The 144,179-nt window shown below is 37.9% G+C and overlaps 1 protein-coding gene and 1 non-coding gene across 6 annotated transcripts; one reads left to right on the forward strand and one right to left on the reverse strand.

Moving 5' to 3' along the window:
- Positions 1 to 32,441: 32,441 nt before the first annotated feature.
- ACSL4 (acyl-CoA synthetase long chain family member 4) lies at positions 32,442 to 119,858 on the reverse strand. Of its 5 annotated transcripts, none has more exons than XM_019717909.3 (16): positions 119,595 to 119,814; positions 82,491 to 82,540; positions 65,955 to 66,485; positions 65,539 to 65,716; positions 64,048 to 64,157; positions 63,789 to 63,927; positions 60,152 to 60,302; positions 59,874 to 59,997; positions 56,267 to 56,338; positions 50,767 to 50,906; positions 49,393 to 49,565; positions 47,334 to 47,408; positions 44,690 to 44,881; positions 43,901 to 44,015; positions 40,815 to 40,972; positions 32,442 to 35,233 (listed from the first exon to the last, which is right to left on the reverse strand). In XM_019717909.3, the coding sequence occupies exons 3-16, from the start codon at positions 66,303 to 66,305 to the stop codon at positions 35,076 to 35,078; spliced, it is 2,136 nt and encodes a 711-aa protein (XP_019573468.1). In that variant the 5' UTR covers positions 66,306 to 66,485; positions 82,491 to 82,540; positions 119,595 to 119,814; the 3' UTR covers positions 32,442 to 35,075. The 5 variants fall into 5 exon arrangements, with proteins under 5 accessions (XP_019573468.1, XP_019573473.1, XP_019573472.1 ...); XM_019717914.3 differs by having other exon boundaries at positions 65,955 to 66,191; positions 119,595 to 119,765; XM_019717913.3 differs by having other exon boundaries at positions 65,955 to 66,194; positions 119,595 to 119,765.
- Positions 97,185 to 97,290, forward strand: LOC141569841 (U6 spliceosomal RNA). Its single transcript, XR_012493622.1, has one exon. It is a non-coding gene; the product is annotated as a U6 spliceosomal RNA (small nuclear RNA).
- Positions 119,859 to 144,179: the final 24,321 nt, after the last annotated feature.

The raw sequence follows: 144,179 nt of genomic DNA on the forward strand, positions 1-144,179 counted from the left end.
TAGTAAAGTAGCAGGGTACAAAATTAACATTCAGAAATCAGTTGCATTTTTATATACCAAAAATAAACTATCAGAAGGAGAAATTAAAAAAAACACTCCCATTTATAATTGCTTCAAAGACTATAAAATACCTAGGAATAAATTTAACAAAAGAAGTAAAAGACATGTACTCAGAAAATTATAAGACACTGAAGAGAGAAATTAAAAATAGAAATAGGTGGAAACACATACCATCCTCATGGATAGGAAGAATTAATATACTTAAAATGTCCATACTGCCTATGGCAATATACAGATTCAACACAATTCCTATCAAACCACCAAAGACATTTTTCACAGAAATAGAACATATAATCCTAAAATTTATATGGAACCATAAACGACCCCAGATAACCTCAGCAATCTTGAGAAATAAGAACAAAGTGGGAGGTATCATGGTACCTGCCATCAAATTATACTACAAGCCTATAGTAATCAAAACAGCATGGTACTGGCATAAAAACAGACACATAGATCAATGGAACAGAACAGAGAGCCCAGAAATAAATCCATGCCTATATGGCCATTTAACCTACGACAATGGAAGAAAGCATTTATGGTGGGGTAAAGAGTCTATTCAATAAATGGTGCTGGGAAACCTGGACAGACACATGCAAAACAATGAAGCTGAAACACCTCCTTACATCATATACAAGAATAAATTCAAAATGAATTAAAGACTTAAATGTAAGATCTGAAACCATAAAACTCCTGGAAGAAAATATAGGAAGAAAGTTTACAGACATTACCCTGAGTAATAAGTTTACTGATATATCCCCTCGGGCAAGTGAAGTAAGAGGAAAAAACTAAACATATGAGATTAAGTCAAACTGAAAAGGTTTTTCACAGGAAAGGAAACCATCAATAAGACAAAAAGGCATCCTACTGAATGGGAGAAGATATTTGTCAATGATATATCTGATAAGGGGTAAACATCCAAAATTCATAAAAAAATAAAAAACTTATTCAACTCAACACCAAAAAAACAAATAACCCAATTAAATAATGGGCAGAGGACACGAAGAGACATTTTTCTAAAGAGGATATACAGATGGCAAACAGACATATGAAAAAATGCTCAACCTCACTAATCATTAGAGAAATGCAAATAAAAAACAATGAAATACCACCTCACCCCAGTCAGAATGGCTATCATCAATAAATCAAACAAAAACAAGTGCTGGCGCGGATGTGGAGAAAAGGGATCCCTCATGCACTGTTGGTGGGATAGATGATTGGTGCATCCATTGTGGAAATCAGTATGGAGGCATCTCAAAAAACTGGAAATAGAACTACCTTATGACCCATCAATTCCACTCTTAGGTATCTATCCAGAGAAATCCAAAACACTAATTCAAAAAAATGTATACACCTGTATGTTTATTGCAGTGCTATTCACAATAGCCAGGACATAGAAACAACTGAAATGCCCATCGGTAGATGACTGGATTAAGAAACTGTGGTACATTTATACAATGGAATATTACTCAGCCATAAAGAAGAATGAAATCTTACCATTTGCGATGATATGGATGGACCTAGAGAACATTATGCCAAGTGAAATAAGTCAGACGGAGAAAGACAAATACCATATGATCTCACTTGTATGTGGAATCTAAACAATAGAATAAATGAACAAACTAATCAGAAGCAGTCTCAGAGATATAGAGGAAAAACTGAGGGTTGGTAGATGGGGGGGTGGGGATGAGGAAAAAGGTGAGAGGATTAGAAAGCACCATCCGTAACCACAAGATTGCCACGGGGATGCAAAAGTCAATTTGGGGAATACAGTCAATAATGTTGTAAAGATTTTGTAGGGTATCCAATGGACACTTGTCTTATTAGGCAGACCACTTCATGGACAGTGTAGATGCCTGACCACTGCAGTGTACACCTGAAGCTGAATCTGAATAATAATGAATGTCAACTACAATTATATATATATATATATATATATATATATATATATATATATATATATATGTATGTATTCACAAGAAGTGGAGTACAGCATAAGGAATAGAGACAGTGGAAATGTAACGGCTGTCAGAAGTGTAGTAGATTGGGGGAGAGGGGTCATCACTTTGTGAGTGGTATAATGTCTATTACATTGTTTTGTACATCTGAAACTAATAAATATTTTTTAAAAAACAAAAAAGTGTCCACTTGTATACATTTTTTTCGCACCCCCGTATATTGCAGTATGATTATCACCATAGCCTTAGCTAACACCTCTATCATTTCACATAATTATCATTTCTTTTCTGTGGTGAGAACAATTAAGACACTTTCAACTAGATGAAATTTCACTCTCCTTAGCAACCCCACAGCATAGAGTAACAGTGATAGGTGTGCTTGTCAGATGGTTCCTACAATCCCTTTGAGGGCAAGTGCTGTGCTCATTATCTTTGTATCCCTCACCTAGCTTGGCACAGTGCCTGGTATACAGTAAGTGCTCAGGAAATATTTACCTAGGTCTGAGGTCTGCCTTCCTCCAATAAAGAGTTTCACGTTTGAAAAAGTATTTGTTCTGTGCAAGATGTTGAGCTTTGTGGTTATTTTTTTTTCAAAAAATTTTATTATGCAAAATGCAAGCGTAAGGCAAAGTTGGAAGAATTTTACAGTGGACACTTATTACTCACTAGCTAGACACTACCACCAATGTTTTCCTATACTGGCTTTATGCATCCCTCACCTATCCATCTCTCCATCTATCTACCAATTGTCTTTTTTCTCTTCTTTTTGAAGCTGCAGACATCAGTTCATTTCACTCCTAAGCACCTTCCACACACCTATCCTTAATTAGACCTCAATATTTGATTATTATTCTTTTTTTTCCTTTTGAGGAAAAATATGTGTACAATGAAAACCACAAAGATAAATTGTACATTTGCTGAGTTTTTACAAATGTAACTGTGTAACTTAAACCCCTGCTAAAATATAAAACATTAATCACAATTCAAGAAAGTTTCCTCTTGTCTCTTCCGGGTAATCCCCTCCTTCACCCCCAGAGACAACCAATGTTCCTGAATTGTTTTTCCAAAATTGATTAGTATTGCCAGTTATAAAACTTCATATAAATGGAATCATATAGTATGAACTCTTTTATATAGGACTTCTTTTCCTCAGTCTAATGCTTTTGAGAATCATTCATGTCATTGCAAGTATTAGTACTTTGTTCCTTTTTATTGCTGAGTAATACCCCATTGTATGACCATACCACAGTTTGTTCATCCCTTATCCATTTACCCATTATCCATTCTCCTACCAATAGACATTTAGTGTCTGGCTATTAAGAATAAAGTTGCTATGAATATTCTCATATAGATCCTTTTGTGGATATATGTTTTCCTCTTTCTTGGGTAAATACCTAGGAGTGGGAGTGCTGCATCACAGTTTAGTTTTATAAGAAGCTGCCTTTTCCCAAAATGGTTGTATCTTTTTATACTCCCACCAGCTATGTCTGAGAATTGCAACTGTTTGTGGTTACTTTTGCAACTTTCTGCTTCAATTGCATACTTAGCCTTGTCTTGTACCTATGAAATATTTACCCTTATACTTACAAAACGGCCAAGCCTGTTTGTGGATTATTATTTCAAACCTGCCCCCTATTTTGCTGACTATTAAATGTACATCCAAACTCTAGATAAAGTTGCTAAAATATGAGTCAGCTCTACGTAATAATAGCTTTTACTGAAAACTTATGTGTGCCAAGCACTGTGTTAAGTACTTTATAAGCATTATCTCACTTAATCCTTGCAAGAACCCTGTGAAGTAATAGGTACAATATCATTCCCATTATACAATTGAGGAAACTGAGGCCCAGAGAGGTTAAGTAATTTGCCCAAAGTGAAGTAGCTTGTAGGTGGCCCAGCTGAGACTTGAACCAGAGTCCATAATCTTTATTACCACCATGCTATAATGCTGTGATATGATGTCCTTTGTACATATGCTAGCGGAAAAACAAACAAACAGCCTCTGTTTTGCAAGATTCATCTGACCCTATTATTTTCTAGCTGAGGATTCAGAGGTCCAGAAAAGAGAAGGGACTTGCCTGAAGTCCCCCATTAGTCAATAGCAGAGCCATCAGAATCCAAGTTTCCTGCTTCCCAGTCTGGAAATCTTTCCACTCCACTGCACAGCCTCATTCAATGCTTTGGGCAATTCAGATTTTATTTTCAGCTTTTTAATGTGACAAGAGTCTGAAAACCACTCTGAGATCTTTGAAAGAAATACATGAATCTAAAAGGATTTGGGCCAAAACATAAGGTCATAAATTAAATTGTCCAATTTGTGTCAATTCATGCTTAAACATTATCTTGAAAATGTTTCTCCCACCCACTCAGCCTTCTCTGAAAAGGGAAAGAAAACAATGTGGATACTTGGGGTATTCTGTGGGAAAGGAGTGGGAAAGAAATAGTCCCAAGGGCACTTTTCTGTTGGACTCCCACAGCGCCATCTGGTGGAAGTTTTCGTTTCTTCTCGTTTCAAAATGTTTTTCTAGGTTCTGTGGATGCGGATGAGACTTGCTTCCTACCCGGATAGGGAATAACACAAGATCATTATAACACCTTGTAGTAAAGGCTCTATTAGAGGCACACTGTAGAGCATGGTGCTTAAGAGCAGCAGCTCCAGCCTTAGATAAACACGCGTTTTAGTTCTGCCTTGGCCACCTACCAGCTGACATTGAGCAGTCACTCAACTTCTCTGTGTTCCAGTTCCCTCTTCTGTAAAATGGAGATGATAATAAAAGTGCTTACTATAGGATTTCTGTGGCAAGGATTGAACAAGATAATGCCTGTAATGCACTTAGCATAGTGCCTTGAACATATTAAATGCTCTATAATGTCAGCAGTGGTTGTTTCATCATTAATAAGAGATGGTGCTATGGGACCCAGAAGAGGGGCATTTAACTCAACCTTAGAGAGCTCAGAGCAGACGCCTCTGAGGATGTGACACTTGAGATCCTTTGAGTAGAAAATAGCCACTTGGACCCTTTTTCTATGTGAAAAGCAATATCTGAAACATATAGGTAAAGAAAACAAGACGGTTCACCTCCCCTACATCATGAGGGATGGCCCAGCCTCCTTTGTCTCAGAGGTGCCAGGGGTTTCAGTGAGGGTCTGTAATCCAGAAGATGATCGGGAAACATTAAGGAATTATTGGAATTAGGACCCAGACCAAGTGAGAAATTGGTTCCCACCATCGGTAGGCAGAGCTTGACTTGAAAGTAGATGTTAAGAGAAAAATCAAGACCAGTTGCATCAACTACTATGTGTTTGTTTAAATCTTTACTTTGTTTGGGGACAATAATGCTTTGGTAGCTCTTGGTTCATCCAGCATTATATTTAAAAGACAATATGGGACCTGCTAATTTCCCACTGTTTCAAAACATGAAGAGTTCTGGACCCCTCAGCTGTTCTCCAAATTGTGCCTGGCACACACCATGACAATATCTGACTCTATTCATATTGTTCTTCCTGGAAAACTCTTAACCCTTCCACATTATCCAAATTTTACTCATCCTACAATGTCTAGACTTTCTCCTTCTTCCCTTCCTTCCTCCTTCCCTTCCCTTCCTTCCTTTCTTCTTTCTTTCCTTCCTGAATTATTTTCTTTTTTAATTAAGATATAATTAACATATAATATATTAGTTTCAGGTGTGCAACACTATGATTCAATATTTGTATATATTGTTAAATGATCATCATAGTAAGTCTCGTTAATATCTGTCATTTTATATGGTTATAATTTTTTTCTTGTGATGAGAACTTTTAAGATCTCTCCTTGGAACTTTCAAATATGCAATACAGTATTATTAACTATAGTCACCATGCTGTACATTACATCCCCATGACTTATCTATTTTATAACGGAAAGTTTGTACCTTTTGATCCCTTTTACCCATAGTACCCTCCACCCCCACAACCAATCTGTTCTCTGTATCTATGAGCTCATTTTAAAAAACAATTTTTAGATTCCACATATAAGGGAGATCATATGTTTGTTTTTCTCTGTCTGACTTATTTCACTTAGCATAATACTCTCAAGGTCCATCCATGTTGTTACAAATGGCTAGATTTCTTTTTTATTGCTGAGTAATAGTCCACTGTGTGTATCACATTTTTTTAATGAAATTTACCACAGTGATACTGGTTAGTAAAATTATATAGGTTTTAAGTACACAGTTTTTATATACATCACCTATATATTGCAATGTGTGTCTCCTTCCATCACTATAAATTTGACCCCCTTTACCCTCATTTACCACCTCCGTCCCCTTACCCTCTGGTAACCACTAAACTATTGTCTGGGTCTATGAGATTTTGTTTTGTTTGTTGCTTTCAGTATTATATACCACAAATGAGTGAAATCATATGGTTCTTGACTTTTTCTATCTGACTTATTTCACTTGACATGATAATCTCAAGATCCATCCATGTTGTCATAAATGGTACTATTTCATCTTTTCTTATAGCCAAGTAATATTCCATTGTATACATGCACCACATCTACTTTATCCAATCAACTATTGAAGGACACTTCAGTTGTTTTCAAGTCTTGGCCACCGTGAATAATGGATGCTGTAATGAACATGGGGTACATATATCTTTTTCTTTTTAAAAGATTTTATTGGGGAATATTGGGGAACATGTGTTTTTTCCAGCACCCATCAGCTCCAAGTCAAGTCGTTGTCCTTCAATCTAGTTGTGGAGGACGCAGCTCACTGTCCCATGTGGGAATCAAACCGGCAACCTCGTTGTTAAGAGCTCACACTCTAACCAACTGAGCCATCCGGCCGCCGGAGGAGGTACATATATCTTTATAGATAAATGTTTTCAGAATTTGGGGATGGATGCCCAGAAGAGGGATTGCTGGATCGTATAGTAATTCTATTCTTAATTTTTTGAGGAACCTCCATACTGTTTTCCATACTGGCTGTACCAATTTACATTCCCACCAGCAGTATATGAGGGTTCTGTTTTCTCCACAGCCTCTCCATTACTTGTTATTACTCATCTTGTTGAGAATAGCCATTCTAACATTGGTGTGATGTGGTTTTGATTTGCATTTCCCTAATAGCTAGTGTAGTTGAAAATTTTTCATATATCTGTTGGCCGTTTGTATGTCTTCTTAGGAGAAGTGTCTGTTCAGGTCCCCTGCCCATTTTTAATTGGTTTGTTTGTTTTTTGTTGTTGAGTTGTATGAGTTCTTTATGTATATTGTATATTAGCCCTTTATCAGAGGTGCTGTTCACGAATATCACGGTTGGTTGCCTCTACATTTTGTTGATGGTTTCTTTTGCTGTGCAGAGCTTTTTAGTTTGAGATAGTCCCATTCATTTATTTTTGCTTTTACTTTTCCTGCCTTTGAGGTCAAATTCATAAAACACTCTGAACCCAAGGCCCATATGTTCAGGACCTATGCTTTCTTCTATGAAACTTGTTTCAGGTCTTATGTTTAGGTCTTTGATCCATAATTTTGGTATATAGTATCAGATAGCAGTCTAGTTTCATTCTTTTGCACATGTCTTTTCAATTTTCCCAGCACCATTTATTGAAGAGGCTTTCTTTTCTCCATTGTACGTTTTTGGCTCCTTTGTCAAAAATTATCTGCCCATATCTATATGGGATTATTTCTGGGCTCTTGATTCCATTCCATCGGTCTGTGAGTTTGTTTTTCTGCCAATGCCGTGCTGTGTTGAATACTGTCCCTTTGTAGTATAGATTGAACTCAGGGAGTGTGATTACGACTGGCCTTGTTCTTTTTTTCAGGATGGTTTTGGCTCTTCAGGGTATTTTGGGATTCCATAGAAATCTGCTCTTTTTTGTTCTATTTCTTTTTTTAAAATGCCATTGGGGGCCGGCCCGGAGGCTCACGTGGTTGGAGCTCCGTGCTCTTAATACCGAACGCTGCTTGTTCGATTCCCACATGGGCCAGTGGGCTCACAACCACAAGGTTGCTGGTTCAACTTCTCGACTCCCACAAGGGATGATGGGTTCCACCCCGTGCAACTAAGATTGAACACGGCAACTTGAGCTGAGCTGCCGCTGAGCACCCGAATGGCTCAGTTTGTTGGAGTGCAGGCTCTCAACCACAAGGTTGCCGGTTTGACTCCCGCAGGGGATGGTGGGCTGCACCCCTTGCAACTAACAAAAGGAACTGGACCTGGAGCTGAACTGCACCTTCCACAACTAATATTGAAAGGACAACAAATAGACTTGGAAAAAATCCTGGAAATACACACTATTCCCGAATAAAGTCCTGTTCCCCTTCCCCAATAAAATCTTTATAAAAAAATGCCATTGGGATTTTGATGGGGATTGCATTAAATCTGTATATGGCTTTGGGTAATATGGCAATTTTAACTATATTGATTCTTCCAATCCATGAGCATGGAATGCCTTTCCATTTCTTTGTGTCTTCTTCAATTTCTTTTAAAAATGTCTTATAGTTTTCAGCATATAGGTCTTTCACATCCTTCGTTAAGTTTATTCCTAGGTATTTTATTCCTTTTGCTGCAATTGCAAAAGGAATTGTTTTATGTATTTCTCTTTCTGAGATTTCATTGTTAGTATATAGGAATGCAATGGACTTTTGTATGTTGATTTTTAGCCAGCAACTTTACTGTATTCGTTGATTGTTTCTAATAGCTTTTTGGTGGAGTCTTTAGGGTTTTCTATATATAGTATCATGTCATCTGCATATAATGGCAAATTTACTTCCTCCTTACTGATTTGGATGCCTTTTATTTCTTTTTCTTGTCTGATTGCTGTGGCTAGAACTTCAGCACTATGTTGAATAGAAGTGAAGAAAGTGGGCAAGCTTGCCTTGGTCCTGATCTTAAGGGAAATGGTTTTAGCTTTTCCCCATTGAGTATGATATTAGCTGTGGGTTTATCATAGATGGCCTTTATTATGTTGAGATATGAGCCCTCTATTCCCACTTTCTTAAGGGTTTTTATCATAAATGGCTGCTGGATTTTATCAAATGCTTTTTCGGCACCTATTGATGTGATCATGTGATTTTATTTTTCATTTTGTTAATGTGGTGTATCACATTAATTGATTTGCGGATGTTGAACCACCCTTGCATACCAGGGATGAATCCCACTTGATCATGGTGTATGATCTTTCTAATGTATTGCTGAATTCTGTTCGCTAATACTTTGTTGAGGATTTTTGCATCTATGTTCATTAGAGATATCGGCCTGTAGTTTTCTTTTTTTGTGGTGTCTCTGTCTGATTTTGGGATCAGGGTGATAGTGGCTTCATAAAAAGTGTTTGGGAGTCTTCCCTCCTTCTGGATTTTTTGGAAGAGCTTGAGGAGAATAGGTGATAATTCTTTTTTGAACGTTTTGTAAAATTCACCTGTAAAGCCATCTGGTCCAGGGCTTTTGTTTGTTGGGAGATTGTTGATTACTGATTCAATTTCCCTGGTGGTTATCAGTCTATTCAGGTTTTCTGTTTCTTCCTGAGTTAGCATTGGAAGGTAGTACGCCTCTAGAAAATTTTCCATTTCTTCCAGATTGTCAAATTTGTTGGCATATAGCTGCTCATAGTAATTTCTTAAATTTTTTTGTATTTCTGCGGTGTCTGTTGTCACTTCTCTTTCATCTCTGATTTTATTAACTTGGGTCCTCTCTCTCTTTTTTTTAATGAGTCTGGCTAAAGTTTTGTTCATTTTGTTTATCTTCTCTAACCAACTCTTGGATTCATTGATCTTTTGTATTGTTTTTCTGGTTTCCATTTCATTTATTTCCACTCTGATCTTTATTATCTCCTTCCTTGTACTCCCTTTGGGCTTATTTTGCTGTTCTTTTTCCAGATCCCTTAAGCGTGAAGATAAACTGTTGATTAGTGATGTTTCTTGTTTCTTTAGGTAGGCCTCTAATGCTATAAATTTCCATCATAGGACTACTTTTGCAGCATCCCATAGATTTTGGGTCATCGTGTTTTCATTTTCGTTTGTCTTGAGATATCTTTAGATTTCTTCCTTGATCTCCTGGTCGACCCAGTCATTATTTAGTAATATGTTATTCAGCCTCCATGAATTGCTGTGTCTTCCAGTTTTATTCCTGTAGTTCATTTCTAATTTCATAGCAGTGTGGTCAGAGAAGACAATTGGTATGATTTCAATTTTCTTAAATTTATCAAGACTTGTTTTGTGGCCTGATATATGGTCTATCTTGGAAAATGTTCCATGTGCGCTTGAGAAGAACGTGTATTCTGCAGCTTTGGGGTGGAATGCTCTGAAAATATCGATTAAATCCAAGTGGTCCAATGTGTCTTTAAGGCTGTTATTTCCATATTGACTTTCTGTCAGGAAGACCTGTCCCTTGTTGTCAGAGGTGTGTTGAAGTCCCCTACTATGATAGTGTTACTTTTTTTTTTTTTTTAATTTTTATTTATTTATTTATTTTTTTAATTAGTTTCAGGTGCACAAGACAAAGCAAAACTTAGACGTTTATCATTTATATCCCTCACACTGTGTGAACCCCCCTCCCCCATCCACTATCCCTCTGTACGTTCCCAAAACCTCTCACCTTCCCCTTATCCCCACCCCCCCGCCCCTCTAGCAACCCTCTGTTTTTCCTCCATGTTTCCAAAACTGTTTCTGATTAGTTCATTCACTTATTCTTTTCTTTAGATTCCGCATATAAGTGAGATCATATGGTATTTGTCTTTCTCTTTCTGACTTATTTCACTTAACATAATGTTCTCTAGGTCCATCCATGTTGTTGCAAATGGTAAGATTTCTTTCTTCTTTATGGCTGCGTAATACTCCATTGTATAAATGTACCACAGTTTCTTAATCCAGTCATCTACTGATGGGCATTTCGGTTGTTTCCAGGTCTTGGCTATTGTATATAGTGCTGCAATAAACATAGGAGTGCATAAAGATTTTTGAATTGGAGTTTTGGATTTCTCCGGATAGATACCTAGGAGTGGGATTGCTGGATCATAAGGTAGTTCCATTTTCAGATTTTTGAGATGTCTCCAAACTGTTTTCCATAGTGGCTGCACCAATCTGCATTCCCACCAACAGTGCACCAGCGTTCCCTTTTCTCCGCATCCACGCCAGCACTTGTTGTTTGTTGATTTATTGATGATAGCCATCCTGACTGGGGTGAGGTGGTATCTCATTGTGGTTTTTATTTGCATTTCTCTAATGGTTAGTGAGGTTGAACATTTCTTCATATGTCTGTTTGCCATCTGTGTGTCCTTTTTAGAAAAATGTCTCTTCATGTCCTCTGCCCATTTTTTAATTGGGTTGTTTGTTTTTTTGGAGTTGAGTTGAGTGAGTTTTTTATAAATTTGTGATATTAACCCCTTATCAGATATATCATTGGCAAATATCTTTTCCCAATCAGTAGGATCCCTTTTTGTTTTATTGATGGTTTCCTTTGCTGTGAAAAAGCTTTTTAGTTTGATGTAATCCCACATGTTTATTTTTCCTCTTACTTCCCTCGCGCGAGGGGATATATCAGAAAAATCTTACTCCGGGTAATGTCTGTGAAGTTTCTTCCTATATTTTCTTCTAGGAATTTTATGGTTTCAGATCTTACATTTAAATCTTTAAGCCATTTTGAATTTATTTTTGTATGTGGTGTAAGGAGGTGATCCAGCTTCATCTTTTTGCATGTGTCTGTCCAAGTTTCCCAGCACCATTTATTGAATAGATTGTCTTTACCCCACCGCACATTCTTGCTTCCATTGTCATAGATTAAATGGCCATATAGGCATGGATTTATATCTGGACTCTCTATTCTGTTCCATTGATCTATGGGTCTGTTTTTATGCCAGTACCATGCTGTTTTGATTACTGTAGCCTTGTAGTATAATTTGAAGTCAGGTATTGTTATACCTCCCACTTTGTTGTTATTTCTCAAGATTGTTGAAGATATCCGGGGTCTTTTGTTATCCCATATAAATTTTAGGATTATATGTTCTATTTCTGTGAAAAATGTCGTTGGTAGTTTGATAGGAATTGCGTTGAATATATATATTGCCTTAGGCAGTATGGACATTTTAACTATATTAATTCTTCCTATCCATGAACATGGTATGTGTTTCCATCTATTTGTATCTTCTTTCATTTCTTTCTTCTGTGTCTTATAATTTTCTGAGTACAGATCTTTTACTTCTTTGGTTAAATTTATTCCCAGGTATTTTATAGTCTTTGGAGCAATTGTAAATGGAATTGCTTTTTTAATTTCTCCTTCTGATGTTTTATTATTGGTATATACAAATGCAACTGATTTCTGAATATTAATTTTGTATCCTGCTACTTTACTAAATTCATCTATCAGCTCTAATAGTTTCTTGGTGGAGTCTTTAGGGTTCTCTAAATATAGTATCATATCATCTGCATATAATGACAGTTTTACTTCCTCCTTACCGATTTGGATGCCTTTTATTTCTTTTTCTTGTCTGATTGCTGTGGCTAGAACTTCCAGCACTATGTTGAATAGAAGTGGAGAAAGTGGGCAGCCTTGCCTTGTTCCTGATTTTAAGGGGAATGGTTTTAGTTTTTCCCCATTGAGTATGATGTTAGCTGTGGGTCTATCATATATGGCCTTTATTATGTTGAGATATGATCCCTCTATTCCCACTTTCTTAAGGGTTTTTATCATGAATGGCTGCTGAATTTTATCAAATGCTTTTTCTGCGTCAATTGATATGATCATATGATTTTCATTTTTCATTTTGTTAATGTGGTGTATCACATTAATTGATTTGCGGATGTTGAACCACCCTTGCATACCAGGGATGAATCCCACTTGATCATGGTGTATAATCTTTTTAATATATTGCTGAATTCTGTTTGCTAGTATTTTGTTGAGGATTTTTGCATCTATGTTCATTAGCGATATCGGCCTGTAGTTTTCTTTTTTTGTGGTGTCTTTGTCTGATTTTGGGATCAGGGTGATAGTGGCTTCGTAAAAAGTGTTTGGGAGTCTTCCCTCCCTCTGGATTTTTTGGAAGAGTTTGAGGAGAATAGGTGACAATTCTTTTTTGAACGTTCTGTAAAATTCACCTGTAAAGCCATCTGGTCCAGGGCTTTTGTTTGTTGGGAGATTGTTGATTACTGATTCAATTTCCTTGGTGGTAATCAGTCTATTCAGGTTTTCTGTCTCCTCTTGAGTTAGCCTTGGGAGGTTGTATGCATCTAGGAAATTGTCCATTTCTTCCAGGTTGTCAAATTTGTTGGCATACAGTTGCTCATAGTAATTTCTTAGGATTTTTTGTATCTCTGCGGTGTCTGTTGTCACTTCTCCTCTTCCATTACTGATTTTATTAATTTGGGTCCTCTCTCTCTTTTTTTTTAATGAGTCTGGCTAAAGGTTTGTCAATTTTGTTTATCTTCTCTAAGAACCAACTCTTGGATTCATTGATCTTTTGTATTGTTTTTCTGGTTTCTATTTCATTTATTTCCGCTCTGATCTTTATTATCTCCTTCCTTGTACTCCCTTTGGGCTTATTTTGCTGTTCTTTTTCCAGATCCCTTAAGTGTGAAGATAAACTGTTGATTAGTGATGTTTCTTGTTTCTTTAGGTAGGCCTGCAGTGCTATGAACTTCCCTCTTAGGACTGCTTTCGCGGCATCCCATAGATTTTGGGTCGTTGTATTTTCATTTTCGTTTGTCTCGAGATATCTTTTGATTTCTTCCTTGATCTCCTGTTTGACCCATTCATTATTTAGTAACATATTGTTCAGCCTCCATGAATTTGTGTGTCTTCCAGTCTTTTTCCTGTAGTTCATTTCTAATTTCATAGCACTGTGGTCAGAGAAGACAATTGGTATGATTTCAATTTTCTTAAATTTATCCAGACTTGCTTTGTGGCCTAACATATGGTCTATCTTGGAGAATGTTCCATGTGCGCTTGAGAAGAACGTGTATTCTGCAGCATTGGGGTGGAATGCTCTGAAAATATCGGTTAAATCCAAGTGGTCCAATGTGTCATTTAAGGCTGTTGTTTCCGTATTGATTTTCTGTCTGGAAGACCTGTCCCTTGTTGTCAGAGGTGTGTTGAAGTCCCCTACTATGATAGTGTTACTGTTGATCTCCATCTTTATGTCAGTCAATATCTGTTTTATATATTTAGGTGCTCCTATGTTGGGTGCATAGATGTTTACTAGGGTTATATCCTCTTGTCGAATTGATCCCTTTATTATTATATAGTGTCCATTTTGTCTTTTAATATTTTCTTCATTTTAAAGTCTATTTTGTCAGAGATAACTATTGCAACTCCAGCTTTTTTCTCATTTCCATTTGCATGGAATATCTTACTCCAACCCTTCACTTTTAGCCTGTGTGTGTCTTTTGATCTGAGGTGAGTGTCTTGTATACAGCATATACAAGGGTCTTGCTTTCTTATCCATTCAGCCACCCTATGTCTCTTGATTGGAGCATTTAAACCATTTACATTTAAAGTGATTATTGATAAGTACATAGTTATTGCCATTTTTAAATTTGTAGTTAGATTGTTTTCGTCTTTCTTCTATTTACAGAAGTCCTTTTAGTATTTCTTGCAATGCTGGCCTGGTGGTAATGAATTCCTTTCGCTTATTCTTTTCTGGGAAGCTCTTTATCTCCCCGTCAATTTTAAATGATAGCCTTGCTGGATAAAGCAACCTAGGTTGTAGGCCTTTGTTTTCCATCACTTTGAGTATCTCCTGCCACTCCCTCCTGGCCTTCAATGTTTCTGCAGAAAAGTCATTTGATAGTCTTATGGGAGTTCCCTTGTATGTAACCCTCTGTCTTTCTCTTGCTGCTTTTAGGATTCTCTCTTTGTCTTTAATCTTTGCCATTTTAACTATAATGTGTCTTGGAGTGGACCTGTTTGGGTTTATCCTGGTTGGAACTCTCTGCACTTCCTGGACTTGTATGTTGGTTTCCTTCATCAGGTTAGGGAAATTTTCGGACATTATTACTTCAAATATGTTCTCAATCCCTTGCTCCCTCTCTTCACCTTCTGGTATTCCTATGATGTGCATGTTGTTGCGCTTGATGTTATCCCATAGGTCTCTTAAACCATCTTCATTGTTTTTTATTCTTTTTTCTTTCTGTTGTTCTGTTTGGGTGATCTCTGCTAACTTGTCTTCTAAGTCGCTGATTCGATCCTCTGCTTCATCTAACCTGCTGTTAATTCCTTCAAGTGAGTTCTTTATTTCGGTAACTGTGTTCTTTAGTTCTAACTGGTTGTTCGTTATGATTTCTACATCCTTCTTGATGTCCTCTCTAAGTTCCTTAAACATTCTTATCATCAGTATTCTGAACTCTGTCTCTGACAGTTTGGTTACCTCTGCTTCATTTAGTTCCATTTCTGAAGGTTTCTTCTGTTCTTTTATTTGGGACATGTTTCTTTGTTTCCTCATTCTGGCTGACTCTCTGTGTTTGCTTCGATGTATTAGGTAGATGCCCTGGAGTTCTTAGTTCTTGCTGGATTAGTATATAATAAATGTCCTTTATATTTGACTTGCGCTACTTCGTTCTTCTCCCCTGCGTGTGCTCTAAAAGTGACTCTTGTGTTGTGTATATTGTCCTGTTAAAGAAGATCCTTAATTGCTTTTCGCTTGTGAGTAGGTGGAGTTAACTCCTAGGCTGACTAGTTGTGAGACTTGGCTTTCCCCACGCAGGGTATTCTGCTGCGTGAGGGTTGACCGCTTAGATGTGGTTTGCCCTTTGGCCTCTATATGCCTGTAAAGAATCCCCTCTGAGTGTGTCACTTGTAGGTCAAACCCGGTAGTACTCTGGCTTGGTCTGGAGTTGGCCGCTGGGTATGTTGAATCTTGTGCCTCTTAAGCTGGGCACTGCAAGAAATCCCTGCGCGAGTCTCTTCGCTGTTCTGCGTGAATGAGCAGAGAGTCCTTTGATGGGTTATAAGCTTCCCGTTTCTGATAAGATCCGACGGAGAACTCAAAAAATGCGCCCCGCTGCCGCCATTCCTATGACGTCACTCGATAGTGTTACTCTTGATCTCTGTTTTTATGTCAGTCAATATCTGTTTTATATATTTAGCTGCTCCTATGTTGGGTGCATAGATGTTTACTAGGGTTATGTCGACTTGTCAGATCGATGCCTTTATTATTATATAGTGCCCATCTTTGTCTTTTAATACGTTCTTCGTTTTAAAGTCTATTTTGTCAGATATAAGTATTGCAACTCCAGCTTTTTTCTCATTTCCATTTGCATGAAATATCTTACTCCAACCCTTCACTTTCAGCCTGTGTGTGTCTTTTGATCTGAGGTGAGTCTCTTGTATATAGCATATACAAGGGTCTTGCTTTCTTACCCACTCAGCCACCCTATGTCTCTTGATTGGAGCATTTAATCCGTTTACATTTAAAGTGATTATGGATAGGTACATAGTTATTGCCATTTTTAAATTTGTAGTTAGATTGTCTTCATCTTTCTTCTATTTACAGAAGTCCTTTTAGTATTTCTTGCAATGCTGGCTTGGTGGTAATAAATTCCTTTAGATTATCCTTTTCTGGGAAGCTCTATATCTCTCAACCAACTTTAAATGGTAGTCTTGATGGATAAAGCAATCTAGGTTGTGGGCCTTTGTTTTCCATCACTTTGAGTATCTCCTGCCACTCCCTCCTGGCCTTCATTGTTTCTGCAGGAAAGTCATTTAATAGTCTTAAGGGAGTTCCCTTGTATGTAACCCTCTGTCTTTCTCTTGCTGCTTTTAGGATTCTCTCTTTGTCTTTAACCTTTGCCATTTTAACTATAATGTGTCTTGGTGTGGACCTGTATGGGTTCATCCTGGTTGGAACTCTCTGCACTTTTTGGGCTTGTATGTTGGTTTCCTTCATCAGGTTAGGGAAGTTTTCCGACATTATTACTTCAAGTATGTTCTCAATCCCTTGCTTCCTCTCTTCACCTTCTGGTATTCCTATGATGTGCATGTTGTTGCACTTGATATTATCCCAGAGGTCTCTTAAACCATCTTCATTGTTTTTTATTCTTTTTTCTTTCTGTTGTTCTGTTTGGGGTGATCTCTGCTAACTTGTCTTGTAAGTCGCTGATTCGATCCTCTTCTTCATCTAACCTGCTGTTAATTCCTTCAAGTGAGTTCTTTATTTCAGTTATTGTGTTCTTTAGTTCTAACTGGTTGTTCGTTATAATTTCTACATCCTTCTTTATGTCGTCTCTAAGCTACTTAAACATTCTTATCATCAGTGTTCTGAACTCTGTCTCTGATAGATTGGTTACCTCTGTTTCATTTGGTTCCATTTCTGGAGGTTTCTTCTGTTCTTTTTTTGGGGGGACATATTTCTTTGTTTCCCCATTCTGGCTGACTCTCTGTGTTTGCTTCGATGTATTAGGTAGATCCCCTAGAGTTCTTAGTTCTTGCTGGGTTATCTTATGTAGTACGTGTCCTTTATATTTGACTTGCACTACTTCTTTCTTTTCCTCTGCGTGTGCTTCAAAGGTGACTCTTGTGTTGTGTATATTGTCCTGTTAAAGAAGATCTTTAATTGCTTTTCGCTTGTGAGTAGAAGGGGTTATCTGCTAGGATGACTAGTTGTGAGACTTGGCTCTGCCCATCGCAGGGTTTTCTGCTGCGTGACGATTGACCACTTAAATGTGGTTTGGCTTCTATGGGCTCTTGTGCCTGTAGAGAATTCTATCTGGGTGTGTCACTTGTAGGTCAAACCCAGTAGTACTCTCGTTTGGTCTGGAGTTGGCCTCTGGGTATGTTGAATCTTGTGCCTCTTAAGCTGGGCCCTGGTAGTGCAATATCAGAACAAAGGAAATCACCAAGGACAACAACAAAAACAAAGAAAAAATAAAATACCTTCACATGTAAAAACAACCGACAACCCACACTCAACACAGGAAAAATACCAAAGATATAAAGACAAAACAAAACAAAACAAAACAAAAAGCAGTGCCAGTCTTGGCTTAAGCCCACCAAGTAATCTCCAGGTTGTCCTCTGCTGTACCAAAGAGTCCTCTGCGTAATGTGCAGGGAGAGCTGGTCACCTGGTGCTCAGTGTGACATTGGAACTGCAGATTTTGATGCGTGAGGCTGAGGGATCTGGATGGTAGCGTCTACAAAATCAGTGCAGTTTCTGCCCTTGCCTTCACATATGCGTACTGAGAGTAGCACCACCAGCCCTGTGTCCATTTATTCTGAGTCTTAGGGCACTTCTTCCGTGTGTGTGTGTGTGTGTGTGTGTGTGTGTGTGTGTGTGTATAGGGTGGGAGATTTCTGAGCTGCTGAAAGCCCAGAGCTGCATCTGCCAATTACTGCTGATTGGTGGGAGTGCCTCTGCAGTTGTAATTGCCCCGCCCTAGGCAGGCCAGAAAGGGTGGGGGCTGGGGATGGAGGGGTCTTCTCTCTCCCAGCCCAGCTGTGTCACACTCTTCCCGCAGGCCAGAAAAGTTGGTGGCTGGGGGTGGAGGAGTCTCTTCTCTCCTAGCCCACCAAACATCACACTCTTCCCAGCCTCTTCCCTGGGTCGGAGCTGCATGCCAGTTTTCCCAGAGCCTGAGCACTAAGGCTCCTCTGTAATCTGACACTACTCCTCAGTTCAGGGGCCAGTGTAAATCTCTGGAAAGGCAGGGGTAGGATTGGAAGAGTGGGCGGAGGGGCCCAGGTATGGAGTTTGTGTCCCTTATCCAGCCTAGGGCCCAACTGGAGCAATCAGCTTAGGTTATTGCCTCAAATGGTGGACATGCTGCCCGCTCGGCAGGAGAGATCAGCTGTGGGACGCATGGAAAGAGCCCACCTCCTAGTTTTCATGTCCTCTGTTCCGTCCTGGGATCCCCTGCGTCTTTGCAGCTGCGGATGCTGGCCGCGTTTCCACAGCCAAAGGTGCGGACCACGTTTCCACAACTGCAGATACAGACCGCGTCTCCAGTCCACTCCCTTCCCTCTTCCCCTGCTCACCCAATTTGCCCACCTTCAAGTAATCCTTGCACGAGCCTCTTATCTGTTCTGCATGATGAGCAGAGAGTCCTTTGATGGGTTATAGAGGTCCCGTTTGTGATAAGATCCGGAGGAGAACTCAAAAAGTGGGCCCCGCTGCTGCCATTCCTATGACGTCACTCCCTCATTATTTATTTTCTGTTTGGATGATCTATCCATAGCTGTCAATGATGTATTTAAGTCCCCCAGTATAATTGTGTTTTGGTCAATTTCTCCCTTTAGTTCTGTTAGTAGTTGCTTGGTATATTTCGGTGCTCCCTGATTGGGGGAATAAATATTGATGACTGTTATGTCTTGTTGTATAGTACCCTTTACCATTATGAAATGTCCATCTTTGTCTCTTATTATCTTTTTCACCCTGAAGTCTGTTTCGTCTGATATCATTATGGCTATACCTGATTTTCTCTGGGTACCATTTGCTTGGAGTGTCAATTTCCACCCTTTCACTTTGAGTCTATGCATGTCCTTGTAGCTGAGATGTGTCTCTTGGAGACAGCATATGGTTGGGTTTAGTTTTTTGATCCAATCTGCTACTCTGTGCCTTTTTATTGGTGAGTTCAGTCCATCTACATTTAGGGTGATTATTGATATGTGAGGGTTTCCTGTCATTCTATCTTTAGTTTTCTGGTAAGGCTGGGTCTCCATTGTTTCTTTGCCTTTTTGTTGTCTATTATTTCTGTGTGGTGGTATTCTATGATGTTTCCCTCTGTTTCTTCTTTTATTGCAGTATATATTTCAGTTCTGAGATTTTTTTGAGTGGTTACCCTTAAGTTTATGTAAAAGAAAGTTTGATATTTAGAGTATGCCATTTTCTTCAGCATGCTTATTTTCTCCATTCCCATATTCCGGTTCAGAGCTTTACTCTCCCCCTTTTAATGCTTTGGTTGACACTGTTGGTTTGGTTGCCAAGTTGTGTCTGTTGGTGGTTCAATAGCCTCCTTTAGTATTTCTTGTAGTGCAGGTCATGTATTAGAAAATTCCCTCTGCTTCTGTATGTCTGGAAAGGTTTTTATTCCTCCTTCATATCTAAAGTATATCTTTGCTGGATATATTATTTTTGGCTCATAATTTCTCTCTTACAATAGTTTGAATATTTGGTTCCACTCCTCCTGGCTTGTAGAGTTTCTGCTGAAAAATCTGATGATAATATAATGGGCTTTCCTTTGTAGGTTACCATCTTCTTTTCCCTGGCTGCCTTGAGGAGTCTTTCTTTGTCGTTGATTTTAGACAGCTTCAATTCAATGTGCCTTGGAGAAGGCCTGTTGGGATTGAGGTAATTAGGTGTTCTATTTGCTTCTTGGATTCGAGGGTCCAGTTCTGTCCACAAGTTTGCGAAGTTCTCATCGACAATTTGTTTGAATATATTCTCTGTTCCCTTCTCTCTTTCTTCTCCTTCTGGTATGCCCATTATTCTTATATTGCTCTTTCTGATGGAGTCAGAAAATTCTTGTAGGGTTCTTTCATTTCTTTTAAGTCTCAAGTCTCTTTCTTCTTCCATCAGTGTCATTTCCAGGTTTCTATCTTCGATGTCACTGATTCTTTCCTCCATCTGGTCAACTCTACTACCTAAGCTGGATATTTCATTCTTAATTTCTTCTAATGTGTTCTTTATCTCCAGAAATTCTATTTGGTTCATTTTAAAAATTTCAATCTCTTTTTGTAGAATGCTCATGTTGTTCTTTGATTATGTTTCTGAGTTCATTAAACTGCCTTTCTGTGTTTTCTTGCATCTCGTTGAGTTTTTTTCAGAACTGCAATCTTGAATTCTCTGTCATTTAAGTCACATATTTCTATATCTTTAAATTCCTTTTCTGGAGACTTTTCACTCTCTTTCTGAGCTGTCTTGTTGCCTTAGTTATTCATGGCTATTACTGATTTACTATTTCTCTTCCTAGACATCTACAGGAGTGGCTTCTGCAACAGGTTAGTAGGAAGAGGTCTTTCTTTTGTTTTCCAGTACTTGTTGGTAGAATGTTTTATTTTCTCTCTGAGTGCAGCCTTTTTTTCTCTCTCACACTCTAGTGCTATGTTTTCTCTGCACTATTCCAGCTTCTCACACAATGGGGGGATTCCCTGGGAGATGGCTTCCCCTCTGTTAGTAGTTCGCCTGGGTCACAGGGCACAGTGTCCTTGTTGGTATGAAGAGAGCTTTTGAAGTTCCAAAGGTCTGCCTGCACCAGATTCAGAGCCCGTGTGTTTCAGCAGTTCTGTTTACTCCTGCAGTGATCCGCCCAGATAGGTGGGGCCAGGGGTGGGTTTAGTTGTGAGAGGTGGCCGGGAGCAATATCTGTGACCACCACCACAGCCGGTCCTACTTCCATAGCTCCTTCCCCTTTGCTGGAACTAGTTGGGCTGCGAATCTTTGTCTGCGGTCCACAGTTCTCAGAACAGCAAATATTCTGTTCTTTTCATCTGTTACTGCTATTGTTCCGCTTCCAGCAGCGGGCAGGCTGGGGGCAGGGCGAGCTCTGGGAGGGTAGGGTGGGGGCGGCTAGTCTCAGTACCTAAGGCTTCCTTTCTCTGCTTGGCAGTGAGGTCTTAAACCACCATTTTCAGCCTTCTTCCGTCAGTCTTTTCTCTGAGGTCTCTGCCGTGAGCATTGGGTTCAGCCGTGTTATATGCTGTCCCCTCAGCCCTGTGGGCCATGAACGGAGCCCTAGCAGTCCGAGTTCTTCCCTCTCCCACAGCTGTGGTAGTTCAGGGATGCAGCGAGCTCGGAGCACTGAGCTAGGTCTGCATCCTGTGCCCACGCGGCTCCGTCTCAGCCCTTCTCCCTTCCCTCCTCCCCCGCTCTCGCCATTCACCGACCTTTAGGTGGATTCAGTAGTAGGCCTCTTCGTCTTGCCTGTCTGCTGTGCAGGGAGTCCTTTGTGGAGTTATTGTTGTTCGATTAGTTGTAAATTCCAGGGGATATTTACAGAGGCTCACCTCACGCCGCCATTTTAATGTCGTCTCTTCCTACTGTCTTTTTGTTCTCTATTTCACTTAATTCTGCTCTGATTTTTATTATTTCCTTCCTTCTGCTGATTTTGGGTTTCATTTGTTCTTTTTCTAGTTCTTTAACATGTAATTTTAGGTTGCTTATTTGCCATGTTTCTTATTTCTCGAAATAGGCCTGTACTGATATAAATTTCCCTATTAATACTGCTTTTGCCAAATCCCAATAATTTTGATACAATGTATTTTCATTCTCATTTGCTTCTATGTATCTTTTGATCTCTCTTTCTATTTCTTCTTTGACCCAGTCGTTCTTTAGTAGCATGTGTTTACTCTTCACATATCTGTGGTTTTTCCTGCTTTCTTTTTGCAATTGATCTCCAATTTCAAAGCCTTGCAGTCAAAGAATATACTTGATATGATTTCAATCTTCTTAAATTTGCTGAGTCCAGTTTTGTGTCCCAACGTATGGTCTAGCCTTGAGACTGTTCCATATGCACTAGAAAAGAATGTATAGTCTGGTACTCTAGGACAAAATGATCTGTAAATATCAACTATCTCCACTTCGTCCAATGTGTCATTTAGGGCTGATATTTCCTTACTTGTTTTCTGTTTGGACGATCTATTCATAGCTGTCAATGGTGTATTAGGTCCCCTGCTATAATTGTGTTTTTGTCAGTTTCTCACTTTAGTCATTAGTAGTTGCTTTAAATATTTTGGTCCTCCAAGATTGGAGCATATGTATGATATATGTTGTGTCTTCTTGTTTTGTTGTCCCCTTTATCATTACGAAATGTCCATCTTTTTCTCTTTACCTTTTTTATCCTGAAGTCTGTTTCATCAGATATAAGTATGGCTATACCCACTTTTCTTTGCATACCATTTGTTTGGAGTACTGTTTTCCACCCTTTCACTTTGAGTCTGTATTTGTCCTTGTAGCTGAGATGTGTCTCTTGGAGGCAGCATATGGTTGGGTTTTAGTTTTTGATTCAATCTGCTACTTTGCAGTGTATCACATTTTCTTTATTCATATTCTGTATGTCACATTTTGTTTCCATATCTTGGCTATTGTAAACAATGATGTAGTAAACATGGAGGTGCAAATATCTTTTGAAATTAGTGTCTTTATTTTTTTCAGCTAATACTAAAAAGTAGAATTGTTCAGTCATGTGGTAGTTCTTAGTTTTTTGAGGAACCTCCATACTATTTTCCATTGTGGCTGTACCAATTTACATTCCCACAAACAAGGCAAAAGAGTTCCCTTTTTTCCACACTCTTGCCAACACTTGTTACTTCTTGTCTTTTTTATAATAACCATGCTAACATGTGTGAAGTGATATTTCATTGTGATTTTGACTTGCATGAAATATTTTCTGTGAACGTAATACGTACTAGGCACTGGAGATATAGCAGTGATTGAGACAGACAATCGTCTACCTTCAGAGAGCTGACAGTCTGCCTGGGACTACAGACATGAAAACAAAGCATTGTGACCATGAGTACCAATGCTTTCCAAAAAGAGGGATAAATCTAGAATAGTGCTTTCCAATAGTTTTCACCATATAACACACATGACCCCATGGAATAAATGGATAAGAAAGCAACCTGCCAGGAAGCTCTGGCCACCCTAAGGGCTGAGGGCATTAACATATCAAGCACACGAGAAATCTCTGGAGAACTCTGATCTAGAATCTCAAGCTATGGCCCATGAGATTGCTGTTGCTTTCATCCCACTTTGTCCTTGAAGACTGATGGGCACAGAAGGAATACTCCCACAGATGCATATACCCTCTTTGTTACCTAGAAGTAGGTAAGGATCTCTCTTGCCTCTTCGGCATTAGGCTCAGACTGGAGGCCTCAAAGAAGCCTTCACAGACAACTGAAGCCTAAAAGGATCTTTTTCAAATTCCTACATACTTAGAGTCTTCATCTCACAGTTCAGCTTGTAATTCATCCCCATGGTTTGCTACAGTCGGTCCTGAAATAACATCATTTTGTTATAACATTGATGAGATGCTATAAGAACTCTTATTCTTATCAATTAGCCTGTGGAAAAACTGGTTTCATTATATGTCATTTCAATTAAAGTCACAGAACCTATTGATGACATTGAGGACTTACTATATTGTGTGCTTGACAGCACAGGACCCGCTTTTTGTCTCCCCTAAAGCACCTACATCTAGGTAGTTTAAGTTCACCCAAGTTATCTAGGCCCCTTATTTCACACTATATCTGCTTCCTTCCAATCAGGCCCACAAAGACGCTCCTCATCAGATGAGTCTTTCAGGCTCTCCTGCACCCTTATTTAAACACACTTGCTCCAAAGACTTATGAGCTTGAGGATTAGCATATGTTAGACAGAATATAATGAACCTAATTGGTTCATCCTCCAACACAAATACACCCATCCTTCAGTTTCTCTTCTATACTACCAATCTTATCTGCCTAGGCCAGATACGTCTGACTCTACTCAGGATGCTCCTTTAAACAAAATATAGGACATTTCTGACATGCCAGAAGGGCCCCTCATGCCCCTTTCCAGGCAATAACACCACCCTCTTCAGAGAAAACCATTATTCTGTATTCTATCACCATAGGTGCTTTTGCCTGTTCTTGGCTGCATATAAATGGAATCATAACATATTCTTTTGTGACTAGCTTCTTTTATACAACACAATTGTGAGATTCATCCATATTTTTGCATGTAGCAGTAGTTAATTCTTTTTATTTGCTATGTAGTATTTCTTTGTATGGATATAACATAACTTATCTATCCATTCTCCTGTTGATGGACATTTTAGTTGTTTCCCATTTTGGGTCATTATGAACAGTGCTGTTATCATCATTCTTGTATGTGGACAGAAGTACTGCAGATCCTCGAATAGCATCATTTCATTCAATGTTGTTTTGTTACATTGTTGATGAGATGCCATAGGAACTTAACTCTTATTTATATCAATTAGCCTGCAGTAAAATTGGTTTTGTTATACATCATTTCACTTGAAGTTGCAGAACCTATCGACATTGAGGATTACAGTACTTATTTCCCTTGGGTATATAACTGGGAGTGACTAGGTCATTGGTTAAATGTATATTTAGCTTTATGAATAATCAAACAGCATTCCAAAATGGTTGCACCGATTTCCACTCCCTCCAGCAATGTATGAGAGTTGACATATTTTATTCCACATTCTCATGATCACTTAGTATTGTCAGTTTTTCTAAGTTTAGCTATTCTGGTGTATAGCTAAGCACCTCTTAATAACTTAGATACAGACCTCACCATATTTGAAAAAGAAACCTTGGGATGTTTTCTGAGTAAAGAATACAGGAGTTCCAGAAAGAAAACCCACTAAAACTACAGTAAATATTTTTTTTAAGGTATAAACACACAAGCACAGAGGAAATAGAAATGACAACAGCAATAATTTTTGGAAGCCAAAAGTCTGATGGAAAGCCAAATCTTAACAGAACCCTAAGTGGGCAGTTAGGACAACAGAACTAACCTACTTATACTGTGTAGAATGTTCAAAAGGCTCTGGAAATGGCAGCATCAGGCTCTTCTAAAAGTGGAGATAAAGGGGCCAAAGCCAAAATAAGGACTGATTTAAAGCTTTTGTTATGGACTGAATGTTTGAGTGTCTCCAAAATTCCTATGTTGAAGTTCTAATTCCCAATGTGATGGTAATAGGAAGTTGGGGCTTTGGGAGGTAATTAGATCATGAGGGTGGCTCCCTCATGATGAGATTAGTGACCTTATACTAAGAGAAACAAGACCTTGCTCTCTCTGCTCTCTACCATGTAAGGACACAGCAAGAGACTGACTGTCTGTAAACTAGGAAGGGGGTTCTCATCAAGAACCCAACAATATTGGCACCTTGATCTCAGAATTAGTGCCTGTGAGAGATGAATGTTGTTTAAGCCATACTGTCTATGGTATTCTGTTATAGCATGACAAAGACTGAAGCAGCTGTTTAAAACAAAACAAAAAACACAGATCTATCAACCACTTCCCTCATCCATACCACTGGGGCAATGACTGCCCCTCCTCTCACCCCAGCAGAATATTAAAGCAGGAAAATTGAGGAGACATTGGACACAGGACAGGGGTACTATACAGAAAACAGGGCAATACATGATGAATACAGAAACAACTCCCTCCACAGCCTTCTTTTTGCACGTGATTCCCCAGAAAACTGGTAATTCAAAACTTACCCTCCATGCAAGTGATTTGAAGAAAACTCTCAGGAGAATCCATTTGGCCTTAGAGGGAAAATCTAAAGGCATTGACATTGGGTTTGCCAAATGGCCCAGCCAAAATCACCTTATAGCAAAGCTCTTTTAATAAGCTCCACCCATACACTTAGAACTTCCAGTCAGCTTTCTAGTAATTTCTTCTATTAAATGAGCAGGCAAGGATTACCAAGCCTTTTTTAGAAGAGACAAAAGCAAGCAAGAAAAAAGTAGATTGGAGTCAATTAGATATGCCAGGTAAAGAAAGCTTAAAACGAAAAACTTAAAAAGAAAATATAATGAAACATGAACAGAAACTTGCAAAAAGGAATATATAAAGAAGACAGCTCTTGGAAATTATAAATATGATAGCAGAAATGAAAAATTCAAGAAAAGGGTTCAAATAGCCAGTAGAGGAAATCTCCCAGAAAGAATAATTTAAAGATAAAAATAGGAACAAAAATATAAGAATACTAAAAGATCAGTCCAGGCGATTCATTTGAACAATAGAAGTTCGAGAGAGAGAGAGAAGAGAAGAGAAGAGAAGAGAAGAGAAGAGAGGAGAGAGGAGAGAGGAGAGAGGAGAGAGGAGAGAGGAGAGAGGAGAGAGGAGAGAGGAGAGAGGAGAGAGGAGAGAGGAGAGAGGAGAGAGGAGAGAGGAGAGAGGAGAGAGGAGAGAGGAGAGAGGAGAGAGGAGAGAGGAGAGAGGAGAGAGGAGAGAGGAGAGAGGAGAGAGGAGAGAGGAGAGAGGAGAGAGGAGAGAGGAGAGAGGAGAGAGGAGAGAGGAGAGAGGAGAGAGGAGAGAGGAGAGAGGAGAGAGGAGAGAGGAGAGAGGAGAGAGGAGAGAGGAGAGAGGAGAGAGGAGAGAGGAGAGAGGAGAGAGGAGAGAGGAGAGAGGAGAGAGGAGAGAGGAGAGAGGAGAGAGGAGAGAGGAGAGAGGAGAGAGGAGAGAGGAGAGAGGAGAGAGGAGAGAGGAGAGAGGAGAGAGAGAGAGAGAGAGAGAGGAGAGAGAGAGAGGAGAGAGGAGAGAGAGAGAGAGAGAGGAGAGAGGAGAGAGGAGAGAGGAGAGAGGAGAGAGGAGAGAGGAGAGAGAAGAGAGAGAGAGAGAGAGAGAGAGAGAAGAGAGAGAGAAGAGGGAGAAGAGAGAAGAGAGAGAGAGAGAGAGAGAGAGAGAGAGAGAGAGAGAGAACAAAGAAAATGGAGGGGAAGAAATCAACTAAATTCTACAAAATTTCACAGAAGAAACGTACATGAGTTTCTGGATTGAAATGGCCTAGCACAATGAATGTAAACATTCCCACAGCAAAGTACATCATCATGAAATTACAGAGAGCACAGAGAATGTATGAGCTTCTGTGAGAAAAAAACAAGTCCCGTAGAAGGGATGGGAGAAAATAATGTCTTTGAACTGCCAAAAGTAGCACTGGAACCTTAATGTCAGTGGAATAAAGCTTTCAACAAGGAGACACTTTCTATGTAGCATTCTACACCCAATCAAATTATTAATTAAGGTCTAAAATGTACCTCCCATCTATCCCTTCTCAGTTAACTACTACAAGATGTGTTCCACCAAAAAGAGGGAATAATCTGAGTAAGAAAAAGACTCAGGATACCGAAAAGAGGAGATCCAACACATGATAAATGTGAAGGGAACTCTCAGGATGGTAGTGAAGGTAGATCCAAAGATAATGGCCTTGTACCAGGTAAGGGAGGCCAAATGATCTAGATTGGAGTAGGTCATAAGGTTCTAGTAGAGATTTCCTCCATGAGATAAAATTGTTAGAATTCTTGTTATCTGCAAGTCTTGAGAGTCTGAAGTTGTATTCTTAGTGACAAGTATATAGAAAACCAAGCAAACACAAGAGACTATGATTAGAGCCATGAGGTTAAAAGTGCAGGAAAGGAAAATGAATCATGGTTTTCCTACATGTTTTAGCTCTGAGTAGCATAGTTATTATAATTTAAACACTTATTGATATAACCACATCTCTACTGAGAAGATAGGAAGTGTGCTTCTGTATAGTGAGAGGTCAATAAATAACGACAAAGTCGAAAAGCAGCAACACAAGCACATTAGATACAAGAAAGTAAATAAACAATCCACTAAGAATTCAAGATTGTTGCCTGAGGTAAAGGAAGTGGGGAGGTAAGCCAGAGGGTACCTTTCTTTCATAGACTTTGTAGTAAAGTTGACTTTAAACCTGTGCTTTCCAAACTGTGGCTTACAAACTCTTTAAAGCTGTGCTGTCCAACATGTAAATGAAATGTCAAGTCCAGTTCCTCAGTCACACTAACATTTCAAATGCTCAACAGTCATATGTGGCTAGTGGCTACTGTGATGGAGAGCAGACACAGAACATTGCCAACTTCACACAAAGTTCTATTGGACAGTATTACTTTGCGGGGGCATGAACTCAATTTTGGTAACAACCAATTTATTTATTTATTTTTTTACTGAACATATTCTCATTTTAATTGGGAAAACTGGTTCTCAGCTGTGGCTACAAATCAGAATCGCGTGAGTGGTTTTGTTATTTTTTAATTATGGTAAAATATACATAACAAAATTTACCACAAATCATTTTTAAGCATACAGTTCAGTGACATTACTTTCACATTGTGGTGCAACTACCATCTCAGAACTTTTTCTCATCTTCCCAAACTGAAACTCTATACCCATTAAACACTAACTCTCTCATTATCCCCCACAACTGCTCCTAGCAACCACCATTCTTAGTTTTTATAAAAATTTGATGACTCTACATACTTCACATAAGTGGAATCATACAGTATTTGTCATTGCCATTGTGTCTAGTTATTTCACTTAGCATAATCTCCTAAAGTTTCTTCCATGGTATAGCATATATCAGAATTTCCTTTTCAAGGCTGAAAAATATTGTTGTATGTATTTATCATTTTGTTTATCCATGCATTCATCAACGGACCTTTTGGGTTATTTCCACCTTTGGCTGTTGTTAATAATGCTGCTATAGCTTGTACTACAGGCAACAATAATCAAAACAGCATGGTATTGGCAGAAAAAGACACACAGACAAATGGAATAGAAATGAGAACCTAGAAATAAACCCACATATTTACGGACAGGTAATTTTTGCCAAAAAAGCAAAAAACATACAATGGCGAAAAGAAAGCCTCTTCAGTAAATGGTGCTGTGAGAATTGGATAGCCACACGCAAAAGAATGAAAGTAGACTGCTATCTGTCACCAAGTACCAAAATTAACTCAAAACGGATCAAAGACCTAAACATAAGACCTGAAACAATAAACTGCATAGAAGAAAACATAGGTACTAAACTTATGGACTTTGGGTTCAAAGAACATTTTATGAATTTGACTCCAAAGGCAAGGGAAGTAAAAGCTAAAATAAATGAATGGGACTATATCAAACTAAAAAGCTTCTGCACAACAAAAGAAATCATTGACAAAATAGAAAGGCAACCAATCAAATGGGAGAAGATTTTTGCAAACAATGCCTCCAATAAGGGACTAATAACCAAAATATATAGGGAACTCATACAACTCAACAAAAAAAACCCAGAAATAATCCTATTAAAAAACGGGCAGAGGACCTGAAGAGACATTTCTCCAAAGAAGACATACAAATGGCCAACAGACATGTGAAAAAATGCTCAACATCACCAATCACCAAAGAAATGCAAAAAACCACAATGAGATATCACCTCACACCGGTTAGAATGGCTATCATCAACAAGACAAATAGTAACAAGTGTTGGAGAGGCTGTGGAGAAAAAGGAACCTTCATACACTGTGGGAATGCAGACTGGTGCAGCCGCTATGGAAGGCAGTGTGGAGGTTCCTCAAAAAATGAAGAATTACCATATGACCCAGAAATCCCTCTCCTGGGTATCTACTCAAAAAATCTGAAAACATTTATCGGGAAAGATATTTGTGCTCTGATGTTCATTGTAGCTTTATTTACAGTGGCCAAGACATGAAAACAACCAAAGTATCCTTCGATAGATGATTGGGTAAAGGAAATGTGGTATACCGTGTTTCCCTGAAAATAAGACCTAGCCAGACAATCAGCTCAAATGCGTCTTTTGGAGCAAAAGTTAGTATAAGACCCAATCTTATTATATTATATCCAGTCTTAGTAATATAAGACTGGGATATTATACTATATATTATATATTATACCCAGTCATAGTAATATAAGACTGGGATATTATATTATATATTATACCCAGTTTTATAGTAAAATATGACTGGGTCTTATATTAATTTTTGCTCCAAAAGGTGCATTAGAGCTGATTGTCTGGCTAGGTCTTATTTTCAGGGAAATGTGGTATATACACAATGGAATACTATTCTGCCATAAGAAAAGATGAAATAGTACCATTTGTGACAACATTAATGGATCTTGAGATTATTATGCTAAGCAAAATCAGTCAGACAGAAAAAGTCGAGAACCATATGACTTCACTGCTTTGTGGGATGTAAAACTGGAGGCAACAAAGGGAACAAGACAACGAAAGAAAACAAAAACTCAGAGACACAGACAATAGTTCAGTGGTTACCAGAGGGTAAGGGGGAAGAGAGTGGTAGATGAGGGTAAAGGGGGTCAAATATATGGTGATGGAAGGAGAACTGACTCTGGGTGGTGAACACACAATGGGATTTATAGGTGATGTAATACAGAATTGTACGCCTGAAACCTATGTAACTTTACTAACAGTTGTCACCCCAATAAACTTTAATAAAAAAAATAATGCTATGAACGTGGGTGTACAAATACCTATTTGAATCTCTGCTCTGTTATTTGGAGTATATACTCAGAAACAGAATTGCTGTATCATATGATAATTCTGTTTAGTTTTTTCAGGAATCACCATATTGTTCTCCACAGCAGCTGAACCATTTTACATTCCCACCAGCAATTCACAAGCGTTCCAATTTCTGCATATTCTCACTAAAACATAATTTTCTAGCCATGGTTGTTGTTTGGTAATAGCCATCCTTATGGGTATGAAATGGTATCTCATTGTGACAACCAGCATTTAAATAAATGAGACAGAAAAGAAAGTCAGTGAGCATCTCAGTTTTTTATCACATAAACAGTCATAAAATATTGTTTTATATACACATAAGTGTATGTGCACAGCATTGTAGATCACAGTAAAAAAAAAAGTTTGAAAGCACTGCTTTAAATTATGTGTGCACCACCCTGATTTTTTTAAGAGAGAAAGAGAACATGAGAATGACAGAGACTCCTTGTACCTAGTAGAATCCTCACTTCTTGTGATGGCATCATCCAGAGCCTTATATCCCTACAGGAAACTTGGGACCTAGAGCATCCTTTAAAAACAAACCAACCTTGGGAGAGCAGAATTACAATATGAAAGCTAGGTGTTATAGACCTTAGGGTCTATCACATTCCCTATTTCTTCTGCCATTTGTCTTTCCCTTTTTGAAAAGGGCACCTTTTTTGAAGTCCAGTCTGTTTTTTTTTTCTTTCTTTTTAAATAAAGAAGAAATTAAGGCTAAGAGGGTGTTACAAGTTTTGTTCATGGTTACAAAGCTAATGAGCCCAGGTCTCCTCACCTCTAGAGTCAGAACTCTTTCCAAGTTTTCAGGGACAGGCAATCCTTTAAGGCCCTGGATGTGATAGCCAATATGTTAAACAACCTGAGTGATGAATACTGTCTGGATACAGTAAGAATGACGACGATAGCTAACATAAGCTTACTATGTTTTAAACACTTTATATGGATTAACTCACATTACCTCATAACCATCCTGTAAGGTAGACCCTATTATCAGTCAACCCCACTTTTCCAGATGGAGAAATGCAGCTGAGGGATGTTAATTCACTTGCCCAAAGTCACAATGCTAGTGAGTGGCAAAGGCAGGAAATACCTCATAGATTGAGGCAGTCGGGTTCCAGAGCTCCAACACTTTTACATATACCTTCGTATAACTCAAGATAAATCTCTCCCTAAATTTTAATTAGCCTAAAGGTAATAGTTATCATTTATTAGCACCTACTAATTCATGCAACATGATTATGTTTTGTCCCACAATATCAGTGTTAAATAAAGGGGCTCCACTCTATTACCTACACCAAAGTAATAGCTTTGGGTTCAAATACTCCAGACTACTAGATGGATCTTATACAAGCCAAGTTAACTGCTTAATGCAATTCCATAAACCTAGGGAGATGAGTACTTTTTATTTAAAAGTTTGACTAATATTCTTCAAACTTGCAGATTTTATCTCAGTGTATAATTAAACACAAATTAACTTGATAACATGGGTGGATTTATTTTATGAGATTTGAGTACAAACTTAAAAACAAAAACAAAGCTCTTCATCAAGAATAAACACAAAAATCTAAGTAACAATCCTGCAATCGTGCATTGTAACAGAAAGTACAAAGAGGGATACATTCTAATTTGTAACTACTTTTGAAAATTAAAATATTTCACTTCAAATCCCAAATACCACACAATCTTTAACCAGTTTTCATCTTCTTATCTCAGAAACATTTGTCATATGCTACCAGGAAAATATAGATGAGGATTATTAATCAGTCATTATGATCAAAGTAACATCATTCTCCTTGACTTCTGACTTTTTGAATCATTCATCTCTATCTCAGTTCTGAAAAGCCATACAATTATACCTCCACTCTAGGAAAAAACTCAACATAAACACCAAGGAGGCAAGATACTTTCATGTTATTAAAGCAAGTCACAAGTGTTCAACTAAGAAATGTATATAACTGTAGTAAATTTTTAAAGTACAACTTTATTTGAATGGCTGACATGTAATAACCACAGCGAATGATTTAAACAGGTATAAAAATGTACAATCAAAATCTTTAGGCTCAAATACTTGAAAAGTCACTATGAATATGGAAAGCTCTGTTTACACAGACATGTATATTTCCTAATGAAAATTCAGGGGGTAGTGGCATCTCCCTGGTCCCTTAACAATATTTGGATTTTCGCAAAGAATTAGCAGCACCCAACCTTAAGTGTTAATTACGTGTTTCTAAAGGACCTATATAACAGAGTAGTTGGCAGTGTTCTAGCTTTCGGGAGATGGCAGTGGGTGGGGGTGCGAATATCTGAATATGCATGCACTCGCACATTAAAAATCACCATTCCAAATGGGAAGAAAAATCACACATTGAAAAAGTCTACGGAAATCATCCTTAAAGGATCAACAGTGGGCCAGGAACAGTAGAAGCTGAATAGTAGTCTACTTGATAATAATGATTCTTCACTCTTCAAAGGCAAGTTGGGAAGAATGAGAATACCCACATATACATAATTTCAAGGAGAACTTGCCTCCAATTTTACACTGCACAACACTGAACAGAAATCTTTACAAAACCCTTCATTCTTGCTTATAACACCAGATGATTTTTTCCTTTTTACCACCATATACATAACATTTAAATATTTCCTTATAAATATTTTAGAGCAAAAAGAATGTATTTTGTTGCAGTGGTGGCCCACATCCGTACAAAGCAATATAAGCAACATATATATACACATAGATGTATGTATATATATAAAATGATAAAGAAAAAGTGCAAAGAGTAACAGTATTAAGTTTTTTGCTTTTTACAGTAGCTATGGTTCAAGTGTGAGTATCTATCAGGGATACATAATCCCTGTTTAACTAAAGATTCAAAAAGCCCACACACCAAAATACTGCATAAATATCAGTCCCTAATCGAGTAACTTCCCTTCTCCAGAATCTAGCATTTCCAGTTTCTAAACTCTTCTCACAAACAGGAAAAAAGTGGTAAGTGTGCTCTTCCCTCTTTCACTTCCCAAAACTCATCCAAGTTAATCATTCATAGATTCAAACAAGATACTGAAGAAGTCATTCATCATAATCTGCTTTGCTAAAATTAAAGCAAAATTGAAGGTTTTCTGGAACATAAACTATTGCTCAAGAGTCCAATTAGCAACAGCAAAACTTAAATCACAAGTATAATTTAATATGAGTACATTTTAAATCAGTCCCTGTTATCAAAGATAAATTCAGAGTCTACATCCTGTGTAAGGGTCATAATTCTAAACATTTATGATTTCCTCACCTTTTCTAACAGAGAAAATGCTTCCTGTTAGAATTTGATTAACTTCTTATCATTTTACTCTTGGTCTGTCTTATGTTTTGAAGAAAGGCAATTTTCAGCATTTTTTCAAATGTACTTAAATACTTTTAAGTCACTGAAATAATTACACTTACTGATTTTAGACCTCCAAGTTAAAAAAAAACAAAACAGTTTAATTTCCCTTTAAATATGTTACTAGATATTTTTTGGTTTATTTTTTGGTTTATATTCTTACTTCAGGCACTGCAATTATTCACAATATTACAATGATTCTATTATGAACCTAAAATGGTTTCTAAGGTACTATTTGATTCTGTATGTTATATTATGATTGAATTTTTCCCTTCAAGATAAATGGTTGGAAGAGAATTTTAAAGGCCTTAGCACTTCTGCTTAGAGTAGTGTTAATGTGTATTTTTTGTCATGCTTAATATTTAAGCTTCTTCTGAACTAGGAAGACAACGGACATTGGAAGCCATAATTTCCTCAAACTAAATTGTACTCCAACTCCAATTTTTTTTGTTCAACATTAAATATTTTCCTTAAAAAGCAAGTACATCTTGGGCTAATTTTTAAAAACAGAATTTTTGCTCTAAAATTAACAACACAGCTAAAGGGAAATAACTATTCAATTTCAGCTTCACTAGAACTATGCAAAACCAAGTTAAAGTAGACGACAATTATTTTACTCACTTTTGGTATTTGTTATTACCATGTCTTTAGAACGATATACCTTACATTCTAACAGACAGCTAAAAAACCACCAGGCCACGTCCTGCACAACTGTAATAACAGAGCAGCATTTTATTTGCCCCCATACATTCGCTCAATGTCTTTGAGGTAATGGTTCTTCAGTTCCTTCCTTTTCAGTTTGAAAGCATCAGTAACCAAACCAGTTTCAGGGGTCCATGGCTCTGGGCTTAATCGAACCTTGATTGGAATTTCAAATCGCTCCAATTTCACTGAAATGAGAAGGGTGGATAGGTGGGGGGGGGATGGGAAAGTGGGGGAGAGTGGCAGAGAATTAATAAAACATGAATTTTGCAGGATTTACCTAGATAATGCAGGTGATGAGGCAAACTTATTTAATGATGTTAGTTAATGATACTACTCACTACCTTACCTTACCTTACCTATCCACTACCTTTATATTTCTCAAAGTATGCTTAAATTGTTTCAATTGGATAGTTTTGGTCTATGCAGTTTTTACTGTAATATATATGTAGACACCCTCCTCTTCAGTCTTTCTATTTGCTGTTCCCTCTGCCTGGAATGGTCTTCCCCCAGGAGACACACAGCTCACTTTCTTACATCATCCTGGTGCCCACTCAAATGCCACTTCCTCAGAGGACTTCCCTGACTGCTCATAATAAAACACAAGTACCTTTGTCTCTCTGTATCATCTTACACTATGTTTTCTTAAAAAAACTTACCACCCAACATATTAGCTATTTGTCTCCCCTATTAGAAAGTAATCTCCATAAAGCAAGGTCTTTGTTTTCTTCACTGCCTTCCATAAGGCTACATTGAGAGCCTTTAATAAATAGGCAACGTCCTGCACAACTGTAATAACAAAGCAGCATTTTATTTGTATTTTGCGAATATGTATTCATAAATACATATTTATTAACAAATTCTGCAGAAAATTAAATCTCTAGACAACTGTTTTTCATAAGCTTTATTATACATTCAAATCTGAATCAAAAAGGCATTGTGAGTTTCATACTTTCAAATGGCATAAGATCCAGCACATACTGTATTTAATATAGACAACTTAGCAAATGTTGAAAGGAATGGAAGAAAATGTAAATTAAGGATATAGAAGCAATCAGGATAGTATTCAGTAATTTTAAAATTCAAAAAATTACACTCCATCAAGTTACTTATTAATACAAGCTCATCCTTAAAATTCTGAAAGTCCATCAACAGCAATGTTAATCTATAGATGAGCTTTATTTTATATGCAATTATTTTAAAAAGCAATTTTGAAACAAACATCTGTATGTTTAAAAACGACTGCTAACAGCCAAGTGACTTGAGAAACAACCTGGTTTCAGTGACCAGCACAAGTAACTCAATTTCAGGGAAGTTTTTGTTCTAATACTAGTGTGAGTTTTACAAAAGCTTGGTTGAGTTGTGAGTTTATCACTAAAATGAGAGAAAACTATAAAGCTGAGTATGAAAAATAACCTGTGAAATTACTTAGAACCAACTTCCCAAAAGTAATGCCTGAACAGGCAGGAAAGGAACAAAAACTTGCTCAAATTAACCACATATGCTCTGTTGATACAGCTCAGTTACACAGTGGTGCCTGAAATGAGACCGTCTCCTCCCAAAGTCACATTTAGATCTCAATGAAACAGTTTAACTCTCAACTATAGATTTTGCTCTAAAACCTTTTATTTCATATTACTTTCCCTACACAGGTCCTCTTCTAGAAACCTTGACAAAATTGGGACAAAGGCAGGCACATTATTTCAGTTGCACACAAGCAAATTAAACATATTTATAAAAGTTCCTATATTTAATCTATGTTAACTAAATTACTGCTCAAAGGCAAAAAGAAAAAAGGCTGTATTATAGGTTTCACTTTCATTTTGGGAACTTCTAAACAAGGCTAGTACCACAAGCTATATAGACAGCAAAGGGCAATCATGCAACTTCCTATAAACAGGATAAATTGCCAACAACTGAAAAAGATTAGGGGAAAATAACAACAAAAATGTTTTTACATGTGTCATTTTAACTGAATTACCTAGATTATAAAATGTGACCAGCAGGTGGTAGCAAATGTCAATTTTTCTAGCCATTGGCAGTTGTCAAATCACCCCAAAACAATTCCTTACTTCACATTATGATATTACCTATGCCTCAATTATATTTAAAACATGAAGAGGACTGCTATGAAATATGTATGATTTCAGACAGATTTAGCCGAACTCAGTCAAGACTATTTCATACTTTTTTGGAATAAGTCTCAGAAATTATAATTTCAAGCAAAAGGTTGGCAAGATCTTTTGTGGCACAGAAATAGCTTATGGTTTATACATTTAGCTCATGGTTAGTGTTCATTATACAAATCATGAATTGTTCAGTTTTATTTCTCACTCCAAGCGCAGGAAAACTACAGAGGCCTAGCGGGTCCTAGAATTTTATTCCATTTTCCACCTGATTGTAATCCAGCTTGACTTTCCCCATTATTGCTTTTACACTGTTAGATAGACAATGACAAATTATTCAAGTCACATACTACTCCATTAGTACATTCAGAAAACTACGGGGGCGGCCAGGTGGCTCAGTTGGTTAAAGCGCGAGCTCTGAACAACAGGGTTGCCGGTTCGATTCTCACATGGGCTAGTGAGCTGTGCCCTCCACAACTAGACTGAAGACCATGAGCTGCTGCTGAGCTACCACTGAGCTTTTGGATGGGCGGCCAGATGGCTCAGTTGGTTAGAGTGTGAGCTCTCAAGAACAAGGTTGCTGGTTCAATTCCCACATGGGATGGTGGGCTGCAACCCCTCCCTGCAACTAAGATTGAAAACTGTGACTGGACTTGGAGCTGAGCTGCGCCCTACACAACTAGACTGAAGGACTACGACTCGGTGCTGATGGGTCCTGGAGAAACACACTGTTCCCCAATATTCCCCAATAAAATTCAAAAATGCGAGGCAGACAGGTGGCTCGGTTAGAGCGCAAGCTCTGGGCAACGGGGCTGCCAGATCGGTTCCCACATGGGCCAGCGAGCTGCGCCCTCCCCAACAAGAGAGAGGTTAATGAGCTGCCTCTCGGCTCCCGGGTGGCAGGATGGCTCAGTTGGTTGGAGCATGGGCTCTCAACCACAAGGTTGCCAGTTTGACTCCTCGACTCCCACAAGGGATGGTGGGCTGTGCCCCTTGCAACTAACAACGGCAACTGGACCTGGAGCTGAGCTGTGCCCTCCACAACTAAGACTGAAAGGACAACAACTTGAAGCTGAATAGTGCCCTCCACAACTAAGATTGAAAGGACAACAACTTGACTTGGAAAAAGTCCCGGTAGTGCACACTGCTCCCCAATAAAGTCCTATTCTCCTTCCCCAATAAAATCTTAAAAAAAAAAAAGAAGGAAACCCTAAGAATAACAGCCTATTGGCTGAAACACCTTTTGAAAAACTACATTTAAAGAAAAAATTCATAATTTGTATGAATGAAAATTCTGGCAGCTTGGTAACATTAATATAAAAAGTGTGCTATATCAATAATACCGTAATGAACAAAACCATCTTTAAGAAAAAATCATTAAGTCACTGCCTTTAAGGTTATAAAGCAACTTACTTTTCAGTCTGATTATGTTAATAGGTAATTGTTACTTAAATAACTTTAAAGTGTCCAGAGTTGACTATAAGAATGTTCTTGAGGAAAAATAGTTTTTCAATTTCAACATGGTAATATTACAAAACCGTATTTTAAAACCAAAATGGAACCTAAATAGTTAATTCAAAAAATAAATAACAGTAGCGTGGTTAGGGGAATAGGTGTGCATATGTATCTCTGATAGGAGTATAAACTAGTCCAGTTTTTCTGGGGGAAGAGGGAGGTATTTGGCAACATAGGGGAAAGCCTTGAAAATACACATTTTCTTTGACTCAGGAATTCCATTTTTAGGGATTCATACTAAGAAAATCATTATGTAAGAAAATGGTTATGCAAGATGTGTTATATTTATTTACATGGGTGAAAAACAGAACTCATCCTAAAAGTCCAACAACAAGGACTTAGTGGACACTCATACTGGAAATACTATTTACCTATCAAAAATGATAATGCAATTCTATATCTACTGACTTAGAAAACTATCCATGATATTGATAAGTAAAGTGTATATACCAGAATGTAACGTCACCATCCAAAGGTAACCATTAAATAATTTTTACTTCCTCCTTTATAATTTTCTGTATTGTCCAATATTCATAATGAATAAAGATAAACTATAATCGAGAAAAGGATGCTTTTATTTTTCAGGAGGGAAAGCAACAGGTTAAAACTAGGTTAACAGCTTCCAACTAAACATGAAGATCACAGTTTATTTCTGTTCTCCCTGGAAAATAATTTAAACAGTTTAAAATAATTTTAAAAATTAAATAGGTATTAATCACAAAGGAAAAACTGAAAGCAGAGAAAGAGGACACTGGATGAGAGAGTTTGACAAAATTTTACAAGATCAAAAGCAAATGGACTAGCAGTAACTGACTGTGAGCAAAGAGAGCTAAAAGCTAACTGCCAAGAAGAGGCCCACAAGAAGCAAAGGGACCTCCTGAGCCCATACCTCTGAAGAGAAGAAATAAACGGTACACCAAAAACAGGAGGGCTGCCCCCCAGATGGTGGAGAGGACTGCTCTCCTTCACCTTGCTCTTCCCCAGCCAGGCTGGAGACAGGTTTACTTTTTGGAAAAATTGAACTAGAGACTCCGGACTCAAGGACACTGGGTTCAATAGAGGGAGGTAAATAAAGCTGTAAACAGAAGGATTCAGTGAAGGTAAGACCCACCCACCCTAGCCCTTTTCCAATTTCCTCTATTTGGCTACCATAACACTGGCAGTCAGGCTAATATCCACCAGGAAGGAGACTGGAGAAGTATTCTTTGGAGAAATTTGAATAACTTTTCACTGAAGCCCAGTGAAATTTCCAAATGTGTTTTCAGTACCTCATTCTCAAATGTAAACGGACACATAAGGATCCACAGACATATATATCAAAGGCCATGACCAAAGTAAGCAAACAATGGAACTTGGAGGAAACAGCCAATAACAGGAGAAGAAAACTTCATAAAAGGAATCCCTTTAACATCCTCAGAGAAAAGAGACAACACATTGATGGCATCCATTAAAGAGCAACAGGATGCTATTACAAGAACACTGAGACAGCAGGAAAGAGCCCATGAAATTAAAATTCTGATATTGGAAATTGGAAATGCAAAAGACAGAAGAGATGATTAAGTTGAGGGACTCTGCCAGAATATAAAACAAAAAGGATAAGATGGAAAACAAAAGAAAAAAAGATAAAAAATTAGGGGATGAAAGCAGGCGGTCCAACGGCTATATAAAAGTAGTCCCAGATAAAAACACAAACAGAATTTGGACGAGAAAAGCTATGAAAGAAGAGCAGACAAGCAAAAACAGATAAAAGGCTATTTCCCAGAACTAAAGGGCAGAGACCTCTACTTTGAAAGGGTCCACACCAAATAAGTTTACACAACGATAAACAGTGAAAGATCCATACAATGGTATATATCATTATGAACTATCAGAACAAATACTGACCATTCCAAACACAGGCTAATGACCACTTAGTAGAGATGCTGAAACATGCAATATAGAACTAGATAGGTTATTTACTATATGACGTTTAATAATTCTTCCAACATGGTAATTCACTGTATATATTTAAGAGGCAGGTTTTTAAAACCCTGTACTTTATTATTAAAACAAAACAATACAGATATCTTGAAGAGCCTAATGCATAAGACTTTTAGGGACTTCAACAGGCAAGCAATTTCTTACTTACTGGCATTTGCAGCTTCTCTAATTTCTTTCAGTATTTCTGCTTCCATGGCAGGGTTATTGCAGATATCAACCCAACTTCCTTCCACCCCTTTCTGTTGTGCCAAAAGTGTCAACCTTTTCTGATTAGGAACCACAAAACTAATCACATAGGACTGGTCACTGAAAAAAAATTAGAAAATAAAACAAAACAGAAATGAAAACATTGAGAACAATTATTCATATTCAATGAAACAGTACAGATAATTTCATATACATATTTCTCTTATTTGTTAACAGTTTCATTAAAAAGTAATAAAGCCCATAGTACTGGCATAAAAACACACAATATAGACCACTGGACTAGAATAGAGAGCCCAGAGATAAAACCTTGCATATATGATCAAATGATTTTCAACAAGGGAGCCATAATTACTCAATGGGGAAAAGACAGCCTCTTCAACAAATGGTGTTGAGAGAACTGGATATACAAATGCAAAGAAGCGAAGTCAGACCCTTACTGCATACCATACACAAAAATTAAAATGAACCGAAGACCTAAACATGTTAAGAGCTAAAATTACAAAACATCTTGAAGATAACGGGAAAAAACTCCTGACACTGAATTTGACAATGCTTTCCTGGATATGACACCAAAAGCACAGGCAAAAACAACAAAATGAATGGGAACATAACAAAAATTAAAAATTTCTGTCGAAGGATACAATCAACAGTATGTGAAAAGGCAGTTTGTGGAACTGAACAAAATATTTGCAAATCATGTATCTTATAAGGGGTTAATATCTAGAAGATATTAAAATGCCTATAATTCAGTAACAAACAAACAAACAACAAATAACCCAATTCAAAAATTGGCAAAGACCTAAAACCATAAAACTCCTAGAAGAAAACATAGGCAGTAAGCTCCTTCACAGCAGTCTTGGCAATCATTTTGTTTCCACTCAAAAAGCAAAGGCAGGGCAGGGAGGCCGAATGCTTCAGTTGGTTAGAGCGCGAGCTCTGAACAACAGGGTTGCCGGTTGGATTCCCACATGGACCAGTGAGCTGCGCCCTCCACAACTAGATTGAAGACAATGACTTGGAGCTAATGGGCCCTGCAGGAACACACTGTTCCCCAATATTCCACAATAAAATTTAAAAAAAAGCAAAGGCAACAAAAGGAAAAATAAACAAGTGGGATTATATCAAACTAAAAAATTCTGCACAGCAAAGGAAACCATCAACAAAATGAAAAGACAACCTACAGAATTGGAGAAAATGTTTGAAAATCATGTGTCTGATAAGGGGGTTAATATCCAAAACATATAAAGAGGGCCGGCCCGGTGGCTCAGGCGGTTAGAGCTCCATGCTCCTAACTCCGAAGGCTGCCGGTTCGATTCCCACATGGGCCAGTGGGCTCTCAACCACAAGGTTGCCAGTTTGATTCCTCGACTCCTGAAAGGGATGGTGGGCAGCACCCCCTGCAACTATGATTGAACACGGCACCTTGGGCTGAGCTGCCTCCCGGATGGCTCAGTTGGTTGGAGTGCGTCCTCTCAACCACAAGGTTGCCAGTTCAATTCCTTGACTCCTGCAAGGGATGGTGGGCTATGGCCCCTGCAACTAGAAAATGGCAACTGGACCTGGAGCTGAGCTGCGCCCTCCACAACTAAGACTGAAAGGACAACAACTTGAAGCTGAACAGCACCCTCCACAACTAAGATTGAAAGGACAACTTGACTTGGGGAAAAAAAAAAAAAGGCCTGGAAGTACGCACTGTTTCCCAATAAAGTCCTGTTCCCCTTCTCCAATAAAAAAAAAAAAAAAACATATAAAGAACTCATAGAGCTCAATAACAAAAACTAAACAAACAAAATCCCAAACAAATCAATTTAAAAATGGGCAGAGGACCTCAACAGACATTTTTCCAAAGAGGACACAGATGGCCAGGCCAACAGGCAGAGGAAAAGATGCTCAACATCACTAATTATCAGGGAAATGCAAATCAAAACCACAATGAGATATGACCTCACACCTGTAGAATGGCTATTATCAAAAAGACAAGAAATAAATGTAGAGAAAAGGAAATTCTTATGCACTGCTGGTGGGAATGTAAATGGTGCAGCAACTATGGAAAACAGTATGGAGGTTCCTTAAAACTTTAAAAATAGAACTACCATGTGACCTAGCAATCCCACATCTGGGTATATATCCAAAAGTAAAAGCAGGACTTTTAAGAGATATTTGCATACCCAAGTTCATAGCAGTATATTTATAACAGTCAAGAGGTGGAAGCGACCCAAGTATCCATTGACGAATGGATAAACAAAATGCAGTTTCTATACATACAGAATGCAATATTATTCAGCCTTAAAAAGGAAGGAAATTCTGACACATGCTACCATACAGATGAACCTTGAGGACATTATGCTAAGTGAAATAACGCAGTCACAAAAAGACAAATACTCTATGATTCTATTTATATGCAGTATCTTGAGTAGTCCAATTCACAGAAACAGAAAGCAGAATAGTGGTGCCCAAGGAGTGGGAGGAGAGAAAATGAGGATTGTTTAATGGATATAAAGCTTTAGTTTTACAAGATGAAAAGTTCTGGTGATTAGATGTACAACAGTGTGAAGAGACCTAACATTAGTAAACTGTACACTTAGTCATGGTTAAGATGGTAAATTTTGTGTCTTGTGTTTTTTACAACTGAATTTTTTAAAGGAAGTAATAAAGCCCATCAAAATAAACCATAATAAAACATAAAGAAAATCTCTCAGGCTTTGGATTTAGAAAATGTGTACTAGCTGTGTTACCTTCTTGGGAAAATTACTTATGCTAAGCTCTGTTGTTATGGATGGTAAATGAAATAATTTGGTGGCATAACTAAGTATTTGGCAAGGCATGGTAAGAGTCTAATAGTTAAAATGTCTGAATTATATCAAATAATCTTCAAGCTGTTGAATCCAAGAATGCGAATTTCAAAAATGTATAACACTGCCCAACTCTCAGGAAAGTCTGATTTATTCCTTACAACACATAATCAAAAAATTTTCCCATTATTCTTTTACTGTAAGTATATGAAACAAATACAACTTTTAAAATTACCTTTTGGCAAAAGCACAGATGTTGTCAATAAGTGGACAGTTCTTCAGCGCAGCTTCCACTTTCCCAAGAGACACATATTCTCCTGCTTGTAACTTCACTAGGTCTTTCTTACGATCTGTTAAGTCATAAAGCATGTTAAGTTGATCCATCATCCATTGTATTAAGGTCCGTACAATTCTGATTTTCTTTCAATTTCACTGCCTTAATCTTTATTTACAAAGATACTACTTCTTGTTATACATAAAATCTTGTTATACATAATGTTTGCCCATACATAGCAGTTTTAAAAAATGCCTAAATAAGTACTGGCTAAAATGCTACACCCTATACCAAAAGCTCCAACATCTTATGTCCACAATGCCTCTTGGGCGGGAGGTAAACATGAGGCAGGCCTAGAAAAGGGTATATTATGGGAGATTGTTATACAGAACCACATGCAGGTGAACAAAACAAGAACTCTTCTGAACAATTTTTGTTTTCTCATTACCCATTTTCCTGCCCATCATCCCCATCCCCAATGCTCCTGCTGCCCCTACCACTTACTAAGGTGCAGGCACTGCCCTGCTTTGAACATTTTACATGTATCAACTCATTTAATCCTAAAAAAAAAGCCTACCAGGTCAGTATTCTTGTCCCTATTTTACAGACAGAAAAGTGCAGACATAAGTTAAATAACTTGCCCAAAGTTTAAAACAATGGAACCATCAACCCTATTAATGACTTGACCTTTCATATCACCTTTCATGTATGCAAAAACCAAAGAAAACCATGAAAAGGGAATTCACTGACCAATAATCTGTAAACATCCATCAGGATGAAATTCTCCAATATCACCAGTACAAAACCATCTTTGGCCATTTTCATCCACAGAATAATCTTCTGCCGTTTTCTCTTCATTTTTAAAATACCCCATGGAGATATTTTGTCCACCGATTACGATTTCGCCTCTGGGGTTTGGCTTGTCGTGGATTGTATAACCGCCTGGAAGTTATTAAAGCAAATTAGTTATTGTTCTAAAACAAATTTATTTGAACTAATTCTTTTTTGTAAATTAGTTTCAGGTGTACAAAACAATGTACTAGACATTTACACCCCTCACAAAGTGATAAACCCCTCCCCCAATCTATTACCCCTCTGACATCGTATATAGCTGTTACAATTCCACTGACTATATTCCCTATGCTGTACTCCACATCCCGTGACTATATATGTATTTACAGTTGACAATGAATTAATTCTTAACGCTCTTTTGCTAATACTTTTATGCTGATCAAATTGTACATCATTATATAGGAGGATATTAGTTTGCATTTACTCAGATTTCTGTGCAGATAGTGGGTGACTGTGATTTCAGAAATATCAGGGAAGGCTTGATTATAATCACCAACTACCACCTATCCCAAACCTTCCCATGACCACAAAATTTCACACTTAGAACATTATTGAAGCTTAGGGCTGATAGAGCTCTGTTAAGATAACATTACCCCCAAGGGTAACGCTGGAAGCTGTTATAAGTAAATTAGTAACATATTGATATCAATGCATTTCAGATTTATCCTAAGGAGGTTTTAATCAAAGGGAGCAGACAGTAAAGGCCTACCAAAGGCAACACTGTTGAGTGAGAGAGAAAAGGAAGCTACGGGAAACAGGAGGGAAATTTTCTTTTCTTAATTTTGCCTATGGCCAGTCATGACTTTAAAAATTAAAACACTGGTAACCACTAAACTAGTGTCTGTGTCTATGAGTTTTTGTCTCTTTGTTTGTCTTGCCCTTTGTTGCTTTCAGTTTTGTATCCTACCTGTCAGTGAAATCATATGGTTCTCGACTTTTTCTGTGTGACTTACATATTTCGCTAGATGAGGGTAAACAAGGTTAAATATATGGCGGTGAACACACAACGTGATATATAGATAATGTACTGCAGAATTGTACACCTGAAACCTATGTAACTTTACTAACAATGGTCACCCCAATAAACTTTAAATTAAAAAAATTAAAATACTGAATTAATTGACAATAACTATTAAAATATGTAATCACTATTCATTACCTGTTTATTACGGAATAATGCTTACTTTAAGGAAAATATACAAAAATCTGAATTCATAAACTGAGAAGCTGATTAGATTTTATGTCATAAAAGGATTAAAAGCAGACTTCCCTTCAGCTGTTAGATGCTCTTTTAAATGGAAAACTATTCAATATTTCAATGTGACAAAACCCATTGTATGTAAAACATTAAACATCATTCCTATATATAAAGCAAAGGTTCCTTCATAACAAGGAAAACTCCAAATAAATACATGACCAAAATGGAGACACTTTGGAAAACTGACATTAAAGCACAATACCAGAAAATCAGAAAATAAAAATTAAAGGCAAAAATCTCCTTACCAAGTTTTATATATCTTGTTTCTGATTCCACTGCCTGATAGACAACCTATCTCATAAAACAATTTTGAAGGTGATGCCCAATACACAAAGATACATATACTATCTGTATTTTCTTCAGCTTTTCATTCTAAAATTGCAAGGCATTATCACGGGAGAAAGGAGGACTTACTCAAGAAGATGTAAAAACACTCTTGGGAATGATTGGCTCTTCAACGTGGCATTTAAGAAGGAATGGCTATTTGCTCATATGAGGCATTAGCAGTAATGCACATATTAAGAAAGTCACATAGGAGAAACACTGTTAGAAAGTTTATGTCAAATAAAACCCATTCATTTTCTGGGGGTTGACCAATGTAAGGGATGTCCTAAAAGGTAAATGATCCTTTAAATTCTCAGTCTGTGGCTCCATCCCAAGGTGAATACTCTCTTTTAAAATCTTAAGCTTTTTAATTATTCTTTCTTTGTCTGGCAAGGCTAGGCTATTACTTCTATATTTTGTAATGTATATGTTTAGTATTTTTCACAATTTCATCATAGAAAGACTGGTTTCCTTTTTCTTTAGCTGATTCGTATACAATGTCTGTATAGTGCAGGTTTCCTCTAAGTGGCTTACCTTTGCAATTACTTATATTCAACTATACAAATAGCTGAAGAGTTGAGTCTCAACTATGAAAATGTTTGCTGGGGTCAAGATCTAAGAAAGGGTGTGTGTGTGTGTGTGTGTGTGTGTGTGTGTGTGTGTGTGTGTGTATGATTAGTCACTCTATCCACTGAAAATGATACACATCCTTCTACCCCAGGGACTGCCCCACTAAGAATTTTTTCTTCTTTACCATTAAGTATTCCCAAGTTCAGAATCATCATGCCTAGATTCTAGAGATTTTCTTTTCCTCTTGAGAATCTAAAGATGTTACTGAGAAAAAAGAAAGCACAGGGAACAAGCAATAACAGAGCCTAATACATTAAAGAAATGGAAATCATTAGGCAAAATGGTTTTCAGCATATCTAGAATGAGTAACACTTGTCATAAAATTCTTACCTTCCTGCCAGTCTTTCAGCTTAATTTCACAGCAAATAAGAGGGGCTCCAACTCTTCCAGTAGTATAGTCAGTAACTATGCGGGGGCGTGGGGGGGAGAGCAATAAAGATATTATTCGCATATCAAATTCTAGACTGGCACTAATGTGATAACAGGAATACTGGAGTTAGAGCCAGATGAATGATTTCAAAAGAGGCCATAGTAAGAGGAGTACCAAGTGTGATCATTTTTCAGTATGTCAATTTCATTTCAACAGTGCAATTGATTCCAATGTCATTACATCATTTTTGCTTCTCATGCTATATTTCAGATAATTACGTATAAAAATCTGCTAAAGGAGAAAAGCTGGCTCTACCATTATCTACCTAGGATTCTGATAAGACAGATTTTGATTGGAATTCCTTCTCTATCACTTACTCATTGGCTGTGTAACTCAGACAAGTTATTTAACCTCTCTAAGCCTCCATTTCCTCATCTATTAAGTGGGGATAGCAACAGAACCGAATTCACATACAAATATTTTGTGAGGATTAAATGAGATGATATGTGGGCAGTGCTTAACACTTCTTGGCAAAAATAAATTGTCCAATAAATGTTAGCTGCCATTATCAAAGATGACGATGATCCTTTTGTAATTTGTGATAATTGCTAGCTACAATCAAATACTTATCAACAGCCTATTATGTACCTAGCATTGTATTAAATATTTGTGAGGACAATATAAGGATAAGGAAACTCTGCCCTCAATGAGCTTACAAAGTACCTGGGAAGAAATTCAGAACACATTTAAATACTAAAACTGCATCGTACTGATGGTGAGTACAACAGTACCTTAGAGACTAAAAAGATCTATGTAAAATGAAATAGTTGGGGAAGACTTAATTGAAGAGTTGTGCATTAGAAGATGGCTATGACCAGTTAGGAAAAAGGGCACTCAAAGAGAAGGGAACAGAAAATACAGAGGTGAGATTAAGAATGCCTGTATGAGAAAAGGTGAGAAGATTGGTTAGTCTGGAGAGAAGAGCTAGGTGTGTATACATGTGGGGAAAAAATGGAAAATAATGATGGGTAGGCACAATGGTGCCAGATTAAAGATGTCTTGAAAGCTAGGCTCACCAGGTATGAAGCAGTGTTTCAGGTGGATGTGTCTGACAGAAGTATACAGGATGAATCAGAAGTGATGTAATGGAAGCAGACACAACAGTTGAAAGGCTGTTACCTCAGAGCACTGTGAAGTAAAAGGTTGGATGCCAAAGATGGCATGTAGGGGAAGGAGTGATCCAATGAAGAAATGGGAAGATCTGATGAAATTTAAAGAGATTAAAATTAAAAATAATCAGAGGACTTCAAAACTCATGCCCTGAATGACTTTAAGGATGATAACACCACTGTCACAAACAATTTGGCAATGGAGAAATGGTTTGGGATTGATTTTGGAAACATTAAGTTTAAAGCTTACATGAGCTAATCCAAAATAAATAAATAAATGAATTACTGTATCCACTGTACCACAACCTTGGGTGATTCTGCCCCCCAGGGAATATTTGGCAATGTTTGGAGATATTTCATTGTCACAACTGGGGTGAGAGGGTTACTATTATACTACTACCTAGCTGTTAAACATCCTCCAATGCACAGGAGAGCCCCCACCAATAAAGAATTATCTGGTTCAAAATTTCCATAGTGCTAAAGTTGAGAAACCCTACCATACGTTGCTGAAAATAACAGAAGAGAAAGCAAACAATAAGTCAGAGCAACAATAGCTTTGTGAGGGAGTAAAAAAAGTAGTATTTTATTCCAAGAGTGTAGTTCTCCAAGGAAGTGATCATTTAGAGAGAGAAGATTGAAGGGCCAGGGTGACAAAATTTTGAGACTATGTGGCATAAATATATACAAGATTTAAAAATAAAGGGTACATATGACAGTGAACTAAAAGTTTCTAAAACTAAAATTATGTAGGTTTGCACTGAATCCTGGTATTACTTAAGTATAAAATGATCAAAGGGGCTTTATGAGTAGCGACCAATATAAGATTGTTTGCCACATTAAAAATGCTTACCTTCAGTAACTGCCCCAGCACCACATGATTCTGTCAATCCATAACCTTGACCAACTGGGCAACAGAAGCAGACATTCATGAATCGGTGTGTCTGAGGAGACAGCGGGGCGCCACCAGACAGCATCATACGGACATTCCCTCCTAGCAGAGCCTTCACCTTTTTAAACAGTATCCTTAATAACAGGGAGGATAAATTATTTTACTACATGTATGCATTATTATTGGCAACATGCTAATTTATAAGTTCTAGGAACGATTTCTCAACTTTGGTTGAGACATTAAATTTTAGAACCATGGTGAGAGAGGCTAACAAAGCAACAAAGTAACACCTTGAAAAAATGCCAGATAAACTCTTAAAAACGTAAACAAACAAAAAAAATGCACTCTCGGGAAATTGCTTTGACACACAGTAAATAAAAGAAAATGATGATGTCAAAGGAAGAAATTTTTAAATTATCTTTGGAACATTTAGTCATCTATCTTATCTCACTTCCAATGAAAAATGCTTCCCCACCTCCATGTCCCAGCACAACATTTAAAATATTAGGTTGGTGCAAAAGTAACTGCAGTTTTTGCAATTATTTTTAACCTTTTAAACCACAATTACTTTTGCACCAACCTAATAACTATTATACAGAAACAGACGCATAGATAGAAAACAAACTGATGGTTGCCAGATGGGAGGGTGCTTGGAGAGCTGGGTGAAAAAGGTGAAGGGATTAAAAAGTACAAATTGGTATTAAGTAGTTACAAAATAGTCATGGGAATGAATGCAAAGTAAAGCATAGGGAATATAGTCAATAATATGATAATAACTATGTATACTGCTAGGTGGGTACTAGAACAGTCAGGGGAATCACTTTGTAAATTATATAAATGTCTAAACACTATGCTGTACACCTGAAATTAATACAAACTAATATTGAAGGTCAAGTATAATTTGAAAAAAATAAAATTAAAGTAAAATAACTGTTATATTGATATCCTTATACTATTCCATGAAAACAATACATCAGAAATCTTCATGCAGACTAAATCTTAAAAATCACTTTTTAAAGTTAAAAATGCCACTTTTTAAACTCTAATGTCTTGATTCAAAAAAGTCTACTCTAGCTTTTCTTCTTGAGACCAAATTTTATAATTAAATCTTAATTATTTATTCAATTATTAAAATTTGTTCAATTGCCAAGATCAGAGTTCAGGATCCTCTTCTTGCTGTATAAGCAATGATGCTTCAAAGTAAATACAAGAGAAATTCTACCTTATGATCATGGCGGTGATGCTCAAATTAAATCAACTTGCCATTTACTTAATTTTCTTCCAGATGTAAAAACACAAAAACATTTAAAGGTTCAAATTATAAAACGTACTTACAGATTGCAAAGTGGTGCATCATATCCCTTTTTGATCTGTTCCAATTTGTAGTCATATCCTATCTTGAACAGAGTTTTCTGAATATAATTCATCTCTTGGACTTTGCTCATAACATTCTTATAAATTCTATCCATGATTTCCTATAAGGTAAGCAAAATATTCAATAATCTGAAAAGAATACACCAACATCGAGAAAGTCTTTAGTTGAAGATATCTTATGTACAATAGCTTATGTACGTTTTTAGTATAATGGGTATATTTATTATATAATAAATTTCACTGACTTTACTTGCTCACTATTTCAAAAAGACTAAATAGGGGTCTCTTCCAGTTCTACATACTAGATTATCTAAAAAAAAGTTTTAAATGTTACACAGAATATAAATGTTCACCTCTCACATAAAGGTATTTTTTTCTCAAAATTCTGTTCTTTCAAATATATTCACTTATTCTCAAATAGCACCAAAACAGCCAAGTAATCTGGTCTAATCCTGATATTTCTCTTTATTATTATTAACTTGTGACTTTTACATGATGTAGAGCTTTATAGTTTCTTAAAAATCTTATGTCCCTGTAATTTAGGCATTGCTATTCCATTATAATACAAGCTAAGATAATGATTGGGGGGAAAAAAGAATAGGATTCTTGGTCACAGCTCCTTGGAAAATTAAAAGGAATAGGTTTGGGATATAGTGACTCCCAAGGTAATATATACAAAATAAAAAACAAAACAAACAACCTAAACTAAAAAGCCCAGACTCACTAAATTATGTGTGTTTTTTTAAATTACTTTGCACAAATTAAGAATACTGTATAAAGAAAGCACACCTATTTATAAATACCTAGTTTTAAACATTTAAAATAGCAATTAGTGTAAATTCAGTTGTGCTACAATGAATAAATTTATGAAGGACTCTTAATAAAAGGAGGGGCAAAGATAAAGAGCCATTCACAAATAAGGACAGCAGAACCATCCCTTGGCATTATTCTAAGTGAAGTAAGTCAGAGGAGAAAGACAAATGCTGTATGATCTCACTTATATGTGGACTCTAAAAAAGTGAACTCATAGCAACAGAGAATTGATTGCCAGGAGCTGGGAGGGTGGGGGAAATGGGGAGATGTTGATTAAAGGGTGCAGACTTCCAGTTATAAGATGAATGTGGTTAACAACAATATATTGTATACTTTACAGTTGCTAAGAAAGTAAATCTTAAATGTTCCCACAACACATACACGCAAATGGTAACTATGTTAGCTGGTTAATGTGTTAACTAATCTTATTGTAGTAAAAATTTCACAATATATAAATGTATCAAATCATAATGGTGCACATCTTAAACTTATACAATGTAACAAGTAGGTTTTATCTCAATGAAGCTGGAGGGTGGGGAGGCTACCATGGTATTCATGCATGAAACAATGTTGTCTCCATTTCCACCAAAGGAATCACTATTGCATAACTAAACTATTTGTCTATATCTGTGATTGAGAAATACCCAAGTTCCCTAAAAGAGCTTTAACATCCTGTAACTATCACTCTTAAAAGTGTATGGGATTTGGGGTTAAAAAAAGCATATGGGAGTGAGACAGATGTGAGACTGACAGCGCTTCCACTGCTCCTCCCAACGCCAAATAACAATCACAGGGACAGAAAGGCCTCAAAGGCAGTATTTCACATAAGGATTTTGAACACAATACAGTTGCAACAGTTAGCAGGACTTATTGTTAGCACATCAAATAATCTTTTTCCTTACCCTAATATTACATGATGTTCAATTGAGTCACTGCTTATAAGAAGTAGTGACTTATTGTGAATTCTCACATTGTGAATTTTACGGTACTAACTGGATCTTCTATTCTAGCTCAGGAAAAGAACAAACTCAGAAAACAGAACCTACCAAAACCAATTGTCAATAAAGTCTTTTTTTGTTGTTAAGTTCTATTTATAGAGGAGTGCGAGGAGCTAAGGGAACCAACATTTGGTGAAGCATTAGTGGACTAGCAGCATGGGAGATTATTAACAATCTTTAGGCCTGAAGAAGGAGAAAAGTGTTATTGGAACCTGAATGAGTACTGTAGCCATGGGAAAGACCTGGGCACAACCAATGGGAAAGAGACTGTCCAAAGGGTGCCTGACAACTGCCCAAAATTGCAGCCCAGAATGGAAAGAGCAAAGGCAGTTAAGTATGCAGACTGCTCTCTCTTCCTGCCATCTGATCTCTCATGAGTGGCAACAGTTGACTGAACTCAACCAGAAATCAGAAGGCAGGCAAGCCCTGGTAATTCATTAACAGAAGTTAGCCTCCCAAGACAAAGTAAAGAAGAATGGAGAGCGGGGGCAATTGGAAGATACACTGTGCATCAGTTAACTCCTTTCATCCTTTCGAGTCTAAATTTAAACATTACTTCCTAGACTCCTCAGCACTTCCCACTCCCTAACATTGTTCTCTGATAGGGCTTACTAAGGATTCCTGTACTTTGGGTAATAAAGCCAACATACTGTTTCCCAAAACAAAATAACACCAACAATCTTAAATAGCCACAGTGGTTAACAAGACTCTGGGATCAGACCGGTCAAGTTCAAGCTTTAATTCTACCACTTATGGGCTGTGACCTCATCCAAGCTTTCCTCTTTATAAAATGTGGATAACAGGACCTGTCTAGCAGAGTCTTAGGGAAGATTAAGTGAGATAATCTGCCTAAAGCACTTAACACAGTGTCTGGAACACAGTAAGTACTACCCTGCCTATTACTACCGTCATTTCAGTTTGTAAGCTTGGTGAATTCTACAGCACCTTTAAATAAGGCACCTTAAAGAAAAGGCAAGGGGTATGCTGACCTATTCTAATTCTTCGGTTAATTGGTAATGTTGTCATTAGAAAGTTAAAAAAAAAAATCACAAAGTGTCTTCCATCTATAATTCTTAGAAAAATTTGGTTTGAACACTTCATTTTGTAATCTCAGACTTTCCATGTGCAAAGACAATTCTGTGAAAGATATTGGGGTAATATTTAAACTCTGATCATAATACAAGCAGTAGTGATACATAGCCCCACTGGAGTTTCCAAAGTCTGAAAGTGGTAGAATATATTTGATTAGGTTGGTGCAAAAGTAATTGTGGTTTTTGCAATTATTTTTAACCTTTTAAACTGGAACTACTTTAGGCCCAACCTAACATATATAATTTGAAACACTGTTAAATATTTCAGAATTTGTCAAATTTACAAAGCTATAAAATGTAACATCTTATTTTTTTTGTAAAAGGCAGTATTTCACATAAGAATTTTGAGTATCTGGAATTAAACTGTTTTTCTTTGGGAGCTCTCTCAAATGACAGGGTTTTTTTTTTAGCAACCATAAGGGTCAGGAGGCTTGGATGATGCTAAATCAGCTCTGTCACTAACCAGCTCTGTAACCTTAGAAATGCTGCCTCAGTTCTCCAGGATGGCCTAGGTTTCTTCATTTTTTAAATTAAGCAATTAAAATTATCTTCAGAGTACATTCTACCTTTAAAATATTATGACAAGTCCTCACACTATATAATTTGAACTTGGTCATTTTCATCACCTAATTTTCAAGTATCAGCAAACTACCAGACATACATTTCAGAAGTTTGGCATTTCATCTTTTCCATACTTACCTAAGATTTTAAGGAACACACTTGCCATAATTACAATGAAGGAAAGTTATTTTAAAATGTACATAAATACCTAAGAATATTATTTTTTAATAAGTCCAAGTGCGGATTTCTGGTCAAGATGGCAGAGTAGATAAAGGCTATGCTTGCTTCCTCTCACGACCACATCAAAATTACAAATAAACTACAGAACAACCATCATTGAGAATCACTGAAGTCTAGCTGAAGCAAAGCCCTACAACTAAGGACATAAACAAGCCAACTTGAGACTGGTAGGAGGAGCAGAGACGCGGAATGGGCTGGTCCCACACCCATGTTTGACCATTAAAAACTGGGAGGGATATCTTGGCTGCAGAAGTCCCCCCGTCTCTGGAGGAGCAAGGGGACCCAGACTCACACCAGGCTCCCCAGCCCAGGGTTCCAGTGCCAGGGAGATTAGTCCCCATAACTTCTGGCTGTGAAAACCAGTGAAGAGAGTGGCTGAGTGAGACCAGGACGGCTGCAGTCCAAGATGCTCCTCTTAAAGGGCCCATGCAAGGACTTACTTGCTGACAGACTCACTCACTCCAAGCTTCAGCGCTGGGGCAGAAGCTCAAAAGGCACCAAGGACACATGGGGAGGAACTGAGTTGTCTGGCTACAGGATGAACGCTGGAGGGGCAGCTTTCTCCCTGCTAGAGGAGCTGGCGGAATCCACTGTTTCACTGTTGAGCCCTCCTGCCTCCAGGCGTGTAGGCACCGGGAGACGACATGTCTGAGTCTCCATCAACCTGGCTAATACTGTTCCTTCACCCCACCCTGGTGATTCCATGAAACTCTGCCTCATGCAACTTTCGGGTCCATGCAAACCGTTCCAGTGGCTTTCCCATTAAAACAGCCTGTCTTGGCTCATGCTGAAGACTTTCCTAAAATCTCTCAAAGGTTCACAAAACCCAAACAAGCAGCATTTGGCTTCGACATGTCCTGTACCACTTGCTGAGTAGCCCTAAACCTAACACTAGCCACAGCCAGCCACAGTTCATGGCTTGGCCTCTTGAGGCACCTTCAAGCCCAGCATGGGTGGTAGCCACCTGTGGATTGCTTTGTGGCTCATGCCAAGTGGCCCTGGGCAAGGCACAGGCTATGGCTGAACTTGGCAGGATACAACCTGTGGCGAGGCCCTCCCAGGAAGCACCAGAGCTGGTATGCCTGGAGGCCAGCTTCGGACAGAGCCAGAGTATCATCCGGCCACCTCTAAGAACAACACACCCAAAGGGCAGACTGGGCAGGCACCAGAGCCCTGTTAAAGCAAATCCTACTCTATAGGTTCAGCCCCTGCTCCACAGCTCCTCCACTACAGGCATGGCCAGTCTCACAGCCAATCAGGCTCAGGGTCAATCCCTCCCATTGACATGCAAACAGCAACCAAAGCTCAACTACAAGAGGAGGGCACACATAATCCACACAAGGACACACCTGGAGTACACAGCTCAGGTAACCAGGAAGACTGTGCCACTGGGCCCCACAGTGCATCTACTACATAAGGTCACTCCACTAAGATCAGGAGACATAGAAGCCCTACCTAACACCTAGAAACAAACACAGGAAGACAGCCAAAATGGGGAGGCAAAGAAACATGTCCCAAATTAAAGAACAGAACAAAGCTCACAGGGAATATAGTCAATAATATTTTGATAGCATGATATGGTCAGTGTCAGATGGTTGCTGGGTTTATCAGTGATCACGTCTTTAAATATATAAATGTTGAATAACTATGGTGTATACCTGAAACTAATGTAATATTGTGTGTTATCTACATTTTAATAAAATTATTTTTAAAAAGTCAAAGTACAAGCAATAAATGACATTTATACTCCGTACTCACAGGAACAGCTGCCATGAGCGTAGGCTTTAGTACAGTACAGTCTCCTTTACTTCCTTTTTTAATTTTGCTGGACTACATTGAAGAAAAAATAAATAGGATCAGGGAAATCAACCTTAGCAAAAAATGATATAATTCAAATATTAACAATAACAAAGGCATAAATTTACACATGGAATTTGAACATCTACTGCTTTGTGAGTTACCCGTTATAACTACCATAACCTATAAGTCTGGCATGTACGTGCTTTAGTGATTTATCCTGTAGATTATTTCTTCTAGCACATTTTAGCCTGCCTTAGAGGGGAAACTCTGATCCAGAATCAAGGAGAAAGGGATATTTTGGTAAATCAAGAATTATTAATAACATTATCATCAAACATAGGACAGACCATACATTTTCAACAAAACACCTCAACCAAGGTAAATCAAACACTACAACAAAATTGAAGAAACTTTAACTATATTTAATTAGACAAAAAGCAAAGCCACATCTCAAAATCACCAATATGAACATCAATTAACATACAGAAATACTAATTTGATAACATTTTGGTTGACAGAATACTGAAGACACTGCCAGTGATCACGTTGGGGTATACACACGTATACGCAAATGTGTACACATTCTTCTTTTCTTTCTTATATACACAAATACTACTTGGGATTTCAAATGTGAGATCAATAGGTAGAAAAATTGATAGCTGCCCAGTGAAAGAGGTAGATAAAAATAAGAATCTGCTAGATGTAGATCATTAGTCTGTAAGTTTAGCTGTATCACGTGTTAGCCGTGGCCAACACAGGCAGGAAGAAAACTAGCTCTTAAAAACTAGTGTGATCCACTAGTATCACCAGCTCTGCCATATAGAAGGTTCTGCTAGTAGAACTCAATAGCTTTTATCCTACTTTTCTGACAGATGGAGAAAATAAAATAACTCCTTTATTTTACATGTGTGCAAGTGTGTGTACATCTCTGAGTGGAAACCTACACACTGCATGCACACTATACACAGAGGGCTGCTCTATAGAGAAAAATATGGGTTCTTAACATCCTTTAAGTTGGAGCTGCCCTCTATGTGCTGCTGACCAAAATTTGCTATAGAGAGCAGTTCCAGAAGAGCAGTAGCCACAAGGAGCCCTTCCTTCTTTTTTTATTATTCTTTGTAATATTTGAATTCTTCTTGTCTTTACTATGATCACAGTAACCCTAGTTATGACAATATCACTCATCTGCTGGCTTCCACTGTAGTGCCTCTGGTTTCCCACCTTTTTCTGATTTCCTATGTGAGGAAGACTCCTGGATTTTAGATTCCTAGTCTGACTGAGACTCTTTATAGTAAAGTTTATTAAAAAGGTACCGTGTTTCCCCGAAAATAAGACCTAGCCAGATAATCAGCTCTAATGTGTCTTTTGGAGCAAAAATTAATAAGACCCGGTATTACGTTTATATTATATTATACCAGATCTTATATTATAGTAAAATAAGACCTGGTCTTATATTAATTTTTGCTCCAAAAGACGCATTAGAGCTGATATTCTGGCTAGGTCTTATTTTCAGGGAAACACGCTAGGTGCGAATGGTCCTGACAGTTTTGTTACAGACTTTTAACGTCCTACTTGGCCTAAAAGACATAGAGAATGAAGTCATACCAGCAACAGTTTCCGACTGTCCTCTTTCGCCATGCTGAGGCTATTGTTATCAGAAAGGCAGTGAAAACAAAGGTTGCTAGTCTCCAGCTTCTGAACTTCCCCACTGGGAAGAATCGTACTCAATACTTACTGAAATGTTTTTCACATTTCGAAAACATCTGAACATAAGAAAAACTCACTACAAGTGCATTAAATGTAATCATCACAGATTTTTCTTTACATTTTTTTTTTACAATTTATTCATAGGTCTTATTCATAAGTCTATTTTGACTTTATTAAATCAAGTCCTGTTTATTAGTTTACATGACAATTTACTTATTCTCTCCATTACTACTATTCTAGCAGATTTTAAATGTGAACTTTTAACTGAGTGGTCTGGTGAAAACAGCTGCTCTCCATCTTACAAAGAGGTTGTACTCCAAGTACAAAGTAAGTAGGTAGTTGTTTAGAACAAAGAACATTTTTTCATGGAAAAGCCACTTTAAAAGGTTGGTGGATTATCCGTGGGAGGGATAGTGGTAATGACTAGAAAGGGACACAGGAGACATTCTAGGATATGGAAACATTCTCTTTTCTTGATCTAGATGGTGATCATCACAGAAGTATGTATGTATGTATGTATATGTGTGTGTGTGTGTGTGTGTGTGTGTGTATTAAATTTAATCAAATAGTAAATTTAAGATTTATGCACTTTAAGTTTACACCCCAAAACAACCACCCCCACCCCCCCAAAAAAAAAAAACAGAAAAAAGACAGTTGCAATCTCAAAAAACTGTACCTAACTTTTTTGTCTAAAAATTACACAACCTATCTAATCTCTTCCTAAAACGGCGTTTTTACAAAAACAGTAGTATTAAGTTGGTACAAAAGTAATTACGGTTTTTGCAATTGTTTTTAATCTTTTAAACCACAATTACTTTTGCACAACCTAATATTGCAATTTCTAACTGTGAACACCAAGGACACATCTTCTTATCAAATGAATGCTCCACTGAGACTCCCAAATAAAAGGCAGCATTGCCTGGGGTTCTGAAAAATAGCAGCTGGGCCTCCAGTGATGGGAGTGGCAGAAGTCATACAGAGAATCAAGTCATTCCTATCGATACTCAATTTACCTTTCAGCATTCTGAAGCCCACTGCTCCCTTAGAAGCTCTTTTTTTACCCCCAATATCTGGTTGAAGCTTTTCTATAGCCGCTATCCCAAAGAAGAAATGAAACAGAACTGCGGACAGTAGGTATTAGATATGTGATTTCAATGGGCTTAAAAAACATGAGTTAGCCCTACGCATTGTTGGGTTTCCTGTTATGAACAACTGGGCGAAGGGAGAAGCCTGACTCAGAGTAGAAAGCTGAGAGCTGCCTTAGGACATGCTGCAGTGCTAACAGAACTTTCCGCGATGACGGAAGTGTTCACCATCTGTGCTGTCCAGTATGGTAGCCACTAGTCACATGTAGTTACTGAGAACTTGAAATGTCGGTGGAGCAACTGAGAAAATGAATTTTCTGATTCAATTACAATTAATCTGTATTTCAACATGTAACTAATGGCTATTGTATTGGACAGCACAATTCTGGAGAAAACTCAGAGCAAAACGGGGCCAAAATCCTACCATCGACATACATCTCCCAAAAACCCAGCAGTGCCATGGCCAAAATGTCAAAAAGGCTCAGTGTATTTATATTCTCTCTCCTACCTCGCCAAAATAAAAATCGAATAGAGAAAGACAAGATGAAAGTAATTATTCGTTTCAAAATAATTTTAAATAAAATATGTACATAAAGCAATGCTAACAATTCCACAAGGTTATTTACTATAGCTACACATTGCTCTTGAGAGGTATTTTTGAAGTCATGGAAGAAGTTTTAGCTGAATCAAAATATCTCATGTTTTAGCAATATGTCCTTAGCCGAACAGTGGAACTTAATAAGATCATGCCAATAAACTGAAAAGTTTGTCACCTGGTCAGAGAGTGTAAGTGGAGAAGAATATCCGATTCTACAGCCATACGTAAAGCAAGATATCTCTGCTGTCAATTCTAGGACATGAGCTAAAGGCAAATAGCCAATGTATGTGTCCTTTGGTCTAAAACAAAATAAAAGAAACATTTTAGCCAATCTTAAAAAGGCACTGTAAATTAGAAATGTCAATAATCTTATCATTTCAATATAGATGGAGTTTAGGAAATGTGAACATGAGCTCTAATTTCTAAGAAGAATGTTGAATGATTCTCTCTTACCCCAGGCCAGGAATTCTCTCACACTGGCCTGCCATCCCAGCTATCAAATTGCTATGATGCATCATCACTCCCTTAGGTCGGCCAGTAGATCCACTTGTATACATGACGATAGCCATGTCCGAAGGAGTTGGTCTATTTGGAGTAACGCTTGCTAAAATGAAAAAGCACCACATTTTTATTCTGTTAAAAATCGAAACTGCTAAATGAAGACATAATTATTAGATTTTGACATAATGATAAATGATTTAAAACAAACATTCTCGGGTGGCCGGTTAGCTCAGTTGGTTAGAGCATGATGCTCGTTAACACCAGGGTTGCCAGTCTGATGCCCGCATGGGCCAGTATGAGCTGCGCCCTCCACAACTAGATTGAAAAAAGTACTTGACTTGGAGCTGATGGGGCCTGGAAAAACACACTTAAAATAAATTTTAAAAGTTTAAAAAATATTATCTATTAAAAATCAAAAGATAAAAAATGGTTTATCAAATCTCATTAACTGCAGTGAGAACTTCAAACTCAATTTGGCCCACTTTCTGGATGTGTAGCCTAATCCCTCCCTGTCTGCTCATGCCTTTCTCTCTACAGTGTTGTACACAAAGCAATATTGTGAAAAGATTTCCAGGACACTGGAGAATCAGGAAGATAAGTAAGAGTATTGTGGGTAACTCCTCAGGCCTCAGTTCTCTCATCTCTAAAATGAGTAAGTTGGACTAGATTATGGTTCTTAACCACTGGTGAGCCTGAGAATCACCTGCAGAGCTTAAATCAAACACCATCTCTGGATTCTAGTTCTTAGAATTCTGATTCTTTATGTCTGAGATGGATCAAAGGCTCCACAGGTGACACTCATACACACACCCCTGATTGAAAACCACTAGACTTGATATTTTTTATAAGTTTTTACAAAAATAATTTTATTTTAATATAATTGAACCATAGACATGGAATTAGAAAACCATTAGACACTTAACATATTTTAAGATTAAATTCCAAGTAGCAAGTAAAATCCAAGGGATGTTTCTGTTTCTCTCTCTCTCTCTCTCTCTCTCTCTCTCTCTCTCTCTCTCTCTCTCTCTCTCTCTCTCTCATTTGGAATATTTGTTGTGTGTCTGACTTGGGGATTCTTTTGGGTCTTCCAGACTTAGTGCTTCTTCCCCTATCTGAATCAGATACTTGGGTTCTTTTTAATCAAAATTAGAGAGGACTTTTAGGATACTAAGAGACAGAGACCATGCAGAAGGGTTTACATGTCCTTCATTCCCTATCAAAGGTAATATCTAAACAGTATCTAAACTTCACTTCTTCCAGCACCCTGTCTGAAGATAGGAATGTTTTAATCATCTTAAGGGTCCTGAGCCCCAGTGCCATCTTTGCTTATTAAATGATTAGTGGAGGAAAATAGAGAGGTCTCCCCAACAGATTATATTCAGCCATCTTGAGCAGGTGCCAGTAGATTTTTTTACCCCCAAAGGACCACATGATAAATATCTTTGGCTTTGAGGGTGATACAGTCTCTGCTACAACTACCCAATTTTACTGTTGTAGAATGAAAGAAGCCATAGATAACTGTGAGATGAACTGATGTGACTGTGTTCCAATCCAACTTTATTTAGAGAAACAGATGGCAGGCTGTAATTTGCCAACCTGTGCACTAGTCATGCTTCTCAAACTATCTATGGTGAAGACCAATTTTTCCCTTATAATTTATGGATGGATGCTTTTGAAAAATAAAAATGAATTACTGGAAAAACAAAATAAAAAGATATAACATAGGAGCTTAACCTTTTTAGATTAAACCGACAACAAATTACACTTCAATAAATAGGACAGTCATACATAGGGAAAAAGGAAAAAATTAGGAAAACTGTAACTGTTGTTACTCAAAAGTATCTTCTAGCCTACAAATAAAGAGAATAGCTATTATAGACATACTTTTTTTTATCATTCCACAATACTAAGCAAAAAAATTGAGCAAAACTGCAACTTCCAGTATTAAGTGCCTATATGCACACTCTATAGTATGTAGATACTATATTTTAAAATTTTAATGTGACATAAATTTGCTTCTTGTTGTTAATTTAATCTAGGTTAGATTGACAACCAGTGCTACTTATCAGAAATAATGCATACCTAAACTCTTCCTAGTTTTAAAAGTAGCTTTATTGAGGTATAACTGATACACAAAGTACTGCACATTTTAACATAAAATTTACTGCCCATTATAAAAGATTCAGGTTCCCTAAGCTCAGGGTTCCTCTCCTGTAACACAACCCACTACATGTGCAGATATCTAACTCTCTTCACATTGCCCTGTGGAAACTGGGGTGCAGGGAAGCAACATAAATGCTGATACTCTGGGTACCGCTATTGCTGTGAGTAAAATACTATCCTACATCTCTCCCAGGAGTCCTGTGTCTCCAAAAAACTGTGGCAAGCTCACTTGTTTGCTTGCAAGTTGGGTAAAGTTTCAGCCTCTTTGCCATGCTCCACAAGGAGTAGAATGCTATACTTGACATGTGTTATTGCAAATATGTGTTCAGTCTCTAATGAAATATCCAGAAGCTAAACGGATGTTCACCCAACATTTTCTGCCAAAATGAATCCTTTCCTCATCTAGTAGAGTATCATGACCTTCATATCAAACGTGAGAGAAAAACTATTTAAATGGAGTATTAAATTTCCTTAACCCTCTGTCCTGATGACCAACTGATATTTTGCTACAAGGTGGATTTACTTGTTTCAAATGAAATACCAATGACCACCTCGGTGGTAGGAAAAACCCAAGCATGGGGGTCAGTCCGGTGGCTCAGGCTGTTGCAGCTCCATGGTCCTAATGCCAAAGGCTGCCAGTTCGATTCCCACACGGGCCAGTGGGCTCTCAACCACAAGGCTGATGGTTCAACTCCTCAAGTCCCACAAGGGATGGTGAGCTGCACCCCCTGCAACTAAGATTGAACATGGCACCTTCAGCTGAGCTGCCACTGAGATCCCGGATGGCTCAGTTGGTTGGAGTGCGTTCTCTCAACCACAAGTTTGCCGGTTCGACTCCTGCAAGGGATGGTGGGCTGTGCCCCCTGCATCTAACAATGGCAACTGGACCTGGAGCTGAGCTGCGCCCTCCACAACTAAGATTGAAAGGACAACAACTTGACTTGGAAAAAGTCCTGGAAGTACACACTGCTCCCCAATAAAGTCCTGTTCCCCTTCCCCAATAAAATCTTTATTAAAAAAAAAAGACAAGCATGAATCCTGGCAAACAGTTTAGCATCCTCTGAGACATCAGTTAAGATCACTAGAATTAAGCATTAAAAACAGTTTACTGAATGGAAGGCCAGATTATGTCTTCCTTAGGTGAAGTCCAAATTGGACAGTTATAGCAGGTTACAAGAAAGAAAAGTTTGGCAGCAACCACCATAAAGCATGAACCACTGAATACCTCTCTACTACTAAGTAAATCTTAAAATGGTGGTTACCTTTTTGAGGAGAAAGGGAAGGAAACCTTTAATCATATATGGTCTTGACAGTTTTTTTAACGTTTTAAAACTTTGTTTTAAATCAAAGAACTTTACAGTTTTCACTCACATCACCTACTGAAATAACAGAGCAGGAATAAATTTGTTTTAACTGCTTTACTTACAGTTTTCTGGCTTGGCTCCCAACTCTTCAACTGACTGCATGCTGTGGATCTCGAATCCTTCAGGGTATTCTGTTTTATTGATAGTCTTATTGTCCACATAAATAATATGTTTAACACAAGTGATATCTAACAATGCAGTCTGTTGAACAGAAAGAAAATCCAGCTATTAAACATGGGCCTGCAGTAAACTCAGTTATTGAACATTTTCCTGTCCTGTCAGATAACACTACCATGAATTCAAAGAAAATTTCATATTTACCTTAAGTTTGCTTTCCAAAAGTTCAACACTAGTAATCAGATAGGCAGCCTCAGATTCATTTAACCCATGAACTACAGCTTCTTTGCCAAGTGTGGCATATAAAGTCACAACTACATGATAAAAAAAATAAACAAACATAATAGTTAAATGGCAAACATTTATTTGGTATATTAGTTAAGTCAGCCTTAAATGATAGTTATACTCACAGACACAAAGACATTTTATAATTTAATTTGATTTCCTAGTCTCTGCTATTACCCTTCAACCTTGCCTTAAACTTCCCGGTAACCCCAAATTTTCCTCAAAAATTCTCAGGATTCTAACTTTCTAAACCTAAAGAAACCCAGAAATACAGGAAGTGCCACAACTGATCGAGACTCAGTCAATTAAGATTCTCAAGGCCAATACGTTCTGGCTGAACTCTTAACGCAGGTCAGAGCTATCCCAGCTCTGCTGTGACACACACTTTCAATGGTCATAGCACTAAAGAACAGATAAGTCATTGAGAATCCTCAGATTTTGAGGATTTCAAGTCAGAAGACAGTCCATGATCACGTTCACACTCCTTCTATGAAAACTTTTTTAATGGGGCCAGTGTCCGTGCTGATTGGTGACCTCCAAGCCTGAATTGAAGAAGACACAGAGACCTACTCTTTAGGAGCTACCAGACAAAGAAAACATAAACTGAAACCCAGATCCCTTAGAATTAGTGGACCTGTGCTAAACTTAGATAAGACTTGGAAACTCAGCTCTCAGCTGGTAACCCAAATAGCAACCTAGTCAGTAACAGCCACTTTTCATGAGCTCTTAATGTTCCAGTTGGGTGACCGGTACATAGGGGATTATTTCCATATTATCCACTTTTATTTGAAATGCAAACTCTGATTCCTATACCATCCCTGCCTGCAGTGTCCTATTTCATTCAACAAGTAACTGAGTACTTAGTGCATGACAGGAACTGTTCTGGACTGTTAATATTTAAAAGTCATTTCTTGCACAATAGCTAAAGAATCAGAAATACACCCAATTTAACTTTCTGGCCAACATATATATATAATGCCAGTTCAAGCTGTCGCATGCTTATTCCACATGTAAAATGGAAAAGGTCAAATAAGAAGCCTTGAATTGAAGAAATGAACTAGAATTATGCTAAGCAATGACTTTTTGTTGTCATTCTTTCGTGGGTAACTTCCTAAAAAAATGCCCCCAAACCCCAAATCTTTCAAGTGCAATTCACTTCCAATTAAAAAGTAAAATTCAAAATTCTATCCATTAATCTGCCAAATCCCAAACTAGCTCTTAGAAGTTATTATCTTTTAACTTTTAACTGCATTTTATATATATTATATATATATACATACACTGTTTTAGAAATATAATTTACGGCAGACAAATGACTAAAGAACACCTACTTTGAAAACAAGAGGATCTCAGGACAATTTCACATGTAAACAAGGCCCGCTTTCCCCTCCAAAACCACAAGGCACTTACGAGGAAAGTTGTACTTAAAGCAGGTCTGTGCCGCAATCATCCATTCGGCCCTGGTCTCACAGAAAATAGCAATAGTGCTCTTTGGTTTTAATCCCAACGCAGTGAGTCCACTACCAAAGTTATTCACTCTGAGGTTCACTTCAAGATAGTTCATCCATTTGTAATTCCCAAGAATTAACTGTTAAAGTGAGACATTCTCTGATATTAGTATATGTATTCAAACAAGCAATTAGAAATACTATTCAAAGTACAGAACTCTAAAATTTCCCTTAAGCAAATATACAGAACCTATGCACACCCTCTGAGAATTAGTTACACAGCACTCTAGTGCAATGCAAGGATATCTAAAATGCACTTGATTTACGATAGAATGTACCCTCCCCTTAAAAAAATTAAAAAGTGCAAAACTGCTTTACCTTCTTAAAAACCTTTCCATTTGGCTGCATTTCATTTTCTTCACTTAGGATTTCCCTGGTCCCGAGGCTGTCCTTCTTCCCAAACTTGGATACAGCATGATCAAATAATTTATCCAGAGTGTCTGCCCCAGGAATGTCTATGACAGCTAGGGAGTCGAAGTGTGTGACAGAGCGATATGGACTTCCGGGTTTGTCTGAAGTGGGCTTAGCTTTTATTCTCTTTGCCATAACGTTTTTCTTCTTGGCATTGGTAAGAAAATACCACGGAATAAATATAAGGGCACTGTATACTGTTATTAACAAGTGGACAGGCAGCAAAATAATGGTGGGCACATTTAGCTTAAGATTCATAGCGGCAAGGCTTCTACAATGGTGTTTATTTCTTGTTATTCTTTGGCTTCAGAAAGCCTTATTTTGCTGAAGAAGGCAATAATGGAAGCAGCAGTAAGAGCAGCAGTATAGCCAAGGCAGTTCAATTTTAATGATACAGATAAAAGTTAGTAATCTTTGGAAGCCGACAATAAAGTACACCTGTAGGTGAAGACAATGAACCAGGCAGAGAGCAGGGGAAAAAAAAAAGGTATTAACAAGTTGACAGCACCATCGATTTAAATACTTAGGTATTTATTAGTTTATATAATTGATTTGCTACAGAAAGCTGAAATAACTGGTCTGAAATATTGGTACATTCCCTTTTTAATCATTATTGCATAAACTTCTCAATTTAATCTTTTCTAAGTTTTTAGGTATACTGCTACTCTGCACATCATTCTGTAAGTCAGCTGAGTAACACTGCTTTGAATACTTACACGAATGCGTGAATATGATATTTAAATTTGGCTAAACTTTGGGAGAGTAGGGAATGCCAATAATGATGTTTCTCTTAATATGTACATATATGTAAACCAGACAGCTTTAAAACCGGATTGGTTTTGCATCCAAAAGGCAAAACCAACACACCAATTTAGGTTTATTTCTCAAAGATCAACCCAGAAATATTATTCTGAGTTCTTCATGAAGGTAAAATTCTGAGGTAACGCTATTCACTATCTCCTATCCTCAAAATTGGAGAATACAATCATAAAACCATTTCCTAAATGTCCCCTTTGTGCTCAAAATTGTACCAGTTGCCTGGGAGTATTAAGTCAGAAATAAGTGTAATTTCTGGCCCTTGCCCATTAAGAGTTAACACTTCTGAGGTAATCAGCACACAGCATAGACCCAGTGTTGTTCAAACCCTTTTGATGGGAGGAAGGCAGCTAAACCATTTCTTCAAATAAAAACCCATAGACTGCCCATATATAAAACTAAAGTGGAAATACTCTGGCTGAAGCAAAGAACAGGGGTGTCCAGATTCCCACCCTGGACTTCCTAGAACCGTACTCCCAAGGTGACCACTGAAGCATTTCCAATGAAAAGCCCTGCAGAAATATATAACTAAGTACTACGGTGTGCAGGACAAGCAATAAATGCAATAGGAGTCCAAACAAAGTGTAAAATGGCCAAGAGTAACAGAGAGAGGCTCTGTGGAGATTAGATTTAAAAGCTGGACCTCATTTTGAGGATCTGGAAATGAAGGAGAAAGAATGGAGGGCATTCCCTGAAGGAGAACCACATGAAGAAAGATACAGAGGTAGGAATGAAAGGACTTTGGGAGAGCAGACAGTGCCAATAACGACACTGGCCTGACTGGGGCATAGAGTACTCGTTGCCTAAATAGGCTACAGTAGTACAGGACCTGACAAACCAGGCAAAGCAGTTTTGATTTGATGAGGCAGAAAACAAGAGGCCGCTGCAGGTCAGAAGAACAGTGCTAGTTGGAAAGGAACTGCGGAAACAGCCTCAGGGATACTATCCTTCAGGGAGTGTGCCTTGAGCTGAGAAAGCTATTTTGGTGAGTGGAGGCGATTTCAACCATTAAAATGAAAATATTAGTTCACTTTGAGGAGATAAATTGAAGCTCATCCTTCTACAACTCTTGCAGAAATAAATAGGCAGACTATTGAGGCCCTGCACAGTTGTTTGTTTTTACACCTTACTATAAAATGGTAGCTTAATCCTGCCTCTGCTTTTGTTCATGTCCTTTGACTTTATGTGGTGAAATGAGCAAGAAACCACAAGTGAAAAGACCTATATTTCAATCCCAATCTCTGTCACTAATTGGCTGTGTAACCTTGAGCAAAACCATCTATCTGAGTTTAAGATCACACTAGATCAATAGCCCTTCACTTCTTAAGAGGTGACGAGCCCCTTTGAGAATCCAATGAAAACTATGAACCCAATTCCCCCAGAAAGACATGCAAAGCATTACATACAATTTCAGGGGATTCAGAAGTTGCCTGAAATGCTTCCATGCATCCCAAAGGGTGACACCAAGTGCGAACTATGCATTTCTGGCCTACATGGTTTCTCAGGGCCTTTGCAACTTCAAATTTTATGATTTACCCTATCTAGAAATTGCTTTCTCAGTCTAACAAGCCCGGTCATTTACTTCTTCAAGATAAGGTATGTCAAGTGTATATCACAGCGCCTGGTCCTCAATATGCAAGATCCCCTCTAACGATCCTCTTCTTCAACAGACATTTCACGACTACACAAATCCACAAATCTTTCCTTTCTCTAATTTCCTCCATCACTTGAAATGTCTACCACTCATTCTGATCCTTCATTATTCCATTATTTCCAAACATCTAAGCATATAAGCATAGAGCAGTCCAGTAGTTCTCAACCCTATCAAACCCAACTCCTCTTTCTTAACAAAATATTTTATAACACTCCTTTATAAACTTTAAAGGATAGTCACAGATTACCTACACACATTTTTTTTTTAAATGAATACCAAAAAGAAATTAATTCAAAATGAAATAATACTTATTTCAACATATAAATTCTCAGGGGCAATACTAGAAGGCAAACATCTTCAAATTGATAGAAGCCCCTAAGGGATGAGTACCACTTCACTCTCACTTGAGAAATTGTCAGACTTGGGGCTGAAGATATACAAATAAATGGAAGACAGCCTTTGAACGGCTTTACAATCTAGTTGGATTTAAACTGTATTATATGTTTTGTAGCCATTCACTTAATCTTGTTATACACACTTAATCTTTTACACGTTTGCCACAAACCTTGGAGGGAGGGAAATATCTTCTCCTCAATCCTCATAGGACAGACACACATACGTGTGTGTGTGTGTGTGTGTGTGTGTGTGTGTGCATACACACGTAGACAAGGCTTGAAGAACATTCGGGTGAGGAGAGATCAGCGAGATCACTGAGTCAAGGTTTTCAAATTTTCTGGTGGTGGTGAGGGTCATCCATTTGAATAAAAACTTATAGGGACATGAAAACCCAAGTATAGATTTTTTTTTAAAAGGGAGAGTTGCTTTGGTAGGGGAGGTTGTGACAGCCCCTGAAGGCACTCCTTGGAACCTCCAGTTGAACTGAGTATTTGAACCACTGGTATTGTCTGATCCCTTATTCACAAAGGAGCAAATGAGGGACAGTACAAATTGTAACTGAGGTCCACCCCAAGTCTGGTGCTATTTCAAGCATACCAGACAGTCTCTGCCCATTTTTGCCTATCATCTTAAAATCCTTCCTTGTCAAAAGTTTTCTAGGGTTACACTCACGTCTGTTGATAAATTCATTGGGGGGAAAAAGACTTGAATACATACTATGTGTAAGTTTTGAGCACTTACTATAAAGATGAATAGAGCATGCCCTGAATTCTTTATATGCATGCGTGCATGTATATGTGTATTCATATATATATGGAAGGGACATCAGTTCACAAATACATAACATATAGTATGATAAATCCCATAAGAGAAGCAAAAATAAAATGCTAAAGGTACTTTATTCAAAAGAGGGCGGGGGGAACTGCATTCAGTTTGGGGTAAAAGAAAAAGAGAGAGGAAATAGAACCATCCAGAAAAGTTTCAAAAAAACAAACCATTTGATTTGGATGTGAAGGATGCAAATGTTTGCAAAAGGAGAGGGTGAAGACTGGGAAATGAGGACAGTCCTATCAGAGAGACAAGTGGATGAGCAAACGGATGTGTGCAGAACAGTGCAGGATGGAACTGAACCACAGCAAGCAGTACCGCAGACATTAATGCTCTCTGTGTAAAGTGCTGCTCCACTTTTGTGATCCAAGTCAAGGGGAAAACAGAATTATTTCAGAGTTAACTTTACTAGATTGTAGCTATGCTCTAAGGGACACATGCATATGATGATTTGGTGACTCAAGATTAAATACCCTTGGGGCCGGCCTGGTGGCTCAGGCGGTTGGAGCTCCGTGCTCCTAACTCCGAAGGCTGCCGGTTAAATTCCCACATGGGCCAGTGGGCTCTCAACCACAAGGTTGCTGGTTCGACTCCTCGAGTCCCGCAAGGGATGATGGGCTCTGACCCTGCAACTAAGATTGAACACAGCACCTTGAACTGAGCTGCCTCCCAGATGGCTCAGTTGGTTGGAGCGCAGGCTCTCAACCACAAGGTTGCTGGTTCGACTCCCGCAAGGGATGGTGGGCTGCGCTCCCTGCAAGTAGAAAACGGCAACTGGACCTGGAGCTGAGCTGCGCCCTCCACAACTAAGACTGAAAGGACAACTTGAAGCTGAACAGCACCCTCCACAACTAAGATTGAAAGGACAACAACTTGACTTGGAAAAAAGTCCTGGAAGTATACACTGTTCCCCAGTAAAGTCCTGTTCCCCTTCCCCAATAAAATCTTAAATAAATAAAAAAGATTAAATACCCTGCTATTGCATTATGGGAAAATGAATTGGTCTCTAAAGAAGAGAATGTCTGATATCCTGGGTGATAAGTGGGTGAAACTGAGTTAGGAGACATGGGTTCTAACTTCAGTATCTGCTATGAAGTGTGACCTTGAACAGGTTACATGGCCTCAAACTGAAAAGCTCTGTGTCAGTGGCATCACGTGAGAAACAGGAATATTGCTTGTGGTAGCATGGTATTGTTGGGAGAGAATCCTTCATCTTATCCAGCTTAAATTCCATGGACAATAATAATAATCAGTTTCTGCAATACATGCTCAGCTCTCTCGCCTCTCTCTCACTTTGTTGTAATTCTCGGCTAAACCACGACCTGGTTAAATCCAATTCACTCAATCTGCATTTGTACGCACATACCTAAATTTGGCTGGAGAAAAACCTGACTATGCTGAATTGTCCCCTGAAATCTGTGATCGCTCCCTCCAGGAGGCCATACTGCATTGCACTAGTCCATGCACTGGCCATACTTTCTTCTCTCTCCCAGACCAACACTCCAGTAGTAAGCTGCTGACATCGCTTACTATTTTGCTGATAAAACTGAAAAAGTCTGAAGAGAACTTCCACACATTCCCACTGCTGTGTCTACCCTTCTACTGGCATCTATGGTCACATGCTTTTTTCACTCCTGTGACAATGACTGAACTGGTAATGCTCCCAGCTAAGGGCAACCCCATCACTAATGCACAGGGGTGCTTTGTCTCTACAGAAAGGACCTGGAGGTGCTGTTCTAGCAATTCCCCCCCTCTCTTGCCTCATTAATGTTTCCTGCTCTACTGAATTATTCCTATCAGCATTATAATGGGCTATGATTTCTTTCATTTTAAAAACCATTCCCTGAGAGCAGATAGAGGCAGAACTAGTAGGAAGAAGCAAGCCAATACGCCCTGCTAAGGAATTGCTGGTGAACCACTGAATTCTGTAATCAAGGGAGTAACATTATAAGATTTGTTTTATGAAAATCAGTCTGAGAGCCAAAAATCAAACACACACTCTCTCTCTCTCTCTCTCTCTCTCTCTCTCTAATATAACCACCACCATCCTCTTTCTTGTACGTTCTTCTCTGGCTACAGCCCCATATCTTTTCCTCCTCTTTAGGACTCCTTAAAAGAATGGTCTGTGCTGTCTCCCACTTCTCTGCTCCTATTTTCTCTCGAACCCACGACACTCAGGCTTTTGCCCCCCACCATTCCCCCACATTGCTATGATTAAAGTCACCAATGACTTCCATGCTGTCAAAGATGCCACCAAGGTCACTTAAAAAGCTCAGTCCCCATCTCCCCGGCCCACCAGCATCCTTTAACACAGTTGACCCCTCTTTTCCTGCTTGAAACTTCTTCACTTGGCTTCCAAGAGATCACGTTCTTCAGGTTTCCTTCCCTCTTTCCTGGCCATTCCTTCTCAGTCTCTTTTGCTGCTTCTTCCTCATCTCCCTGACCTCTAAAGGCTACAGTGCTCAGTCCCTGAGCCTCTCCTCTTCTTTATCTACACTCACTCCCAGTGATCTCATTTAGTCTCACAGCTTTATATATTTTTGGCACCTCATACAAAGGGTGCCAAAAATATATACACGTTTTAAGAAAGGAAAACTATTAAAATTGTAATACTCAATATATACTGATAACAAAAGATGAATACAAGTCACGTTTGACTTCTGCAATTACAAGAGGTGCTCAAAGTGGTTACCATCAGTGTCCAGACACTTCTGAATATGGTGAACTACAATGTATGCTTGAGCAACATTGACCAAAGTGTCCACTTCTATACATTTTTTTGGCACCCCTCGTATATGCTGATGACTTCCAAATTTCTCTCCATAGCCTGGTCTCCCTTAAACACCAGATTTGCATATGCAACTGTTTCCTCAACAGATCCATTTAGATACCGCATCAGTTAAGTACCTCAAACTTAATATGTTCACAACTGAGCCACTGATCATCCTGCACAAACCTTTTTCACTCAGTTGTGCCCATCTCTGTAAATTACAGTTGCTTTTGACCAAAAACCTCAGATTGACCTTCACTCTGCTTTCTCACAAATTCCACACCCAACTCATTAGCAAATCCTACTCGCTCTACTTACAAAACAGATATCAAACTCGACTACTCCTCACCACCTCCACTGCTACCATCCTGGTTCAGCCCATTATCATGTTACCTGAATAAATGCAATAGTCAGTCTGATCTCCCTGCTTCCACTTTTATAGTAAATTCTAAACTCGGCAGCCAGAGTGCTCCAGTTAAAATGTAAGTTAGACTATGTCATCCACCTGCTCAAAACCTTTCCAAGAATCCTCACATGACTCATTCAAGAAGAAAAGCTAGTGCTTACCATGAACTAGGAGGCTACAGAACTCACACCTAGCTTTAAGTATCTGACTTCAACTCCTAGTATACTCTCCTCTGGCTCATTCTACTACCCTCCCACTTGTCCCTAGCTGTTTCTGGGACACATCAAGCATAACCCTGCCTCTGGACCTTTGTACATGCTATTCTCTCTGCCTGGAATGTTCTTCCAAGATACCTGCATAGCTTAATCTTTCCCTTCTTTTTTGACTTAACTCAAATATCACCTCCGCAGTGAGGCCTTCTCCAGCCACTCTCACTAAAATTGCACCCCAACATTTCCAATCCCTTTCTCACTTTATTTTTCTCCTTAGCACTCATCACTAATGCATCATATGCTGTATTTTTCATGTTTATTAGCAATGTCCCCATTAGAACATAAGCTCCCTGGGGCAGAGTTTATTGTTTGCTGCTGAATCCTCAGTGACTACAACAGTACCTCCATGTGTTAACTGTTCAATAAATTTGACTGAAATAAGAATGTATGTGGAATTACTCTGAAACTATGAAGAAAAAATATATGCAAGTGCAACAGCCTGAAGGCAACCAACCTGAGTCATCTTTCAAAAAAATCACTGTTCATGCTGACATTCCAGGAAATGCTATACTCTTACAATCCCTGGTACTTAAAATAAATTTGAACATGTTTTTAGTTGCGTTAATAGTTAATAAAAAACAGAAAACTGGATAAACTGCGTGTTGCACAGACGGTAATAATTTGTGTTATAAAAGCATGAGGGTTATACAGTTTGTACTATGTGCTTTTTTATGGATGACTTTCACAAAGGCATGCTGTCCTTCCGTGTATGAAGAGTGACACTGCTGTCCCACTATTAGTAGGGCGTGAACTCTGAGTTTTGTTTCCCTGAAACAAAGTAATGCATTCGTTTCTATATGAGCCAGAAAAGGGCAGGACATCATCTTCAATGATGGGCTAATTAATCGTCCTACTGCTGTTTACCATTCCCTACGGAAACCATATTAATAACCACTTATTGGGCATTTACCATGGGCTAGGCACTGTGCTCAGTCTTTAGACACATTATCTCATTCAATCCTTCTGGAACCCATTTAAGTTAGCACCCTCATGTTACTCTGATGCAACAGTCTCAGCTAGGATAAATAATTTGTCCAAGATAACATACTAAGTAGGGATTTTTGACCCAGGGCTACCTGATTTTGACCCAGGGCTACCTGATTTTAAAGTCCATACTTTCAGCGACAGTGGTACCTCGGTTTTCTAATGTAATCCGTTCTGGAAGACCATTTGAGTTCTGAAACGTTTGAAAACAGCTGACAACTAGGCCTCAGGATCTTGCACTCAGAGGAAGCTGCGAGACATGTTCGACTTCCAAGGCGTGTTTGAAAACCAAAGCATTTACTTCCAGGTTTACAGTGTTCGTAAACTGAAATGTTCATCAACAGAGACGTTCAAAAACCAAGGTACTACTATATACTGTCTGTGACCCTGGTCATACTGGTACAATCTAAAGAGGTGAAATTGGCAAATTTTGCGTATTAAAGAAATCCTGGCAAAAATTTTGAGCACTGATTTTGTCCTACATCCTAAGGCATTTTTATAGGGGGAAAAAAGTCCCTTAGGTATCCAGTAAGTCCTCGAAAGTTTAGGGAAAAATCAGATGAAATTTTATTTTATATTTTGTTTTGAGGTTAAGTGTAATGTTAACTATTTCATTCCAGTTACTTCAAACATTCTGAGATAGGTTAAAAACAAAAAGCATTAGTAATAAATTAAGCTCCAGTATACAAAGTAAACAAATACTATATATACTGATTAAAGACTGAATTTAAAAGGAAAAATCATCACCCCCAGAAGCAAGTGACACAACAACAATTTAAGAATGAAAGAGAAAAACTAATTGAAGTTATATAATGCCAAGACAATTTTTCAAAAGTTTTAGAAAATGGACTAAACCAAGCAAGGATCCATGCATCTGCCAGGGTGAAACATGCAGTAAGGACAAATTGAATTCATCTGTCCTTGACAGAAGACCTTATTAAAATGTAAAAATTTGAAAAGCAATGATTAGCTGTGTCAGTGCTACTTTAAGAAATCACATTTTCAAGTCACACATCATGTAAGGGTAATTTAAATACCAAATAAAGAGAAAATTTGCTTTCTGAAAAGGATTAGCTGTTATCTACTAAATATTAAATCAGAAAACGACTATAAAAGTTCCAAGAGGTTAAATAGATAACCATACCTGTTGTACTTTAAAAGATCATGTTTCTACACGAATGTTGCACCATCAAGACTTTTGTAAAGGGGAGGGGTGCTTTTTAAAAAATCCTATTTTCTTTCACACATTAAAAAATTCCAAATGATTTTAAAACACAGGAGAAAGCTCAAACATGATGTTTAAAAAAAGAATGCTTGCGTTTAGTTAATGAAATCAAACTTTCCAGGAGCTATATTACAACATAATTAACTTTATGCTAATATTAAAATTTAAAAACGTCATATTTTAACAAAATAAAAGGCATTAAGAGTAGCTAGCAGGATTTTTTGCTATCAGACTACAAGACTGAATAATCATGTGAAATATACATCAGTCTGCCCCTTGTCAGTCTCATCTAACTCAAATTGGTAGACCAATCTAATCAATATGAAATAGCTTATACAATCAAACGTTAAACCTGGTATACAGCAATTATGATACATACATTTGAAAACTGAAAAAAGGCAAAACAAAAACCTAGGGTGAATATACAGATACCCTATACCGACACAATGCACCTGTGCCTGGCTATTTTGACTAGAAGTGTCTCACAAAGATAACTAATCTTTGGGTGTGTCTCTAACAAGATTAATCAAACCTGTTTACTTCACCACCTGGAGAGGTATTAACTCCTGAAGTCGCCATCTTGCCAGTCTCCTCCCAGCTTTTCCCAGTAAAAAAAGCATCTCAGCTGCCATGTTGAAGATGTTCTTTCATGCTCTATAGCACAAGTTCCCTCCCATAACGCCTTACGACCATTCCCAGCATGCATCAGATGTTTTTTCTAGGTCACAGAATGGTATAATTGGGATCCTATCTATATGTGTTGAAATGAGAAGATCTAGGAGACAATGTTGCTGCCTACACACTTCACATGCATTATGTACATCCATTTCCTCATTTTCACAACATACTTGATTTTTGTTTTTTTAACACTTTATTTTGGCATTCAATATTATTATATATTAATTTCAGGTGTATAGCATAGTGGTTGGACATTTATATAATTTAAGAAGTGATCCCTCTGACTAGTCTAGTACCCACCCGGCACTATACATAGTTATTACCATATCATTGACTATATTCCCTATGCTTTACTTTACATCCCCATGACAACTGTGTAACAACCAATTTGCACTTGTTAATTCCTCCCCCTTTCTCACTCACCCCCAACCCCACTCCCATCTGATAACCATCAAAATGTTCTCTGTATCTATGGGTGTTTCTGTTTTGGTTTTGTTCTTTACATTCCACGTATAAGCAAAATCACATTGCACCTGTCTTTCTCTGTCTGACATACTCCACTAGGCACAATACCCTCCAGGTCCATCCATGTCTCTGGGGATGGCAAGAACCCATTCTCATGCATGGCTAAGCAATATTCCATTGTATATATGTACCATCTCCTCTTTATCCATTCATCCACTGACAAACACCCAGGTGGCCTCCACATCTTGGCCGTTGTAAACAATGCTGCAATGAACATATGGATGCACGTCTTCTTGAAATAGTGTTTTGGGATTCTTCGGATAAATAACCATAAGTGGGGTTACTGGGTCCTTCTGTCTCTTGCTATAGCCTTTGTTTTAAAGTCTATTCTGTCTGGTATAAGTATCACTACCTCAGCTATTTTTTTGTTTCCATTTTCATGAAATACCTTTTTCCAACCCTTTACTTTCAGTCTGTGTGTGCCTTTTGATCTGAAGTGAGTCTCTTGTAGACAGCATATGTAAGGGTCTTGTTTTCTTATCCATTCAGCCACCCTGTATTTTTGATCAGAGCATTTAATCCATTTACACTTAAAGTAATTGCTGATCGATACATAGTGATTGCCATCTCATTGTTCATATTTTTTATCTTCTTTGTTTTCTTCTTCCTCTTAAAGAAGTCCCTCTAACATTTCTTGTAATACTGGTTTGGTGGTGATGAACTCCTTTAGCTTTTTGTCTGGGAAGCTCGTTATCTGTCCTTCGATTCTAAATGACAGCTTTGCTGGGTAGAATAATCATGGTTGTAGGTCCTTGCTGTTCATCACTTTGAATATTTCCTGCCAATCCCTTCTGCCTGCAAAGTTTTTGTTTGTTTGTTTGTTTGTTTTGTCTTGACAGTCTTATGGGAGCTCCCTTGTAGGTAACTACTTTTCTCTTGCTGCTTTTAAGATTCTCTATCTTTAACCTTTGGCATTTTAATTATGAAGTGTCTCGGTGTGGGCCTCTTTGGGTTCATCTTGTTTGGGTCTCTCTTTGCTTTCTGGGCTTGTATATCTATTTCCTTTGCCAGGTTAAGGAAGTTTTCTCTCATTATTTCTTCAAATAGGTTTTCAATTCCTTGCTCTCTCTTCTCCTTCCAGTACCCCTATGATGCGAATGTTGGTACACTTGATGTTGTCCCACAGGCCCCTTAAACTCTCCTCATTTTTTTGTATTCTTTATTCTTTTTGCTGTTATGACTGGGTGTTTTCTGCTACCTTATCTTCTAAGTTGCTAATTTGATCCTCTGCTTCATCTAATCTACTGTTGAGTCCCTGTATTCTTCATTTCCGTTATTATATTCTTTATTTCTGGCTGGTTCTTTTTTATGTTTTCTAGCTCCATTTTTATGTTTCCTACCTCTTTACTGAAGTTCTCCCTGAGATCACTGACCCTCTTTATAGCCAGTGTTTGGAACTCTGTGTCTGATAGATCGCTTGTCTCCATTTTGTTTATTTCTTTTTCTGGAGCTTTGTTCTGTTCTTTTATTTGGGACATGTTTCTTTGTCTCCCCACTTTGGCTGCCTCCCTGTGTTTGTTTCTATGTATTAGGTAGGGCTGCCATGTCTCCCGGTCTTAGTAGAGTGGCCTTAGGTAGTAGGTGTCTTGTGGGATCCAGTGGTGTAGTCTCCCTGGTCACCTGAGCCAGGTGCTCTAGCTGTGTCCCTTGCGTGAGTCGTGTGTGCCCTCCTGTTGTAGTTGAGCCTTGGTTGCTGTTAGCATGTCAGTAGAAGGGATTGACCCTCCCATATTTGATTTTTAAACACGTAACTTTCTAAAGCCAGGAGTTAGTTGTATATGATTTAATCCAAAGATGACATTTCAGGAATTTTAAGGATTAAATCATGCTAGAAGTGGCACCTACTGACAAAGCATGATGTTACAATCCAACTTTATTAGACATCATGAAAAAGAGAGAAAATTAAGTTTTTGGAGTTATGTGTTTGGAGATAAAAATAAAGGGTTCAGTGCTATAAAAGGAGAGCAGACAGCACAATGGCAATTTCAATGTTCTACAGCTGCTGCTAAAGAGTAACTGTTATGTGTCCATACAGACAAAATCTTGCTGCTAAATTAAGATGACCCAGTGCACCATGGTGTAGATTTTAATTTTGTCTGTAAAGTCTTCAATTTCCTGGGTATTTTTTTTCTCTATGGGAACACAGCGATGATTTTAACATAAGTTTATAAAAAAGAACTGGCTTACCGAAATCTTAAAATTAACTTATAGTTACAATAAATGTGTTTTGTTCAAGTGAGGAATATACAGTAGTTCCCCTTATCCGTGGTTTTGCTTCTAAAGTTTCAGTTACCCACAGTCAACCATGGTCTGAAAATATTCAATGGAAAGGTACAGAAATAAACAGTTCATAAATTTTTAAATTGTGTGCCATTCTGAGTAACGTGATGAAATCATACACCTTCTTGCTACTTCCTGCCCAGGATATGAATCTTCCCTTTGTCCAGCATCTCCACACTGTAAATGCTACCTGACCATTAGTCACTGAGTGGCTGCCTCGGTTATCAGATTTACTGTCACCGTGCTTGTGTTCGAGCAACACTTATTTTGTTACAATTGTCCTATTTTATTATTAGCTATTGTTAATCTTTTGCTGTGCCTAATTTATAAATTAAACTTTATCATGAGTATGTGTAGGAAAAAAACATAATGTATGTATAGGGTTTGGTACTATCTGCAGTTTCAGGCATTCATTGGAGGTTTTGGAACATATCCCCTGCAGATAAGGTGGGACTATTGTACAGGCTATATCTATCTCCTGTCATCTTACCTATTTATTATAATCAAGTAACACAACTGTGGGCTGCAAACCATGTTTAACAGGTTGAAAAAAAAAAATCTGTCACTAGCAGTAATACTTCCCACCGGAATATATTTGTGCTACGGGGAGAATTTTAGCAACTGTAACTTTTTGCCACATGACCTACCCTCTAAGTTTGCTAGAGGAAATCCAATTTAACAGGTTAGTTCTTGCTAATGTTGTTTCCCAGTCCTTCTTAAAACTATGCAACAATGTTGTCTTAAACCATTTCTTACAAAATGGCCTAATAAGTCAGCACAACAAATAAGTCAGCTACCTGGCCACCATAATGTGAAACTGTGTCATAGTTTTTTGGGGGAAAACCTCACTCTGCTCTTCAGTATCAATACACCTTATAAGTGAGACTAATAAAAGAACTCAGAGACTGATAAATCTACTGAAAATGGAAATCTTATGGTCATTCAATTAACACTCAAATATTTGTGCTCGTAAAGAAGGGCACAGATATTCCAAAGACAGGAGATAATTCAAAATGTATTTTTATTTTTAACACTTCATTATGGGTGTGTCTGATGTTTCAGAAATGAAAGAATTCTTAACTAAAGAAGGAAGGCACATGGAACCAAACACCAGAAGCCATGGAAAAGTACTCCAAGAGTTAATGTCTCCATGTTAGGGATGGGGAGGAAACTTTCCATTCTCTTCTCTCTTCACGTTCAATTGTTTACCTGGCCCAGGTGTGCTTCAGTAAGATGAGTGAGGCAAGGGAGATAAGGGAATCAGGTATTTCTGTTTTGAAGTGTATTTTTGGTTAGCAAAGGCAAAAATATGCTAATGGAGTATCTAAAGTGTCGCAGACACTCCAAAATGGCTGTAAACTCATGAACACAATTAGCTAGATGTTCTTGCTAATGCTTCTGGCAACTCCTACTTCTTCACCTTGGTAGTTATTTCTCTTACACATCTAGATGGGCTGCAGGCCAACTGTTATAAATGTTTATCTATCTGTATAAGTGTGTGTGTGACAGGGGAGAGAGAATATGATTAAGCAGACTCTCTGGGTAAACAAGTTTAGAAGCCTGACAAAGAAAGAGAGAGTAGGGGGAGGGGGGGAGGGAGGGAGGGAGGGAGGGAGGGAGGGAGAGGGAGGGAGTGCACATGATGAAGCAGACTCTGTGGGTAAATAAGTTAGAAGCCTGAATACTACTGCCCTCATAATGACACTATTGTCTATTTCCCAAAGGACTCACTAACCTTATTGATATTGTCAATCATGGGGTAGCATGTTGCCTAAGTAGCTGAATTTAGAGATACCTAATTCTGGCCTGCTGATAAAAATCTTTGGACATATTTAAGGTTTTTCTAATGCAGGTTAATCCGTAGACTTGAGCGCTCAGTGACACAAGAATATTAAGTCTCTCAAATTTCTTCATACTTGCATTTCAAAAATAGTTACTAGCACATACAAACTACTAGAGCTTCTGCTTCAAGTGCATAACCTATTATAATGAAAGCAATTCTCAGAAGACCAGAAATACGAGAGAGGCAGCATCATATGCAGGGCTTTCGTCCTGGTTCAGCAAGCTTGCTGAGCTATAAGACCTGAAACAAATTAAGTAACTCCTAGTCTGTTTCCTCATCTGTAAAATGAGAAAATTGGATTTAGATTTTAAGATATCACAGTCAAGCAAAACTTTTATAAAGAAAGGATGGTGAGGGGAATAACAGCTGTCAATTTTTTTGCCTGGCATGGACATTAAAAAAAAAAAAAAAAAAAAAAAAACTACCATTATTTCATAAGATACAGAACATGTTTAACTCCCCCAAATTAGAAGGATCTCTCTTAAAATAAGAAGTAATCCTTTAAATGGAAAAAGCTTAGCTTTAAAAAACTCATGGCCTGTTGTCCTTATTTTCCTCACTTCAACATGAACTGATAAAAACTATTCACTGCCAGCACTAGTCTAAAAATCAGTGTTTGGGGGGCAGTGGGATAACTCAGTTGGTTAGAGCACTAGCTCTGAACAACAGGGTTGCCAGTTCGATTCCCACATTGGCCAGTGAGCTGTGCCCTTCACTACTAGATTGAAGACAATGAGCTGCCACTGAGCTGCTCGAGGGGCAGCCAGATGGCTCAGCAACAAGGTTGCCGGTTCCATTCCCACATCGGATGGTGGGCTGTGCCCCCTGCAACTAAAGATTGAAAACGGCAACTGGACTTGGAGCTGAGCTGCGCCCTCCACAACTAAACTGAAGGACAAAGACTTGGAGCTGATGGGCCCTGGAGAAACACACTGTTCCCCAATATTCCCCAATAAAAAAAAATTAAGAAACAAAATAATACTGTTACTAAAATAACATTAAAAAATCAGTGTTTGGGAACTACTAGACTAGGTAATTTTCAAAATTCAAAGTTCAAACACTACAATGCTAATTTTAGGTGCTGTGTCATATTTCTTTTATTCTATATGATTGTCTGTTAGGTTGGTGCAAAAGTAATTGTGATTTAAAAGATTTAAAAAAAAAAATTGCAAAAACCGCAATTACTTTTGCACCAACCTAATACAATAGGTGCCTCAGTGAAACATAATGCAAACACTTAAATTTTGGAAGATCAGAAATATATTTCAATCGATTTGAGAAATACTAACTAGAATAAGCTTCAATTTATTGAGGAAAGTATACACTACTACAGATTTGACTTCAATAATAATGAACCATTCACTGGACACTTACTTATATTAAGCCCATTTCACAGATCAGGTAATTGAGGCAAAGGGAAGCTAAATAGCTTGCCAAAGACACACACAACCTGTAAGACTCAAAAGATTGGAACTCCAATATGTGACTTCATTTTTTGGTATTACTCAAAGAAAAAAGATTTTATTTAGATTTTAACTATCACTTCCTCTTTTATAAATGACTGACAGATGGTTTAAATTATAGGAGTCACACAGGGTGAAAAATTTACCAATTACTTTTCCAAATACTGTCTTTTTAACACAAACAAATATTGAGAAGCTTTTTCTACTATAAAAAAAGTAAAGATGCCTGTTAGTATGGCCAGTTAATTTTCTCCAAAAGCTGATAAAATTAAAGTTTATAATTTTTTAAGGACAAATACTTACAGATTTCCTCTTCTACTCTTAAGAACACGTGTATCTTTTGTGATTTCAATCTGTAATAAGAGACATTTATGGGTACAGTGACATGAGAAAAGAGCCCCTTTAAAACACACACACACACACACACACACACAGAAAAACCCTCAAGTTATTTCACATTACCTGTGCACCTTAGTTCATGATGAGCCAAGTACCAAAGGAAAAACCAGAAATGACTAGAGATGAGCGTCTAACTAGAAGTAGTGATATTAGGATCTCAGAAAAGTAATTGAGTCTGACTCTCAAAAGCAGTAGTCCAAACTCTATGGTAAAATGGCAATATTAAAAAATAGGCAGAGGAACTAATAGATATTTTTCCATAAAGGACATACAAATGGCATCAGGCACATGAAAAGGTGCTCAACATCACTAATCAAAATGGCAGTGAGATACCACCTCACACCAGTAAGAAAGGCTATCATCAAGATAAATAATAACAAGTGTTGGCCAAGATGTGGAGAAAAGGGAACTCTTGTGCACTGTTGGTGGGAATGTAAATTGGTGCAGCCACTATGGAAGGCAGTGTGGAGGTTCCTCATATGACCCATTCATATGATCCATCAATCTCTCTTCCGGGTATCTACCCAAAATTTTTGAAAACATTTATTCATAAACATATATGTGCCCCTACGTTCATTGCAGCATTATTCATAGTGGCCAACAAATGGAAACAACCAAAGTGCCCTTCGATAGATGAATGGATAAAGAAGATGTGGTATATATACACAGTGGAATACTACTCTGCCGTAAGAAAAGATGAAATACCATTTACAACAACATGGATGGACGTTGAGGGAATTATGCTTAATGAGATAAGCCAGAGAAAGACAAATACTGTATATCACTTATACGTGGAATTTAAAAAGGGTGAAGGCATAAAAACAGAGTAGAATGGTGGTGACCAGGGGCTGAGGGATACGGGAAATGGGGAGATACTGTTAAAGGGTACAAATTTGCAACCAGAAGATGAGTGGAGATCTAAAATACTGCTAGTGATTATAGTCAACAAAACTGTGTTACATACAGCATGTCAAAACTGCTAAGAGACTAGATCTTAAATATCCTCACCACTGATAAGAAATGATAGTTATCTGACATGATAGAGTGTTAGCTAAAGCTAGGTGGTAATCATATTAAAATATATAAATGTATTAAATCAATATGGTGTGTACTTTACACTTATACAATGTTATATGTCAACTATATCTCAATGAAATTTTTTTAATGCAAGAAGCAGGAGTCATGTTCTTAATAGTTTTATTTGTACCTCTTATTCCCCAGTCAGGTTAGGAGCCACACTCAGAGACAGAGACAAATCTGACAACATGAAACTAGTCAGTCAATCTATACAGATATTCCCACCCCCAAAATGCCTGCAGGCACCTAGCTATTTTCCCATCAAAATGAAAAATGATACAATTTCATTTAAACAATGCAAGGCTCTTTCCAAATTCAAATACAGCACTGGTTTAGGTAGCAACCTAGAGATATTTTCATCCTCCCTCAAGGAATATACAGATCGGTTTTGTGAAGGTTTAGAGGTCATTTTACAGTTGAGGATTAACATATTTTGGACAATGCAAGAGAAAACAACTTACTATATGAATACACAGAACAGTAAAATAAGGCCCTTTAGTGATTTGATATTGCTTATTTACATTTCAACACCACTGGGGTGCCCTGGGTATGATATTATGTTTCTGAAGAACTGTGCTTTTATTTCTATTCAAGAGTACTCAGTACTACTTGCATATTATGAGAATAACCCTTGACTTTTTTTAATCTAGACACCCTAATGGAAGCCATAAAACAAACATCCATGTAACTAATCACTGCACTAACTAGCTGGTATTAACTAAGACAGTTAATTTTCTACTTTGGTACCATTAGAAGGATGAAGCAAAGAATGATTTATACACAGGCCTGTTACTAAGTAACAGAGTATGCCTTTTGTCTTTGTTTAACAGAACTACTTTTCAACTTCAAGTTAATATCCACAACCTACTTTTGGGGAGGAGGTGCTGGTTCACAAATTGACTGATACATCTGAGAACACAAATGGCTAAAACTTCTTATGAACAGAAAGCATGCTCTATAACATTTTTTTTTATTTTTCTCCCAGAGGACTAACATTTGATATTAACACAAAGGGGGAAACTGCATATACATTCATGTGCCACATAAAGACATTTCAGTCAACAATGGACAGCATACACGACAGTAGTCCCATCAGATTATAATGAAGCTGAAACATTCCTATCACCTAGTGACACATGACATCATAGGTTGCAATGCATTACTCACTTATTTGTGGTGATGCTGGTGTAAACAAACCTAGTGGGCTGCCAGGTGTATAAAAGTATAGCACATACGATTATGTACAGTACACAATACTTGATAATAATTGACTATGTTACTGGTTTATGTATTTACTATGCTATACTTCTAATCATTATTTTAGAGTGTACTCTTTGTACTTACATTAAAAAGTCTGCTATAAAACAGTATGCTGTTACGCCAGCAGCAGCCTCATACATCTCATGTTTATGCATCCCTTGATTGCGTAATTTTCTCTTGTGCTTTATTTAATTGTGTTATTTTGTACAGTAACATGCTGTACAGGCTTATAGCTTTGGAGCAATAGTCTATGCCATATAGCCTAGGTGTGTAGTAGGCTATATACAGCATCTAGGTTTGTGAAGTGCACTCTATGATGTTCGCACAATGACGAAATTGCCTAACTACAGAACATATATCCCTGTCGTTAAGGGGTGCATGACTGTACATATTAAAATAAAGTCCAAAGAGATCACAAAGAGAACGTTGGGGAAAAAACTTAATATTTCTATATACAAAAATGTATATATTTTCCCCACAGATTAATTCAGGTAACTGGTAAATGACAAAAACCAACTTCTATAAAATCATTTAAATTCCTACAGGTGATGGGGTGGGGGAGGATACAAAACTATCCACAAGTTTGCTTAATTTGGAAAATAATTTCATCAGTAAATATTTGCAAAGGATAGTTAACACTTAGTGACTGGTACTGTGGAGAGAGAAACTGGAGAGATTAATCAAAAGTGTCAGAATTCTCTCAGCTGGATAAGTGCTCCAGCTTCAACTTTCTACTCATTTCCAGTCTCATTTCAGTCAGTTGGGAAGGATGAAGCAATTCAGAGGTCCTTTAATACAAAAGACAGACACAATTTTTCTTAGTGCCTATATCCTTAACAGACATTTCTCTCATCAGAAAGAAAGAAAGACAGAGAGAAAGGAAGCGAGCGTTGGCTGCCCAGTAGATAAAAGGGAACCAAAACATGTTTTCTAACCTAGCCTAATTAAGTTTTTCTGCACAACAGAAAAACTGATGCTGCACCTGCCTCTCTCCTAGCTTCCCCCCTACAAAATAGCACCCTCCTCTTAAAAGCATTCTATTCAAATAAACTGAAGAAATAATTTTATACAAAATAACTAAGCAGATTATCAACATGCAGGCTCTATTTACAGTTAACAGGGAAGAGGGATGATCTCGCTAAAATTGTAATGCAAATTTTAGTCATAGTTTTCACTTTCACATATAGGTAAGTTTTATAACTTAAGCAAGTTGGAAACCTTAGCATAGCAAATTTTTAACAGACTGAAGCATATACTATGTTTTGTTTCTTCTTAACAATCACTTTGTGGCATGAAGAGATAATACAGCATCTAGAGCAGGGGTGTCCAAACTTTTCTCAACGTTTTTTACCAAGGGCCATATGCAGTAAAATACACAAACAGCCGGACCACTCCCTCGAGGTGAAGTACATATTGCCTCACCTGGTTTATTCAAGTAAACTAAGTATATTTTTGGAATTTGCTGTGGGCCAATTAACAACGAATTGCAGACCGCAGTTGGCCCGCGGGCCGCAGTTTGGACATCCCTGATCTAGAGTTTATCATCTCTCAATTAGGGAATGATGCGGCACTGAAAAAGCCTTGCTCACTGAATACGAGGGTACAAAACAGTGTCCATGCAGCTATCAGGAGAGTGATTAAGGGCAAAAGTGATAGAAATCCAAGGCAATGTTGTTCAACTCCAGACAACCCTCATATTTTGAGAGAAAGTTAAAAAGAAACCATTAATGTGCTTAGTTTTTGCACTCTCTGCAAATAAATTATAATTGGTTAAACAATATTTTGAAAACATTCTTCTAGAAGTCAATACTAAACTTGATAGCACCTGTTGGAAATGTTTCAAGCATGATAAATCTTCCACCTGTACTTAATGTCTCAAGATCCAATCTCAATGGATTTTAAAAAGAATGTTTCAGAAAAAGACTAGAAAATATTAACAATGGCCTAAGCACTTAGTGCTCAAATTCAAAAGTAAATTCTGGCAAGTCCCTTACAAACAATTCCCTAAACAATAGTCTTTTATAGGTCTTGTTTTAGATAAAGATATATGTCACATATGGCGAGTACTAACTAATGAATGAAAACTGCTATACTAGAATATAGTTCAAAGGTTAGAAATGTTGAAATCAAGAAATAACACAAGTACAAAAGAGTAAGTGTCACTCCAATATACAGACATATGTTTGAGTGGGTACATAATCATAGAATCAGGAAGATATGCAACAAATATTAATGCTAGTTATTGCTGTGTGATAGAATTATAGATTAATTTTATATTACTGTATTCTTTGTGCTAATTTAGTATCTTCCGCAATTTCCATAAGTAAAAATTGTTTACTTAAAAATTGATTTTAAAATATCACAAAGGAACAAGAAAATGACTCATTTAAAACAGGCAAACACAATTGTCATAAAAGCCAGTCAAAGTACCTACTAGAGGATACTACTCAGAATTTAAGCTAGAGCAGAATGTCTTCTTTTCCCCTTAAGAATATACATGAATATAAGTGGTCCAGAAGCCTTAAATGGTCATAACATTGTGGGCCACTTCATTTGTAAACATTAAACATATTAAAGAAATGTTATACTGACTCTGGGTGGTGAACACACAATGGGATTTATAGATGATGTAATACAGAATTGTACATCTGAAATCTATGTAATTTTACTAACAATTGTCACCCCAATAAATTAAAAAAAATAAGTTTAATAAAGAGATGCAAAGATGGAAAAAAAAGAAATGTTATAACCTAAGTAAAACCACCCAATATATGTTGTGTATAGTGTAAAGTGTATGGAGGTAATTCCAGACTGTCAGAAAAGAATGTTGCTTCATGCAAAAATTAGGTAACCTAAAACAAAAAGTGTTCTTAAAACATTCGTGAATCTCAACAAAGCTGTTTAAAAAATTCAAACATTACAAAATATAAAATACAAAGTGAGAGTATCTTTTTTTTATTCAACCCTCTAGAAATAAAAGCCTTTAAGAGTTTGATGAATACCCTTGGGGACTTTTTTTTTTAAGCGTATTCTAACACATAAACAATTTTTAAGCAAAAACTGAATGATACTATCTACACAGGTTTGCAACTTTCTTTTAAAAAATTGCTCTCTAACATGTCTTTCCATGCCACATCATAGATCGAAAACTTTAAACCAGAGGGTAAGGAGGGTGGGGGATGGGAGATGAGGGTAAGGGGGATCAAATATATGGTGATGGAAGGAGAACTGACTCTGGGTGGTGAACACACAATGGGATTTATAGATGATGTAATACAGAATTGTACACCTGAAATCTATGTAATTTTACTAACAATTGTCACCCCAATAAATTTTTAAAAAGTAACAGTGAGGGAAAAAAAAAGAAAACTTTTTAAAAAGTCTATGGTGTTCCATTCTATAACCATATCAAAATTAAGTCTAACCAATCCTCCCTACTGGTAGACACTTTGGATTTTTCTAATTTCTCATCATTAGTAATACAGCAATGAACATCCTTAGCAAAATATTTATGCCAGTGCTTCTCTAGGATACATTACTAGCAAAATTGCTAGGTTAAAAGGCTATGACCATTTTAGATTTTAGTCTATTAAAACTGCCTTCCAGGTCTAGAAGCAGAGACACCCTCGCAGCAATGATTATACCCAGCACTCAGATCCTGGGTTTCCAATTACCATTCTCCAATTAAAGGAACCAAGGCTCTTTGCAGAAATAGTTGATTCCAGAGCCAGGGCAGGAAAAATGCAAGTCGCCTGGTATATTCTGTTGCCAGAAGGTAAAGAAGTGCTTAAAAAAAAAAAGAGAGATGGGAACATGTCAAAAAGACTCAGGGCCAACCCAAAAGATCTCCCAATCATCAAAGCTGGAACAATTTGAGCAAAATAAATTATAGTATTTGATTATATCTCAAAGAATAAAATAAATATCCATAAGTCCATACCAGTACAGATATATGATTAATTGAATAAATAAATAAATGAGGTAGAAGGGACCAATCTTCCTTACAAAAGAATTCTATTAATAAACGTGGAATCAATAAAGGAAATAGAAATTGTCCATTAGAACACCACAGTAATATTTGCCGCAGGCAAAATCCATCAGTGGATGCTAACACTATTGAGTAAAAGTTTAAAGTTGAACTGGATACATGCATGGTCTCAAAGTTATCCCCTCCAAATGTGTATATAATATAGTATAAGTATTAGTATTATTAATTGCAAAGAGGAAAATTGTAACTTCACTGTAGTGAAACACACTTGACACCACCTTAGCCTGGTGATCAAGGTTACCATCGCCAGTATAATAGGGAACACTGACATCAGGACACACTGAGAATGACACAACTTTGTTTCTGTGGTATTCTTGCCCAAATTGCACAATCTCAATCTAACCATGAAAAAAATTAGATATACCCAAGTTAGGGACATTCTACAAAGTAACTGATCTGTACTCTTCAAAATCATCACGGTCATGAAAGGCAAAGGCTAAGGGTACTGTCACAGATGGGAGAAGACGGGATACATGAAAACTAAATGTAATGTGGGGTCCTGGATTGGATTCAGGAAGAGAAAAAAAATATGCTAGTAAAACACTGATGAAATTTAACTAAAGTCTGTAGTTTACAGTATGGTACCAATGTTAATATCTTAGTTTTGGTAATTGTACTATAACGTAATTTTGTAAGATGTTAACATTAGGGGTAGCTAGGTGAAGGGTAAATGGAAATGGTGTACTATTTTTGCAATTCTTTTGTAAAGGTCTAAAATTTGTTTCCACGGGTGGCTGGTTAGAGCACGGTGCTAATAGCACCAAGGTTGCCGGTTAGATCCCCACCTGGGCGACTGTGAGCTGCGCTTCCTTAAAAAATAAGTAAATAAATAAATAAATAAATAAAAATTTAAAAAAAATTTTCAAAAAGAAAATTTTAATGCCCTCTAAAAAAGAATATACTATTTCACATTCCTACCAGGAATGCCCATTTCCCCACATCCCCTCCAACACTGGATTGAACTCGGTTTGGTAAGTACCAAAAACGTTGTTTTAATTTGATACTTTTCAATGAACACAAAAATATTTCACTGTATCTGAATTTCTTATATGAGGGACTTGTTCAAGTCATTTGCCCATTTTTTTTTTTTTTTTGGCTATTCATTTTTCTCTATTGATTCATATTAAGGAAAGAAGCCCTTTGATGTATTACAAATATTTTTTCCCAGAATAGCTTTTCTCTTTGTTTTGGGTGCTTTGGGCCAAATACTGGTTTTTAAGTTTTAAGTAATAAAACATATCAATAGTCTCCTTTGTAACTTCTGGGTCATTTTCCCACTTCAAGTTTATAAAAAGTTATTTCCTCATATTTCCTAAAGTGTGATTACCAGGTTCAAGATAGATCTTTTGAGGGTGTGTACGGGAGAGTGGGGCTAGGAAAGGAAGCTCTTAATATACAAAATTACTTTCCAGCAAGGCTATACCTATTTATATTCCCATCAGCAGCACTGAATATCTTACTATAATTTTATTAATTTAATAGGAAAAAGTATCTACCTTATCTGAATTCCACTCAAAAGAAACCACTTATTACCTTAAAGAAACTATCATTCACATTCTCTGGGTTTCTCTTGCTTCAGAGACTTTATTTATGCCCTTCTTTCTATCCAGTATTCTGTTCAAAAGCCACCTTTTCTGGGATATCTTCACTAATACCTCGAGCTAAAATTTTCTAGCCCTCTTTCTAACTACTATAGCTCATCTCTAATAGCTCTAAAATTTAATTATATTATTTTGTATTATTTATGAATTTATCTTAATCACTAATCTAAACTGTATGCTCATTCAAGGCAAGGATTGTTTCTTATTATCTCTTATATCCCACTATGGCTTGGAAATAGCATCAAATATTTGTTGGAATGGGTAACAGACATAAACTAACACTTGTCACAGAATACAGCTGGTTTAAGTCATTTTTTCCTTTACAATATCAGACTTCATTCCATTTACAATATCAGACTTCATTCCATTTGCAACAGTTTTTAAGCTAGGCATTTTTTTATTTTATCACCTTCACCAGATATTTCAACAAAGTACTTATAACAAAAAGCTACCATTATATTTTAGAATGATGATAATCAATTTTAGCAAAACAGAAAACCCTGGGTTCTACTCATAACTCAAAGCTTATTTTCAGTGCTAGAAGAACATATAAATTGCAGATCCATGACAACAGTGGGTATTTCTTTGCATAGTAAAATCAGCAGTATTCTGAGGTAATTAATTAGTACTGCACCCATAGCCTTGTACCCAGGCTCAAAGACATAGTTTGAATGCCAAGAGAAATACTCCAATGCTAGCTAAGAATTCTGTTATCACCCATTTTGTTATGTAACTTCTCACTCTATAATTAGTATGGTAAACACACACATACACACAGTTTGTGAATCTCGAAAAGGAATGTATCTGCTAAAAAGGACTCCTCACAGTTAACTGGGCTGAAATTCATAACCAGAATCTAGCAGCCATTGCTGGCTGTTAGCATCTCATGCACTCTGCATTTCAGGGGAAAGCCACAGACTGAGCTGCCAGCCTCCTGAACTGTGTTCCTGTCTTCTGAATCAACTCTTATAAGGGAGCTCCTGGCATCATCATTCGACCAGTAGGACTGAAACCTGCCCTGTCCAATCAGAACTACACAGATATCTCATTTACATATATACTGACCAAACAGAGTGGCTCCATAACAACCAATCAGTACACATAAAGCTGGCTAATCAGGACAGTGCTATCTGGACCAATCAGACTGTAAAAATTTGGATTCCTCATTTGCATAATAGACCAAGGCAGGAACTTTGTCTATAAAAGGTGCCCTCCCCTTTGTCTTGATGGAGCACACATTCAGTTTCTACCAGAGGTTGGAAGTCCCCACTTTGCAAACTGTTCATATGAATAGTTTCTCCTCTTTCCGCACCCCAGACTGTGGACTCCTACGGGCATTAGATTGTTGGCAGCGACCTTTTGTTGGCAAGTTTTACCATTAGTATGGTAAATTATAACACACACACACATTTTATTTGTGTGTGTGTGTTTGTGTGTGTGAGTAAAAATAAAAGTACCTAACCTACAATCTAAGTACCAGACTTCACCTGGGACAGGAAGATAAACTACATGCAAATTAATTCCACTCCTTACTTATATAGTTGAAGGCTTTCAGAGCAGAAATAGGCTCTAAAATCAGAGTAGTGAACTAGTGTCTAAAAAGAAACTTTTCTCCCTCTCCCCTCCAAATGACTATAGGAGTTAAAACAGTCTACTTTCTAGAACATTAGGAAAACATCTTATGTGCTTCCCTATACAATAAAATAAAAAATTTCTTTCTAATCAGTATTGATTAGTTTTACTCTTAAGATCAGTGTCAGAATATTAGAAAACAAACTATATGGTGATGGAAGGAGAACTGACTCTGGGTGGTGAACACACAATGGGATTTATAGATGATGTAATACAGAATTGTACACCTGAAATCTATGTAACTTGACTAACAATTGTCACCCCAATAAACCTTAATTTTAAAAAAAGAATATTATAAAACAAAGTACACTATTCTTATCCTTTCGGTTACCTAGGATTAAATTAACAATGTAAATTAACTTATTTTTAATTTAATCCAAGTATCAAAAAGAGAAAAACACATTCTCTTTAAAAACTCTCAATATATCAACTGCATTTAAATAGGAATTTTTTAAAAGTCACAAACATCAATAAATCCTACTTGTAATATCTGCCTAAGGCAGAACTTGAGTATTATGAAACAACCACTGGAGAGGAAAACATTTTAATAGGGGAAATTTGCTGTCACACTTGGTAATTCTTGAACCAGTACCAATCTTACGATACTGATTTTTAAATATGTTGGACAAACAGATTGCAAAATATCAAACCTTGGATTTACCAAATCTCTTCCTTCCAAGTTTATTCAAGAAGTGTGTTGATACGTGGATGGTTCTGAATTTATAAGGCTTTCATTAAAATACTAAAGATCTGAACAACACTTAAAAAAAGTATCTGTTACTCTAGGTTATCCTGACCAGAAAGTATTCCTGTGTGAACAATCAAAACTTCCAAAAAATTATGCAATTTTTGGCAGAAGTTACATTTCATTTTTAAACACAACAAAATATGGGTCTTATTAAATATACGCACAGAAAGGACTAACATAATCAACAATAAGCACTCATAGAGCAATAATTTTAGGCGAAAAAAATTAGCACTTCCCCTACATTAAAGCTGAAACTGATAAACTACTGGAAAAAGGAAAAATTTCTATTTTAGAAACACAGACTTTAGAGCTAAAATACAGCATGTTAAGATGCTTCTCATAGTATCTGGGGCCACCCAGATTACTGGGGCCACCCATACAAGTAGTCCCTTGTAGTACTACTGTTTATAATATAGCATCCCCACTTTTTCTGCCGGGAATAATTTTTATTTATTCAAAAAGACAACAGTGTACTGGGGTTTCATGACAAGTAGTGAGAATTAAGAATAAAGAAATTACTCAGTGCTGCCAAATATACACAAAAAGGAACTTTCTATGCTGTTGACAGAAGTGTAGATTGGTACAAGCTTTACAGAAAGCAATTTGGCAATATGCGTCAAGAGGCCTTAAGTCATACATACTTCATAACCTAGTAATTTCACTTTCTATTTCTAGGAATATCCTACATAAATAATCAGAGATGTACACACAAAAATGTAGGCAATAGTCATCACTGTGATATAAATAACAGAAAAACTAGACCTAACTTCAAATGCCCAAAAGGAGACTGGGAAAATAATGATGTATCCATATGGTTAAAAACTACAGTCATCAAATGCAGCATTATCAAAGAATATTTAAGGAGATGAGAAAATGTCCAAGATATATGAAGTGAAATCGGTTGAAGATGAAACTCGAAGTACAATATCAGCTTCTTCAAATATATGCAGGCTACAAGCCAAAATGTTCAGCTCTGTGTTATAGAACTATAGGTTGTTTTTAGTTTTCTCTTTACATTTTCCTTAAATTTTCTAAAACTTCCACAGCGAATATATTACTTTTACATTTAAAAAATAAGTAGAAAACATCACACCAGTCTTTCAATTAATTCTAGTGTGTGTCTGCATATGTTGGTAAGTGACAAAGAATATAATATAGCTGTTCGGCCTACTCAAGCGGTGAAGTGATACTGTAAAAGGAGCCACAGGATGACTTCAACCACTAAGGAAAAAAGATTGGATACTTCTGTCTTTAAACTCAAAGTAAAATAAACTTCTGTTGCTCATGTACTATAATGTATTAAGCTAAATAAAATGGAGTTTCTTTATTCTTACCATAACTACAATGTTAAATGTTTCCTGAAAGCTAAACATCCTTGCAGTCCCCTATGATAAACTGTAACTAACAAAACTGACTACTAGTAAGTGAATAGATAATATCAAATAGCCAGATTATCAAACAGCCAGATAATCAGGAGGGGTTCTGCAGAGATGGAAATATAATTTCTTTAAAGCCCAGAGTTCCATTTGCTTAACCTATTAAAACAAACAGGAACTCAAATACCAGATGGTATCTGCGTGAGATTTAATAGGTAGCACGTCATACTCATACTTTTTTGCTCCGAAAGGAAAATGTTTCTCAGCTGCCCAGAATCAGCCCCCGCCTGCAGGAAGTAAGGCCTGCCACCGGAAGAGGTATCACAAGCCAAAAGGCACCAAATGCATGTCGCTTCTTTGCTTTCCACTCAGGCGATGAGAGGGATTTCAAAGGAAGGGAATTTCAGAAATTAGTTCTCCGGTCAGTATCCTCTTGTTTACAACCTGAACTCTGGGACCAACTACTGAAACTTCAGAGGATATCATCTTACCAAGACTGTCTTGCTTCAGATATTACAATCAACTGTGAGATCACGTTACAAATGTGTATGAGCTGCCTTCTAAAAGAAGTAAGAGGCAGAAAAGGCTGAATCATTTTCTTTCCCTTGAAGTTTTCATTTCAAAATGTTTCGGGCAAGAGAGCATTAAGTAATCTCACTTCCTGTAAGGCCCACACGGCTTCGAGTGTGTCCTGTAATAACCTCTACAGGGCCTAGGAGGACAGAGTTCACAATGCTAAAAATGTTGCAAAAATACAGCTGCTACACACACAATTCCATTGCAATATACAATTTAATACATTTACTTGAAAACTAATCTTCTTACTCCAAAGTAAAGGGAAATCTATCTGTGGCTGCTGGTTAACTCAACTAAGTTGAGCCAATGCTTCAGAAGCTAACTACACAAGTTTGATCCCTGTGTATGAATTAGTTAAAACAAGGGTGATCACATTTCCCAGCTTGCCAAGGTGTGTCCCCTAGTTTACACCTATCATCCCAGCGTAATTATTATCAGAGTTCCCCCACATTTTTTTTTTGCAGAAACATCCCTAGTAATAACCCTAACTGTGGTCCTCCAGAGAACAAGGCGAGAACATATGGCTACATCAACAGGAGCCAAACTTCACCACTAGCAAGACACTTTTAAGCACTAACTCCTAATTGAATACAGCCATATACAAATGGACAAGTAAATGAAAGCACTAATTTTGTGCCATTACACACACACACACACACACACACACACACACACACACACACGAGTCTCTATTCCAAGTGTTTCCATTTACAATATCAAATTATGACAAGCTTAAATAGTTTATGTACAACTGAATATCCAACTTCTAAAATCTAGATTACAACCTTAACTGGTAACTTCAAACTGAGGTCAATTTCTCATCTTACAAAACACACACCTGTGTGCATTTTAGGTACATAAAAGATAAATCAGATCCACTGTAAGAAAATATGCCCATGTATGTATAGGTTTTCAATTTATGTGACTTTTAAAGACTATAGTCCTATTTAGGAAGTTGTGTTTACCCTTTAACTTTAAAAGTCAGAGAAAAGGATATGGCCAAGTTAACTTTAGCAATCAAACAAAAATTCTAACTTTACGGGAAATACATATTCTATATTCATTTTTTTTTATTTTGGAAAAAAATACAACCAATTATAACTTCCCATCTATGATTTTCTGGAAAATACGGGTTAGCCACCTTAAGAGGTGCATATCAAATGAAGTATTTGATTCCCAAAGAGTGATAAAAGCCTAAAGCAAACCAGAGAGTTTCGGGACTAACCCAGATATTATAAGCTTAAGGAATTTTTCTCATATTTATAAGTTATAACTTGAAATAGTCTGTGCCCAGAACAGTTTACTAAAACAGATTTTATTTAACTTGGCCCATCAGAAAACAAAAACCACAGATTAGGGTGGGGGTGGCAGATGAGGGTAAGGGGGATCAAATATATGGTGATGGAAGGAGAACTGACTCTGGGTGGTGAACACACAATGGTATTTACAGATGATGTAATACAGAATTGTACACCTGAAATCTATGTAATTTTACTAACAATTGTCACCCCAATAAATTAAAAAAAAAACAACAACACAGGTTAACAGGATAAGGTGCTCCGCTTCAAGGAAGGCCAATGAAGCTCCAACACAACGCCCTGCTGAGAGGCAGTATGCCTGCTAGTTAGGGGCCAACACTCTGGAGCCGGCCAGATGGCCTGGGTCCAATTCCTGGCTATGCAACTTCCTAGAGTTGTGTGACTTCAGGCAAGTTATTCACCTCTTTGCCTCATTTGCCACAACTCTAAAATGGAGGGAATAATGCCACCTACAGGGACTGCTGATCTCACAGCTCCAGCCATCATAAACTTTAGTTTCTCAAAAGCACCAAACTTAATCTCTCAACTCTGCATCTGACACTAGCTTTTTCCTCTGCCAGGAACAGTCTCTTCTCCCTTTCCCTGGCTTCTTTTAGGTCTTAGTTTATTTTTTTTTAAGATTTTATTATTATTATTATTATTATTATTATTATTATTATTGGGGAAGGGGAACAGGACTTCATTGGGGAACAGTGTGTATCCAGGACTTTTTCCAAGTCAAATTGTTATCCTTTCAATCTTAGTTGTGGAGGGCGCAGCTCAGCTCCAGGTCCAGTTGCCGTTGTTAGTTGCAGGAGGCAGAGCCCACCATCCCTTGCAGGAGTCCAACCAGCAACCTTGTGGCTGAGAGCCCACTGGCCCATGTGAGAATCGAACCGGCAGCCTTCGGTGTTAGGAGCACGGAGCTCCAACCGCCTGAGCCACCGGGCCGGCCCCTAGGTCTTAGTTTAAATGACACTTCTTGTGCTCGCTTTGGCAACAAATATACTAAAATTGGAACGATACAGAGATTAGCACGGCCCCTGTGCAAGGATGACATGCAAATTCGAGAAGTGTTCCATGTTTTTATAGAGGAAAAACTGATGGTTGCTAGATGGGAGGGGGGTGGGGATGAGAAAGAAGGGGAAGGGATTAGACAACATAAATTGGTAACTATAATATTGCCACAGGAATATGAAAGACTTTGGGGAATATAATCAATAATGTTGTAAAGATTTTGTAGGATGTCAGATGGGCACATGTCTTATTAGGGAGAACACGTCATGGACGGTGTAAATGCTTGACTACTGCACTGTACACCTGAAGCTGAATAATATTATATGCCAAATGTAATTTAATATACCGCGTTTCCCCGAAAATAAGACCTAGCCAGACAATCAGCTCTAATGCGTCTTTTGGAGCAAAAATATAAGACCCAGTCTTACATTACATTATATTATATTATACTATATTATATTGACCTGGTCTTATTTTACTATATTAATTTTTGCTCCAAAAGATGCATTAGAGATGATTGTCCGACTAGGTATATTTTTGGGAAAACATGGTATATATAGTCATGAGATATGGATTACAGCATAGGGAAGAGTCAATATAATTGTAATAGATATATACAATGCCAGAGGGGCAATAGATTGGGGGAGGGGGGTTATCACTTTGTGAGGGGTGAAATGTCTAACTAGTACATTGTTTTGTACACCTAAAACTAATAAATAAATAAACACTTCCAAAAAGCCTTCTTTGACTTTCCCATGTGCAGGGAAGACGTTAAAGAAAATTTGCCTTCATTGGTTGATGTGAGCTTTTGTCTATTAGCATTTATCTGTTCCTGTGTGTGAGGTGATTTCTGTGCTGTGATCAGGGGTTGAGTAAATTCCCCCTTTAGTCTCATCCTCCCGAGCAGGGGGAGATATGAGATGATGTTTGCTGTTCTGTCTGTGCTGTGAGGTGATGGTTAACTTACAGTTATAGAAATTCTTGATCAGGGGTTGAGAGAATTCCCACTTTGTTCTGTCTATTTCGCCCACATCAGCAGATGAAGTGAAGTGGTAGCTAAGTTATATCAAGACGATGTGACAGGCACATTGCCAGGCTTTGGAAGGCCTTGGGCTGATGGTCCCAAACAAGAACAGTAGATATTGCTGGTCCGGATGAACTAGCACTTCAGTCAGATAAGCAATATATTTTCTGTTTTTTATTATTGACTGGCGGACTGTCCCGCAACTGGCTATTCCTTGAGAGGGGAGGTAGGAACACAAAACTTGGTTCTGGGGTGCATCTGAAGAGATATATAAGATAGACCTCAGGTGGATTAATATTGATTAACTGCTGTTTCAAGAGATTGCTATTCAGAAGATTTGCTGTTTCAGGACTACTTTTCAGGATTGGATTGTTTCAGAGGAAGAGACCGGGACTTGCCTCAATGGACAGTAGAGACTTCTTTTGTTGGTGAATTGTCATCATTGTAGCATCTTTGAGAACTTGTATGCAGCTTGCAGCTTGCAGTATCAGAAGATGTCCTAACTTCTAACAACAACGCCAACAGCAACAGCATTCTTGGGAACTCACAAGCAGCAGTGAGAGACGCTTGAGTTTCTCTCAGCTACAGACCTGGCAAGGTTTTGATTTATGACTTTTCCAGTGCTGTTCTTCCCCGGTTTGGTGAGCTTTTGGCATCCACTGTAATAGTTACTATCCTATAAAGCTTATTACTGCTTTTGGATACTACTCACCGATGTTATTTGTGTATTTAGCCAAGTGATTTTTGATCGATAGTAAACATATGTTGGGATCTCTTAAACTTATATGTATGTGTACTCCTTTGACATGACACTGTTATCAATGTATATAGTTTAGTCTTAACCACCTTTGCTTTCTGTCATCAGCACATTCTATTAATTGCCCTTGTCTTTTGCTACTGCATATTGCTAAATAAATTGATTAGATATTGATAAATAAATAAATTCATTAGCCCCATTCTAGCGTGTGTTCCCCACCTTTTCTTTTCCCCATTCGTCATTACACCACGTTATGCCAGGTGACTCTGCTATTTGCTCTCCAAGCACCAATATAGTACAGCACTTAAAGTTGTTCAAGTTTCTGTTTCGCTGCTGGGCTGTAAGCCCCTTAAAGGCCGAGGTCACGTCTATCCTGATCATCATTATTATCCCCAGGCCCTAGCACAGTAGAGGTACACAGCAGGTGCTTACTAAACAGTTCTTGAATGAATGTGTAATGAAATAACAAGTCATACTAAGGAGAAGGGAAACCAAGAATGACTTCTGACTTACTTATTTAACTTTAGGTAGATATTTATGTCTCTTCACATCTGAGATATATAGGAATGCTTCCTCTCATATATTGGGAAGCTTGAAATTAAACATGAGAAGTGCCATATTCTGACAGAGCAAAAACTTTACACCCAGTTTGGGTAGGAATCATGACTTGATAAGCAGAGAGAAGAGCAGCAGTCTGTTCAATGTGTTTACACATATTTCATGTCTCTTATTCCAAAGCCTTTATGTAAATAAGGATATCACAGCAAAATTATATGGCTAGTATAGCTCCCTGAATATAATCAGCTGGGGTAAATGAAATCCGTAAGTGCCACTGGCACAGGTGGAAAGAAAAGGAAGGTGAGACCATGCACATGGAAGAGCATAAATGAAAAGAAGTATTTGATATGCTGGAAAGTAGCAACAATGTCAGCTGCTTGTCTATAAGGTACCACTGGGTGGCACCAGTGCCCCTGGTTATCCAATACATGTATGGAACCAGGAGACAGAGCCATCAGGCTATCTTGCATAGCTTATGTTGAATGCTCAGACGTCTATTTTCAAAACACTGACAGGCAGATGCAATTAACTGGAGTTCAAGTTCTCTGCATATGTCATTGACACGGGCATAGGTCTTACAGGATGCTGTGTTTATCAGAGCCACCTGGAAGTTGAGTTTGTCAACATTTTTGCCAGGCCAACATGTTTCAGAGTCAGCTCACCATTCTAACATGCAGAAATTCTCAGGTGAGTGAGAGGAGAGGGAAAGAGATCAGAACAACCTACAAAGCTTTTTTAGAGCTATTAGGTTGAACTACATAAAATTTCCAATAGTCAAAAATCTGTTACATACAAAAAACAGCAATTTCAAACGGTCAAATTGAATACACACGTATTTTTAGAATCACTGACTTAATGAGCTACTGTCACTGATAAGAGTGTGTTATATTTCTCAAGTTTGTTGGGAGAAAAAAGATTGAGAACACATGCATAGTAAGCCATGAAGAATTAATTAAGTCAAAAATTGGTAACAACAAAATATCTAAGAATAGGGAATAGATTAAACTGTAACTACATTGCAAACAGCAGACATGGAATGATACTCACAAAAAGTAAATGCCATATCAGGGTAAAAAGGAAATTACAAAACAGAATATAAAACACATTTGTAACCTGTTTTTTAGGAAAAATCCAAACAGTTTTTGGGAAACGGATTTACATTCCGTATAGAAAAAAAAAATACAAAAGGATATATATTGAAAATTTCAGTAGTTATCTCTGAGTAGGGAGATTATCCGTACTTTGCATTGTCTTTTTAGGTATACATGTTTTCTAAACCAAACATGTATAATAAATTTGGAACCTGGAACTGAAAAAAGGCATTGGTAGAAAAACCAGGGAAATCCAAATAAATTCTACAGTTTAATTAAAAGTACTGCACCAATGCTATGTTATGTAAAATGTTCACATTGGGGGAGCTGAGTAAAGAAAAACATGTAGGACTTCTGGACTGTCTTTACAAATTTGATGTAAACCTAAAATTATTCCAAAATGAAACATTTATTTAAAAAATAAGCCATGTATTAAGATCATACATTAAAAATCTAGAAGAATCCATTTGGTCAAGAGATCCCTACATATAAACAAGAATCTGTTGGAATAAAACATCTTTTGTAGTAAATCACTATGCCTTCCAGCATCACAACAGAAAGTTGCAAAGACTAAACCTAATATATTGTATGTCCTCGGTAATTGAAAATTACATTTTTAAAAATTAGAAAAGGAAGAAAGTTAGAAAGAGTGGAGAAAAATGGTGGCGTGAGGTGAGCCTCTGTAAAGCTCCCATGGAATTTACAACTGATTGAATAACAATAACTCCACAAAGGACTCCCTGCACAGCGGACAGGCAAGACAAAGAGGCCCACTATTGAATGCACCTAAAGGTGGGTGAATCACAAGAGCTGGGGAGGAGGGAAGGGAGAAGTGCTGAGAGGGAGTCGCGCGGGTGCAGGACGCAGACCTAGCTCAGTGCTCCGAGCTCACTGCATCCCGGAACTACCGCAGCTGCGGGAAAGGGAAGAACTCGGACTGCTAGGGCTCCGCTTATGGCGCACAGGGTTGAGGGGGCAGCATATAACTCAGCTGAACCCAATGCTCATGGCAGACACCTCGGAGAAAAGACTGAGGGAAGAAGGCTGAAAACTGTGGTTTAAACCCTCACTGCCGAACAGAGAACAGACGCCTTAGGCACTGAGACTAGCCGCCCCCCCCACCTTCCCAGAGCTCGACCCGCCCCCACATACCCGGTGCTAGAAACGGAACAGTAGCAGTGTCAGATCAAAAGAACAGAATATTTGCTGTTCTGAGAACTGTGGACCGCAGACACAGATTGGCAGACCAAATAGTTCTGGCAAAGGGGAGGGAGCTGTGGAAGCAGGACCGGCTGTGGTGGTGGTCGCCGCCATTGCTCTGGGCCACCTCTCACAACATACCCCGCCCCTGGCCCCACCTATCTGGGAGGATCCCTGCAGGAGTAAACAGAACTGCTGAAACATACGGGCTCTGCATCTGGTGCAGGAAGAGCTTTGAAACTACAAAAGCTCTCTGCATACCGACCGGGACACTGCGCTCTGTGACCTAAACGAACTATTAACAGAGGAGAAGCCCGTCTCCCAGGGAATCCCCTCATTGTGTGAGAAGTTGGAATAGTGCACAGAAAACATAGCACTACCGTGTGAGAGAGAAAAAAAAGACTGCAGTCGGAGAAAAAAATAAAACATTCTACAAACAAGTACTGGAAAACAAAAGAAAGACCTCTTCCTATCAACCTGTTGCACAAGCCACTCCTGTAGATGTCTAGGAAGAGAAATAATAAATCAGTAATTGCCATCAATAACCAAGGCAACAAGACAGCTCTGAAAGAAAGTGAAAAGTCTCCAGAAAAAGAACTTAAAGATATGGAAACATGTGACTTAAATGACAGAGAATTCAAGATTGCAGTTCTGAAAAAACTCAACGAGATGCAAGAAAACACAGAAAGGCAGTTTAATGAACTCTGAAACACAATCAAAGAACAACATGAGCATTTTACGAAAGAGATTGAAATTTTAAAAAAGAACCAAATAAAATTTCTGGAGATTAAGAACTCAATAGAAGAAATTAAGAATGAAATAACCAGCTTAGGTTGTAGAGTTGACCAGATGGAGGGAAGAATCAGTGTCATCGAAGATAGAAACCTGGAAATTGCACAGACGGAAGAAGAAAGAGACTTGAGACTTAAAAGAAATGAAACAACTTTCTGACTCCATCAGAAAGAGCAATATAAGAATAATGGGCATACCAGAAGGAGAAGAAAGAGAGAAGGGAACAGAGAATATATTCAAACAAATTCTTGATGAGAACTTCCCAAACTTGTGGACAGAACTAAATCCTCGAATCCAAGAAGCAAATAGAACACCTAATTACCTCAATCCCATCAGGCCTTCTCCAAGGCACATTGTATTGAAGCTGTCTAAAATCAACGACAAAGACAGAATCCTCAAGGCAGCCAGGTAAAAGAAGACGGTAACCTACAAAGGAAAGTCCATTAGATTGTCATCAGATTTTTCAGCAGAAACTCTACAAGCCAGGAGGGCGTGGAACCAAATATTCAAACTCCTGTAAGAGAGAAATTATGAGCCAAGAATAATAGATCCAGCAAAGATATCCTTTATATATGAAGGAGGAATAAAGACCTTTCCAGACATACAGAAGCTGAGGGAATTTTCTAATACACGACCTGCACTACAAGAAATACTAAAGGAGGCTATTCGACCACCATCAACAGGGACAATCATATGACTACATCAATTGATGCAGAAAAAGCATTTGACAAGATACAACATCCATTTATGATTAAAACACTTAATAAAATAGGTATAGAAGGAAAATACCTTAACATAATAAAGGCCATATATGATAAGCCCTCAGCGAATCTCATAATTAATGGTGAAAAACTGAAGTCCTTTGCTCTACGTTCAGGAACACGACAGGGCTGTCCCCTATCACCTCTGCTTTTCAACATAGTGTTGGAAGTCCTTGCCAGAGCAATCGGGCAACAGAAAGAAATAAAAGGCATCCAAATTGGGAATGAAGAAGTTAAACTGTCACTCTTTGCAGATGACATGATGCTATATATAGAAAACCTTAAAGACTGCACCGAAAAGCTATGAGAAACAATAAATGAATACAGTACAGTTGCCGGCTTCTAGAGCAACGTATAAAAGTCCATTGCATTCCTATACACTAACAATGAAATCTCAGAAAAACAAATACAAAAAACAATTTCTTTTGCAATTGCAGCAAAAAGAATAAAATACCTAGGAATAAAGTTAACCAAGGATGTGAAAGACCTGTTTGCTGAAAACCATAAGACATTTTTAAAATAAATTAAGGAACACACAAAGAAATGGAAAGACATTCCGTGCTCATTCATTGGAAGACTCAACATAGTTAAAATGGCCATGTTAGCCAATGCAATATACAGATTTAATGCAATCCCCATCAAAATCCCAATGGCATTTTTTAAAGAATATAACAAAACATCAGCAGATTTACTGGGAACCACAAAAGACCCCGAATAGCCAAAGCAATCTTAAGAAAAAAGAACAATAATGGAGGTATCACACTGCCTGACTTTAGTTTGTACTACAGGGCTACAATAATCAAAACAGCATTATACTGGCCGAAAAAACAGACACATAGACCAATGGTACAGAATTGAGAACCCAGAAATAAAACCACATAAATATGGACAGATGATTTTTGACAAAGAAGCTAAAAACATAATGGAGGAAAGACAGCCTCTTCAATAAATGGTGCTGGGAGAATTGGATAGCCACGTGCAAAAGAATGAAACTGGACTGCTATCTGTCACCATGTACCAAATTTAATTCAAAATGGGTCAAAGACTTAAGCACATAATAACCTAACACAATACAACAAGCACACAACCTGACACAATAAACTGCATAGAAGAAAACCTAGGTACTAAACTTATGGACCTTGGGTTCAAAGAGCATTTTATGAATTTGACTCGAAGGCAATGGAAGTAAAAGCTAAAATAAATGAATGGGACTATATGAAACTTAAAAGCTTCTACACAGCAAAAGAAACCATCGACAAAATAAATTGGCAACCAACTGATTGGGAGAAGATTTTTTCAAATAGTGCCTCCGATAAGGGGCTAATATCCAAAACATACAAGGAACTCATGCAACTCAACAACAACAAAACAAACAACCCAATTGAAAAATGGGCAGATGACCTGAAGAGACATTTCTCCAAAGAGGACATACAAATGGCCAATAGACATATGAAAAAATGCTCAACATCACTAATCATCAGAGAAATGCAAATCAAAACCGCAATGAGATATCACCTCACCCCAGTCAGAATGGCTATCATCAACAAGACAAATAGTAACGAGTGTTGGAGAGGCTGTGGAGAAAAAGGAACCCTCATACACTGTTGTTGGGAATGCAGACTGGTGCAACCGTTATGGAAGGCAGTGTGGGGGTTCCTCAAAGAATTACGAATAGAATTACCATATGACCCAGCAATCCCTCTCCTAGGTATCTACCCAAAAAATCTGAAAACATTTATCCATAAAGACACGTGTGCTCCAATGTTCATTGCAGCTTTGTTTACGGTGGCCAAGACATGGAAACAACCAAAATGTCCTTCAATAGATGAATGGATAAAGAAGTTGTGGTATATATACAGAATGGAATTCTATTCGGCGGTAAGAAAAGATGATATAGGAACCTTGTGACAACATGGATGGATCTTGAGAGTATGATGCTAAGCGAAATAAGTGAGACAGAAAAAGCAGAGAACCATATGATTTCACTGATATGTGGTATATGAACCAAAACCAAGAAAAGAACAAGAAAAACAAATGACAAACAAAAACTCATAGACACGGACAATAGTTTAGTGGTTACCAGAGGGTAAGGGGGTGGAGGGTGGGAGATGAGGGTAAGGGGGATCAAATATATGGTGATGGAAGGAGAACTGACTCTGGGTGTTGAACACACATTGGGATTTATAGATGATGTAATACAGAATTTTACACCTGAAATCTATATAATTTTGCTAACAATTGTCACCCCAATAAATTTAATTTAAAAAAAAGAAAAGGAAGTTGTAAAAACTATTACATAATATGGCCTTTCTGAAATGAAAGTGATGTCATCCTATTGAGCATAAACTCACTGAAGCGGAAAACAAATAGTTGTCTCTATTTTCTTTGGTTTTGTAAACATTGGTGAAGACTACCACAGTAACATTTTTATTTCAGGAAAAGAATTATAAATAAGTATAGCCAGTAACAACCCTTTTTCTTGTGTAATATTCTTTAAAATCCAGTTTCCAAATCCTGGGTATTGGAGGTACATGTGCATTCATTTGTTCAAGAACTGTTCAGTGAGGATATATTATGCTCTATCCTTGTGGAGCTTACTTTCCAATACATAATATTTTAAGTGGACATTAGACCAACACAGCGGACATATAAGTATACTAGGAAAGGAGAGCACCCCTGAGGCAACCCTGAACCCTACAATAATAGTAATATTCAACCAGACAAATACTGTATATACCTTTTAGAAAGCTAATGGTAATAGCTATCCATAACTGGATAATGGATTATCCAGTTATACCTGTTACTGCTTAGGTATCAGCTCGCTTGCCTAAACGTGGGTTTTTTAAAACCTTCTTTCAAATACTGGGGCAAGGAAACATGTATGCAGAGCTCTGGGGACAGAGTCCCAGAGAGCGGTTTCCAAACTCTTGACCTCACATGGAAAGGTGCTGGCTCGGTTATTAGATAGCCATTAGCTGTAATCAGATGGCCATCCACTGTGGCTGGTTGGCCATCAGCTGTTACTGGTTAGCCATTAGCCACTAATATAACTGCCGTGGCTATGCTGGCAAGAGGGTTGTTGGTTGGTTCGTTTGCAGAGAAGCGGATAGCAGATTGGGATGGCGGATTGCCGCTAGCAAGTGTGGGTAGCAGGCGCATGGTGGATTGCGGATCCTGTTGATCTTACTTCCTGTGTCTCTCCCGGCCGCCAGGGAGACTAGGGTGCAGGAAGACCCCTTGTTGGGGTACTGGCGGATGTTTGCTTTTGAATCTCCAACCCAGCTGCCATCAAGAATATAGTCATATGAACCCCCTATCCATGGCTCCATTGGGGTTCCTTTTTGGACTGTGTTCTTGTGCGGGGAGCTGGAGCTGAGACCCTGCATGACAAGAGCCAGAGGATGAAGGGGAGGTTCTACAAAAGAATAAAAGGAAGAAAAATGCAGAGCTAAAAAACACAATGAGAAAACTAAAAGAACTTGATCAATTTCATCTGTGGACTATCAGCTGTTACCAAAAAACGCTGCCTTCTGATTATACTACTACTCCGGCAAGTGTAAAATTTGGAATAGGTTAGTTCCACTGGGGAACACATCCAAAGAAGGTTTTGTTACTTGCAGGTTTCAGTACTTAAGTATTTAAAATGCCTCAATATAAGGCACTTTTACATAGGATGAAATACAAAACAAGAATTTTAAGAACAGATTTCAAGAGAAGCACCAGACTACTAAAAACAAAGCAGAGCAGAAGCCTTTCCCCATCTCAGTGAAACACTGTTTAAGGAAGAGTTAGGTACTCCCATATAAAAAGGTCAGCCAAGAAACCTGCTACAGTTTCAATAGTGTTAATACTTCCTACTAGTAGAGTAGATATCGCCCATTTATCCCCAAAGCATTTAACTTCTGCTGCATCTATAATGTAATTTGCCTTTAAGATATTTCTTTGCAGTTACTTCTGTGAATATTTAATCAAAAAAATATCATCTTTAAACTAAGTTATAATTCAGTCCTCCTTGAAGTATCTGCACATCCATACTCTTCCAAAGCAAAACTAAGGTCCACACAAAGGGAAGTTTTGAAAACAAAAGTTCTCTTTTGCCATACATGTCGAGGTCTCAGGTTATGTGACAGCATCTTAAAGTATTATCAAAATGCTTCCAACACCCTCATGTTATGGTTTCCAGGGCTACTATGCCTAAGAGTAGAAGGGAAAGGCTCTGAGGTTCAGAGCCTGGTGCCAAGCCCAGGCAACATCCTGATCTTTCAATAGCAATGGGACAGTGCCGGTAATTAAAAGCAAGAATAAAGTTAAAAACTAATAATAATAAAAAGGTCTATTAATAGCAGGGCATGGCCAAGTACCAAACTCCATCCAAAACAAATTCCTAGTCACTCCTCCCAATGCAAAAGAAATGATCTCATGAGAAAATGTTTTCACCTCTAGAAGAGAATGGACAAATAAAATTACCTTAGTGTTAAATTAGCTGGGAATGGTGCAAAATTAGAGAATCAACTCTAGTTTGAAAAAAAACATTCTTTCAATCAAAATTGGCTGCTTCGAAATGAGTAGCCTGCATCTCACTAAAGTCATTAAAGTAACATAAGTGTTATATAACAATAATCCCACCTTTGAGAAATACACGTAGAGTTTTGACTCAATATTGCAGATTTCCACTGGAGACTGATATTAAATACTGTAGGGCCTCTCACTACATATACAGTAAGTCCTAACTTAATGTCATTGATATGTTCTGCAACTTGAAACAAAACCATGTATAAGGAAATCAATCGTTAGCATAATCTGGTTGACATACACAGGAGTTAAGTTCCTCAGGTAACTCACAAGATTATAGTGAAACGATACTGAACTAAATGACGCTGTTTAGTTACACACTTAGCTTAAGGAACCCCAATGGGCTACAATTTGTTTTAAAAATATGTCTCTGAAGTACAAACTGGAGTTGAGATCCCTGTTTTCAAAACTCAAGGTACACTGGCTAGACAGCATAAACTCATTGGCATCTCTTCCGTCTCTGGTCAGCCCCTAGCATAGCATCCACCTCCTCTTTCCTACCAGCAGTGCCCTCAGGAACAAGACCCTTCAGACGAAGCAGGAAGGGAGGTAGTAAACAGTCTTCAGTTGAGATAAATTCGAAACAAGATTGAAATCAAGACCTTTCTCCATAAAGAAGTTTAAAAAATAAACTACAATCTTTAGGGTTATGGGCTTTTTGAGAAAAAGCTCAGCTGTCTAAAAACTTTGTTAGGAACAAACCTCCCATTTTAACAAAGGTTATCATTGCAATCATAGGCTAACCACTCCACACCAACATTTCATGAAACCAAAGAACAATGGCATAAATGCAGGGTACCTGCAAGACACAGGGATTTGGGGGGGTCCTATATCTGAGCACTGGAATGTTCTCCCAAGGTAACCCCACTGAGCTGGGTGGGAAGCAAAAATTAATATAAGACCCAGTCTTATATAAGAGCCGGTATTATATTATTATATTATATCATATTATATTATACCCAGCGTTATTATTACAGTAAAATAATACCGGGTCTTATACTAATTTTTGCTCCAAAAGACGCATTAGAGCTGATTGTCTGGCTAGATCTTATTTTCGGGGAAACACGGCAGTTGGTACAAATGTCTTTTTATCCCCACTGGTACTCCTGAGGTCAAGAATCACCCCTTGTTCAGTTCTACCACTGAGTCCCCCAAAACATGATGAAAAGTGATGTAGGGAAACTCCATTTCAAACCAGGCATAGAAAAAGAGGTGGGGGATTCACCACAATGGTTTCCATTTGGCAGTGTCTCTTCCAAAAATACTGTAAAGGACACCACCTGTAAAGAAGCAAACTTTGGGGGTATTTCCTAAAGAAAGCTACTTCCCTACAAACATTTTTAATACTTAACAATCTCTTGGTGGTCAAGATATGAAAATTAATGTCAATATGTGTATAAATTACAAACCTACTCCCACATAAAAATCCTGACCTTCATACTTGATACTAAAAACAAAATCTAGGTAAAGGAATCAAAAAACTGGGGGGGGGGGGAGATATTTGAGCTGTACAGCATCCTTACAAGTTCAGTCATTTTGCTTTAAAATGTATAACCTGTAACTATATTTGAATGAATACGCTATGACATCTCTATTAGGGGAAATAAACACTACATAGCCTCCCATCTGCAGGTTGCTATAATTCACCAACAGAGAGCCCGAACCCTGCCTTTTTTAGTTTCCACATTACGGAAACTACTTGCTTCACAGAAATTCTAACCTACTCCTGTAGGGAACTGCCTGGGCACAGAGAGAATCCCAAATATTTTACTTTATACCATCCTAGACTAACCTTGCACTTGACCAAATCCTGAATACTTCTGTGGTTCCAGGTCTAAGAATACCATTATCCCTGGTCTATTTTTGCCCCTGCTCCATTTGTCTGAAACACATTCATCTGACAATTGTTTATAGCTATTATAGTTCTGCCCAGTTCGATCCCTTGGTCAAGTTATGATTAGCTATTCTTTTAAGCTACTTCTCAACTAAGTATCTTCAGTGGTCATGTGGAACATAGCTTCTTTTTACTTGGATTCACCCCATGAGATATTAGCATTAGTTCAGTCTTCTCTTATGTTTTCAAAGCCAAGACTGAATTTTAAGCTCACTCACCAAGTCCCTGCTTACTGTCTGAGGGAAGTTTTCAGCTTTCAGTTTATTTGAGAAGCAGGAATGATTAACATGCAGGTATCCCCCACTTTTCAAAAGTTCATTTTATTCCATTCTGTTTTTGCTAACAGAAAGAAATCCAAAGCGGATTTTTGCTTTTGTGAAAAAAGCATTCAGCATTTGTTTGTTTTTTGTTTGCAGCAGCCATTACAGAGGCAGCGCACACCCCCAGCTCCTTCCCTGGGAACTACACTCAGCATCTCAGCATAGAACTGAACTGTGTCTGTGAGCATCTCGATTTATTCTGTACTTTATCTCAATTTATTCTGTGCACCCATTAGCAAGATGTGTCCTAAGGTGATTGTTTCTTCACTTTATGCTATTTCGGTTTAGGAAAGTTTTCATAGGAATGTTCTACTTTCGGGTAGCAGGGGAAACCTGTATTCTGAGCATAATGACTGATCACCATAACAACTATAGCAGCTCTGCCCATTTCTCCAGGTTTCCTTTTATGACTCATCACTCAAATAACCCCAGAGGAGTGGTCCTTCAAAACCCTATCATTACTTTTTTATAGTACTAAAATACTTTCAGCACACATTAAAGGCAATAATCAGAACACAGGTATTTCACCATGCCTTCCACTGCATTAACTTCATAACCACTAGACTCCACCACTCACATTTTCAACTTCTCTCTAATGGTCTACTCTTACATGCCCCTGTCATTAATCAGGTGAGAGAAATAGGGAACCTCTATCCTGGCTCCCCTGTAAAATCTGCTAATTTGACAGCACCTATGAGAGAAAAATCCTCATGCTGTGAAATCAATTCGAAAAAGGCCAAGACACACCATGTGCCTTGAAGAACAGGAATAGTTTCAATCGCTGTACAAAAAAAATATGAGCAGCTACAATGGCCCTTACATTAACACTACTCTCTACACGGCAGACTCTTCTGTTGTAAAATAGTCTGTGAATTCATGGAAAATTATTCAAGTATCAAAAAAGTCTTCAGCGTAAAGTGAGGTATTTCACCTCTAAGACTCACTGCATAAACCTGAAGATTTTATACTGAGCCTTCAGCAGATGTGCATAATTAACGCTTCTAGATGACATGAGAGAGCAGAATACATACATACTTGCCAAAATCAAGTTTGGTTCTCCAATACAGTTCTAATATTCCATTTTATATATGATAGAGTGAGATACCATACACAAAAGATTCATGTTGCTACATATACCTAGGTTTTTTTGTATGTTGTAAAATAATACAATTATGCCCACGCCTTTACCAAAAATTAGTTGTTTTTCCCTTGAACCAAAAAACTGTTCAAGCTCACTTTTAAAATCTTCATTAAAACCAAACTCCACCCAAGACTCCTAAGGACATTTTAATATATTGCACTTATACATCATTCCTAGTCACTACAATTTAAATAACATGTTCATAGTTAAATTCAAATCACAACTGAACTGGTTCAACATTGAGGATTTAAAAATTCCATGGTTATTTACTTTTGGTGACCATGACTTTTTTTTTTAAGATTATATAGTTTGTCCTAGAGACCAGTTATTTTAACAAGAATAGAACACTATATTTACACAGTACTGTGTTGTTCTTTTCCGACCAAGATGTCTTTTTCACTTATTCAGAGTTAACCAATCTCATGAGAGATGCTCACAATATAGTGTCAAGTTAAAGGAAGCAAGTTACAAATTCTTCAGAAAGAATCCATTTTTGTAGAAAGATACGTTTGCACACATGCCTGCACAAGTGTATACTCATATATGTGTATGCATGTGTCCATACATGCATGTACACAAACATATGTGCACAAAGTTGACAACAGAGCTGTCTGGGTATGAGACTACAGTGTTTTAAATTCTTATTTATACTTATATCTTCAGTGGAGAAAATTTAGAAAATACAATACTTTAACAAAGGGACAAAATTATTTTTTAAAATACCTGTGTGCTCACTAAGTATTATACAAAGCACTACATTTCTAGCACAGTATCACTGTATAATGTACAATGAAGACTAGCACTGCAAGTATCCTCCATTGTGTAAATGTTTCATACTATTAACCTGTATAGTTACTATCAAAATAGTAATCATAAATTTAGAAATACACTGTAGAATTGTTTAGGGTTAAAAGTAAAAGCATCCCCATGAGGCTTTCCCCTAACAGCACTCCCTTTTTCTCTAGAGATAACTATTTGTGGTATTGATTAGACCTTTTTGTATTATCTATACACATGATAAAGGTCTTGTTTTTTCTGATAAGTGGAATAATGGTATACAAAATGTGCTATAACTCACTCACTCCCTTCACCCCTTTAACAACGTACTTTAGAACTCCTGAGTCAGTTTATATAGGTCCAAGAGGTTTCTCTCCTTTAAAAGTTCTATGGTATTCCATAGAAGAGCATATTACTATTTAAACCATTACCTTATTGATTGACATTTAGGTTGCTGCCAAGTTTTCAGTGTTATGACCTGTTTGTTTCACGGCAGTGAAATCTTATACATATGTTCATACACATGTGCAGATATTTCCCTAGAATACTTTCCTAACAATTGCTGGGTCAAAACACATGTATAACATTTAAACATGAAAGAATTTTGGTATTGTTTATCAACAAGTTATACAATTGGCTCTCTCATTAGCAGTGCACGACAGTACCAATTTCTTTTTAAAGTGGATATTATAGATTTTGCCAATGTATTTGGTGAAAATGGTGTTTTTTTTAAAAAAATTAAAAACAGCCAAAATGGAGTCACTTTTGCTAAGCCACATAACCAAACCAAAACTTAATAACGTAATTGCAGCTTCATTCTCTTCCAGGAGTGGAATTTTAAACCAGTCTTGATCAATACTAGTGAGGTAATCTGTACGATAAAACCCCTGCCATTCCCTTCTCCACAAAATAATCCTTTCTTTTCCTAAAAACACCCCTGCCACACCCTTCTTCCTATAAAAACCTTCCATGTTGTGCAACCCCTAAGAATACCCTGCTAGATAAAAGGGATGTTGCCTGATGCATGAATTGCTTAATAAAGCCAATCAGAGTTTCAAATTTACTTGGCTGAATTTTGTTCTTTAACAATGTTTTCATTTCCCTAATTACTGGAGTGAATTTGGGCATCTTTTCTTTTTTTAGTCATGATTTTCATTTGTTTTTTCTGGGAAATGACAATTCATAACCCTCAGCCACTTTTTCTAATGGGTGCCTTTTTATTGATTTATTGGAGCTCTTTACATATCATAGATAATATATAATAGAAGCCTTTTAATCTAATATTATTTGGAACAGTTGATTAGTTAATTGAAAAGGTCAATTAAGGTAAACAATCATAAAAAATATGCACATGACAAACGTTTGTTTTATCTTCATTTCATTTTTATCAGTAGTAAATGTACACTCATTCATCAAACTTTTGATACAGGGCCAAGAGGACAAAACCTTTTTAACTCCAGGCCCAATGATTGTAAGAAATTTAAACTGAATTCTTAAACATAGAAGTTCAAAGAACTTAAGACACTTGGCAAAGCAAATGAGTGAAGAACCCTTTTAGAGTTCTATATTTATTTTATACAAATCATTTATTGTTGTCTTACCCTAATTGAACAGTAATAACTTGCTTTCATCAACTCTTTCCAAAACACTCAACTTGTTTTGAATAAAAATAAAATGAACGCAATGTAACTATCACCCAGCTTCAAAAATTATCCGTATGTGCTGTATTGTATTTCTTTTGCATCTCTATGCACTCTGCACATCCACCAAACCCCATATAACTTGAAGTAAATCCTAGACATATCATTTCATCTGCAAATTTTTAGTAAGAACTTCAATTCCCCACTACTCATATTTTATCATGTTACAAAATATGAAAATAAATTACATATTTACAAAAACAAGAATAACCAGCATATACAGGTTCAGTAATAAAAGTATCTGTTCTACTGATGGGTACACAAGTATACTGGCATCTGGAGACCAACTTAGCAACAGCAAGTGTTCAGTGTATTTTACATAGGAAATGTGGTGAGTCAGTTAAGTGGAAGCCAATAAATCTTCTACTGCATATGTAGAAGTCATTTTCCTCCAGTCTGTTGTCTTTTTAACTTTGTTATGGTTGCCCTACGCTTTCCAGAAGTTTTTTAAATATATGCTTAGATTTTTAAAATATATACTTTATTTTTGTGTACGATGTGAGGTGGGAATCTCTTTCTAAATGTATAGCCAACTAGCCTAACTCAATTTCCATTTTCAGCATCACACATGGCATTTAAAAGAACTAAAGTATCAACTTTTAACTTACAAAAGGAAGCTGTGGAAAGAAAATAATAAACTAACACTCTAAGTTCAGCTTGATAGGCTCAAACTACTATGTATATAAAAATCACATAGAAATTTTGGGAGCAGGAGCAACAGCACTGCCATTCCTGGCTCTCATTAGCACCCCCACAGCAGAATTGCCAAAGGACATCCGGACCACGCAGGCCTCTTTCTGAACGAACCCCACTAATTTTGGTACGTGTAAATTTACATTCACATTGAAACAGCCCATACTTGACAACAAAATGGACCTTCCCAACTCCCCAGCCATTCCTTAATGCTGTTCCTAGACCCCAGTACCTTGTGGACTTAGTAAAGAAGATGAATACAATCTTCCCAACCACAATTTCCCATGGAAATATAACTAAAAGGTACTGAAAATCAAGGTAAATTTTGTTAAATTTCCTTTATAACTCAGAGACTCAATGATTTATGGGGTTGCTTTGTCTCTGGGCAAACTTTTTCTGTAAAGGACCAGAGAGTAAGAAGGCTTTTAGGGCCATAAGTTCTGTTTCAATTCTGACATATTTTGAATGCAGCCAGAAAATACATAAATGAAAGGATGTGGCTGTTTTATAACAGAAGTTAAAAAAAAAAAAAAAGGCGGTGGGCAGGATTTGGTCATTGTCAGTTTTTTGCTAGCCCTTGCCTTATACCTATGATTATTGATCTTTTCAAAGTAGGAGTCCACTACTCTAGCTGTACACGTATTGGAGCAAATATGGTGAAATTGAAAGGACAAGTAATCATTTCAATACCACCTTACAGAAATGAATACTCAAAAGCAATCACTAAACTTTTCCTGTAAGTTCTTCTCATAATGAGCATATGCAGTTTTCAAAATATAAAACTGCAAGTCCCCTTAAAGCTGTTTATTTTAAAAGACAATTAGAATGAACATTAAGTAGCTACTATAAAAGGAAAATATACAGAGTCTAGACATACAAATTCAATGATCTTTTATCTATTATTCTGGTAATCAGTAGTCAGTATAAAAAGTCCATGGTCATGATTCACAACTTCACTACTAAAAATGCAGAAGTGAACATCCAAAGTACATTTAAATGAGAACATAAATGTATTCTTTGGATTATTTACCAGAAACCTTGATTAATTAAAAAAAACTATACATTTTGCCAAAATATTTTTAGTTTAGAAAGTAAAACCAAAATCTCTTTGGCACACTGTGTGCCTATTTAATTTTAAAATATTAATTTTAATATTTCACTTGACAGCCTGGTAAGGCAGAAATTATATGTTTAAGGCACAAAAGGACAGCAGCCATTTTAGTATACTGAGAGCACGTATGAGTATGTATTCACACTCTAAGCCATCAAGAGCACTTGTTCACAGAATACATTTGAACTCCAGGACTGGTGAAAGAAAAAAAATGTTCACACTGCTTACAGAAGTACTGGATTTATACAGAACAGCAAGGAATAAATTAAACAACAAAGGTACATAAGACTCCTTGACACCAAAGGCACAATCGATAAAAGGAAAAGTTGATAAACTGGGCCTCATCAAAATTAAAGACTTTTGTTCTTTGAAACTCCCTATGAAGAGGATGAAAAACCAAGCTACAGACTGGGATAATACACTTGTGAACCATGTATCCAACAAAGGACTAGTATTTAAAATATATAAAGAACACTCAGAACTCAACAGTAAAACAAACCAAAAAATCCAACTAGAAAATTGACAAGAGACACATCATACATTTCACTGAAGATAGAGATGGCAAATGAGCACATGAAATGATCAACATCATTAGCCACTGGGGAAATGCAAATGCAAACTATAGCAGGATATCACTAGACACCTATCAGAATGGCTAAAATAAAAAAGTGTAACAACACCAAATGCTGGCAAGCATGAGGAGTATTCGTGTGTTATTGGTGGAAATGTAAAATGGTAAGCCATTCTGGAAAAGTTTGGCAGTTCCAATTAAACTGTAAAGATGCAGCTACCATACAATCAGCAATTGCACTCTTGAGAAATTGCACCCAGAGAAATGGAAATTTATGTTCACACAAAAACCAGTACACAATTTTTCATAGGAGCTTTATTCATAATAGGTAAAACAACAACAACAAAAAAAAAAACAACAGGAAACAGCCCAATGTCGTTCAAGAGATGAATGGTTAAACAAACTACCGGTAGTACATCCACACGTGGAATATGACTCGGCAATGAAAAGGAACTATTGATACAAGATACATGCCCTGCATGAATCTCCAGGGAGTTACGCTGAGTGAAAAAAGCCAATCTCATAAAGTTACATACTATGTGATACCATCTATATGACATTCTTGAAATGGCAAAATTATAGGCATGGAAAACACATTAGTGGTTGCCAGGGGTCAGGGAGGGAGGGAGATGTCTGTGACTCTAAAAGGGTGACGGAACTGTTCTGTTTCTTAACTTTTGTGGTGCTTACACAAATTTACACATAATACTGCATAGAACTAAATCCAGTTATGCATGTTACCATGAGGAAAATTAGATAAAGTGTATTATTTCTGACAACTGTATGAGAATCTACAACTATCTCAAAATAAACAGTTAAAAGAGAAAGAAAAGAGTATATAAGACCAGTCAGTGGCAGGAATAGAAAAATGAAACTCTTATTTTTGCTAAAGTCTCAGCAATTGAAAGTCAAGGAAGGAAAAAAAAAAAAAAAAAAACCGGAATGCCAAGAAGAGAGCCTACAGGACACGATTAATACAATCACCTCCTCCTCCCCCACAGAGCTTCAGTGTCTCCAGGATTTTCTTTATGTCCCTGATTTGATTGTTGTTGTTGTTAATAAAAATAAACGGTGCATACATCTATCTCTCCACAACCTTGTCCAACATCCCAGACTATAAACTCATAGGGCAGGTACTGTCGTAACCATCATATCCTGGTGGCCTGGCACAAAATAAGTGACAGATGAAGAAACAAGATAAATTGAATAAACTAACGAATGAATGAATGAGATGCTTGCATATTCTTTTAAAGTTCCTAGTCAATTACAGTTACATTTGCAGTTCTTACAAAATTTTAAAAGCCATGAACATTTTTTTAAAGAGTGTGGTATGCACATATTTCACTTGCAAACAGAAGTTAACAATACCTGACTTTTATAAAATGCTTCCCCATTTATAGACTCCACAATATAGTATAATTCATCTGATAAGGATGAATTAAGAATTATGCATATGTAGATTGGAACTAGCCTTTGCAGATCTTTGAGAAAAACGTTCTAAACAACTGGAATAACTAAGGATATATGGCACAGCCTTAATCACATTGCATCAGATAGATAGGCAGACAGATGATAGATTTAATACATATATATGTATTTTTATATATAGAGATTTAATATATATATATATATATATATATATATATATATACACACACACACACACACACACATATATCAGTGTAAGAATTCAAATTGGGGGACGCTTTTACGGATGCAAAAACTAAGAGATAAAAGGACGTGTTCAAAGTTATACAACTAGCTAGAGCTGAAACTGAGTCTGAGCCTCTCCAGAGTCCCAATAAATTTCTCCTCTAGTAAACTGGGCAAGACTCTCCTTTCTCCATCCATCCCACCCCTACCCAAAACAAAAATCTAAATAATCTGAATCACTTATGTTTTTAAATAGGATTTTTTTAAGGGGGGAAAAAACCCTGAATTTACTCAAGCTTTTCATTGTTGCATTACACCTTCAATGGACTTTTAGGTGTCAACTTACTTCTCACATCAGAACAATAAGGTACTTTATGGTGTTAAGGGCTGTACTAACAGTTTAATGTTTCATTCTTCACCTAAATGACAGAGAGGGTGTTAATTCTTACAGGAGTCTTACATGGCTTACTTAGCAGCTTCAGTGGAAAACATGAGCTATTTTACAATTCAAGGAAGAGGCCTTACACTATTAAAATCTTGATTGATATGGTCATTGTTGGTACTGTAACTGAATCTCCAGTTGCTTACAGCCTTATTTATCAAGAACATTTAAAACTATCTGTTAGAGGCCAACTACTGGTTAATGGAGCTTTAATCAGGATAAATCTCCATTATGCAGCAACATGTTACTAAAGCATGAATTTAGAGGTCCTAGTATCAAAGCCCTAGAAAGAACCTTAAGTTCAACACTCCAATTCTTGTAATTGAGGAAACTGAGGCGTTGATTAAAGTATTAGCTCACAAAGTAGACCGTTTACTTTTTAAAAGGGATTCATTTAAATGCTATTTTGCCCTTATCCTGCACCTCACCGTCGTTTCTTAGAGCGATGATTTTTTTTTAAGGTCAAAAGAGCGAATAGAGCACATTCATTAGAAGAGGGTGAAAAAAATGCCTTTGAAAGAGGAGATGATGGAGTGAAGAGAAATGACGTCTTATTTAAAATATGTAACCCCTTGATGGGGGTTAGGCAATGAATCATGTTCTCAATTTTCCTATGTGCTATAGGCATCAGCCACAGTTCTTTCTGTAGGGTGCTGAAATGAGAGGAAGAGGAAGTGAATAAACCTAACGCTAAATATTTAGCACCCACCGAGAACAGGGATATAGACGGAAAGAACGGGAAAAAATAAGAGCACGCTTCTGCTAAAATTTAGCTGTTTTCTTACAGACCTAAAGAAACGGAAGCTAAGAGGATATTGAAAGTCACGGCATCCCTCATATTCGAAGGGCGGATGCTTCTGGGGCCAGAAAAACCCGCTAACCCTCGGATATGGAGCGACCCAGAGGGAACAAAAATGGAGCTGAGGTGTAGGGGCGCCCTAAAGGTCGTTGGGACGTCTGGCAAGCGCTTGATGTACATCTTTGGGAAAGGTCATGGCAAAGGGTAGTACCTCGATCAGGAAGATGCTTCTGACTTTTGGGGGGCGGTGAGCGGCAGGAAGAAACAGGCCAGGGTCTCAAGGACCCCCGACTCCAGTAAAGGGGAAGATACAGAGACCTCGGGATCTTCCTGACGCTGGGGGAGGCGGGCGAGTAGATCGCCCGGGCTCAAGAAGAAACCGAACCGATTCGGAGAATGGAAACGACCTCTCAAACGCCTCGGGGCTCAGGTACGGGACGGTGGCGCCGCCGGAGCCAGGGCCGGAATGCGCAGGGCAGGGGCGCTGGGGCCGCAGCCTTGCCAGCGGGCATTACTCACCGGAGGCGCTGCTCACCACGTCCTCGCAGCCGGCCGGCGCCTTGCCCTCTGAAAGGTGGCCGAAAGGACCCGCTTGCCCGCTGGCGCTGGGGCGACCAAGGGTGCACCGTGGAGGCCGGAGAAAAAGCCGCAACGGCGCGCGCGCACCCCAAAGACCGGCGGAGGCGGAGCGAGGAGCGGCGCCGCGCGAGCCCGGAAAAGACGCACCCGGAGGGGCGGGCGGAGTGCGGGCGCGCGGTGGTGTGGCTGAGCTGGCCGAATCGCGGGCGGCGCAAGGCTCGGCCCACCCACGCTCCCGCCTCCGCTCGCCCTGGACGTCAGCCGAAAAGGCGGGGCCGAGCGGGCCTGCAGCGGCGAGGGAGGGGTGCTGCAGAGAAGCGGCTTCGGTTAACGGCGCCCGGCTGGGTCGCCGCAGGTTCTGACTCTCGCTTCCCAGCGGCTGCTGCGGGGTTGGCTGGCCGCGTTACCCAGTGTGTATTCAAGGTCCGTGCGCCTGTCTGATTTCAGCGAGGTGCGGAATGGCCCATGCCTGCACCTGTGCTGGCCTCCCAGGTTGAAAGTTCCCCTCAGGTCATCTTCCAGCTGCCATTTAAAGATATTCATGTTTGGACTTCTCTGCCCTTCCTTGGGAGAGAGATCTTAACATTTCTGTTTAAAGGCATCTTGCACCTCCAAGCCTGAGCTAATGCCTCTATCCATTTATCTTGTCTCTGACAGCGTTAAGACCCTCGCTCCCTCCCACTTGTGAAATATCACAAGGATGCAGGATTTTCACTTGATGCCTTCCATATCCACCATGGTGTAATGCCAAGAGAGCCCACAACTGATAAGGAAAAGTCACCGCAGCACTGTGACATCTTACTGGCCCTAATGGCTGCTTATGAGCCAGTCCTACAAATGCTGTTTCAGAATTACAAAAGGGACAGACCATAATTGCAAATGAACCACGACAAACTGCCAAAAATATATCACCAAAAGAAATAAAGCGCCAGTATTCTTCCAGTTCCCTGGTGCATAATGGAGGACTAACTTCCTCTTCCCGCTGGTAACGGACATTTAATTTCACTTGCTATTTTGCATTTTCTTGTAGAACTACCGGAGGTAACAACGTGTGTGTGCGTGTGTGTGAGGTGTGAGACCACCTACGAGTACAGGCTGGAGTCGTTCTTAAACTTTTGTTTGCATCTGAATCATCTGGGGTACTTGTTAAAATATGGGTACTTGGAGCTACAACCCTCAGGTATTGTGATTCAGATCTGAGTGGAGCTGAGATTTGAATTTTTAATAAGCATTCCAGGTGAAACTATAGGTGGTGGAGGCTCACAATTAGAGAGCATGGAGTTATAGCTTTTCTATGTTACTACTCTGCAGTGGGATCACTCATCCAATTTCCAACAGGCCCACCCACTTATATGTAATATGCCTATAATTAGTGCTATGGCGGTCCTGTATCCTCCTTTTTCTATTGACCTAGAAAGTTCAGCACTTCAAACAAGTTTGTCATGTTTATTTTATGAGATCTGTTGTAATACCAGAAATAAGTAATCATGTGTCAGCTATATAATTCACTGGATATCTACAGTGTACATCAGGTCCTTGAATAATGTCATTTGTTCAATGTCGTTTTGTTAAAACATTGATGAGATGCCATAGGAACTTAACTCTTGTTTATATCAATTAGCGTAGGGTAAAATTGATTCATTATATATTTCGTTTTGCTTAAAGTCACAGAACCAACTGATGAAGTTAAGTGAGGACTTACCATACAGAGCATTGTCATCTATAGCAGAGTTAACACATGCGAAATAGAAAAAAAGATGATCCCTGCCTGCAATGAACTTAGTGTCTTGTTGTGGAATTAAAACACAGACACAGTACAGACCAAGTGTAGCACATAAATCAATCTGTTAGACCAAAATGGAAAAGAATTTGTAATTAAAGAGTACGTTCATCTATTTCCTTTACTATCAGTCACTTTATCAGTCACTTAGCCCAGACCTTTTCAACTAGGTAATTTCATCTAAACACTGAGTCCTCAGCTTACTGAAATTCCTCCAACTCTAGAAGGTATAAAAAGAGCCTGAAGCTATCAGTTTTTGTATGTATGAATTTGTATACATACATACATACCTACGTATGTGCATGTGTGTATAATATAGATATAGAGATATTTACCAAACCAAGAAACTACTTGAATTTTCAAGATCTTTATCACTTAAGCTATTCACTAATGCTGATTGTTCTGGCTACCTTTATCACCTACCATAACTCACCTTTTACTCTACAGTTAATCACACCCAGGATGTAGAGGGAAGAAGAGCTACATCTCCAAAAAGGAAAGTATTTCTAGCTTTTCCTTTTTTTTCTTTTTTTTCAGGGTCAAAACAAACCTTGTTTAATTTCTTGACATCAGAAACCCTTCAGAACTACTACCCAGGAGCAAAACATTCCCCGTCAGCTGTCTGACATTTTAGAGAGAACATTTGCACCATTGTTTACTAGTTAGAAAGACAGGGGATTATTATCCTTATTTTATAGATGGAGAACCAGATGCAGGTCAAATGACTTGTCCAGTCACACAACTAAGTAGTAGCAGAGCCTGGATTTCCTACCACAGTTCTCATGACTCCTAGACCAGGGTGCTTGCCACTGCATCAGGCTTCCTCTGTGCTAAGTCCTCCCCAAAACTACCAACCCAATTAGAAACAGAAGAGATAAACATATGGAAATTGAAAAGAGGAAATTGAACAGTGCAATTGACAGATTCAAAATACAACATGAAAAACACGGAAAGCATGAAAATTAGACTGTCTGAAGACAAACAGACTTGAATAGGACAGCTTTGTTAGCAGGTACTGATATTTTGGCCTTGCCCATTTTACTCTCCTGTAACAAGAAGCTGAAACAGATAGCTGGGCTGCTCCTGGCATTAGTTATTTATGGAAGAGTAGAAAACAACTGTTCTTCATTGACTAGGTAACAAGCCTTTGCATGTTAAACATACTTCACAGGTTTGTAAAATAATAATTTCCTCCTGTGGAGGAAATTACAAACAGCAGGACTTGATAATAATATTTGCATAGACAAGTTATGTTTTGTCATTAACAATAATTTATTTTTTTCAGACCCAATAACCAGGTCAAATATTGTCTTCAATGGCGTGTCTGAAACTGGTGAAATCAGAAACCTAGAAACACGATCTCACTGTGAGCATAAATATTAATAATAACCCAAGCTACTCCTTCCAAAAATGGCCAAAGGCATAGTAGCTAGATATAAATGTTATTTTTTGAGAAATGACTCTTTTATCTTTTCAAGTAGCCATTTCTTTTCATTTTGGTACACTTTACAGGTTTTTTAATTAATTGAAGAAACAAAACAAATGGAAAGACATCTAATGTGTCTGGATGGTAAGAGAGAGAATTGTAAAAAGTCAGTTCTTCTCAAATTAATCTATAAAGTCAGTGCAGTCCAAATCGAAATCCCAGCAGGATTTTAATGGAACTTGACTTCACTGTCTCTCACTAACTCATTCTTTGTCTTTTTTAAAGCAAAATCCTATCTCCTTGTGGGGACAGAGTCCCAGAGAGCAGTTTCCAGGCTCTCGGCCTCCTGTGGGGAGGTCCTGGCTCGGGTAGTGAATGACCATCAACTGTGATCGGTTGGCCATCAGCTGTAACCGGTTAGCCAATTAGCTACTGATATAACTGCGGGGCTGCATTGATTGGCTGGTTGGTTGGCAGGTAGAGAAGTGAATGGTGGACTGTGGATCGTGTGGATCCTACTGTGTGTGTCTCGCCCCAGCCTCCAGTGAGACTATAGTGGTATGACTCCCCTACCTATGGCTCCGTGGGTGTTCCTTTCTGGCCTCACCATGTCCTGCGTTCTTATGTGGGGAGCGGGAGCTGAGACCCCTCATGCCACCCTGCACGCACTCCTCTAAATGAAATCCTCCACAGTATCCTTGCAAATTGCTTTAGCAACCTTCCCCAAAAAGAGGGGTGGGGGAGAACGAAATATATTATCCATAAGGCCAAAGGCAAATGAAATGGGCTATAGTTGTCACCAAGTCTGCAAGAAAGTTACTTTTGGTATATTTTTACCTACTTTCTATAGTGATTCAAGCCTAGTAATGTTAGGGGAAAATGTCATCAATATCATAATTCACCTTAAATTTCTCTTTGCTTTTCTTTCCCTTTTACATACAAAAAGATTTTATTTTTGTCTCCCATTCTTAAAAGACAAGTCAAATAACAACAAAATTTTAAAATTGGAATCATTAACTATTACAGACAGGAAGCCACATAGAGGCAGAGTAGCAGGATAGAAAACATATGGGCTTTAAAACTTAGACCACCCTAGACCATCTTACATAACCTCTTCAGAGCCTTAGCCTCCTCATCTGTAAACTGGGGATAATAATGGTACCTCATTCATAAGGTTGTTCTCAGGGAGGATTAAATGTAATCATGCTCATAAAATGCCTGGCTTATGGCAAGTGCGTAGTAAATGGTGGCTAATAATTACCAAGTCCAGTCTCCTCATTTTACAGATGAGAAAAAAAGGAAGCTAGAAGCAAAACTCATATTCTTCCATTATACCACACTAGTCTTTCTCCAGGTTCTAGTTATTGAGTGACTTTCTTTAAAGCTAAGGGTTAATGTCCTTAAGAAGTAGTTTACAACCACTATCTTCACTTTCATGCATTAAATCACTCTCTGACCTCCAAGCTAACTTCCATTTCCTTCAATCTTCTAAATATACCCTTTGATAATGCCTTCTATGAAATGGACAAACCCTGTCATTATACCTGGATAGTCACTCTGCTTAAGCCTTGGAACATTTATTCAAAACAATCCTTCAAACTAAAATGCTGTAATAAAACTGTCTCCTTCACTTGGACCATATACAGCACCTGGTACAGGCCAAGTTATTGTTATTCAAATGGAAAATCTTTAGCAACATGTTTGAATAATAATGGCCACCAGTTGTTGAGTACTGACTATGTACCAGAGACTGCCCCTGAAAACTTTACATGTATTATTTCATTTTACCCTCACAATAAGCCTGTGAGATAGATACTATTATTATTTCAGAGGAAAAGGTGCATATAGCTGAATAAGCAATGTGTCACATGTCCATCTCATTATCACATAAACCCATCCAGAAGACAAGCCAAGTCTCATTTTGGAACATTCTACTTCTATCATAGTGACAGGGGGAAGCCCTACTATGAAAAGACATTTAAAGCAAATACCTGGAAGGTAAAGTCACAGATTTTGAGAGTCCCTTTTAGCTATGATATGTATCTAATCCAGACCACCTATACAGGTAGTTTTCAAATGGGTGGCTAACCTCAACTTTCTATAAGCTATTGTGGGGATAGAGCGAGGAGTGCAGTTTCCAGGCTCTCGCCCTACGTGGAAAGGTGCTCACTCAAGTAGTAGATGGCCATCAGCTGTGGCTAGTTAGCTGTCAGCTGTAACCAGTGAGCCATTGGCCACTAATGTAACTGCCATGGCTACGCTAGCAGAAAATAGGGGCTAGCAAGAAGATGGTGGCTGAGCTAGCAAGCGCGGATTGCAGTTAGCACTGCGGATTGCAATTAGCAAGTGGGGTTGGTTGGTTGGCAGAAACGCGGACAGCAGGTTGCAGATCGTGTGGCTCCTGCTTCCTGTGTCTCCAACCCGGCCGCCAGCGAGACTATAGTGGTATCACTCCCAGATCTGTGGCTCCATGGGTGTTCCTTTTTGGCCTCACCATGTCCTGCGTTCTTATGTGGGGAGCAGGACCAGAGACCCCGCATGACACCCTGCATAACAGCTATTTTCAATGCTATTTATGAAACCATAGATTTCTGATTTTGTTGCCACTGGGAATAATTAACGTATGGCAAACTAGGTAAGTTTACGAATAAGTTCATCCCTGTGACTATTCTCTCTTTATTGAGCCATGGTGTAAATTAGGCCCCATGTGAAGTTCTCTAAACCTTTGTAACTGTTCATCACTGTACATAGACTAATACATCCCTGAAAGGCTATTTGCAAAGCAAATTTTCGCATGGTAAGCCCTACTTTTCCACTGATTGTCTTTATTATTATTTTTTTTTACAAAAGAAGTATATGTTCACTTCCTTTGTTCAAATGGAAGTATACAAAGTAAAAGAATCACTAATCCCGCTGCACAGTGATAACTATGAACAATCTGGTATATACACATTTTAAGAAAGGAAAAACAATTAAAATTGTAATTCTCAATATATACCAATAATGAAAGATGAATACAAGTCATGTTTGACTTCTGCAATCACAAGAGGTGCTCAAAGTGGTTACCATCAGTGTCCAGATCCCTTTTTCTTTTTCAAGGAGGGTGCAGCTCAAGTGGCCCATGTGTGGATCAAACCGGCATCCTTGGTGCTACCAGCACTACGCTCTAACCAACTGAGCTAACCGGCCACCCCAAGAGTGTACATTTTAAATTTTAAAATATATTGTCAAATTGTCTTTTAAAAGGGCCAAACCAATTTGCACTCCTACTTAGAGTATGAGTGCTACTTTCCTCATATTCTCGAAAACACTGACTATTAACAATCTTTAAAAATCTTGCCAATCGTGGGCGGCCAGATGGCTCAGTTGATTAGAGCACAAGCTCTCAACAACAAAGTTGCTGGTTCAATTTCCACTTGGAATGGTGGGCTGCACCCCCTGCAACTAAAGATTAAAAACGGCCACTGGACTTGGAGCTGAGATGTGCCCTCCACAACTGGACTTGGAGCTGAGCAGTGCCCTCCACAACTAGAATGAAGGACAATGACTTGACTTGGAGCTGATGGGCCCTGGAAAAACACACTGTTCCCCAAATAAAAATTTTAATAAATAACATTGACTCAAACCCTGAAATAAAAAATCTTGCCAATCCAATAGACAAACAATGCTATTTTCTTTCATTAAAATGTTTGATAACTTTTTATATCTTTTTCTAAAAATAATAACTGTTACATAGATAATATGGAAAACACAAAAATACCTAAAGAATGCTTTGTAAATCCACAATTCTGCTGCCCAGGGAGAGCCACTATTAACATTTTTATTTTTTTTTTACTAGTTTCTTATGCATATTTTTTCCAAAATTAAAACCATTCTGTATATATATAGTATCCTGTGCTTTTTTTGACTTACCATTTAACAAGAGCTCTTCCCCATGTTATTAAAAAAGTCTTTAAAACTATGTTTAAGGGTGCATAATATTCTAGTATATAGATAGCACATAATTTATTTAACTAGTCCCTCATTGTTTGTGGGGCATTTAGGTTGGTTCCTAAAATTTCCTGTAATATAAATGATGCTGTTGCGAACATCCTTGACTACGAATTTGCATGTCTCTCTAATTAGTTTGATAGAGTAACTCCTATATGTAGACTTGCTGAATCAAGTGATGCATTTCAAGGTAACTGACTCATATCACCAAAACACTTTTCCTCTAGTTTTCAAAAGAAATTGAAAACAACAATTTATAGTGATAGTCCCATTGATAAATAGATGCCAATAAGAAAACAAGTGCATGCACTGATCTGCTGTAAAATCGTAAAGGTTATTTTAAGTTAAATATAACGATTCTTGAAATAAGTCAACAACACAAAATAATGTTTAATTCATGGTAGAGAGGTTGTTTCTTTTGTTTAGGATGTGAGGTTGGAAAAAATCTTGGCAGGAATCCAATATTTTAACATTCTACTGGGGAAAAGAAGTCATGGGTGAAACAGCTTAATTGAACACAATACACTAACCTTAAAAGTCCCTTCAGCTTAAATCACACCTCCCTCTCCCACACCCCATACTCTACCCCGTTTCCCAGCATTTTGCAGAAGCTGCTGCTTTTTTGGAAATGAACAAGCAACATTAGGGCTGAAAGAAAGGCTAAATACAGAAGCCTAAGGAAAATACTGATGCGAAGTACACCAGTAAATTAACATAAGAGAAGTAGGGGAGGTAATAAAAATATCAAAAACAGGTCTTTAGATAATGCAGATCAGATCAGCTCCCTGGTAAAGTTTTGTGATAGTAAATTTTGGTAGAGTCCTTATCTGCTAATTTTTAAACATGAGAAAACCTCTAAAATTGGAAATAAATACTAATGCAAAAACCATGTCGGCTACTTTCATCTAAGATGACGAGCTTCTCCTTTTCCATTAGCTTCATATTTTTTTAATCCCAGGATTATGAACAAGCTCATGCTTTGCTGTACCTAAATGTAACATAACCCTTCCCAGAGAGATCTTAAGTTCTTGACTCCTCATCACGGACTAGCATTGCCAATTGTGCTCTCCTGGCAATGAGGTGACCTAGAGCTCCCTGGGTCCTGTGTTAGAAGGCCTGAAGGGAAATCCCTATGGAGCCAGGGAAAAATCACCTTACCATTATAACTTTTCCTTCAAGTGAAGTGGAGGGAGGGGCAAGTTTCAAAACCCAATATCTTTCTTCAGAAAATAAAATGCATCACCAGATTAAATGAAAGTCAACGTGTCTTTATGTGTGGTTGAAGAAGTTATGGAATTTAAGACTGGAAAAGTTCAGGAGATAAATGTTTTAGCCACTGACTAGGAAATAGTGCTGTGTCCTGTCTGAGCCAATTTCACTGTGTTTGATAAACAAACATGAACAACACACATTGCAAAACGTAGATTAAGAAACCTCAGGGCAGAAGGCAGATCACCACACATACAAGTGTACCTAGGCCTTTGGCTAGCACACAAAGAGGAGCGTGACTTCAGACCTTGGAAGTCTGTGTCCCTGGGCCCTTTTTCTTTCCTTTTTAACTTATTCTGTTGATACACGTAGGTTTGAACTGAGGCAACAGTTTTAATTTCTATACATGCAATCAAAGAAAGAGTTCATTTGCTTTTGAAATGTAAAGTACACAACACACGAACTTCTCAAATAGAATTCTAGAGCTGGACTTTAAAGTTAATCTAGAGTCCATAATTCATTTATTTACAAATGAGAAAACGGGGGCTCCAAGAGGTTAGGTAATTTATCCAAGGTTACAAAACTATTTATTTCAGAACCAGTTACTGAAACATAGATCTCCTGACTCTTGGATCAAAGCTCATCCTACTTTGCCACAATACCATATCAATTTCCCAGAGGTTTCACAATCTAACCTAAACAAAATTACCATATCTTTACTTATTAAGTGGTCTGAATTGCTTGGATAAAAAACCATCAGGAATATCCAAGTAAAATGTGGTCTGTTCAATTTATGTGGAATGTGTCTAAGAAAGCAAGTGGAAATTTCGAGGAGAAAGATGATTTCTTCTCCTTCACCTATTTCTTATGGGGGGAAAAAGCAAACTTTTCCAATACATTTGTTGATTATCTTCAAATACTCAATCTACTGCACAAAGGTGCACTCCAGGTTGCAACCTCCTTCTTACCCAGTGGAGACATGGAGTTGAGAGTCAACTTGCCCCATCTACCATTGCCTTCCTTATTGCTCTGCCACTTTTATGACATTCTTGCTATTTCATTGAACTGTATCAGCAAATATTCAAAGCCTGTAAGACCAATACCAGAAAGCAACTTTCCAATATTGCAGCAAATGTGAGATTCTCAGGGGCTGGTGCCAGGAAGATTCTTGGCTCAATTTCTAAGAGTGTCTGTTTTCTACAATCTGCTTAGGACCCTAAGTCCTAAAACCTTCAGCTTCTGCATTGATATTTTTCATCTCACCTCAAGGGGTTTTCTACTTCTATTAAATACCTAGGAATACCATTTTAATTTTTAAAAAATTAATACTAAATTCACAATTACTTGAATAAATTCTTCACTCTCATGCAGTATGTAAGTATAAACATTTTATAACCTAACAAAATTTATATACTATGTAGTGTGTTACTAAAAGATGAAGCATTCAAACTGTAAATGGTTCTTTTAAAATATTCTATATTTTAAATTTTTACTCCCAATTTTAATGTTTTCTTAAAAGGCTAAAGAAGCACAAAATATTTCTACAAATTTAGAATTTCCAGAAATTTTAATTCTTTACTCCAAGTTCATTCATCCATCCATTCGGTCATTTAACAAATGTTTATTTAACTATGACTCTGTGCCAGACTAGTTGTAGGGCACACGGATACAAGCTAAACTAGAAATACATGATCCTTGCGCCTAGGGAGCTTGTATGTTAATGTAGAAGACAAGCAACTTCAGAAAGTAGTAAGTGCTATGGCCAACATAAAACTATGAGATTAAGAGTATGTTGTGTGTGGAGGTGCACTTTAGATAGGGTGATTAGGAAAGGCTTTGCTGAGAAGGTGACATTTGAGCTGAGATGGGAATGATGAAAAGGAGCCAACCATGCCCAGGTCTGGGGGAAGAGTGGACCAGGCAGAAGGATCATGAAGTGCAAAGGTCATAAAGCCAGTCTGGGCTTGGGCTTTGTACAGCTGAATGGATCAATAGAGCCAGGGGCAGAAGGGCATGGAAAGAAGACTGAAAGGTGGGGAAGGCTGGTTTTAAGGATTTTATAGGCTAGGGTAAGAAGTTTGATTTTACTCAAGTGCACCTATGCTCTGAAATGTCTTTTAACCTCAACAGTAATGTGGCCAAAAGGTATTGGACACACACACACACGCACACACACACACACACACACACACACACACACTATTTAAAAGGGGATATACCAAGACAACTACATTTCTCTCTAATTGTAAGAAATTAATTTGGTCATCCTGGAAGATTGTTTTCTGCCCCTCTGGTCCAGGGTTTCTCAACCTCAGCACTATTAGCATTTGGGGCTGGATAATGCTTTATTTAGGCAGCTGTCCTATGTATTGTAGCATGTCTAACAGCATCCCTGGCTCTACCCACTAGATGCCAGTAGCATTCCTCTCTTGAGGTCGTGACACCCCCTCCGCAAACATCTTCAGATTTTGCCAAATGTCTTGGGGGGGGGCAGGGCGCAAAATTGCCCTTGGTTTATTACCACTGTTTTAGTGCAAGGCAGGGAAGTGAAAAGGTGCCAGGTACAGGAGGCTGACTTGGAAGGAAATGGCATTTTCTTTTCAATCTCACCTTTCCCAGCTCCAGGCTCACTCCAAAGCCTCTCTTGATTCCTGGAACTCATACGTGGGTGCTAAGCAAATATTTAGTAAATTCAATGCAGACTACCAATCTGTACATATTGAGCCAAAATTTTTCTTTAACAGCAGGTTAGTGGGTAGAGGATACCACTGGATTTGAACAATCTGGGTAGCTCCTCAACTTCCCAGCTCATTTTGTTTATACAGAGCCTTAGAGAGACTAAACCTCCTACTTTATGCCTACATAACACCAATAGAATTATTCCTTTAATGCATTCCAACAAAGTTCTCTGAAAATGCAACTTTTATTTACTGATGTTCACTGTACAATTAGAGCTGCATTTCCACATGCAACATGCAACAGAGTAGAACATCAGAGGTCCCACAACAGGGTTTCTCAGCCTTGGTGCTATTCACATTTGGGGTCAAATTACTCTGTTGTGGGGGTCTATCCTTGTCATTATAGGAACACATCCCTGGCCTCTGCCACTAGATGCCATAAGCACCCTCCCCAGACCTCTTGCAAAAATTTAAATGGCTGCAATAAGTATCCTGGAGTCCATACTAATGTAAATAAATGGAGACTAAATAAATATGGGAGAAGAGACTAAGCTCCTATACAGAATTCCAAATATTTTATGTAGATACTCCCCCCTCAAGGAGATGGAATATAACTACTCATCCTGCAAGTGAGGACTGCACATAGTGGAAAATCTTCACAAACACTATCTTGGACAGGTGGTCAAGATTGACACTGTCAGCAATAAGTCATGTTGATAGCCCTAGATATGACATGATGAGAATGTCACCTCACTCTATCGCCCTTCCCTTTAAAAACCCGTAACCTCAGTCTAATTATGAGAATAACATCAAACAAATCTCAACTGAGAGGCATTCTACAGCATACCTGACCTGTCAAGTTCATCAAAAGCAAGGAAGGTCTGAGACACTATCATAGCCAAGAGCAGCCTAAAGAGATGTGACAACTAATTGCAATATGGTTTCCTTGATGGGATCCCCAAACAGAAAGAGGATATTAGACAACAACTAAGGAAATCTGAATCAAGTGTGAACTTTAGTTAATAATAATGTGTCACATTGTTTCTTTAGTTGTAGCAATATATCATACTAATGTAAGATTTTAAGGATAGGGGAAACTAAGTAGAGATATTCAGAAGTCTCTGTACTCTGTTTGCAACTTTTTGTAACTCTAAAACTATACTAAAATTTAAAAAAAGGATTATTTAAAAACAAAACATCTACAGACATTGCCAAACGTCCATTACAGGGCAAAATCTCCCCTGATTAAGAACCACTGTTCTAGGTCAACCTAACCATTTGCTTTTTAATGAATAAGCACTTAATTAAATAGCACTTTCCACCCTTTATAATATTTTACCAACTCCAGGTTCTTCACTCGATATTCAAGAATTTTTCTTATGATGTTAAGAGCTCCTGAGTCCTCACTCACAGCTTCCAGAATTTTTCTCCTCTCCATTTTTGTCTGGCAATTCACAACATACCAGATGAAGTGGGATTCATTGTCATTTTCTTCATAGGTAACGATATCTAACAAATCAAGTCTGTAAATTCTTCTACTTCAAGACATGGGGTAATAGTTTGACTATTTGTTTATTTTTTTACAGTTTGAAAATCGTCGTACCTAGTGAGATGACTAATTAAAAAGGGCTACTTGCACTTCTTCACTGTTGCAGTAAATAGTTCAAGAGTGATACTGTTTGCATATTAAGGCTTCTTTGCCTGGAAAGATACTCCACTGATTTATGCAACAGCAGGCTTTAGCTTTAGCTGTGAAATAGAATTGATTTAAGGCAAAGAGGCCTGCAAAACTCAATATTATCAATCACTTTCCATATCATTTTTGTGATGAAAAACCATCTTAACTAGTGGTTGTTCGGACATGGATACTAATTAATTTATATCCTCTTCTGGATGTAAAGATAAAGGAACAAAAGCGTTTGACTCAATTAAAAATTTGTTTTGAAATTAAAACTGAGTAAATGAAGGAGAACAGTAAGAAAGAACAACAAAGGGAGTCACTGACTCCTTCAAAGTTTAATTCTCTTTCTGAAGTACTGGTTCCTTTTATACCACTGCTTCCTTCCTCTGATAAACTCTTCCTATTCCCACGCAGGCCCTAATAAAACATAGCCTATGTGTCTATTATATGTGTAACAGAGTATCTTGGCTAGGCTGAAGCTTGTGCTAGAATTTCGTCTGAAAGAAATCAGGTGACACTTTCCCTTATCCGTTCCTTGACCTATTGGTGTAAATCTGAATGCATGTAGCCTTTGAGGTTTAGGCTAAAGGAGGGATGATAAATAGGGTTTTTGTTTGTTGTTTTTTTGCTGGGGTACCCAAAAGAAGAGAGAGAGACCAGGAATTAATAAAGGGTAAAGTAGAGTGTCGGTGCTATCGCTAGCTCTTTGGACTCAAGGCCCAGTGGGAAGAATAGAGCTAAAAGCTGAAGGAACCGTTTTCATAAAGGACCTTCTGTGATTCTGGGCTCAAGTAATGCTGTTTAGGGCCCAAGTGACAAAATTAATATAAAGTTGGGTGAGGGGCCAGTTCTCAGTATCTCAAGGACTGGAAGCTCAGTGCTATTTGCACAAGGGGTATCAGCACCAGAAGCAGCGATAAGGTGCCTTGACTAGTAGGTAAGATTATAAGAATATGAATGAGATTGTTACAAGTTCATGTGTAACATGTTGGTGCAAGCACATTCCCCTTGTTGAGGAATAACTTGGGAGTCTTTGGAAGAGGGTTAAATTCCTCTGTGAGCAGGTGGGGCCTTGAGGCTGATGAAAGTTGGACAGTAGTGTTCCTGTGATCTCATTTCACCATCTGGAAAAGTCCAGGGTATTTGTGTTACATAATTCTTGATTTCTAGACCTCACTTCTAATAAGAACTGGAAGTTCTTAAGCTAACCTCCATCATAGAAGAATACTAAGCTCCAATCCTAAGTCATCATTTCCCTTTCAGATCTAAAGTAAGTCTAGTGCAGTTTCCATTGAGACTCCTTCCAACTGTCTTATCTAATATCAGAGTAACTGGCTACAGATCTCATCCTCTGTGAATTCCCTAAAGCTAGTCTTCCTCAGATAGTTACTTAAATCAACAACCACACTCCTTCAGAAGAATCATTTGGCTTTATCCCCCTTGGTAAGCTCTAAATATCCTTTTGCAAACACTTCCCACTTGGAGCCACTTGCTTCTTTCCTTGATCAACATTCTTTTTATGAAAGTGGGTTTCTTCAAACCATTACTTTGCAGAAAATCCAGGCTTTTATAACTCTTGGATAAATATAAGTAAGTTATTTTACTCCTTGTCTAATTTACTTTGAACAGTTTAGTCAACATGAAATAACAGGCATACATGCTCTTTGCATTGTGACAGATACAGAAAAAATTCAGTGAACACCAAGATAGCTACACTATATGATCAACTGACAAAAGACATACACTGCTTTCTGGAAAATAAGACCTAACTGGACAATGAGCTCTAATGCATCTTTTGGAGAAAAATTAATATAAGACTTTAAGTTATATTACATTATATTATATCATATTATATTATATTTATTATATTATATTACAGACCCAGTCTTATAGTACAATAAGACCAGGACTTATATTAATTTTTGCTCCAAAAGACACATTAGCGCTCATTATCTGGCTAGGTCTTATTTTCAGGGAAACACAGTAGCACAATTTTTCCTGGACTCTTGCCCCATGGCTTGTTGCTAAGATTCATATGAGATCCATTTAAGATTCTACAATAATGACACCACAAAAATGGTGGTGTGAGGTGAACCTCTTGAAATCTCCCTGGAATTTACAACTAATTGAACAACTATAATTCCACAAAGGACCCCCTATGCAGCAGGCAGGCAAGACTAAGAGGCACACTACTGAAGTCACCTAAAGGTGGGAGAATAGCGCAAGTGGGGGAGGAGGGAAGGAAGAAGTGCAGAGAGGGGGCTACGTGGACGCAGGACACAGACCAAGCTCAGTGCTCCAAGCTCACTGCATCCCAGAACTACCACAGCTGTGGGAGAGGGAAGAACTTGGACTGCTAGGGCTCCATTTATGGCCCACAGGGCTGAGGGGACAGCATATAACACAGCTGAACCCAACGCTCACGGCAGAGAGGTCAGAGAAAAGACTGAGAAAAGAAGGTTGAAAATGGTGGTTTAAGCCCTCACTGCCAAGCAGAGAACAGAAGCCTTAGGCACTGAGCCTAGCCACCCCCTCCCTACCCTCCCAGAGCTCACCCTGCCCCCACCTGCCCAGTGCTAGAAGCAGAACAGTAACAGTGTCAGATCAAAAGAACAGATTTGCACTTCTGAGAACTGTGGTCCACAGACACCGGACTCACAGCCCAACTAGTTCCGGCAAAGGGAAGGGAGCCATAGAAGCACGACAGGCTGTGGTGCTGGTCACTGCCATTGCTCTGACCACCTCTCACAACCCACCCCACCCATATCCCCACCTATCTGGGCGGATCCCTGCAGGAGTAAACAGAACTGCTGAAACACAGGAGCTCTGAGTCTGGTGCAGGAAGACCTTTGGAACTTCAGAAGCTCTCCACATCTCCCCAGAGGCATCGCCCTATGACCCAGGCGAACTGTTCACAGAGGGGAAGCCCACCTTCCAGGAAATCCACCCCCTCATTGTGTGAGAAGGTGGAATAGTGCAGAGACCATTTAACACTATAGTGTCAGAGAGAATAAAGGGCTGTAGTCAAAGAGAAAATAAAACATTCTACCATCACCTACTGGTAAACAAAAGAAAGACCTCTTTCTATCAACCTGTTGCAGAACACACTCCTACAGATGTCTAGGAAGAGACATAATAAATCATTAATTGCCATGAATAACCAAAGTAACAAGACAGCTCAGGAAGAAAATGAAAACTTTCTAGAAAATGAACTTAAAAACATGGAAATATGTGACTTAAATGAAAGAGAATTCAAGATTGCAGTTCTTAAAAAACTCAACGAGAGGCAAGAAAACACAGACAGGCAGTTTAATGAACTCAAAAACGAATCAAAGAAAAACGTGAACATTTTACCAAAGAGACTGAAAGTGTTAAAAAGAACCAAATAGAATTTCTAGAGATCAAGAACTCAATAAAAGAAATGAAGAATGAAATAGCGAGCTTATGTAGTAGACTTGACCAAATAGAGGAAAGAATCAGTGACTTCGAAGATAAAAATATGGAAATGACAGAGACGGAAGAAGACAGAGACTTGAGACTTAAAAGAAGTGAAAGAACTCTACAAGAACTTTCTGATGCCATCAGAAAGAATGACATAAGAATAATGGGCATATCAGAAGGAGAAGAAAGGGAGAGGGGAACAGAGAGTATATTCAAACAAATAGTCGACAAGAAATTCCCAAACTAGTGGAAAGAACTGGATCCTCAAATACAAGAAGCAAATAGAAGACCTAATTCTCAACTCCAACAAGGCTTCTCCAAGGAATATTGTATGAAGCTGTCAAAAAGTAACGACAAAGAAAGAATCCTCAGGGCAGCCAGGGAAAAGAAGACGGTAACCTACAAAAGAAAGCCCATTAGATTATGATCAAATTTTTCAGCAAAAACTCTATAAGCCAGGAAGGAGTGGAATCAAATATTCAGACTATTGAAAGAGAGAAATTATGAGCCAAGAATAACATATCCAGCAAAGATATCCTTCAGATATGAAGGAGGACTAAAGACCTTTCCATGCATACAGAAGCTGAGGGAATTTTCTAAACCACGACCTGCACTACAATAAATAGTGAAGGGGGCTATTCGACCAGCATAAATAGGGATAATTTGTGACAACTAAAACATAAAAGGGGGGAGAGTAAAGGCCTGAACCAGAATATGGGAATGGAGAAAGTACACATGCTGAAGAAAATGGAACACTCTAAACATGAAAATTTCTTTTACAAAAACTTAATGGTAACCATTCAAAAAATTCCAGAACTGAAATATATAATGTAATGAAAGAGGAAACAGATGGGAAAATTCTAGAATATGACCAGTCAGAAATAATAGACAACAAGAAAAAGGTGAAGAAACAACAGAGACACAGTCTTACCAGAAAACCAAAGACAGAATGATGGGAAATCCTCACATATCAATAATCACCTTAAATATCAATGGACTGACCTCACCAATAAAAAGGCACAGAGGAGCAGATTGGATCAAAAAACTAAACCCAACCGTATGCTGTCTCCAAGAGACACATCTCAGATACAAGGACAAAAATAGACCCAAATTGAAAGAGTGGAAATTGACACTCCAAGCAAATGGTATACAGAGAAAATTAGGTGTAACCATACTGATATCAGATGAATAAGGTAGCAAGAGACAAAGACGGACATTTCATAATGATAAAGGGGACTATACGACAAGAAGACATAACAGTCATCAATATTTATGATCCCTATCAGAAAGCACCAAAATATACCAAGCAACTACTAACAGAACTAAAGGGAGAAATTGACCAAAACACAAGTATACTAAGGGACCTAAATACATCATTGCCAGCTATGGATAGATCATCTAAACAGAAAATAAATAACGAAATAGCAGCTCTAAATGACACATTAGATGAAATGCACATAATTTACAATTATAGAGCACTTTGACCTACAACATCAGACACACATTTTTTCTAAGTACATGGAACATTCTCAAAGATAGACCATATATTGGGACATACAACTAGTCTCAGCAAATTTAAGAACACTGTAATCATACCAAACATATTCTCTGATGGCAAGCCTTTGAAATTGGATATCAACTGCAAAAAGAAAGCGTGAAACACCACAAATATGTGGAGATTAAACAACATACTTTTAAAGAATGACCAGATCAAAGAAGAAATAAGAGGAGAGATAAAAAAATACATGCAAACAAATGAGAATGAAAATACATCCTACCAAAATTTTGGGAATACAGCGAAAGCAGTTTTAAGAGGGAAATTTATATCATTACAGGCCTATCTCAAGAAACAAGAATAATCCCAGGTATATAATCTCATATTACACCTTAAAGAACTATAGAAAGAAGAACAAATGAAACCCAAGGTCAGCAGAAGACAGGAAAGAACAAAAATCAGAGCAGAATTAAATGAAGTAGAGACCAAAAAGACAATAGAAAAAATTAATGTGACAAAGAGCTGGTTCTTTGAAAAGATTAACAAAATTGACAAACCCTTGGCTAGACTCACTAAGATAAAAAGAGAGAAGACACTAATTAACAAAATCAGAAATGAAAAAGGGGAACTTATCACGGACACCACAGAAATACAAAGGATCTACCAAGAATACTATGAAGGACTATATGCCACCAAATTCAATAACCTAGAAGAAATGGACAAGTTCTTAGAAACATATAGCCTTCTGAGGCTGAACCATGAAGAACTGGAAAATCTAAACAGACCGATCACCAGTAACGAAATTGAATCAGTCATCCAAAACCTTCCCAAAAGCAAAAGTCCGGGACCAGATGGCTTCAATAGTGAATTCTACCAAACCTTCAAAGAGGATCTAATACCAATCCTGCTCAAACTCTTCCAAAAAATTGAAGAAGAGACAGTACTCCCTAACTCATTTTATGAGGCCAACATTACCCTGATACCAAAACCTGGTAAGGACAGACCAATATCTCTACAGACCAATATCTCTGATGAATACCGATGCAAAAATCCTAAATAAAATTCTAGCAAATCGAATACAACAATGCATTAAAAAAGATTATTCATCACGACCAAGTGGGGTTCATCCCCGGGGCACAAGGATGATTCAACATCCGCAAATCCATCAATGTGATACATCACATAAACAAAATAAAGGACAAAAATCATATGATTATATCAATTGATGCAGAAAAAGCATTTGACAAGACACAACATCCATTTATGATTAAAACACTTAATAAAATAGGTATAGAAGGAAAATACCTTAACATAATAAAGGCCATATATGACAAGCCCTCTGCTAATCTCATAATTAATGGTGAAAAACTGAAGTCCTTTGCTCTACGTTCAGGAACAAGGCAGGGCTGTCCCCTATCACCTCTGCTTTTCAACATAGTGTTGGAAGTCCTTGCCAGAGCAATCAGGCAAGAGAAAGAAATAAAAGGCATCCAAATTTGGAATGAAGAAGTTAAATTATCACTCTTTGCAGATCACATACTGCTATATATAGAAAACCCTAAAGACTCCACCAAAAAGCTATTAGAAACAATCAACGAATACAGTAAAGTTGCTGGCTACAAAATCAACATACAAAAGTCCATTGCATTCCCAGAATCTCAGAAAAAGAAATACAAAAAACAATTCCTTTTGCAATTGCAGCAAAAAGAATAAAATACCTAGGAACAAAATTAACCAACAATGTGAGAGACCTATATGCTGAAAAAGATAAGACATTTTTGAAGGAAACTGAAGAAGATACAAAGAAATGGAAAGACATTCCGTGCTCATGGATTGGAAGAATCAACATAGTTAAAATGGCCATATTACCCAAAGCAATATACAGATTCAATGCAATCCCCATCAAAATCCCAATGGAACTTTTTAACGAAATAGAACAAAGCATCATCAGATTTGTTTGGAACCACAAAAACCCCGAATAGTCAAAGCAATCTTAAGAAAAAAGAACAATACCAGAGGTATCACACTCCCTGACTTTAGCTTGTACTACAGGGCTACAATAATCAAACCGCATGGTATTGGCAGAAAAACAGACACATAGACCAATGGAATAGAATTGAGAACCCAGAAATAAAACCACATAAATATGGACAGACAATTTTTGACAAAGAAGCTAAAAACATACAGTGGAGGAAAGACAGCCTCTTCCATAAATGGTGCTGGGAAAATTGGATAGCCACATAGAAAAGAATGAAACTGGACTGCTATCTGTCACCATGTACCAAAATTAATTCAAAATGGGTCAAAGACTTAAGCATAAGACCTGACACAATAAACTGCATAGAAGAAAACATAGGTACTAAACTTATGGACCTTGGGTTCAAAGAGCATTTTATGAATTTGACTCCAAAGGCAATGGAAGTAAAAGCTAAAATAGATGAATGGGACTATATGAAACTTAAAAGCTTCTGCACAGCAAAAGAAACCATCAACAAAATAAAAGGCAACCAACTGAATGGAAGAAGATTTTTGAAGAGTGCCTCTGATAAGTGGCTAATATCCAAAATATACAAGGAACTCATGCAACTCAACAACAAAAACTCAAACAACCCAATTGAAAAATGGGCAGAAGACCTGAAAAGACATTTCTCCAAAGAGGACATACAAATGGCAAATAGACATATGAGAAATCTCAACATCACTAATCATCATAGAAATGCAAATCAAAACCACAATGAGATATCACCTCACCCCAGTCAGAATGGCTATCATCAACAAGACAAATAGTAACAAGTTTTGGAGAGGCTGTGGAGATATAGGAACCCTCATACACTATTGGTGGGAATGCAGATTGATGCATCGCTATGGAAGGCAATGTGGAGGGTCCTCAAAAAATTAAGAATAGAATTACCATATTACTCAGCAATCCCTTTTCTGGATATCTACCTAAAATATCTGAAAACATTTATCCATAAAGACATGTGTGTTCCAATGTTCATTGCAGCTTTAGTTCCAGTGGGCAAGACATGGAAACAACTCAAATATCCTTGGATAGATTGTTGGATAAAGAATATGTGGTATATATACACAATGGAATACTATTCAGCCATAAGAAAAGACAAAATAGTACCATTTGCGACAACATGGATGGATCTTGAGATTATAATGCTAAGCGAAATAAGTCAGACAGAAAAAGTAGAGAACCATATGTTTTCACTGATATGTGGTTTATAAAACTGAAAACAACAAAAGAGCAAGATAAACAAATGAAGGAACAAAAACTCATAGACATAGACAATAGTTTAAGGGTTACCAGATGGTAAGGGGGAGGGGGTCTCTAGTAGAGGGTAAATGGTGTCTAATATATGGTGATGGAAAGAGAACTGAATCTGGGTGGGGAGCACACAATGTGAGACATAGATAATGTATTACAGAATTGTAAACCTGAAAAATATGTATCTTTACTAACAATTGTCACCCCAATAAACTTTAATTGAAAAAAAATGCTATAATAGTACATTCAGTTATATTATAGGTATTGGTATCCTGACCATTCCCTTCTCACTAAAGATTTAACAGAAGGTTGTGTAGTAGGTTCATTTTTACCTCTGGCAGCTTGGAGTAATGACCCAACAAGGAACTTGGAAACTAGTCTTTGGAGTAAGTTTCTACTCTGTGTCACAATTAACATGTAGTTCATAGAAGATCCAAGTACTCCTGTAGTTTGAGTGTGTGTCATGCAAATGCCATGGAAAATATTCAAAAGATGACCTGCAAAGTAAAAAGAAAATAAAGACGAATACTACTAAGGTCATATACTAAACTGTATCATAGAAATGTTATATAACATCCTGAGATATTTATGGAGACAGATAACTAAAAATAGTGACAAATCCTATCTACACAAAGCAGAAAACCAAAATTATAAAATCAATGTATTAGGAAACTAAATAAACAGAAATAGTTTTAAAGCAACATCAATCGTTAGATGGATCCAAAGATCTTCAGAGTTGGGGCTAGGGTTTCTTTGATGACTATGTCATCATCGCCTTTAAAATCAAACGAAAAGTTGGGATCACCATAAAAATGTTTTAGAACAAAGGTAAGTGGATTTATGCTAGATCTGGTGCGCATATCAACAGTTGCCACACAGCAAACTCAAGTTGGGTAACTATAAACAGCTAGCCCCTCTCCTCAAGGAAATGCCATAAAGTCAAAGTAAAGTAAAGCTCTGAGGATGTTCCCATTACTATAGAATTTCAGACATTCACAGCTGTAGACCACCAACATGGAAGGCAGCAATCAAGCAAGTAGTGAACAAGAAGCAGCTACAATGTTCCTTCCACCTTACTAGGTGCAGTGTGGGGTGTGAAAGAGACACAAGACGTAATCTTTTATTGTGGAGACAAGATGTGAATACATAAACCATAGTAAGCTACAAAACAAAACAAAGAAAATGGGCTAAATGCTGTGATACTGACTAGAAGTGTCAGAACAAGTCCAAAAATGCCAGGTTAGTCTGGGGAGAGACAGACTACAAATTGGAATTGATCTTTTGAGCTATAAACTGTGAAAAGCTACAGAAATGGCAGCTAGACCTCCTTACACACATGAGTGTAGAGAGAACTACATCACTTGTGAGACTCTTCAGTCACTCTTCCACACATGGAAGACTCTGTCAGCAATGGCATCTTTTAAATAGTACAAGAGGAGGAGATGATTGTACAGATATGGAGCAAAATAAACATAAGAAAGAATGGCTTGGGATGTAGTCCCAGTCTTCTGAAAGTGAACTATTAATTACCCACCCATTGAGGTTGAGTTCCTTTTCTTACAGAAAACTTAACCTTTGCATAAGTAGAATAATAACTATTTGATCAATTTTAGAGCTAATATACAATAAAGTGCCATTGCTCTCGCCTGCCAATACTTCAGTAAGAAATTCACTATTTACCACAGATCAGATTACTTTCTTTACCTTTTAAAAATTTCATCTAAGCAGAGATAACATCTACATTGAAAGGTGTCATTTAAAACTCAACAGGCACTTCCGGTTTCCTATTCATCATATAAGGAGCTTGGAAGTTCCCACTCCATCTTAACAAAAGTAAAAAGCTGAACACAGTGAAAAATCAACAACTCTTCTTTGATCCATAAAAGAAGTGCAGTCACAATGTAGAATGCTACCCTCAAAATTGGAGAGGCGGCGGGGCCTGGCCCGGTGGCTCAGGCGGTTGGAGTTCCATGCTCCTAACTCTGAAGGCTGCCGGTTCGATTCCCATATGGGCCAGTGGGGTCTCAACCACAAGGTTGCCGGTTCAACTATTGGAGTCACGCAAAGGTCGGTGGACTCCGCCCCCTGCAACTAAGATTGAACCCGGCACCTTGAGCTGAGCTGCCGCTGAGCTCCCTGAACGCTCAGTTTGTTGGAGTGCGGGATCTCAACCACAAGGTTGCCAGTTCGATTCCTCGAGTCCCACAAGGAATGGTGGGCTGCACCCCTTGCAACTAGCAAGGGCAACTGGACCTGGACCTGGAGCTGAGCTGCACCCTCCACAACTAAGATCGAAACGATAACAACTTGAAGCTGAATGGCACCTTCCACAACTAAGATTGAAAGGACAACAACTTGACTTGGAAAAAAGTCCTGGAAGTGCATACTGTTCCCCAGTAAAGTCCTGTTCCCCTTCCCCAATAAAATCTAAAAAAAAATAAAAAATAAAAATATGGAGACAGACAGGCAGGTACAGAGTCACAACTTACCTAAACAGAAACCCAAAGCAAAAACCTCCACAGGAGCCAGGACTGGGGTAGGAAAACCTGAATTATAATTGATGAACTTTGGAGGTTCATTGTGGACAAGTCTGAGTTTAAAACTCCAGGAGGAACCCCACACTTTTTTAAGTTTTACCTCCTGGAGCTCTACCAGTTTCTTACAATGGAGAAATATGAAAATCCCTTCAGGCTTCTGGCAAGAGATTGGGAGAAGCAACCATTCCTCTTAATAAGAACTGCTCTAAAGACAATCTATTTTACCAGAGCCTAACCTGAGAGAAAAGAATTATTCAGTTTCAACTTGCTCTAGGCTTCCATGTGGGTGGGGAAAGGAAAATACACAATTCTGGGGGAAGGGGAAAAACCAAGTTCAGCTCCCTCTAACCTTCCACATGGGGGAAGGGAAATACCCAACTTCAGCCCCCTCCAACCATCCTTTTGTACCTAACGTGAGGGGAGAGGACTGAGAAATACTAGTGAATTTTATACCTTAGGGGCACAGGCTTATTAAATGACTGAGACCTAATCATGGGATGATAGAACACTTCCCCTGCCCCTCACACCTTATTAGCACATCACTAAAGGCCTATTTACTGCAGATATTTTCATTTAATACATCATGTTTGACCTTCGACAGAAAATGATAAGGCATACTAAATGGCAAAAAACACAGTTTGAAGAGACAAAATAAACATCAGAACCAAACTCAGATATGGCAGCGATTTTGGAATTATGACCACAAATTCAAAACAACTATGATTAATATACTAAGGACTCTAACAAAAAAGTAAACAACATGCAAGAACATATATATAGTGTAAGCAGAGAGACAGAAATTCTAAAAAAGAATTTTAAAGTGCTAAAGATAAAAAATACTATAACAGAAATGAAAAATGCCTTTGTTGGGCTCATTAGTAGACTGAATATGAATGAGGAAAAAATCTCTGATCTTGAGGATATGTCAATAGAGACCTCCAGAAATAAAAAGCAAAATAAAACCAAAACAAGCGTAAGGAAGAAAACAGTAAAATATTAGAGCAGAAATCAGTA

The sequence above is a fragment of the Rhinolophus sinicus genome, chromosome 18 (assembly GCF_057876585.1).
Source record: "Rhinolophus sinicus isolate RSI-liver-muscle chromosome 18, RSI-T2T, whole genome shotgun sequence".
Classification (NCBI taxonomy): domain Eukaryota; kingdom Metazoa; phylum Chordata; class Mammalia; order Chiroptera; family Rhinolophidae; genus Rhinolophus; species Rhinolophus sinicus.

Bases quoted from the DNA above. Each gene is read 5' to 3' on its own strand.
- ACSL4 (XM_019717911.3), bottom strand. From the start codon at position 66,305: ATGAATCTTAAGCTAAATGTGCCCACCATTATTTTGCTGCCTGTCCAC. The intron at 50,907-56,266 runs GTGAGTACGGAG...CTTACCTTATAG, and splicing joins CGCTCATGGCAGCTGTTCCT to GAAATCATGGATAGAATTTA. The intron at 44,016-44,689 runs GTCAGTGAATTC...ATGACTTAACAG, and splicing joins TGGATGTTTACAGATTATTG to ATCGTAAGAAAGACCTAGTG.